This window comes from Tamandua tetradactyla, chromosome 4, assembly GCF_023851605.1.
Source record: "Tamandua tetradactyla isolate mTamTet1 chromosome 4, mTamTet1.pri, whole genome shotgun sequence".
Lineage (NCBI taxonomy): Eukaryota > Metazoa > Chordata > Mammalia > Pilosa > Myrmecophagidae > Tamandua > Tamandua tetradactyla.
The window spans coordinates 159,271,813-159,415,991 of NC_135330.1; the positions used below are offsets into that span (position 1 = coordinate 159,271,813).

Sequence of the window (144,179 nt, forward strand, 5' to 3'; positions counted from 1 at the left end):
CTTAGATTGGACATTTCTATAGCCTTACTTAGTTGGGACATTTTCATGGCCTTAGAACTGCAGACTTGCAGCTTATTAAATTCTCCCTTTTAAAAGCTGTTCTGTTTCTGCCATATCACATTCCAGCAGCTAGAAAACTAGAATAACCCATTAAGCTACTTTTGAAAAGAAGTTACATATGCATTCTTGCCCCAATTAACATAAAATTGTTGCTCCTACATTGTCCATTATGCCATTTACTACATGCATGACACCTGAACTAGTCTCATACAAGACCAGTATGGAGGCTTGGCAAAAATGAGCACTCTTACATATACATCTCATCAAAGTAACTGTTTGCTAAGATAAGCTATAAGAATGAATTTTAAGTAAAGCTTGGAAGATTCAGTGATGTTGGCTGAATATGGGTTAGGACTCCCGGTTCCTCACAGAAGACAAGCTTGCTTACTGGCAGGAATATTCTACCTGTGCAGGGAGAAGTGCTGCCAGATTCTCCTCCCTAGAAGGAGATTCCCAAGTCTGTTTACTTTCAGCTATGTGAACTGGAACTCCAACATAATTACCTTACATGGTTACAAAAACTAACTTTAGCAAGCCATGTCAGCTGGATCTAACATTTCGATACTAGGTACAATTTCTAACTTTGCCTCCAGTTTTCTCTTGCTTCCTCAATGAGAAATTATCTAATAATGATTAGGAATCACACAGGCCCAGTCATACTGCAACTGTATAAACAGGACCAGCCTGTAGACCTATGTGGTCACATACTCCATTATTTCAAGGCCTTGGTGGAAGTGATCACAGTCAGCCTGGGCAGAGCCAACTGCACTGTCCACATGGAAGTGCTCTCTGCAATTTAAAGACCAGGAAATATATAATCTCCTTTACTACTGTTCTTTTTTATATTCCCTAATGAACGCCTCAATAAATTTTAACATCCTGTTTTCTTCTTCTCCTAGGCTGATGAGGAGCTACAAATAGGTCTTATGTTCAGACAACTCAGATCTATTTTGAAACCTTTAAATAAAACAAGCTAGAATATATCATTAATTTAAACACATACATATTTTGTAGCAACTATCAGAAAATTTGAATTTACTGAAGAAATCTGTTCTTTCTGAATTTATAGTGAAGTAGAATAATTAGTGTCTTTACTAATAATCCTAAAGATTATTAAATAAAATTGATGTTTTCTAATATCAATTGACATGTTAATTATATTTAGCATGTCCTAATCTTTTTGTATTTGGTAATCTATTTTGTAATAGATTGATATATAGATGTGGTGGAACATCAGAATTTGACTTTTATACTTTTCATTTTCTTGGAATGCAGTTGTTCTAGTTTGCTAGCTGCCAGAATGCAATATAACAGAAACAGAATGGCTTTTAAAAAGGGAAGTTTAATAAGTTGCTAGTTTACAGTTCTAAGCCTGAGAAAATGTCCCAATTAAAACAGGTCTATAGAAATGTCCAATCGAAGGCATCCAGGAAAAGACACCTTGGTTCAAGAAGGCTGATGAAGTTCAGGGTTTCTCTCTCACCTGGAAAGGCACATGGCAAACACGGCATCATCTGCTAACTTCTTCTCCTGGCTTCCATTTCATGAAGCTCCCTGGGAGGCATTTTCCTTCTTCATCTCCAAAGGTAGCTGACTGGTGGACTCTGCTTTCCATGGCTATGTTGTTCTGCTCTGCTCTCTCAGAATCCCTCATTCTCTAAAATGTTTCCTCTTTTATAGGATTGCAGTAAACTAATCGAGACAAACCTGAATGGGTGGAGACACATCCTCACCTAATCCAGTTTAACAACCACTCTCGATTGAGTCACATCTCCAGGAAGATGATCTAATTACAGATTCAAACATACAGCATTGAATAGGGATTATTCTGCCTTGATGAAATGGGATTTTGATTAAAATGTGGCTTTTTCTAGAGTCCATAAATGCTTTCAAACCAGCACAGCAGTGTATATGTTCCTATAAAAATGTTTAAATAGTAGTAAGTATCTGAATCCAGGCCACATATAAGCTATTATTGCATATATTAACTGAAGAATTTCACTAACAGATATTACAAAGGGCTCTTATATGCATACACATACCAAATACACACACATAGAGATACGTGTGAAGTAGACCTGCCTTCATTCTCTTTAGCATTGATTGAACTCCCACAGTTTTCAGTGGTAGCGAGAAGAACAGATATCCACTCAAGAGTTAGTTCCAGTACATGGGGGAGAGTCAGGCTTGCACTGGCATAGGGAATGCGGATTCTGCCCAAATAGTTGAGGAGCAGAGGCACCAGTGTGTGCAGCACAGGAAGCCAGGCCTGGTCAGAAATGCTTCCAGTGGGTCTAAGGAGGGAGGAATAAAATCCCTGTGGGATGGATAAGAGAGAGGTCTGAGACTACTGTCATTTTCAGAATGGAGGATGTTGACACAATGGAAGGGATACCAGGCTCTCAGAATATCAGAAACATGGACACATCAGTTGAATTTCACATGGAAACAGATGTACAAATACTCCCTTTGCTAAGCATTCTAAAGCAATGTGAATTTTTTGGAATTCCATTGGAATACTAAGAGACCACATGATCACATCTCTATTCAAAATGTCTTTTTCTTTAGTTCTATCAGGTGATTAAAAATGAAATTGGAAATGAAACCCCACGTTTCTTTCCTAGATTTACCATCTCCTTTTAACAAAATATTCTTGCCTACAATATTTCCTAATGAGTTTTTCTGCTTTATTTTTATGTTTCATCTTACTATTTTTATAATACATAATTTATTATGATTTTGTTCCTATATCAAACACTTTGTGCTGTAATGCAATCAAATTCTGTTTGATTACTTATATTAGTTTGCAAGGTGCCTGAATGTGATATACCAGAACTAGAATGGCTTTTACAAAAGGGAAATTAAATAAGTTACAGGTTTACAGTTCTAAGGCAATTAAAGATCCCAAATTAAGGCACCAACAAGGTTTCCTTAATTCAAGGAAGGTCCATGGATTAGCAACACCTTTGTTAGCTGGATAGTCACGTGGTTGGCATCTGCTTCTCCATGTTCAGGCTTGCTTAACATCTCATGGGGACATCTGCTGGGCTCCAAGCATCTCCAAACATTCATGTCTCTGTTCCCCATGTGTCCACATCTGTGTCAGCTCTGCTGTGAAATTTCTGTCAGCTCTGAGGATTCTGTCATTTCTCTAGGCTCTGTCATTTTTGGTGTTTCTCCAAAATGATTCCCCTTTTAAAGACTCTAGTAATCTAATCAAGACCCCCCAGGAATAGGTGGAGTCACGTCTCTATCTCACCAGAGTTAATAACAACAATTGGGCATACCACATCTCTGTGGCTGTAAACTAATCAAAAGATTCCAACCTACATTATTAAATCAGAATTAAAAGAGATGACTGCCTACACAAGATTGAATCAGGATTAAAACATGGTTTTTTCTGCGACACATAATACTTTTAAATCAGCACATTACTTAATATCACTGTTTGCTCAGCCATCCCATGTTCACTGGGGTTACTTACAAAAGATACTAAGACATAAGAAGCAGAAGAAAATACTAGAATATAGAGCAGTAAAAATGCTATTTGAAATTTCCTCTATGCTAGTCCCAGATATCTTTTTAAAAGGGAGTGGTAATTTTGTTAACAGAGGAGAATTATATTGCAAGTAATGCTTAAATAATAAAAATAGGACTTGTACTTAAAATGCTTTGTCCATCAGGCAAAACTACTTTAATTTGTGTCTTTGGTTTTACCTTCAAGAGCCAGTTACAAATTTAATTCTGCATGTTGTCAGCTACTTGAACCCAGCTCTTCCATGTATGAATCTATATTGTCTAAAGTATAAAATTACTGCGTTGTTAGGAGGTGGGCCTATTTTAATGGAAACTATTTCATATTTATGATTTCAAATGAATATCAATTATAGGTCCAGTAAAAACCCAAATTGATTAATATTGGTCTCTTGCCAGATTAAGAGATTTTCAAGAGCTCAAGCTACAGATGCTTGACTATAGAGAATGTTTTTATCAGTAATTTTTAGACTTTTTGGAGCAGTTAAAATTGTGGGCATTAAAATTCTGTAGCAATGTTTCGGGAATTCCATAAAGTTTAGAGTCCAGCTGACACACAGTAGGTTTAATCCTATAAATTCTAGAGAAGCTTTTTAGACCCTGAACCCCTCTAAATGTGGAGCAAGAATAATACTTCCTTAATATAGCTAATCTGACCTGAAAATCATTGCTTTAATCAAGGGTTAACATATTTTGTTAAGTCTTGCTATAATGGGGAGCAGGGAGGGAGGTAACATAACTTCTTTGGGAAGGTATTGCCCTACACAATTTCTGAAATCACAATTCCCCATCTTTCCCAAATAAACTTAAATTAGTTATTGTGATCATTCACTTGAATTCTAGCCCAGCTACCTTGTTAATAGCATGCTTGCCTGGGATTTCAAGAACATTATTTAATATATGGAGTAGGCCATTCAGGTAGACATACTCAGTTATTGATAATCAGTGAGTATCTATCATTTTTCAACCATACCTGTACTATATAACCGTGTTATATAAATGGCCAAAGATGGCTTCTCTGCCTCGGCCCCTAGGTTGCTTATTTCTTCCCAGGACAATTAGCCCCAAAGCCAACTGGCACCAAATCAAATTCTTACACATCTGATTGCTTTAAACACAGCCCAAATAAGTATATTTTTAGCCATGTAGAGCCTATTTGCTTTGCATATCCCATGAAATTGTATCCAACATCTGTTAGCCATAGATAAGAAAGACCCTAGGGCTATAAAAGATACCAAGCTACTGCTTCCCTTCCAAGCTCTGTGACTGAGAGACTCCTGATCATGCTGGATATATAAGCCCTCTCCTCCATTCTCCTCCTTCCTGGGAGTTCTCTCTTCTACTTCTGGGTGGTGGCCCTTGAGCCACTTGCTCTGGAACATCTGCGGTGAGAGACTTCCCTTCTTACAAAACCTGTCCAATTTCTGGCCCCAAATAAAGCTGGCTGTGTGTTACTGTCTCACCTTTTCCTTCCATCAGCTCCCAAATCCTCAAATTTAAAACTGGCCATCTGCATTTTCAGTGACTATCCAGTCGCCTTTTGTGGAAAAAGAGGAATTGATTACAACTGAATTATATTATGTGTCTGTCTAATTATGGAGATTTAAAAAGTTCCATCTTTTAATTCTCTTGTAAAACTAAAAGTGAGCAGACATTGTCTTCTTGTACATTAGATAACAGAACATTAAACAGAGTTGTCCCTTATCCTTTTATTCTGCTGCTTGAGACAACTTGATTTGGATATTTAACTACCCGCCACAGAGAACAGGATGTTTAGAACGAAATTTGAATCTCAAATTCTATAAGTAGGTTATGAATACATGCATAAAAAATTAAAAATAAGCATAACACCCTGAAATAAATTTGTTAGAGACTATGAAGTGGGACATCTCGGTAACTGACCCCTTTCCCAATCCTGTAGCTATAAGTTTAACCAGCTCTGTTGCTGCTGGGGTGATAAATGAGAGCCACTTGTCCCTGGGTTCATTGCAATGTGCTCAACTGCATCCTGTATTCATAGTGCATAATGTATTGCACCAAGGTTGATAAAGTGTACCTGCTTCAGAGCAAGTGACCTGGGGCAGACAAAGTGAAAGTCTCCAGCCCTGGGTGCATATTGTGGGACAGAAAGGGAAGCCTTTGAACTTTCAAAAGATACACATATGACCCTGTCTCACACAAACTTATTTGCAAATGCTGTCCACTTCTGAAACCTTTGTAAGATGTCTGCAAAGTTATACCTCTTTCTGTCATTAAAAATAGCAAGCACTTCCCTGATACATACCCTATGTGGGTTGGCTTCTTCCTTTATTCTTTAAATTCTTTAAAAACAGACCACACTTGATTTACCTAGGTCATCTGCATCTGGTCTCACCTTCATCTAAATTTAAACCTCTTATTTATACTACTAGAATACTTTAATCGTTACTATTAAGGTCTTTCATTATTTCAATTGATCCATCCAATCACACCTAGGAGTCGAACAAAATAGGTATTTCTATTCCCATTTCACATTGGGAGAATTCTACCACAGATAGAAATTATCTGAAATCTCAATGCAGGCAAAATACAGATCTGGAATATAAAAGAAGGCTGCAGGATTCAAGTCAGGCACACTTTAACTATATCCCATGGCTTGTACTGAGTTACATAATACACCCTCCACACCTAATCCATAATGTTGTTATAAAGATCCCAGGCAGTGAAAGTGGGTGTTTGCATAAGACCATTCAAGACTCCTTAGTTTGTAGAAGCTCCTCTGTCCTCTTCTCTAGCTCCTGACAAGTAGTCTTGTGATAAAACTGAAAAATAGAAAAAAAAATTTTCATTATTTTTTACTTTTATTATTTAAAAAATATCTAAGTTAAAAAATGATAGTGAACTTAAATCTCATCTAAATAAACATGGATTTGACATGGGGGAAGAAGGAAGAGAGAAAAATACATGTAATTGGAGAAGGTAGGCAAAGAGATAATTATATCATAAGTTTAATATGAGTTTGAGACTTGGTATATTTAAAGGTAAAATTGAATAAGGGAAGGATAAAAATGTACCAAAAAATAAACTCACCAGGGAAAACCTTGGTTTGTAAAGAATCAATTAATGTGCATTCATCTAATAATGGTGAATCAATAGCAATAACCCTGGCTGCAGAATTTTGTAGATTAAAGACTGAGACAAAAGAATTCTTTTCTTTCAAAGAGCTTCCTGAATAAATATTTTCCAATAAAAGAGGTTTGACTGTTTCATTTTCTATGGATTTTCTTTTTAAAAGTACTCTTTCACAAGCTAAATTAAAATAATAAATACAAAATGAGCTTATGTTACTAATGATGTTGTCTTCTTTACATATGGCAATCTCCACTCCATCTGCACATAGCCTTTCAGCAACCGGAGAATGGAATCTCTGTGTTTAGTGTCCATAGTCAGTTCGCTCAGTGCCTGGCACTTAACGTTTTTTTAGTAGCTTCAATAAATGAGTAAAGACAGCTAGGTTTAAAAGTTAATTGAATTTCTTACATTGTTAGCTAAAACTAAAGGTCTAAGAAGACTCAACATTAAACACTCATAAATCAATAATAAGGTCTAGAAATAATAAGGTCTAGATGAGAAGTTGGATTATGTCTCCAACTCCTCATCTGTACATTGATGAAAAAGAAGCCATATCATATTGTCTAAAAAGCAGAAAAATATTGATATAGCTTATTTTCCACAATCAGTTTTTGAAGGGTAAACCTTCATTATGACCATATTTAAAAAAAAGTATTAACATCACAAGGCTCAGTTTATCTTTAGCAGGCTACTGGAGAATAATTTTAACTAACATAAATTCAGGACTTCATATGTGGGAGCCACAATTCTAACTACTTCACATAAATGTCCTCAGTCTTTACAATGATTCTATCATGTGGTCATTATTAATACCCTCACTTATGGAGTGCCAGTCGACCCAGATGGTGGCGTAAAATGCTTCAGGACTCCATTCTCCCACAGAATCTTTGAATAGCTAGCAAAACTTGGCAGAGCTATATCAAAGATAAAGTGATGCATTTAAAATTTTTGTTAAGCTTTATTTGACCAACAAAATATTCATAAATTGGGCAGCACCAAACAGAAAGTGGTCAGGAGCTCTGCTGAGGGATTGGAAAGGGATAATAAAGCAAATGCAGAAGCAAGTGAGGAAATGTTCTGGGAGGCTGACATCAAGCATCCTTCTTACATATGGGGGATTAGGTAGCAGATATACATGGATTAGTATGACATGCTTTTCTATTTTGATATGCTATCAAAATGGGATTAAACTGGTTTCTTACCAGGTGTTTCTTGTCTACAATTTTATAACATGTTTACATTGTTCCATTTTCTCAGAAAGCCCCTAAAGGTCAATTGTTTTTGTCTTCTGGAAAATCTTTTCTTGGAAAGGGGTCCATCCTGGCAAGAACCCATGCAGGTGGCATTTTATTTTACTTAGCCATCTTCCTCAAAACTCTGGAAAACTGTTAAAGGGTTGCAGTAATTGGGTGAGTGCAAAATCAAGAAAATATAACTTAAAATTGATTGGAGAAACTTGTGGCATGGCACAGTTGCTGGCTTCTCTCTCATCTTCTCCCTGGCACACTATAGAGTCAACCTGCATTCCTATTGAGGATACCTGGCCAAGTTCTGGAGGAAGCAGAATAACTCCTATGGACATACTGGGGTGCCATATGCTGCTACCAGGTGGTAGAATGTAGGACTGAAACAGGACACTCAACTCAGGCTCATCCTCCCAGAACTTTCCCTGTAGACAGAAAGACCTTGCAGAGAGCAAGGCAGGGTAAGAAAAAGTGAAGTCAAGGTGGCCTGGGGAAAAGGATTGTCTGCTTTAAGACATACAATAGAGCACCCAGAAGAGGAAAAAATTATATTACATAGGGACTAGAAGAGGCATTTGAAACCCCTATAACTGGAGAATGAGTAAGAACAGGAGCATATGCTCAGGACCAGACACATGCTCAGAAAAGATGGAGACAACCACACTTTTGCTTCATGCTGATCTTCTTGATAATATGGCTTAACTCTGAAGAAGAACACTAGACAATGCAGAACCAATTTGCGAAGACTAAAAGCTAATTTTTGCAATTGTTTGTTTGTTTCCATTAGCTCTTGGCACTCAAGGAAATCCCTGTCATGTCACTAGCTGGACACACATTTAAGGAATAAACAGTGTAGAGATTAAATCTCATAGTTAACATGTTAAAATATTAAAATTGACAGTGTGCAGTAAAAGATTATGAGACAAACAAATAAATAGGAAATGATGGCCCATCCAAAGGAACAAGATAAAACTTCAGAAGCCATCAACAAAAAAGACCAGAAAAAAACTTCTAAAAATTAATTTAATATGCTATAAAAGATAAAGGAAAACAGAGAGAAAGAACTGAAGGATATCAGGAAAGCAATGAATGAAAATTATGAGACTCTTAATAAAAAGACATTTTAAAACAGAACCAAATAAGTACTGGAGTTGAAAACCACAATACTTAAAATATAAAATTCCTTAGAAGGCTTCAACAGCAGCTTAGAGCAGATGGAAGAAAGAATCAGTGAATGTGAAGATAAGACTATTGAAATCATACAGTATGAGAAACAAAGAGTATAAAAAATGAAGAAAAGGGAACATAACCAAAGAGACTCTGGAACACTGTCAGGTGTACCAATGTCTGCATTATGAGATACCCAAGAGGAGAAACAACTAATGCCTGAAAATTCCCCTATTTTAATGAAAACATGAAATACACCTCATGGTGAGGTGATTAATCTCACTGAATGATATGCATGGAGTGATTAAAATGAGAAAGTTGATGTTGTATATACATTCCTACAACTTAAAAAAGAAAAGAGAGCAGCTAAAGAGAGAATGACAATTAAATGCAATACATAATCCTGGATAAGATCTAATAACGGAGGTGAAAAATCTCAAAGGAAAGAAGGGTAGAGAAAAAAAGAAGTAGGTAGGCAAACAAATAATATTAAAATATCTAAACAAAGTTTTACTAAATACTTGCCAAGGATAAGGCTTTGTGTAAGGCATGGGAAAGAAGGAGAGAGGAAAAATACCTGAAGATGCTAATTTAAGTAGCACACATAATTATATCTTTTTATAAAATTACTTTTATAACATTGCAAGGTTACAGACTAAGAAGTTTATTTGAGCTATAGTGTAACTTAAACATGCCAAAACACAAGTTATAATGCTTAAAATACAGTAGTTTATAAAACACACACGCATACATTCTTAAGATTATTAAAATACATACATGAGAGGGAGCACGGAAACCCAATTCATAAAGACAAAAATCACAAAGGCTCCACATTATTCCTTAGGCATACCTCCTACACCTTAAGTGGATTCTTACTTCTCAAATTATAATACTCTCCTAGGAATATTAACTAATTAATTCATTTTGTTTTCCCTCAAGCCCTTTTGGGAGTAGAAATTATATTGAATAAAATGTGATATAATATCAGAGATAAGTCACCAACATGTACACCTCCAGCTTAACCCTCATATATGTCACTACCAAATATACAGCTAAATTATATGCCTACCCTACAAATACCAATATGAGTTCCACCATTTGCTGTATTTTGATTTCTCCAAATTAGAAGAGTAAAAACTTTCAGTTGAATTCACTAACTCTCATTTAAAATTGATTTCTAAATTAAATCAAACCTCACAAACATTAGGGCAGTTTTCACTTTGAGACCTTTCTCCAAAACCAGAATGAGAAAGGCATTAAAATTCTCTGTCTTATTACTGCACCTTTAGCCACATCTCCATAACTATATGTACAATATGGAGCCATTAGCTGATCCTAACCGTAAAGTAATCTTATCTTTAAACTTCAAGTTTGAGGAACAAATAAGTTTCTTTATCATTTGCATCAGTTTGAGTCAGATTTTCTGATATTTAAAGTCAAACATATCCTAATTGATGCACAGGTTCTGCCAAAAGGAGTAATCATAATGTCCAAAAGCACGTTGGGCAGGCTAGACAGGAAGAGGTAAAGCACTTGGAACTATAAACTGCCTCTAGGTGGTAAGAGTCGACTATATCTGATGGGTTGAAGTCCAGCTCAGTAGGAAGAATACAGACAACAGATGGCAATCCAAGAAAACATTTGGCCTCCTGACTGTCCAACACAATGTTACGAAGGTGCCACCACTACAGGCAGTACTCTGAAACTCAGCGGGGCAAATGTCAAATCTGCCATCATTTCCTGTGTCCCACTGCAGAGCCAGTGTTTAGTAAGAGACATCAGTACCTAGAAGGGGAAGCAAATAAGAGCACATAAAACTCCAACCCTAGATGGACATTATAGTATTAGTTAGATGACAAAGATAAGATGGATAATTGCAGATAATAAAAAGATAGCACAGATAATAAGAAAGAGTTGGAGTACTATTAGAAATAGATGTAGGGTTTAGACCTGGCTTGATTGAAGAGGAAAAATATATTAACCTGGGAACAGAGCCAGAATTAGTGTAGTAGGAAAATTGATTTGCTCCTGAGTTATCTGATGGCTTGAACATTTTAAAACCTTCTTGAGTAAACTTAGATTTGTCCCTAGGAACATGACAGTGAATATGTTGGTGAAGTAAAGTATTTCTTCAGTAGGCAGGGCTGGAATTCAAAGGGCTATGAAGCTGATAGACCCTAAAATGATGGTACAGTTGTCTGGAAATTTCTTGATTCCCTAATAACCACTTGACCCAACATCTCTAAGTCCTATTCCCTAGCGTCAAGCACTTTCAAACCTTTTAGCTGTTTTTGCAGTATTTACCTCCATATTGTGACAAACTATGCTTATATAGCTATGTCTGGGATTTTCCATTTTAATCATGCATTATGATTTCAAATTATTTATACCCATGTAAGGGCATTATTATTCCATACTCCATTGATAATATCTTGAAAATGTAACCTACTTTAAGCGATAGAATATAAATAGGTATAGAATACATATTATAACCAATGGTTTTAAGAGCCATTTTATCATTCTGCCATTTTTATTTACTGTAAGAATAGCATATCTCAGAAAATGGACACCCTTTAAGTATTGATTCCGAAATGAAGATGCTTTGGTGTAGCTGCAAAGCTGATACATACCGGATATTAATGTAAGAGAACCTTGTTTTAAGCCAATTACCTGTGGGAGTTGTTCGTTACCACACCATAATCTACTGAAAATTGACTGTAGTATCTACAGTTTCTCATTATGGAAAATGGGCATTTACTTTTATTATACCATTCATAAAGCAAATAGTTGATGACACCCAAAATACTTTCCTATCTGCCAACACATTCATATAACATTTCTGTGTTAAATCAACAGTAGCACTGGGGGCTAAATTACAATTGTTCATGCCTTCAAATTCAGAGAAAGAAAATTTTCATCCTAGAATTCTATCTATTCAAACTTGAGCAAAAGTTTAGTTTTGGATAGAACTCCAAGATAAAGTATTTCCTCTGATTTTTAAGGCATACTCCATTGTTACCTATTATTTAGCATCCAGTGGTTCTGTTGTTAAGCCAAAAGCCATTCAGTACCCCAACTGTTTTTCATGAGGCTCTCCTTCTCTTTCCCTCCCTTCCCTGTACTCTCTGTCTCAAAACTTCAGGGCATTCCTTTACTGCCTTTCAGTTATTGAACAATTTTGCTGTTATTAAATAATTCTATTCTTCCAAAACCAACATAAAACATATAATAACTTTCTTATCTTTCCATTTTTGCCTTCAATTTTCTGTTTTTCTTCTGGTTGCTTTTCTACTAATTTTAAAATTGTATCTCTTTTATAATTTCTAGAATCTTTTTCTTATTTCTCTGACCTTAAACTTCATGTTCTCGTCTCATGGAAAACAGCAATTCTTATCTTTCTGAGGTTATTAACTGTAAATAATTTCTATTTTTCTGTCCTTAATTGCTTTGACATTTCCTTCATGGCCTTGCATTATAGTTGTTTCTTCTCTGTCCCCCTTTCCTCATCTCTTCATTTTTTCTTTGACTTTCATGTTAGTGGGTTTTTATAACATCTGTGTACATTTGGCTAAACTACCAGCTAAAAGTCTTTTGGAAGCTCTGTGCATATGTTTATCTTTTAATATCCTTCTCTCTTAACTTTTTTCCTTGTGGCTTTGCAAATAATTTCCTTTCTGTAATTTCAGTGAATTTCACATAGAAGTAGATACATACATGTGTTCAGTATTTCCTGTTTGGTCAGAAATCCTCCTTCTACATTTTCTTTTCCTGCATTGTTCCCTCTCTCAGTTCATGGTATCACATGTATTTATGTAGCCATGTCATTTAACTGGAGGTCCTCTACCACTGTTCTTTATTGCCTCACATATAAATCATCAAATTTGATGAAGTAAACTTTACTAATATACTTCATATGTTTCCCTCCCCTTTTATGAGTCTAATTTCTAGTCCCCATTTCACTCCACATCAACATAATTATTTCTCATTAGGGTTACTGTAATAGCTACCTCTAGTCTTGACCTCCTCAAATATACTGTTCACTCTCTTGACAGCCTGAACTGCTTAAACTGTTCAGTTTAAAACTGAAATCTCACTTTTGCTTGAAAATTTTCACTGGCACTCCCTCACAGTTACCATGAAATCCAACTTCTTTTGCATATTATGCAAGATTGTCCTGACCTTCCCAAATCAAATCCTATCTGACACCATCAGATAGTGGCACTAATAGACAGCAAAATAGTATGGGTTATTTCCCCAACACAATCATTTCTAGCCATACAACCTTGACTGTAAGAGGAAGAAGGGAAAGATGATATTTAGTAGGGTCTTTTTTCCAGACAATCTCATACCTCAGGCTGTTCCCAAACTTTGAATGTGGCAATTTTTCTTAAAATGTGGGAGCCTATTAGACTTCGATGCAGTCAATGGAAGGGCAACGTGACAAACTATCAAGCATTGAAAGGAGGCCATATTCAGTTGTGGTGGATGGAATTATGTACTCCAGTTTGGACAGGTTCTTGGTCTTGGTCTACAATCTGGTGAGTGTGGATCCTTTCTAAATAAGATCTCTTCAGTATATTGCTTCATTTAAGGTGTGTCTCCACTGCATCAGGTTGGGCTTATTCCATCATTACTGGAATTCTTATAGGCAGAGTGAAATTCAGATGGAGAGGAGGCCAGGAGAGGCTGCCATGTGCATTGCCACATGAGAGAAAACCCAAGGACCAAGGATTGCTGGCAGCCAGCCCCAGAATGCCAGTTTTCAGGAAGAAAGTATCACTTTGTTGACCCCTTAATCTTGGACTTCTCCTAGCCTCAAAAACGTGAGCCCATAAATTCTCATTGCTTAAACCAAGTCGTTCCATGGTATTTGTTTTAGCAGGTGGGAAAACAAAACAGCAACCTTCATGTTATAAAAGAAAATTAAAATTGCGATTGAGCTATTGATTGGATTTTCTGTTACTTGCAGTCAAAAGCAATTCTATATTATATATGATAATAATAATATTTGGCAAATTCCATTGTCTGCTTCACCCAACTTCAAAACAGTTCAGGCATCCTCTCTTCCTGTTACACCTACGCCATCATCACTATTATGCCCAAACACAGATCTGCTGTTTGTATTCCAGTCTCCCATAACACAACAGGAATATCTTTATTGTTGCTCTCATTGCATTATGCTAAAATCATTTAATCACTTGTTTGACTTTCCTAAGAGACAGTAACCACTAAATTGTGTAGTTACTCAACTTTTTATCATTATGGGGAATTATGGGGGAGTTTCAGAAATTTTCCAAAGTTCTTTTCTCTAGTGTTTATCAATCTAGTGTTTGTTCATCTATGCATCACCCTAGGTGCTCCACACTTCCATCATAAAGAACTCACTATAAAAATGAATCTCAAGTTGGGAGAATAATGATGGGACATTCTATTCAGGACTATATCATAAACTTGAAGAAGGAGTAAAATTACATATACAGTTTGAAACCTCCTCCCTCTAGATGTTTCAAATACGCCCCCAATAGAATATCCTATCCCAGATAATAGTGCCTGTTCTGAATATTCTCCCCAAAATATCTCTTTTAAACTTGTGACTCTATCAGTTACAAGATGTTGAATCCTAAATTCATATCTCTGTAACAGTTCTCTCAGATAAATTCAGACCATTATACAAAGTCATACTGAGTGCCTCCAGTTAGATGCTCCCTTCAAACCAAACATGTTCGAGACTTCTTTTTTTTTTTTTTTTTTTTTTAGGCAGGGAGAGGTGCATGGTCTGGGACTCAAACTCAGGTCTTCCACATGGAAAGTGAGCATTCTACCACTGAATCACCCATGCACTCTAAGACTTCTTCTTATACCTGCTACTTTCCTTGAAACACTATCTTCATTTGTTAACAGAACCCTAATTCAACTAGTCATCTCAGTCAGAATCTTTACAATTATTCTTATGCTTCTCTTTCCATTATCCACTATATATAATCTGTTATCAAATTCTAGTTCCATATCATCTTTTTAATATCTCATAAATCTATTACATCCTCTCTAGTCCCACTGCCTCTGTCTTGTCTCAGGTCATGTCAATTTCTTACATGAATCATTAGGGCAGTTTCCTGATTATTTCTAATCTTTGTGCAACTCTACATTAGTGGCAATAAAAATTGTATCATACATCTTTTTTACTTGCAATCTGCTGAAGACACTTTGAAAGAAGATGATAAACCTTAGTTTTAAATCTGATTCAAATTCCAGAGCATTACCTCAAACCAGACTGATAGAGGTGAATTCAATATAAGGTATCAACTCATTAATATTGCTTTAAATTTATCCAAATTATTTCTTATTATGAAAATAAAAACACCATTTCCAGTAGTGGCTGTGGTCCAGCAAAGTGAATAATATTGAACCTCAGTAAAGCTTGTACTTTAATGGAGGACTGCCTTAATTCTTTGTGGGATGCTAGCCCACTTTCAAGCGAAGGCTGTGCATACTCAAAAGCAAAGAGGTGGGGTATTAAAAACATGGATTGAGTTTCATGCATTTTCTATGGCTTTGGGAAAAGAACAGAATCAATTATATGTTTCGCTCCTTATGAGCAGCACTAGAGGTTTATGTCTTTCAGCTCTGTCTCAACACAGTCCCCATTAGGGTGAAGGGGACTCACAGCTCTTCCATCTCCCTTTCCACACTCCAACATAGAAAGACACTGAAAACTTTAACCCTATTATCTTAGCATTGCTGAGTGTAGCCAGAACAGGAGTGGAATATGGAATGAGTAACAGAAAAGGAAGGTTACTTGGTTGCCCTAAATTATGTATATATTTATCATGCAGTCATAAACCCCATATAGCTTCACTTTTATGATGGTAGTTACTCCTAGGAAGCAATGGAATTTTGGATATTCACAAGCTGCTTGGAGTTACCAAATGATCTTTAAATCATCAGTCTAAAATAGTGTTTTCAATGAGACTCTATTTTAACATGAATTGTGATACGGTACTTGGGGATTTATTCTTGGCATACAATGAAATATGACAATACAGCAATTAACTATGGTGACGTCTGTAATAACTCTCTTATTTTCTTGTCTTTGACCTCAGTTATATCATTCTCTTAAATGCCAACTTCTAGACCTTTTTTTTTTTTTCACTTCTTTCTGTTAAAGATTCAGCTGCTCAATAGTGTCTTTCCTTTTTATGAAAATTGGGCACTTTGACATGAAATCAGAAATTGCTCCTATCCCTTGAAAAGGGTTTGCTTTTACATTATTTTCTGTGCAAATATAAATTAACAGTTGCAACTGTTCTACAATCAACCATTTAAAGTTCACGCCAAAAGAAAACTTTCAAAGGTTATAAGCCAAAAAATGCCTACTATAATTTTTAAAAGCTTTCTTTTGCTCATTCTCATTTTAATTTCATTTCTATAACTATTTGCTGCCCATTTTCAATTGTCTTATTTTGTCCTGTGATAACTTTTAAAAATTTAGATAAAACCTTTAAACTTCCAAAAGAGAAGAAAGAAGAAATCTCATAGTATTATTCTTACCTTTAAATTTGTATGAGCATTGCACTGTTTGATCTGGTTAAATTCAGGGAAAACTCAGATCAAATGAGCATTCAGCCTATTTTTAACTCAGCTGGAACCTGTTATGGGTTGAATTCTGTTGCCCCAAAATATATGCTGAAGTCCTAACCTCCAGTAAATCAGAAAGTGATCTTGTTTGAAAATAGGTTTATTTCAGATATAATTAGCTAAGATGGCCTCATAAGGAGTAGGGCAGACACTTATTCCAATGTGACTAATGTCCTTATAAGAGAAGAACCCAGAGACACAGATAAACAGAAGAGAGGACCATGTGAAGATGGAGTCAGAATTGGAGTTATGCAGCCACAAGCCAAATAACACCTGAGCTACCAAAACAGTAGGAAGAGTCAAGGATGGATTCCTCCCCTTGAGTCTTCAGAGAGAGCATTGAACGGCCGACAACTAGGATCCAGAACTCTGTGAGAATATGTTTCCATAGTTGTAAATCACCATGCATGTGGCCTTCTGCCATGGCAGTCCTAGGAAACTAGTGTAGACATATTGCCTGGAAAGAAAGACAGCAGGGTCACTAACTTAGATTCCTGAATGGAACGTAAAGGTGTCTGTGAATCTTCTAAAATTATATTTTAAAAAATTTAATATGTAATTTGAATTTTTTTAAGATAATAGTCTGTAAATTTCAAAGGATTCTCAAATATGTCCAAATTAAGTGCAATTGTCATTGAAATCCAAAATCCAAGATACACTTGTGAAGGACATTCAAATTTATATTAGATCTGGGTAAGTATTCTTTTATAATTGAGTTTATAGTATTTTTTATGTGATTATTAACTTGTATCTTTACCAAAAAAAATCTCTTTGAGGTAGTACTGACATTATAATTGCCATATCAAAGTCTAAAGGGATTTGGATAGATTCATTGTTTAAACTCACTCATGCTGAGAAAATAATTATAAAAACCATGCTTTTAAAAACGTTATAGAAAAAAATGTTATAAAGTTTAAAACCCACACTATGATGACCCAATAAAATTCTGATGATTTTCACTGTGCATTACTAATTACTTTTCATGTTCAAGTTTTTTAAAAATGATATCTATGTATCTATTATTTTTTATCACCATCTTTTCTATTTCAGATCAATCAGAGCAGAAGCAAACTGCTTGTTTTTTCCATCTATCTGAATGAGTGGCCGAGTGTTGAATTATTTACATTGCAAACATTTGTGTAGTAATGGTCACTTTATACAATTGCAAACCACATTCACTATTTTGGGCTGTCCTCATTCATTTGCAAAAATCCAATACTCCAGAGGGCATAATTTCCTTCAGTCTAAAAAACTTCTATTAAATTTCCCTATAATTCAGAATTGCTGGTCATGAATATCTACATTTTACTTTTAATTTTTAATATCTGTGTTGTATACAGGCTAGTTTACTTCTACATATAAGGTCTCCATTGACTGACCAGTTATTCAACAAAGTAAATGAAACATTTTGAATGACATATATTATCCTTTACATTGACCAAATTTTGGCAAGTTCATTTTCTGGTCTGAACCATACTACAAAAAAATTGATATAATAGACATTATTTTTCTCAAAATGTGTAAATCTAAAAGTTTAAATGACTTCTACTCATGATCACAAGTTAGTAAATTATGAAGCTAGGTCTCATATAAAAGATTCCCAATAACAAATCTAGCCTTTTTTTTTTCCTATTACCACTCTGTCTTAAACAGAAAGAGACTAATGCCTATTTTTGTTGTTGTCTCCAGGAGATACACCTAATATTTTGTTAAGAGAACCACTCAAAAAAAAAAGGAATATCTCATTATGATACCATATTACAATGAAATGATATCATAGATTAATTTTCCAAGTAACTGTTTTACTTATTTATACATCAAATACAAATACATGCGCATGTGCACATACATATATTCACATGCATCCATATAGACATACATAAAGTTTTGATAGTAAGCTTCTAAAAAATTACAGTTACTTTCTTACATTCTTAAACAGAATTACTGAACACACTCTGCCCTTCTTGATGAACCAGGATCATTGTTTTAATGATTCACTGTAGTAAGAAGCAATTCAATCATGTGCTGTAAAACCATTAAACACTAAGTTCTTTGCCCCCCTCCCATGGGAAATATCCACAGACTAAACTACAGTCGGTTATTTTCTCAGTTCTTTTCATATTTCTCACCACTTAGTGTTAAATTTAAATGCTTTGCCTGATCCTTTAGTCTAGCTTCAAATTCCCCTTACGGCTTCCATCCCCTCAATATTTTCTAATAACCTCTCAACTCTTACCTAAGGAAACACAGACAAATTTGTTAAATCAGTTAACTTAATTTCATTTGTATTTCTAAGCCTTTTCTTCCTGAATACTTGAAGGGAAAGTCCATTACCTTGAGAAGTTTTATGCAGTTTCTATTCATGGCTGATCACTGCCTGTATGGGGTATTACTGCTATACTATTTCATGCACACTGCAGGAAATAAATCCAATAGAAAAAGTCACACAGAACATGTTATCTTTTCCTGGGTCCATGTTTTTCCATCTTCTATTGGAGAGAACCCATGCACTCTTTCAATTGTCATAGGAATGAGTGGGATATATACACGTATATATTTGTGCATGTGGCTAGGGGTGTGCAAGGTGTGCGGCATGAGGCTCAGACTCATAATTCTGAAGACCATAGAGGGCCTCCAGCCAACCTCCTTGCCCCGTTTGGTATTATCTGGTACTGAGTTAAGAGGATTGAGCCTAGCAGTCACCGCAAACAATCTGCCCATAACTGCAGGAAGATCCTGATAGGAGGGCAACTAAGCCAACCAACATAGGGCACTGAGGTAAACACTGCCCTAGAATTTAGTCTATTTTGGTAATGTTTCACAGTGCCGTTTTGTTTTTTTAAGATAAAGTGCTCTGCTGAACTATATTATAGCCTGACACAAAAAGAAAGATTAATAGTACTAATCACAATTATTTAATATTTCATGCTTGTTCATCATTGATTTCTGCATTAATTTTGATTTTTAAAAATATATTGCATTAAGCTATTGTTTATCTTGATCACTCGGTTTTTTAGCACCCCCTTTGTCTTGCACCTGAGATGAGTCCTTCATAATATTTGTCACATGTACTGTAATTCAACATTGCTTAGGTGAAGCCTAGCAAACTATATATATTTTTTAAATGATTTCAGCATTTGGTCCATGGATCCCCCCATCAGAACTCACAAAGTCACAGAGGGAGATATTCACATGGCCTCACCTCATTGGTCTCACTCCAGCCCCACCCTTATCTTGATAGAAGCGCTTCTTACTTGCAGTCACCAAGTCCTTTATATGCCTTCTAAAGCCTGAATCAATAGAATGCAGTGAGTAACCTCTCAATAAATACTTTCTGGCTAATTGCTACTTGTGACTTCTTGTCGCTTCCTAAAGAATCTAGAGAAGTGGGATGCAAAGTGCATTCTCAGAAGAATTCACTTCATCTGATTTTGTTTCATTTTATCTCTTTACAAAGTCTTTTCAAACAAATATCACTTTGAGTTTGAAATGCTTATAAAAGTGAAAGGGGGCAGTGTGACGATGGCTCAGTGGCAGAATTCTCTCCTGCTATGCCGAGACCCAGTTCGATTTTCAGTGCCTGCCCATGTGTTAAAAAAAAAAAAAAGTGAAAAAGTCAGGAGCAAAAGTTGAATGAAATATCATATATTCCTGTTAGCCTAATGTGAGTATCAGTTATACACAGTCAAAATTGTGTTTTCAAGTGCTTTATAGTCTGTTTCTTCGTTTAAAAACATCTATTAAATATTTGTTGAATACCCATTATTAAGTGAGGATACAAACAAAAATATATTGGTAAATAATAAACAATCTAAGCTTAGCTCAGTAATGTAATATTTCAAAAATAATCCCAGAAGAACCATAAAATAGTTATTAGTTTAAAACCAAGTTAGCTAGATGGGCCACGGTGGCTCAGTGGCAGAGTTCTGGCCTGCCATGTTGGAGATAGCAGTTGGATTCCCTGTGCTTGCCAAAGTTAAAAAAAAAAAACTTAGATAGTCTAAAATTTCTAAGACTTCATAAATTCTATTAATGCATGGAAAATTTGGCTGTAGATCCATTATCTCCAATTTATAAATCAAAGGTAAAGGTAATGTATAAAAGTCGTAAAACTTACACACACAACTCAAATCACCACTGTTAACGGTCTTGAAAATTTTGCTTTGTTGATTGTACAAACAATAAAGAGAATTGCTGGTTGAAAGTGGAATGTTTAACAACACATAAAATCTATAGGTAGGTAATTCAACATAAATGCTCTTATAACTTTCACATTTTTCCATTAAAAACGAAATGTCAGAACTGGAGTGTCAGTGGAACAAGAAAATCTCATATTCCCATTGGGCTAAAAGAGTGCTTATTCTTTGGGAAATCTTAAAATTGCCCAAATCTCTGATAGAATGCTTAAACAGCTATGAGTTGAAGAAATGCTCTTAAAGCAATAATTCACTTATTAACCTACCTATTAATTCACGTGCATTGTTGCTACCTTCCACCCATCTACTCTGGAAAAGAGTAAATAATAAAGACCTACACAGGAGATGTAGACTGATGTTCAACCCCAAGGGGATTCATTTAACCTACAACAAAGATTTCTTGAATCCTTCAGATGTTTCCAGCACTGGACTATCAAAGTGGATTTACAGACAGATCCTCAGTATCCAACCTTCCAAAATTTGAAGACCTCGTTTTCATGATTCTCCTCTAATCAAGGACAGAATATCTAGGCCCACTGGATTCAGGCATATAGTACAGAGGGAGTCTTTTCTCTTTCATAATTTGAAATATGTGGTCTTGGTGTTGAAACAAAAAAAAAAATTATAAATAAGTAAATAGAACCAAACTCCCTGAATCATTAATTTCCATCTGAGGTATATAGAATTATTTGGAAATGCCAGAATGTTAATTTGAAAAGTGTCAATTAAAGATTTGTAATATTTTTTCTTTTAGCTAATTTAAGGTTCTATTAGGAGGTGTATGTAAGACAAGCTAATTTGTCAGCATGCGCCTAATAGACTTTAAGTGCTTTATCAATTCTGTATCTTGTCATGTAGTTTTCTACCTTTATTTAACTTATCCTTGGCAATCATTTTGCCCATTTCAAACAACATTAGATGAAAAGCTGTATGAATAGTGCATCTATAGTTTGGAGCTAATGTATAATTGTTAGCATCAACTTTATCTAATGGTTAACTAAAAAGTTTCTTAAGCACTTTAGTAATCCCTGCTGGGCAAGAAAACAGGTTTTTTGTTTGTTTGTTTTTGTTGTAGACAGTTGAAAGTCCCTCTTTCCTTTCTATCTTGAATTCCCTGCTACAGAAGGAGACTGACTACAGCATAAAACTCTATCAATAAAGCCTATACAGTTTGTTTCAGTTTTCTAGCTGCCTTAACAAATACCATAAAATGGATTGAACTAACAGCAGGAATTTATTGGCTCATGATTTCAGAGGCTAGAAGACTGTTTTTTCCCAGGGTCAGTGTCTTCTGGCTAGTGAACAATCTCTGGACTTCCTTGGCTTTCGCACAGCAGGGCAAGGCACGTGGCAGCCTCTTTGTCTCTCTCTTCTGGGCTTCACTGATTTCTAGAAGGCAACCCAGCAACCCCATGGCTTGTCCCATCATCTGACTTTCACTCTGCTCATAAAGAACTCCGATAATCCATAGTAAAGCCCAACCTGATTCAGCTGGGCCATCGCTAACTCAAGTTGCATATAGAGATTGTATTTACAATGGGTTCACACCCACAGGACCAGGATTTGAAATGTGAACATACTTTTTTGGATGATATGATTGAATCCCCAAGACAGTTTTAGTTTTCCACCCAAGAGTGGGAATAAATACTACACACAAATTTCTTATTAAAATACATTTCTTTTACAAAGAGCTATAACATCCTAGGGATAGATTGCAACTGAAAGCTGTCTTATCTTCCTTAAAAGAGAGTGACTTGTAAACACAAATCACCTCTTTCAAACTTTACCAACTCTACTGCCATAACCCAGAGATAAGAAACGATGCAGGAAAAAGAAGAAAATATGAAAAGCAGACAGTGGAAGAACCTGTGTATATTTGAGGAAAGCAAATTTCTTAGAAATATTGTTGATGAAGACCTTGTATGAAAAAAAGAACTTGGAAAATTTTATTGGGGAATTGTAGTGTTAGAAATAAAAACAAAATAAGGAAGCAAACATCTATGCATAGAATTTAATGCGAACGGAAAAAATAAAGGAAATAAGTGAACGGAATAAATCAGCACTGTTAAAGAGAATTCACACAAAAGCCGAACAGCAGAAATAATTTTCTTAGACACTCTTGGGTAATCATTTTTTCTTATTGAGAGAGAATTAAGAGATAACACCCATAGTGAAAAATGTGCTTAAACTCTTATCTAGTAATTATATATTTTGTTATTATTATACTGTGGTTCACCCGTTGTCTAATAATTTTATGTTCTTATAAATTGAACATTCTGGTATTCAATGTGGTATAAACAAGTAAATGACACTCACTTGCTGTGGGCTGACTCCCAGAAAATACTACCCAAATAGCCTGTTCATCGGAAAGTGATTCAGGAAGAAAGAGTACAACCTCAATAGTCTTAGGAACCTCTCAGAAACAGAAAAGCAAAGTCAGGAAGTTTTTACGGTTTTTGAGTCTGGTTTAAGATGGGTATCTCGTTTGTGTGTGATGTGTGGAGGTAGATAGGTGGAAAGTGGCTTGATTGGAAATGAATAAGAGCCGTGAAACAGTAGTTTATGATTTCTGGACTTGGCAAGGCTTAGGTTTTTTTTTTTATTAATTAATGGAAAAAAAGAAATTAACCCAACACTTAGAAATCATACCATTCTACATATGCAATCAGTAATTCTTAACATCATCACATAGATGCATGATCATCGTTTCTTAGTACATTTGCATCGGTTTAGAAGAACTAGCAACACAACAGAAAAAGATATAGAATGTTAATATAGAGAAAAAAAATAAAAGTAATAATAATAGTAAACAAACAAACAAACAAAAAACCTATAGCTCAGATGCAGCTTCATTCAGTGTTTTAACATGATTACTTTACAATTAGGTATTATTGTGCTGTCCATTTTTGAGTTTTTGTATCTAGTCCTGTTGCACAGTCTGTATCCCTTCAGCTCCAATTACCCATTATCTTACCCTGTTTCTAACTCCTGCTGGACTCTGTTAACAATGACATATTGCAAGTTTATTCTCGAATGTCTGTTCACATCAGTGGGACCATACAGTATTTGTCCTTTAGTTTTTGGCTAGACTCACTCAGCATAATGTTCTCTAGGTCCATCCATGTTATTACATGCTTCATAAGTTTATCCTGTCTTAAAGCTGCATAATATTCCATCGTATGTATATACCACAGTTTGTTTAGCCACTCTTCTGTTGATGGAGATTTTGGCTGTTTCCATCTCTTTGCAATTGTAAATAACGCTGCTATAAACATTGGTGTGCAAATGTCCGTTTGTGTCTTTGCCCTTAAGTCCTTTGAGTAGATACCCAGCAATGGTATTGCTGGGTCATATGGCAACTCTATATTCAGCTTTTTGAGGAACCGCCAAACTGCCTTTCACAGTGGTTGCACCATTTGACATTCCCACCAACAGTGGATAAGTGTGCCTCTTTCTCCGCATCCTCTCCAGCACTTGTCATTTTCTGTTTTGTTGATAATGGCCATTCTGGTGGGTGTGAGATGATATCTCATTGTGGTTTTGATTTGCATTTCTCTAATGGCTAGGGACATTGAGCATCTCTTCATGTGCCTTTTGGCCATTTGTATTTCCTCTTCTGGTAGGTGTCTGTTCAAGTCTTTTTCCCATTTTGTAATTGGGTTGGCTGTCTTTTTGTTGTTGAGTTGAACAATCTCTTTATAAATTCTGGATACTAGACCTTTATCTGATATGTCATTTCCAAATATTATCTCCCATTGTGTAGGCTGTCTTTCTACTTTCTTGATGAAGTTCTTTGATGCACAAAAGTGTTTAATTTTGAGGAGCTCCCATTTATTTATTTCCTTCTTCAGTGCTCTTGCTTTAGGTTTAAGGTCCATAAAACCGCCACCAATTGTAAGTTTCATAAGATATCTCCCTATATTTTCCTCTAACTGTTTTATGGTCTTAGACCCAATGTTTAGATCTTTGATCCATTTTGAGTTAACTTTTGTATAAGGTGTGAGATATGGGTCTTCTTTCATTCTTTTGTATATGGATATCCAGTTCTCTAGGCACCATTTATTGAAGAGACTGTTCTGTCCCAGGTGAATTGGCTTGACAGCCTTATCAAAGATCAAATGTCCATAGATGAGAGGGTCTATATCTGAGGACTCTATTCCATTCCATTGGTCGATATATCTATCTTTATGCCAGTACCATGCTGTTTTGACCACTGTGGCTTCATAATATGCCTTAAAGTCCGCCAGCGCGAGACCTCCAGCTTCGTTTCTTTTCCTCAAGATGTTTTTAGCAATTCGGGGCACCCTGCCCTTCCAGATAAATTTGCCTATTGGTTTTTCTATTTCTGAAAAATAAGTTGTTGGGATTTTGATTGGTATTGCATTGAATCTGTAGATCAATTTAGGTAGGATTGACATCTTAACTATATTTAGTCTTCCAATCCATGAACACGGTATGTCCTTCCATCTATTTAGGTCTTCTGTGATTTCTTTTAGCAGTTTTTTGTAGTTTTCGTTATATAGGTTTTTTGTCTCTTTAGTTAAATTTATTCCTAGGTATTTTATTCTTTTAGTTGCAATTGTAAATGGGATTCGTTTCTTGATTTCCCCCTCAGCTTGTTCATTACTAGTGTATAGAAATGCTACAGATTTTTAAATGTTGATCTTGTAACCTGCTACTTTGCTGTACTCATTTATTAGCTCTAGGAGTTTTGTTGTGGATTTTTCTGGGTTTTCTACGTATAGTATCATATCGTCTGCAAACAGTGATAGTTTTACTTCTTCCTTTCCAATTTTGATGACTTGTATTTCTTTTTCTTGTCTAATTGCTCCGGCTAGAACCTCCAACACAATGTTGAATAATAGTGGTGATAGTGGACATCCTTGTCTTGTTCCTGATCTTAGGGGGAAAGTTTTCAATTTTTCCCCATTGAGGATGATATTAGCTGTGGGTTTTTCATATATTCCCACTATCATTTTAAGGAAGTTCCCTTGTATTCCTATCTTTTGAAGTGTTTTCAACAGGAAAGGATGTTGAATCTTGTCAAATGCCTTCTCTGCATCAATTGAGTTGATCATGTGATTTTTCTGCTTTGATTTGTTGATATGGTGTATTACATTAATTGATTTTCTTATGTTGAACCATCCTTGCATACCTGGGATGAATCCTACTTGGTCATGATGTATAATTCTTTTAATGTGTTGTTGGATACGATTTGCTAGAATTTCATTGAGGATTTTTGCATCTATATTCATTAGAGAGATTGGTCTGTAGTTTTCTTTTTTTGTAATATCTTTGTCTGGTTTTGGTATGAGGCTTAGGTTTTGAGGTGAAAGGACTTAAAGAGTTTGGTGGGCAAACAAGTTGTTGTTAACTTTTCAAGAGTTTAACAACTTAGCTTTCATTTAAATGGTTTTCTCTTGAACAGCAAAGCTATTTCCAGCCTTTATCTTCCTAGGTAAGAGTTTCCTGGAATAGTAAAGTCATGTTGATGAATCAATGAAAGGGGCAAGTCAGTGCTGGCCAAGGTGTTGAGTTAGGCAAAATTGCCCTCTTTCTCTCTCTCTCTTTTATAACCAGGGATTCAGAGAAAACTGCAAGAACGATAAGAAAGGTATGGCACTGGAGAGAGGTTGTAAAAGATGGAACATATTCAGGGGTTGCAAGGGTACTTCAGTGGTAGAATTCTTGCCTGCCATGTGGGAGACCAGGTTCAATTCCCAGTCAGGCACTTTCCAAGCAAAGAAATCAATAACAACAACAAAAAAAGGCAAAAAAAAAAAAATTCAACAAATGGGACTTCCATAATGGATACTCACATGAAAAAAAGAATGAAATGTGACCCCGCCATACAGCATACAAAAAAAAGGATAGAACATACTCAGTTTGCACATGAAATGTGTAATGAAATGATGGGAGTTCTGGGAAATGTAATAGTACAAACAAATGTACAGATTCTTAAAATGTTAGTATGTGATTAAAAAAATATGGAGTATAGTCCATTGTCCTAAAGAATTGTAACTATCATTGATAGAACTTTTTCTTTAGAAAGGAGCATAGGAATTATATTAGGAAATATGAAATGCAATAACAAGTAGGTTTTAAATACCAGAACAACATATTCTTGCTTAATTTACTATTTTGCCTACATAGAAAGCATGTTAACGTTTTGTCAAGTTCCCATTTTCTCTTCTAATAAAGAGTTTGGCTTTCCTTTTCCCTCCTCCTAAAATCTATAACCTATTTAGATGTAAGGAAATTTTTATTCTATCCAGAGTTTTCACGGCCACTAATATACTTCATATAATTACCAAAATATAGCTTTCATATCCAGTTTTGCATTAAATATCTAATTTTATCTTGGAAATTGAACACTGGATTTTTTAGCATGGATGATTTCCCATTCTCTGGATAACTAGATACGTGATTAACTGTGGGAACAGTGTGGTAGAGTATGTCTATCACAAAATATGCTAGATGATAGGCACTCAACATTTTTTTGCCCAAAACTCTAGTTTTGTACCAATGGGATTATATTGCTAAACATACATTCACCTTGAAAAATATTAAAGGTTCTTCCTACATCTTCACTAGCAAGATTTCATCCTCTTTGCTTCCTCTTCTGATCTCAAACTGGAGTAAAAATATTATATTGTTTTATGTAGCAATCCTAAGTGGAGTTAGTCTAGAATGGAAATGGTGGGTGACAGGACATACCCATCAGCAGAACTGGGGATCAGAGAAACTCAAAATGAAATAACTGCCCTGGCCATGATTAACAGTACTTGTGTGAATCAAAATTTATTCCAAACTTGTTGTAAACAAACATGAAACTATACCTAAAAATAGATGTTATAGAATCATGAGAAATAAGCAGGAAATTTCTGTTGTCTCTGAAGAGGCAGTGTGGTTCAAAGAAAGTTCCAACGGAAAAAGTTAAATGAGCTCTCTTTCTCATTTAACATGAATGAATTTTGAATATTAAATAAGAAAGATATCAAGAATAAAAAGGTTTTTAAGATATCAAAAACTTTTAGAGAGATTGGGTCCACCTGGTCACATTGGAATAGTAATGCAATAAACATAAAATTGAATCAATAAGTTAAAACCTTGAAGATAATTTTTAGCAATCAATAGGCAAGAAATATAAATGGACACAATAAAATTGAAAGAGATAGAATTATAAGAATGATAAAACTGAAAAGAGAAAGGAAGTGGTTGTTAATGAAAGTGTACATAATCACAATTGGAATTTGGTGTGCAGAAAGGAGGAAAGGCAAAAAGGAAATAGTAATAGCAAAACAGCATAACTATGCCAAAAAAAGACATAACAAACCAAGTCCAATACAACTCTGTTTAAAAGATCCAAAGAGAAGCAAAATATTAAAAGTAAAGCTTATTTAAAAAATAATAATAAAAGTTCAGTAAGAAGGATTGAATCTTGATCACAAACTAAGAATGTACATCTCCTTTGCCTTCGGACTGAAATCCTTGAAATAACAAAAAATATATGTATTTCAAAATGTATAAATCCATAAAATGTGCATAACAAGAAAAAGTGCCAAGAATGTAATAAAAATATTAAGCAATTCTTACAGAGAGAAAACAGACAGGACTGGATTAAGTATCCAGATGTATTAACAATCCAGTTTAATATCCAGATAATACTAACTAAAAATATCCAAATGTTGTCTGGGGGGACTGCCATGGATGTGAGAGTATTTAGGCAGCTGCTAAGTTCCTAGGAGAATTAGTTGGGAAATGCCTTTAAGGTTGCTGGTAAATTAGCATCTCCCTTGCCCTTCCTCTCTGATAAGTTAAGTGCAGCCATCAAGTTAGTGCACTAATCAAAGTAGCCAGCTTTGCCATTAGAACCTGAAAGGCAAGGCCACGCAGCAGGTGGTCAGCACTGGCCAGGAGGGAAGAGCACCACCTAGAAGACACACTGCTGGCACATCATATCCGACAGCACATTGCACCCCTCTCCCCAATCACTTTAGGCAATTTTAGGTTAAAAGAATCTGCAAATGCAAATACGTAAATTGGGATTGTCAAACAAATTAATAAATAATCAGCAAGACATATGAAATAACTGAGGTAAAATAAAATAAAAAGAGGTTTCCAGGGCACAGCAAGATGGTGGCATAGTAAGGTATAGACTTTGGTTTATTCTGTACAGCAGCTAATAAATTTCCAGGAAGAGTACAGAACAATTGCTAGGGAAACATCAGTAACCAGACACACAGCATACACCAGACTAGACGAGGTGGAACAGCTGAGACCACATGCAAAACTGTAAGTCCCCCAAGCCACAGAGCCCAGCACCCCACCCCCAAGGGCATGGCAGGCTTGTTTCCCAAGGGGAAAGAAACAGACTTTACTAGCAACTAGGGCTTAGGTCAATGAAGCTCCAATAGTGGAATTAATTAACAAATTCTGACTACTGAAAACATGCACCCAGCAGAGATAAATCTTGAATAAGCACTAAAGGAACTAAGAGTTTATACCTAGACAGAGAGAGTGTGGGGCTGACAGAAAAAATAAAAAAAAAAAAAAAGAGTCTTTTTGAGTTGGATAGCACAAAATACTGGCTAAGGCTGGACTCCAAGAAAAGGGAGCACGTAGAGCCTGGAGAGACAGAGCCATGTACCAACTCAAACTCTTGATTGACAAGCCTAAGAAGCAGGGGTCTGGCTCTGAAAAGGCTTTTTTGCTGCTTTTGTTTTTTTAACTCCTTAAAGCACTCTTAGGCTCCAGCTCTGCCCCAGGAAAGCATGGAATTAAGATTGTCAAGAAACAAAGTGACTAGTCAGGTGAGAAGAATTAATACCCTAAAGGGTGTATCTTCACCAAGAAAACAGGGAGTGGCCTGGCTCAAGTGGAATCCCTGCTTCAAGGAATTCAGGCTCCAGGGACTGGAAAACAGAAGCAATTAAAGCCATCCTGCTACCTAACTCTGTCTCAACCATGGGGAGACTCTGCTGAAATTAAAGGAACCACATCACTTTAAGCTGGTGAGAAGCTGTGGGCAGACAAGCACCACAAACTGGGCAGGATATGAAAAAACACAGAGTCTAGAGCCTACATAGGACAGTCTAATAACTTTGCTGGGTCTCACCATTAAGGAAAACTGATTCTGGCTGTGCTTCCCTCCTGAGACATAGGCCTGTCTAGTCTGTGAAGATATGACTGGGTCTATAATATTTGAGGAGACCCTCCTTTAAGAAAAAAAGTCTCCATATAGGCATGGCAGGAAACAAAAAAACAAGAACTGAAAAATGCTGATCAAACAGAACCCAAGCTAAAGATCTATAATAATTGAATTGAATATTAAAGAAAAGAGAGAGGGCAAAGCTGTTCATGAAGAAAAGCCTGGGTAAAAAAGTGAAAACAATCTCCATAATAAACTAACTAAGCAAATCAAATGCTAGGCACCAGCAAAAAATTTTGAGTCATACTAGGAAAATCTAAGGTATGATCCAGTCAAAGGAACAAGACTAGAGCAGTAATAAATGAAACTGAGAACATGAAAACAATCAAGAAAATTGACACAATCAGAAACTGGTTCTTTAAGAAAATCAATAAAATCTATGGACCCTTAGCTAAGTTGACAAAGAGAGAGAGAGAGAGAATGCAAATAAAAAATCAGAAATGGAAGAGGAGATATAAACCACTGACACAGCAGAAATAAAGAAGGTAATGAGAGGATACTATAAGCTGCTATATGCTAATAGACCAGACAATGTAGATGAAATGGACAGCTTCCTAGGAAGGCATGAACAACCAACATTGACTTGAGAAGAAATAGATGACCTCAACAATCCAAACACAAGTAAAGAGATTGAATCAGTCATCAAGAAGTTCCCAAAATAAAAAGTCCAGGACCAGATGACTTCATATGTGAATTCTACCAAGTATTCAAGAAAGAATTAGTACCAATCCTACTCAAATTCTCCAAAAAAAATGAAGAGGAGGGGAAGCTACCTAACTCACTCTATGAAGCTACCATCACCCTAATACCAAAGCCAGACATAGAAACTACCAGAAAAGAAAATTACAGACCAATGTCTTTAATGAATATGCATGCAAAAATCCCCAATAAAATACTTGCAGCACATTAAAAGAACTATATACCATGATCAAGTGGGATTTATTCCAGGTGTGCAAGACTGGTTCAACATAAGAAAATCAATTAATGTAATATACTTTATCAACAAATCAAAGTTGAAAAACCACTTGATGATCTCAATTGATGCAGAAAAGGCATTTGATAAAATTCAACATCCTTTCTTAATGAAAACTTCAAAGGGTAAGAATAGAAGGTAACTTTCTCAATATGGTAAAGGGAATATATGAAAAACCTACAGCTAACATTATTCTCAATGGGGAAAGGCTGAAAGACCAGGAACAAGTCAAGGATGCCCACTGTCACCTTTGTTATTCAACACTGTGCTGGACATTCTAGCCAGAGAAATTAGACAAGAAAATTAAATAGAAGGCATCAAAATTGGAAAGGAAGAACTAAAACTCTCAGTGTTTGCAGATGACATACTTTACGTTGAATTCCCCAAAAATCTACAGCAAAGCTACCAGAACTAATAAATGAGTATAACAAAGTGGCAGAGTACAAGATCAAAAGCCAAAAATCAGTAGTATTTCTATACACTAGTGATAAGCAAACTGAGGAGAAAATTAAGAAAAATATCCCATTTATAATGGCAACCAAATGAATCAAATATTTAACTAAGGATACAAAAGTCCTATACACAGAAAACTATAAGAAATTTCTAAAAGAAAGCATGGAAGAACTAAGTAAATGGAAGGGCATACTGTGTTCATGGATAGGAAGACCAAATATAGTTAAGATGTCAATTCTACCCGTATTGATTTATAGATTCAATGCAATACCAATTAAAATCCCAACAACTTACTTTGGAGACATAGAAAAACCAATAACCAAATTTATTTGGAAGGACAAGGTGCCACGAATAACTAAAAATATCTCGAGAAAGAAAAATGAAGTGGAAGAAAAAGAGAAAAAAAAGGAAGAAAGGTTTATTTGGTCAGAAACTTAAATTTTTGATAGCACATAATCTACCTTAACCTATCTGTATAGCTCATTTGAACAACTGAAACACAGGGAGCCCAGAATAAGAAAGTCCTTTAATCCTGTATAGCTTAATGTAATGCCTGTATACATCCTAGAATATTTTAAGCAAATAATAAAAAAGTATTGGCAAAGTCCCTTGAGGGATGGGAGAAAAAATATGGAGCTATTAAATTTTAGCATCGGGAAATCCCCTGATACTGTGTCAGACTTTAGGGACACCCAAATCAATAGGCCATGGCGTCGATCATGAGGCTTACTCTTGTGAAGCTTACATAGGTAGCAGAGAAGCTTAGACTACCTATAGGTATGCCTAAGAGTTACTTCAGACAGCTCTCTTTTGTTGCTCAAATGTGGCTTCTCTCTCTCTAAGCCCAAATCTGAAAGTGAAATCATTGCCCTTCCTCGTATATGGGACATGACCTCCAGGGATGAAAGTCTCTCTGGTGGCATGGGAAATGACTCCTAGGGATGAATCCAGCCATGGCACCATGGGATCAAGAATTCCATCCTGACCAAAAGAGGGAAAAGAAGTGTAACAAATAAAGCATCAGTGGCAGACAGTTCAAATAGATTTGAGAGGCTACTCTAGAGGTTGCTTATTACACAAGCTTCAGTTAGACACTGCTGCCTATCATAACCTGCCAAACCCCAAATAGGATGATTCCAGTCAATCCTAAAGAGCACTTAGGGAAATATAGAAGATTCCACAAGGGGTTCCATGCACTAGAGTAACTTTCCAGAAACCTACAACCTCCAGATGGGTCCCTGGACCAGATAAGTCCTGAAACCCAGAGGGCCCAGCCTCTCCAGAACATCAGATAGTTCTATCTCCCTATCCCATATTATTGACAGATCCTTCCAACATGAAGAAGTTAGAATGGTCATAGCCCAAACACCCCTAAAGAGAGGGACAGAAAGATCAAAGGTGATGGTGGAGTTACACAGAGAAGATAGGATTTAACAAATGAACATGATTTCTGAATCATTCAATTGATATCTCTTTTAGTCTCTAGTATCTTAGAGCAGTTAGAAGTAAAAGCCTAAATTTGTGAAATTATAACCCATATCAAACTTTGAAATATGTGCTACAACTAATTGTGATGCTGTGCTTTGAAATTTATTGCTTTTTTAAAATATATGTTATTTTTCACAAAAAGAAGTTGATTATGATGATAAAAAAATATTTATTCCTTCCAGCCTCCATCTGAGATGATGGTATGGCAGCCCATGACAAACTATGGGATCCATCCTGTAACTACTTGCTAAAGAGTACTTTGAGAACTATTACTTTTTCCTTTCTTCACTTTGTATATATGTCATATTATACAATAAAAAAGTAAAAAAAAAAAAAGAGCATGATATTGGCATAAAGATAGATATACTCACCAATAGAATCGAATTGAATGTTCAGAGAAAGGCTCTCTCATCTATAGACCATTGTTCTTTGATCAGGCAGTCAAACCAACCACCTGGGACAGAGCAGCCTCTACAATAAATGGTAGAACTGGATATCTATATGCGAAAGAATGAAAGAGGATTCATATTTCACATACTATACAAAATTAACTCAAAATGGATCAAAGACATAGACATTATAACTAAAGCCATAAAACTTAGAAGAAAATGTAGGGAAATACCTTATAAACCTTGTAATAGGAAGCAGTTTCTTAGACTTTATACCCAAAGTACAAGTATTGAAAAAGAAATTCATAAATGGGAGCACCTCAAAATTAAATGCTTCTGTGCATCAAAGAACTTTGTCAGGAAAGTAAAAAGGTAGCCTATGCAATGGGAGACAGTATTTGGAAATCACATATCAGTAAGGGTTTAGTATCCAGAGTATATAAAGAGATTCTTCAACTCAACAAGAAAAAGACAAAGAAAAAAATTAAAAATGGGCAAAATACATGAATAGACCCTTCTCAGAAGAGAAAATACAAGTGGCTAAAAGGCACATGAATAGATGCTGAACTTCACTGGCTATTAGGGAAATGAAAATCAAAACCACAAAGAGATATCATCTGACACCCATTAGAAAGTCTATTATCAAAAAAATAAATAAATAAAAAACAGTAAATGACAAGTGATGGAGAAGATGTGGAGAAAGAGACACACTTATCCACTGTTGGTGGGAATGTAAAATGATACAATCGCTGTGGAAGGCAGTTTGGCAGTTCCTCAGAAAGTAAGTATAGATACAGCAGATGATCCAGCAATCCCATTACTAAGTATATATTCAGAGAAACTGAAGGCAAGGACTCAAATGGACATCTGCACACTGATGTTTATAGCAGCATTATTTATAATTGCCAAGAGATGGAAACAGCCCAAATGTCCATCAATGGACAAGTGGCTAAACAAGCTGTGGTATATATATATGTGATGGAATATTACACAGCTGAAAGACAGAATAAAGTCATGAAGCATGTAACAACATGGAAAAAACTTGATGACTTTATGTTGAGTGAAATTAGCCAGAAGCAAAAGGACAAATATTGTATGGTCTCACCAATATGAACCAACATTAATGAGTGAACTTTGAGAGTTGAAGTTAAGAACACAGATTATCAGGAGATAGAAATAGAGATTGGGCATTCGAAGCTGAAGGAATACAGATTGTGCAACAGGACTGATTGTAAAAATTCAGAAATGGATAGTATAATACTACCTGATTGTAGCATAATAATATAAGTACACTGAGTGAAGCTGAATGTGAGTGTGATTGAGGGGGAAAGACTGGGGGCACATATGAAACCAGAAGGAAAGATAGAAGATAATGACTGAGACAGTATAACTTAGGAATGCCTAGATGGACAATGATGGCGATTAAATGTGCAAATAAAATAATATTTTGCATGAGGGAAAACATATGAATGTCAACATTACAAGGTGTTGAAAATGGATGGTATACACTAAAAAGTACAATCTATGCAAACTAGGGTCTATATTCAATAATAACATTGTAATAGCTTCCACTGAATGTAACAAAGCCATTATGCCAAAACTAAATCCCAGCAGGCACGAGGAAGGGGTATGCATTCTTTGTGGGAGAAAAGGAAATGACTTCATATAGAGTACAGTGGCAAAGGCATGTCTATTTATTTAGGTTGGGTTGTATGGTGTGTGAATAAAACTGCTTAAAAATGAACAGAGAAATGAGTGCTAGAGAAAATGGGGAGAAAGAGATGTGCATATTCACTGTGGGTAGAAAAACTGAGAGGCGCAGCCCCTTGGAGGGCAGTGTAGCTGTTCCACAGGAGGCTAGGAGTGGAGTTACCATATGATCATGTAGCCCCCTTGCTCAGTATATACCTGGAGGAACTGAATGTGGGAACACGAATGGACACTTGCACACTGGTGTTTATGGCATCAGTGTTTGAGACTCACAATGGATGGCGGTGGCCTAAGGGTACAGCGACTGAGGGATGGAAGGTCAGATCTGTGCTGTATGCAAATGATGAACTACTGAGCAGCAGCAAGAAGGAACTAAGGCATGCAACTAGGCAGATGGAACCTAAGGACTCTATCTTGAATAAAATTTAAGAAACAAAAAGACAAATATTAGCATACCTTACTCACATGAACCTACTATAATATAAAAACTCAGTAAACTGAAATCAAGAGCATGAGTTATCAGGTAGGGGCCTCTTGCAAAGGGTCCTAGATTGTAAGCTCTTGCCGCAGTCACCTATACCCAAGAGTTGTAACTGTTATTTCTAAGTTTTGTGATACTGAGCTATTTGGATAAAACCTGGTCGTTTCCAGAAACTTCAGGTATTTAGGTGGCAAAATTAATATTCAAAATACGTTCAATATGAAGGAGATAAGAATAGGGAAGAAAGGGAAGTGGAAGCATAAGTTTTCCTTGTTCCTTGAGGAAATTACTTCTAGGCATTACAGAAAAAATATTTAAAATATAATTAAAAAATTTAAAACAACCACTGGAGTAATGGAATAGGGTAAATAATTTCCTCTTAATAGACTAAAATAAATAGATAATGAAAATTTAATCAGATTCAGAAAAAGACAAGAAAGTAAAAGCAGCATAAAACATGCCATATATAAAAGTAAAATAGTAGCCAAGTAAAATGGCTGGTTCCAAATATAACTGGGATTAGACTAAATTTGAAAAATATAAATCTCCCATCCTCCAACTAGTAAATATTGTGTTGGTAAAAAATTCAAACATAATGAAACCAAAATACACCTAAAAGTGGAAAATAGAGGAATGATGGGAAAAAAGAGAAGTGCCTGGTAAACCGTAACAAAGTCAATCAGGTATGGAAACATTTTAAATTTTAAAAACATTCTAGATAAAACTCAATGAATAGGCAGTAAAACAGAACAAAATGAATAGTTCCTTTTAAATTAAGATAGAACCATTCCAGAGGATAAAAGAGACTCATGAATGGTTATGCCAGGTTTCTCCAACTCCAAGCTTCCCCAAAATCCAGAAAGTATTTTTTTATTTATTAAATAACAATCCTACATGGGAAAGGTAGCAATATGATGGTTTTAATCATCAATATAAGCAATACAAAATCACTCATTGGTCTAAATCTTGCTTCAGTTTTTTTGCTAATCTTCTGAAAGCAACAATATGTCTCACTGAAGATTGGAATTTTTCTCTAAACAGCTTTAAGCTGTTATCCTTTCTTCCAATTGGTTTTGGTTTTGAAAGATGCTTTCTTTCCAGCCACTTGATGTTGAATTTGCTTTTTAAGTCTTTCAAGGACTGAGCTGTAACTGCAAGTCAGCCATTAGCAGGACTTGTAAACGTTTAGATTTCTCCTCTGTTCATGCTTTTCTATAAGAACCTATTTTAAAATCAAATAAAGGGCTGATGTTTTTTAGTTCTTTTTCCATGGTCTTCCCATTTACTGTTTCTGAAAAAGTTCAATCCCGAGTATGATTTCTAGCACAGTGATTTAAATTCTCCCAATTTCCTTTCAATGTGAAGAAAGTTAACAAACTGATGTGTTTCCTCCAGAAGAGCAGAAATGCCAGCAGTCAGGTATTTTTGTTTGGTTGGTTGGTTTTTTTGTTTGGTTGTTTGTTTTTAGTCTCTCCTTGTATCGTAACAAAAAGATTTAATATAAAATTCCCACTATGACTAAATGAGCCATAGCACTTCCCACAGTGTTCCTTTGGGATCTAGTCCTGGAATAAGGACCTTGGCAGTGTAATACAAGGCCTCCAGGATTAGGCTCATTAAAAGCATCAAAGCCATCATGAAGAGTTCTGAACATCCCAAGACCTCTAATGGGTTGTCTCAGGTGGCCAGGATCCTGTAGCCACAAGAGATGACAGAATTTCCCACTGTCTGGCAACTTCCCCCTATCTGGCAACCAACGTAGTCCTCAGTCGAATGAGGAAGGGGACAAGGAAAACAGTGGCTCCATCCTCCCCAACACCTTGACCAACAAGTCAGATCCCATCACATGACCCAGGGGATGTACTGAAGCAGGTGGTCAGCAATGGCCAGGAGTGAAGACCTGTGGGCCAGAGGAGAAAGGCCTGTGTTTCCAGCCACCCTTGAATCTTCCTGGCTACCCCAAGAAGGAAGGAGATAACTGTCTCTCCATACCTGTAACCACCTGGGCCATGGTTAGGAGGCTTCATGGTGGGGGATTTGCAAGCCCCCAATGCTGGCCACTGTTCCACTTTCTTTTTAAATAAACTTTTCATTCTGTGGCCTTGGAGACCTAATCCAGACCATTATGATCAGAAAAGACTCCAAGTCTCACTACCCTCCTTGGTTTGGGACTTACTGGCCTTGAATGTGTGTGATGAGTAGAAGAGGGATTATGATGTGCCCTACACAGTAGGGCATTTCACTAACGTCACCTTTAAAAACCAAATAAAAAACATCATAATTCTTAAGTCTGCCCATTTTAAGAACGTGCAGTCTAACGGTGTGACCTTTGGATTCACTCTCATTTTTCTCTTCTTACTGTTCACAGAGGGGTTGCCTAGACCAGAAGAGCTCGTAGCAGGTATCGAACTCCTCAGCAATTCTTTTGAGGCAAGAATACCTCCCGCTTTTTAAACCAGGTCTGCTCTCACCTTATTCCATTTTCAACCACTTTCTATTTGTGTTCATTTGGAGATCAGAATTACCTTGAGACACATTATATATATTTTTTTCAAAATTGCACAAGGGAAACTTAAATTGTAGTAGAAAAATAAAGCCATGTGAAGCACGTGGTAGGGTGTGATATGGTGAGTATTTGGTTTGTTCTAAACTCTTCAATGAATTTCGTGCTGATTTGTCTATACGGTAGAGACCTGTTTATGGCTGTTCTGATATGAAGAAAGCCCTGCATCATTCCATCCTACCTGCCATAGGTTGTTGATGCTGGATATCAGAGTTCAGGAGGAAGGTGTGCATTTTGATGTGACTTCAGGTTTTTTTTTTTTTTTTTTTTTTTTTTTTTAAAGGAAAGACAGAGAGAAGGAAGGAAGGATAGAAGGAAGGAAGAGAGGAAGAAAGGGAAACATCTTTTAAACATTTTCTTGTTTTTATTGTATTTTGTTTCTCCGTTTTCGTTACATGGGCTGGGGCCGGGAATCGAACCGAGGTCCTCCGGCATAGCAGGCAAGCACTTTGCCCGCTAAGCCACCGCGGCCCGCCCGACTTCAGGTTTTGATTTAGGGATAGGGAACCTTCATCTCGCTTTTGAATAGAGAGGGGCTCAGAAACAGCCCACCCACACTGGTTGATGATATGCAGGCAAACATTTCCACAATAGTGGAGGGATTTTTAAGAAAATTTATCTAGAACATGAAATGAATGTAAATTCCTTTCAAGGATTTAATAGGCTAAGGCAACCTGAGTCATCTCTAGTTGCATGTAATTTTTTTACTTAATATTTGCTATAGTTCTGTCATATATTAATTTGAAGAAGAATGATAAGTTCCAAATAATTTTTGTTCTGCAGAGTTGCAACTGATTTTTGTCTGATTGAAAAATATTTCCAAAAAATCCCTGAAAGATATTAATTATATTTTAAAATCAACATAAAAATAATACTCCAGGTTTCCTTCTTTCACTGACTATAATGCTAGTGTCTCATATTCTCCTCTCAAACAAATTTATTGTCTTGATTGTTTTCTCATTAAGGAACTAAACAAACCTTCCACAGGTACTCATTATATATTTTTGAGGCGTATTTTTAAAATACTTTGGAAAATTATTATTTTACCTTACATTTTAAGAAAATGGATACAAGAAAATTACTGCTTATAATAAACAGATATCTTCTGTATGGGAAGGGACAGAAACCCAACTTTAAATTAGATTAAATCCCCTTAAATAAGAGGATAATTACCAGATTAAACAAACAAAATGTCATAAAGTATACATAATTGAAAGTCTATTTCATCTAGTTCTTCATAAATGTTATCAGGAATGTTCTCTCCCTCTCAATGAAGCTTTTGTCTTGTTGGCTTATTTCTCAAGCAGATTGTCCCCAAGTACTAGCGAGGTATAGCAGCTGTTCTAGACTTATCATCTTCTCGTTTAGCAATGAAAAAATAAAGCTTGATTTCCATTAATCAAAATTCCTTGCACTTTGCCATTGATATGGATTTGTACCTATTCCTACCCCTCCAGCACCCTGACACTCTGACTGCCACCCTTGGATTATAGTTCCACCCTGGAGCCACATATCTTCTAATGTGGGAGGTCATAAAACTTTTATTAATTTATATTTTAGGGCCTGTGTACAAGAGCTATTTCTACATTTGATTTATGATAGATAGGTTTTTAGTAATGAGACTTCACCAATAAAAATAGTTAGGATTCAGAAAAGACTGATAAGACATTTGGAGGCACATTAAATTATTATTATTAATGGCTGGGTAGTTGGAAGCAGGCATGTGTTGCAGAGAAAACGTTTTGTGTAGCCATCATTTTTAATTTGTGTGGGAACCTTCTGTACTTAAGTAGTGCTCCAAGCTTCCTGCCCTGTTCTTGCACTCGCGCTTCCCAGGGTAGAAGTCATTTATCTGACTGGTGAATTTAAAAAACTGGGATTGCAGACAGCCTTTCTTATCATCCCTTCTGTAGGGACACCTCCTTAGGTTCTAAGGAGCAAACATTATTTCTTTTGCTAGGTCCCCTGCAGTTCGAAATGCATAAACTATTTTAGTGCTTTCCATCCCAGACAACACAATACAAGTTCACACAGCTCCCAGGTGGAGGACAGGCACTTAAAGCCAGCAGTGTGATTCCATAGCTTGTCATCTTAACTACCGTACTATACTGCATCTGTGAATTTGTGTCAGGAAATTGGAATGAACAGCTCATATAATAACGTAAACTGGGAGCAAACTGTACCACCTCTTGATAATGTAAAGAGTGTGAGAGTTGCCTGGGGTGTAATGAGCTATATTTGTTTTTGTTATTGTTTCAATTTGGACACTGCAGCACTAAAGTGTGAAACTTCAGAGACCAGGGATGATCTCTGGAAATGAAGTTCAGACTTCATGTTGCAGGAAAATGGTAGTTGAATGCATATAGTAGGTCACTTTTGGAGAGTGGATCAAGACCCATCAAGGATCAAAATGCAATGGGAGAAGAGTTTGGAGTCAGGCAATCAATGCAACTTCATTGGGTACTCTGTGGTATTTAATCTATTCAGAGCCATAAGGAAGCTAGAAGTCAATATCAAACAAGAAGAGAAGGGTTTCCAAGGAAAGGAAGCTAATTGTTTGAGAATAGAGCCACCAAAAGGTAAGGAAAAAAAAAAAGAAAAAGAAAAAGAATGCATGTATTCAGAAAGAGACATTGGTTAACTAAAGAATATAGATTTCATCATGAGACCCAAAGCAAGACAGGTTTTAAAAATTAACCAGAGAACAGGTGATCAATGATCCTGTTTGAACTCACTGCAGGTCAACAACAGACCAAAAGTAATTTGGTTATATTCAGAGAAGGGAAAAGCATCCCAAAAGAGCTAATCTGTATATCAGAAAGAAGACAGAAAACCAAAAATATTATTAGTGAAAAGCATAATTTTTCTTTCTAATGAATTTTTCCAAGTAAATACTTTGGAAATCAATTTTTTTAAATTTTCTTTATGTGAGAAAAATAAGTATAACATAGTATTTGCAAAACATAGTTCAAACTAGTAAGTGCACTCAGGTCAAAAAGGAAAAGAAATATCCATACAAGCAATAAAAGTAACCTGATCTCTCATTTAATGTTTACAGCGTCTTAACATCATAATGAAGTTTAACTCACACTCACTGAAAATATATAGTTATGATTCCAAAGCCCAGTGGCAAGGAAATAACCAAACAATATATCTAAATTGTTTCCTTATATACTGACCTTGTGGAATGTGCTAGAACTGAAAATAAGTTCTACAGCTTGCCTTCCTGTAAATACACTATAGATTAAATATTTACTTGTGAGTTTTTAATGAAAGACTGATTTTAATTATATTCTTTCACTTATTATGCAAATTAGGTTTGAATTAGCCAGTGCATTAATTTCATATTTGGGCTGGCAAAATAAATACACCATCTAAATTTTATAAAACATGCTTAGAGTTCTGAGATATTGCAGAATGTGAGTTTTTAATTAAGATACAAATTAACAGATTGCCTTATATGATACAATGTTTCTTGTTAGCAGAGGTAAACACTTGCAAATATCCTGCATATGCAGGATTTCTTTCCTTTGTTGACACTAACAAGAAAAATCTCTATATAAAGTTCATTTTCATTTATAATTGTAGCCCTGAATGTTTTTCTTCATTATGTGTGAATCATTAATCATACAAAATGAATGCAACCTCACTTTTTGTTCTCTGGAATGATGGGCTTTTGTGATGAATACTTATTATCATAAATCTTTCTAAAAGAGCCTCTAATAGCATCCAATAACTTGTAACATCAGTGAGTAAAATTTAAAGTATATTCTCCTCCACCAGCTTTTTTATCTAAAGCCAGCATCATCAATTTTCACAAGGACAATTTAAAATGCAAGTGCCTAAAAACAAATACCCGCATCATCGGTAATGCCATACACATTTCAACTATTGTTCTCCTGAACAGAATTCCATCGTGCCCTCCTTTTTTTTTTTTCTTATTTGGTTTGTTTGTTTTCTTTCTTTTTCTTCCTTGTTCTCCCCTCTTCCTGCCATTAGAGCCTTTGGCTCAATAATTACTTTCTTTTGCGATGGTAAAATGAATATTCTTTTGCTCAGGTCCAGATTTTTTCAAACACTAACCCAAAGAAAAGATGAAAAATAGTTCATTTTGAAGCGAAGACCATTTTTATCGTTGTATAAAAATTTTATTGAGGATCTTAATACACATATTTTGTACATTTTAAACCCTTCATTGATCAGTTCTAATCGATTCAAATGGGAGAATTTAGTAGGATTTGGAATATACCTTAGTCTGAAAAAAGTCCTGATTTTCTCATAACTGCTTTTAGTATCATTTATTTGCTCAATCCTAAAGCAAACTTGGATTGAACAGCCCTCTTAGTTAACTTGAAGAACTAATTGGAGGTCAAAATAGAAAACATAAAAACAGACTCAAGAAAAGACCAGGGGCAAACAAAAATTATGTAAAAAAAAATCAATCATGTCATAATCATTAAACTACATTTTGGAGTCTTCTAAAATTCATTTTCTCCTATAAATAATCTAATTTTGACCTTTATTACTTAAGATGAATGTATTTTCTATAACACAAAATTTTCAGGAAACACCAAGACCACTAAGGCATAATGTGAAAGAAATCTTCATATAATTAATGTCATCTATTTATTTTGTTGTTATTTTGTTTCCAAATTGAGGTAGTTTTAGAATCACCATAAAAAAGATAAAAAATGTCAGGTTCTAGTTTTTCCTACAATTGAGACACTTAAACCAAAAATAACTATTTGATCACCCATCAGTGGAAAAGTCATGAATAGAGTTACTCAAAATTTTTACTCATTCAATAATTATTAAAGCAATAGTAATAATTTGCTGAGTGCCTTGCAGCTATGAACTCATCACTAAAGCTTAAACTCCATTGATCCCTTTGAGCCTGGATAATAACTTCTGAGGTAAGTGGTTTGTTTGCATGGGCAGGCACCAGGTATCAAACCCAGGTCTCTGGCATGGCAGGCAGAAATTCTGCCACTGAGCCACATGTTGCACTGCCCACGAGGTAGGTTTTGATACTGCACTTTGTAACTGAGCAAAATGAAGCTCAGAAGTTTTCCGCAGTAGGCTAGAGGGTACCAAGCTAAACAAGTGACAAAAAAAGAAATTTAATGCATTTTTGTCTGTCTTCAAACCCAGCTTATCCCATGTGTTCTTTTGTATTTTTTATTGGTTATCTTCTTTACCTTAACTAAAAAAATGTACAAATGTTTTTAGGTCCCTTCTATAAATAAAGATCTTATATGCAGATACATAACTTAGATATGAAGGTCTATAGTGGAGCAGTTCACAAGACGGTTACAGGATATTTGCTGTGTGTTTCACAACAGTAACCTCTACCACTGTAGAGAAACTGATTTTGAAAGAATTGTACTGCCATTCCTGATGTCATCACTTTTTAATATGCTGGAAGATATATAATAACAAATGAAATTGATTTAAATGTATTGTAGTATGATTGAATTGTATTTTAAGGAGAATATATACATTACCAAATATTTCAATTGATTCTAAAAGTTTTGTAAGGAAAGGTGAAATATAGTTGCTTTACTAATAATAATGTTTTCTTATCTATAATAAAGTCTATGATAAACTGTAATTTGGGGATCTATTAAAAAACAGATTATATAGGTATATGTAGATTACATAACATTTTGTATCTATTGTATTAATTCACATGTTAGGAATTGTGAAAACCTACTGTGTGTTTAGTTTTATAACTCATCTAATGTCTCCAAACAAGTACATAAATAATATGCACATTTAAAAATAATTGAAATTAGTTATTGTTTTTAGATATTTTATGAGCTGATTTAGTTAATTGAAGATTTGTCATGTTATAAAATCAAATCTCGATATTGATATTATCAGCAATAGCATCATTAGTAGATATGTAATTCTATATGATAAAAAAATAGAAACTTAGTAAATAAAAGAGTTTAGGTTTTGAAATTATCAGGAAAATGAAAATATAAATTATTGTGTAGATACACACTACTGTGGTGATAATTAAATCTCAGCTTTAAAACTGGTGATTGGAACTCAGGGAATAAATGCTGTAGAGAGTGCTATTACGTTACAACTCTTGGACAAGGTGTTTTGGATTCTTTAAATATAGTAAGAATCTCTGTGGATCAAAATGGAAGCAGAGTTGGAAGCAGTACCTACCATCTGAAACCACCTATGGCAGGGATAGAATAGAGGAGTTATGCACCTGCTTCTTTCTTCTCGTGAATAATTGAAAAATAGCCTTGGATGAACTCGGAGATGAATTTTATCTTCTAGTTACATGCCAACCCTTCTCAAAATTTTTCTCTTACTATCTGTTATGGCATAAGAGAGTGGTCATTTATCTTCAGGCGGTAGAAATGGAGCATAAAGAGACCTAGGACTCACTGCATTTTTAATATTTATCTAAAATTCATACAACTCTATATATTTTATCTGTCTTAATATAAAATCAATTTAATATTAATTATCAATTAAAGTCTTAAAATTAATTATCAATTAAACTCTTAATCACCCCTAATTTTACTGTAATACTTCACATAGATATACCCATAAAAACCTCGCATGTAAGAAGTACAATCTTAAGGTTTGCTTTCATATACTTACTTGAAGGTTTATTTCCAATTATGATTAATTTGCCTTGTTTTTCATAATTTTAATAAAAAATGCTAAAGCTACAATGTGAAAAAAAGTGTTTAAAAATATGAAATACATACCCCTGAGAATATTTTGTTCTTTTGTAAAATTTATGAGTACTTTGTTGCATAATGTTTGTTTTATATAGGTTCTATTCTGAATGACTTGACTGAAATCATTTTTAAAAATCATTATATAATTCAGAATACAGGGTAAGGAAGACATTGTCTGTATTTCAGAACCTAACCTACATTTGAGGCCACAGGAAGAAAGGTTTATTTTGTCTAGAAACTAAATTTTCTGTAGCACATAATCTAACTCAACTGTTGAAATAGCTCATTCAAACAATCAAACCACAGGGAGCCCAGAATAAGAATGAGGTCCTTTACTCCTGTATAGCTTAATATAATGCCTGGATACATCCTAGAATATATTAAGCAGAAAAAGTATTGGCAAAGTCTCTTGAGGGGTGGGAGAAAAAATATGGAACTATTAAACCTTACCAATAGGGAAACCCCTGATACTGTGTCAATCATTAGGGACATCCAAATCAATAGGCCAAGCCCTTGATCTTGACACTTGCTCTTGTGAGGCTTATGTATGTAGTGGAGAAGCTTAGCCTACCCATAGGTATGCCTAAGAGTTACTTCTGGAGACCTCTTTTATTGCTTAGATGTGACCTCTTTCTCTTTAAGCCCAGCTCTGCAAGTGAAACCATTGTCCTACCCTCTATATGGGACATGACAAGCAGGGGTGAATGAGTCTAGTCCTTGTGCCATGGCATCGACAATTTCATCCTGACCAAAAGGGGGGAAAGAAGTACAACAAGTAAGGTATCAGTGGCTGAGAGAGTTCAAATAGAGTTGAGAGGGTACTCTGGAGGTCACTCTTACACAAGCTTCATTTAGACATCGCTATCTATCATAACATGCCAAACCCCAACCAAAACTATTCCAGCCAATCCTAAAGAACATGTAGGGCAATATATAAGATCCTGCAAAGGTTCTGTGCACTAGGGTAATTTTCCAGAAACCTACAACCTCCACATGGGTACTAGACAAGATAAGTTTTGAAACCTAGAGGGGCCAGCCTCTCCAGATCATCAGACAGATCCTTCTCTCTACCCCATATTATTGTCAGCCCCTTCCAACATGAAAAAGTTAAAATAGGAATTGTCCAAATATCCCTAAAAAGTGGGAGACAGATCAAAAGTGATGGTGGAGTTATACAGAGAAGGTAGGGTTTAATATACGAGTATGATTGCTGAATCATTATATCACTTGTTTTTAGTCTCCAGCATCTTTGAGCAGCTAGAAGTAAAAACCTAAAATTGTGGAATTGTAATGTATCCAAACTCTGAAATCTGTTCTACAACTAATTGCTGTGATGTGCTTTGAAATTTATTGCTTTTTTGCATATACATTATTTTTCACAAAAAAGGAAAAAGAGTCAATTGTGATGATTAAAAAATATATATTTATTCCTTCTAGCCTACAATGTCTGAAGCAGCTAGAAGGAAAAATCTGAGTTGATGGTGTGGTAGCCCATGAAAAACTATGGGATCCGTCCTGTAACAACTTGTTAAAGAGTGCTTTGAAAACTACTGTTTTTCCTTCTTTGCTTTGCATATATGTTATATTATGCAATAAAAAAAGTTTAAAAAATTATATAAACTCAGAACAAAAATTATTAAAATCACTATATGAATACATTTACAGATGTAACCTAAAAGCATACATGAAATCCATATAACTTAAGGTGAGATCAAACCTTTTTTCTTTATGCTGTGTTTTCAGAATTAGGGTAATTTAGCTACTACTAAAGGGAGACTTGAAGAGGAGCAGTAGATTGGAATTCTGAAATTATTTCTTTTAATTTAGCCAAATTTCCACTTACAGGAAACATATATAAAAATTTCAAGACAATTAAAAAAATTTTCGAGGCAATAAACCTGATCAGTGTATTTTCTATTTTGGTGTTCTCCATACCGTGACTTGTCCTAATGAAATATTCCCTTAATAATGTATTTTGTTGTGCTTCAACATAACAACAAAAGGACAAACAACGCAATTTAAAAATGAGCAAAAGATTTGATTAAACATATCTCCAAATAACATATACAAATGACCAGAAAGCCCGTGAAAAGATGTTCAACATCATAAGCCATGAGATAACATTTTACACCTAATAGAATGGCTGCTATTAAAAAAAAAAAAAAACAGAAAATCACAAATGTTGAAGAGAATAAGAGAATGCAGAGAAATAGGAACACTCATTTACTGCTGGTTGCATTGTAAAATGGCGCAGCTGTTGTAGAAAACAGTTTGGCAGTTCCTCAGAAAGCTAAGTGTAGAAATACCACATGACCTAGAAATCCCATTACTAGGTACGTATCCAAGAGAACTGAACAAATATTTGCACATCAATGTTAAGACATCATTATTCACAGTAGACAAACTATAGAAGCAATCCAAGAGTCCATCAGCCAAGGAATGGATAAACAAAATGTGGCATATGCATACAATGGAATATTATTGAGACATAAAAAGGAACTAGGTCCTCATACTTGGAACAACATGCATAAACCTTGAAGACACCATGCTGAGTGAAATACGCCAGACACAAAACAACAATATTGTATGATCTCACTGTTTTGAGGTAATTAGAATTAGTAATTTCATAGAACCATATTCTAAAATACAGGTTATCAGGGGATGGGGTGATATAGGGAATGGGAAGTTAAGGCTTAAAATGTATAGGGTTCCTATTTGGAATGTTGGAAACATTTTGGTAATGGGTGGTGGGAATGGTAGCACGTTATGAACATAAATAACAGCACTGAAATACATAACTGAATGTGATTAAAAGGGAAAATGTCAGATTGCATACATGTTAATAGAATTTAAAAAATGGGGTTTTTTTTGGGGGGTGCAGGGTCTCCCACATGAAAGGCTGAAAGGCGAGCATTCTATCACTGAAACACCATGCACCTTAAAAATTTGTTGTTAATTCATGGAACTACACTATACAGACAGTGAATCCTAAGTTAAACATGCACTAAAGTTAATAGCACAATTATAAAAATGTGCTATCAATTGTTAATAATAGGGTAGTATATGGGAATCCTGCATTTTATGCATGGTTGTTCTGTAAACCCATAACTTCTCTAATAAAAAGAAAAATGCATTTTATTATAAGTAGCAACTCGTGGTAGATGGTAATGTTGGCCTACATAAGTACAGACATATAGATCATGTTCATTCCTTTATACTTTAAAAACAATATAAGGTAAACTTTATTCATGTTTCAGTCAAATTCTGTATTTTAAAATGTTAATAGAATCCCTAAATCTGCCAATAATATTTAGATGCTCTGGCAGATATTCTACCTACTAGACTATGTAAATGAATTCAGCTTTAATTTCCTCTTTATTTAAAATAATAAACTTTTTCATCACAGTAGCATTTTCATTTCTACTGTATCTATCTCCATCAAAATCATTGTAAAATCTGACCACTCACAGTAGGCAAGAGCCCACCCTTTTAAAAATAGTTGTATCATCTAATTTTTCAGTTTTATACTTCCTAGACCATGGGATATCCTCATTCATTTATCAAGTAAATGAACATCTTAAGATTCTCTGCTAGGACCGGAAGGATAAAGATTTCTATCTTTTAAAAAGACCCTCTATTCTGCAGCAAAGTTCTATTTACTAGAAAAGAGAGGCAAGAAAATACTAAAGTGATAGGTGCTATTTCAAGACTTAGATCACCTACCACTGAATGAATCACCCTTGGTAGTTCCATCAGGTCCTAAATAGTCAGGCTTGACTGATCCTGAATCAAACAGAGAAACAACATTAACTTAGTGAGAAGGTAAGTTCATTGAAGATGCATCATCAAGGAATTAGAGAAAAAAACTTTCCAAGACCAATTGGGAGTGGGAAGGGTGGTTTGGGCTTTTATAACCTCAAGGAGACAAATAAATGGCTAGGATTCAGAAGAAAGCAAAAGAGGAAAAAGAAAATAGAAGAGGGAAAACTGGTCAACAACATGTCTTGTTATTTTGTAGGCCCCTTGTTGTTCTTCAAAGGACAAAATTAGTTTATATGATGTTTCATTCCTGCAAACAGAGCAAGGGAGGGTTTCTGGGAACAGAGCGGAAGTTTCTTGAGATTAGACCCAACAGCAAACTATTTCAACAAGGGCTTTTTATGCTTAAAATAATTTTGCTTATTTCAATTGCTTGAATGAAGTGATTATAAAAAAAAAAAAAGCATTTTCTAGTTTCTGAAGACTGTACTAAGCATTTTCACTAAAGGATTACCTTGAGTGTTTTTTCTGTTTATCTAGCCTTCCGGACATAGAAGTTCATTTAACGCTAATTCACCCTTGGTATTCAGGTAGACATCTCACATGAGGTAGCACTGGAGTGAGTCTCACAGAAATCGCAAGTAGATATCAGAGGAAATGTGGCTCACCATGCATGATTGTTCACTATACCACCTGTGCAAAAGGATGCAGTAGACAGGATGAAAATATATGAAAAACATATCAATAAAGAAATCAGAAGGGAATCAATACAGTGCATAACAAAATAAATCAAATAAATACGACAGTAGACATTAATGGAAGAATTGAGGATCAAAATAGACACAAGACTTATAAAGACAAAATAGCACAATGGCAAAAGCATGTTCTATATTATCAGTAATTATTTTAAATTTAAATGTATTAAACTTTACAGTCAAAAGGAGAGATTGGAAGTTTGGATAGGAAAGCATGACCCAACTCTATGCTGTTTACAAAGGACTCACCTTAAATTCAAAGACACAAATGGGTTGAAAGTGAAACAATGGAAAAATAAATCATGAAAATAGTTACCAATAGAGAGTTACATCAAAAATTGTTACAAGGGCTGAAGAAAGTTACTATAGGCCAAAAAGGGGTCAATTCAACAAGAAGATACAGCAATTATAAATGTATATGCACCTAATGTCATAGCCTCACAATATGTGAAGCAAATGTTGACATATTTGTCAACATTTCAACAAGGGCTTTTTATGCTTAAAATAACTTTGAGGCTTGCTTGAATGAAGTGATTATAAAAAAAAGGGGGAAAATAGACAGTTCTGCCTTAATAGTAGGAGACTTTACTACACCACTTTCAGTAATGGCTAGAACATCCAGACAGAAGATTAATAAGGAAATAGATGACTTGAATGATGCTCTAAAACAACTAGACTAACAGACACACATAGAACACTCAACCCAACTGCAATAGAATACCCATTCTTCCCTAGTGTGCACTGCTCATTCTCCAGTAGAGAGCATATGGTAGATCACAAAACAAGTCTCAATAAATTCAAAAATATGAAAATCATCTAATATGTCTTCTCTGACTACAATGAAATGAAGCTAGAAATCAATAATAGAGTAAGAAACTAGAAAAATCACAAGTATGAGGAAATTTAAAAACATCTCCATAAACAATCAATGGGTCAAAGAAGAAATCATAATGGAAGTTAGGAAATATTTTGAGTAGAAAGGAAATGAAAGCACAACAGACCAAAACTTATGATTTTACGTCTGGACCCAGTACATTTTCTTTTTAATATCTTTAATGGTGGCAAAGCTTTATCCTTTGATCATAAATACAATTCTTTAGAAAGAGCTCAGAGGTCAACAAGACACAACTACCTAGTATGATCTTTATTTTCCCTCAAGTGTATTATAAACTGACTGTGAAAGCAATTTAAAAGTGAGGAGTTCAAGATTAAAATTAAAAGCATATTTCAATTATCTTAAAACAAATGTATTCTCCCAAAGTGATTTCTTTGACAGTCATTTTAATATGTAAGTTTATCATACATTTAATGAAATATAATCAAATCTCATGCATTACCATATTAAATAATCTGACCACCAAATAATAGAATTGATGCTATACAATTTAATGTGACTTCTGTCTTTTATACAAAACTGTCAAACTTTCTTATTGAGATTAATGACTCAATGTAATTCCAAACCTTTATTTTAAAGTTTCATTAAAATTCTTACTTCCCTTACATTATTAGACATGTCTTTATTGCTTTTGTGCTACTGGCTGATCTTAAATTGCAGGAGTTGTCTATTTTATACAAAGACATCGAGAAGTGGACATATGTCACCTGTCCTAATAGTAACAGCTCTTGACAATCCTTTTCTTATGTCTATAAATTCTTACCACTGCTGTAACTGAGATGCATTTCCAATAAAATCAGTGGTCAATCTAAGAGATATTTGTTTTAGAAACATTAAAGGACCTTGATAAACTTTTATGTATCCATGATACTGACAAATTGTCCTGACTGATGATAATAAAATAGAGTGAGTTATGGTTTCTACCTTTGGTCAACTCAAGACATGTTAGAGGTAACGCTGGACGAAAGTCTCTAAATCTAAAATAAATTAGTTAATAATCAGGTTTCATTTTCCCACTTAGCATGACAAGGAGTTTTACAGATGATATATAGAATTTCTAGAATTTGAAGCACCAATTTAGACCAGGCTTACAATCTTTTTTTTTTCTTTTTTTTACATGGGCAGGCACCAGGAATCAAACCCGGGTCCTCTGGCATGGCAGGCGAGCATTCTTGCCTGCTGAGCCACCGTGGCCCACCCCAGGCTTACAATCTTAATCCTCTAACTTTGTAATATAAAGATGTAGTCCACAGATTTTAGTCACAGATTTTATTACTATTATGAAAACCAATTTCACCCATACAGTGGTCTTAATTCTGAACTTTTGTCAAATTAATTTCTAGGAAATAATCTGCTTCAATTTTTATTTTAATTCTTATTTTCATTTTTGGCATTTAAAATTGGTTGAATTAAGTTACTAAACATTATGAAGCACTACTTTTTAGTACACGATTTCAAATTGTATAGTTCATATAACTAGTACCTTTTAGCAGAAAGAAGATTTCTAAAGAGAAGATTTAAGGTGAACAAATTTCTGGGTGATCATACCATAACACCTGGCATATGTCTAATTTATCTTTCTGCCTATAGTAGTCAGTGGGCAATTAAAAACGTGGATTGTGTAATCCTAAAAACTTTCTCTTATCATTCCTTTTCATTTAAAAGAATGGAAAGGCAGGAAAATTATGAGTCCAGTACCAGTTACTGGTGAGTTGTCTTTTATCTCAATCATCGGATACTTAACAATGACAAACTTCAAGTTTCAACCCCCTCTTCTGCACATTTCCATGAGCTGCTCTACATGTCAGGCCTTATGAGTCCTGGTTGCCTATCCCCAAGTCTGAATGTTATTCCACAATCATTGATTCTACAACCTCCTAGCAGCGATTCTAAAAGAACAGAAAACACACCAGGACCACACAGTTTAATCAGAAGCACAGCCTCTTCCCTGCAGATACTACTGCTTCCTATATAGTACTCAGGGGCAATTATTAAGGTTTCAAGGTAAGTACCCCCACATAGTCACCAAAGTCAATGTTTTCAGTAAAAGCATTCTGAGGACATCCATATATATGCAACAACAAAGAAAAAACAACTGTGTGGGAAGAAGAGAATGTTTTGTATATGTAGCCTTCTAAACGGAAAATCATGAAGTCATGCCTAATTCACGTCCTGAATAACAATAGAGGAAAGAGAATAATTCTGAACACATTCATGCTTGTATGTGAACTCCTTAACCATAGGAGCACTAAATTGCAGAAGTAAATCATTATATAGGCAACTTTTAACAGACTATTCTGGTCAAACAAAGCTAGCCATCTGGTAAACGGAGAGCAAACACAGGAACTTATACAGGAAGAAGGAAAAGGAAGATAAACAAGGCAACTAACTTTTGTTGAGCTTAAATTGTATGCCAGGCACCATGCTGGTTCCATTCCTAAATCTTAAAACCAGAGTATTAAATCTAGATGGTCCTCAGACACATTATCTACTATACCCGGGGGGAGTACACAGACTTCCAGTGGCTCAGATTTCTCCCAGCCTATTCATTTAGCTACTTTTCTTCTGGAATTAGGATTCCTTGAGTTTTGGGATTATTGGAGTACAAGTTTCCACTCATTTTTCAATGTTCACCAGCACCATCTCAACCCAGTAACCCCCAGTCAGAGACTCCTTGCTCCAACCCCAATTCCATGAAACCCTATCAGCAGCCTAGACTCTATTTCATCCATGCATCTGTTGGAATCTACGTTTTACTCTAACAACTGTCAAATTCACAGTGGCTTATCTGAACAAGAGTTGTTTTTTTTTTTTTAACACTGCCATGACTCAGGCCCACTAGGAATTGGTAGTGGGGTTAGGTAGAAAATGGGCAGGGAGGGGTGGAGGAGGACGTCGAAGTGGAGGCGGCAGGGTTTGGGCTGAGAGTGAAGATAGAACATTCTGAGACGCATAGAAGGTACAGGAAGTAAATCACACCACTGAGCCGCACAGTTTGGTCAAGAGACCAGATGAATCGGATCATTATCGCTAGGCGGAGGGAAGGGAGCATGCACAGTATACGCGGAGGAAAATTACTGTAGACAAAATGCATATGGGAAAACAAGGGCTAGGTACAGAGACATAAGGCTAACAGCAGAAGCATGCGCAGTACAGGAACTAAAAACCACCTCAGCATAAGCATGCGCAGTATAGGACAGAAGGCCACCTCTGCATAAGCCTAAATGCCCAACTGCGGCAGTGGGGTAGTTTAACTCAGGCAGGAAGGGGCTAGCTTGCTTGGGCTGAGCCTACCTAAAAGGGTGCTGTGTCTGCTGATGCTTGTCTTTGCTTAATAAAGCTGGTTCCCGAAAGCCACCTACAAGATCGCCGACATTCTTTTCACCACCGCTTCACTGAGGTATTCCTCCTGGGTGACAGTGGTGCTCATAAACACGCAGGGACCCAAGGGGAAACAGAGGTTTTACCTCTATGGGGATCTCCGTGAATACCAAAGAGAGGGACGGGTTTGTAGCAGGGCCTTCCCTGGCAATTAAATGTTCTCCTTTAAAACTGTACCCATACCTTCTGCTTCCATCTCACTAGACAAGCCAGTAACATGGCCATGCCTGAATCCTAAAAAGGAGGCAGAACAAATGTGAGCAGCCCTAGGAACTACCATATCTCACCCCCTCCGACCACCACAGCCACCAACACTCATCTCTCCATGCACACACTCACACACTCTCTTTCCTTATTGCTATCTCTCTCAACTAGGGGGTGAAGAATCAGATGTGCATTACATACAAACATACCACTGACACCACAAAAGACAATGAAGTAAGTAATAATGATCAGCACTTTACAAATGAGGAACTCACATATATAGAGCTCTAGAATGTTGCACAAAATCACAGAAATTATTGCATCTGACATTGAAACCCAAGCCTTTTTTTTTGGCTTAAAACCCTCAGGGCAGAACCAGTCTCCACAAGACAAAATCCGAAGTCTTCAATATGCTATTCACAGTCCTCAAAGACTGACCCTTTTATCACTCTCTAGATTGATTTCTCATTGCACGCAGCCCTTATACCCGCCTCTACAGAAAACCTTGTGTGATTACTCTGGACTTCATTTCTTTAGGCCTTTATCCACATAACAACACCATTTTGGAATACTGTTCTCTGTTGTCTTCCTGAAAAATGCTAATCTGCTTTTAAGATGCAGTTCACACATTTATGCCCTCTTTGAAGGCTTTTCTGATTTTTTCCTCTCATACACAAGTTAAACAATGTCTATTTTTTATGCTCTCCATTGTAACTTGTGCATACAGATATCAAACTAAGTTCGGTTGCATTACTGTCTCTACTCCTGTCACTTTTATTCTCTTGGTGCCTTGGGGACACCTTGTATTCTTTTTTTTGTATATTAGGAATCTGTGTGTCTGTCCTGATGGTTGAAACACATGCTTTTATTGACTGTTGAGTGAAAAAAGCATGAACAGGTAGCAGAGGTACCTGTGAAAAAAGCATGAACAGGTAGCAGAGAACAGGTAAGACAAGGACTACGAAGCCAAACTGCTTTGATTGGAATTCTGCTTCCACATTTGCCACTTGACTGACATTATCCAAGTTAATGTCTCTGTGTTTCAGTTTCTTGATTTACAAAACTAAGTTAATAGTAAGATGTATCTATTGTTCCATTATGGTTATTGTGAGAATTAAATATGTTAATCTATGTAAACTCTATGTAAACATAGAGTTTACATAGATTAACGAGAGTAATTATTAAAATCACTAGTGGCAGTGGTGATTGCATTTGCCATAGTACAATATTATAAATTTATGTCTTTAGACCTGTTCTATTTAAAATAACGATAGATCTAAGTTTCACAGAATTGGGTAATTAATTATAATTATATTGCTTAATTAATACATTCAGAAGATATTTTTTATGCGACCAACTTATACTAAATTTATCATTTAGGCCCACAGATGGCTCGGAAGAATTTTTACTGATTTGGTATCTGTTCATCTAGAGCAACTTCCTCTTGTAGCGTGGATCCCAAACCTAATGGTGTGAGAGAGTTAAGCAGCAACCCCCAAGTTGTAAGGTTAGAGACTTAGTTTCCTCCCTATCCATTGCTACTATAGACAGACAAGGAAGAGCCATAAAAGAAAGAAAAAGTGCTTGAGTAATAGAAGAGAATTACTTAACCTGGGAGACAATTCTTTTGCCTGTCTAACATTAGGATATTCTTTAACAAATGTTTCAAGGGAACAGTATCAGCTTTCACAGATATTTGCAAGCGTTTCTTGGGCACTTGAAGAAAGTCACTCTTGAGAGTTATTTTCCTGTAGATTCTTCATTGTGATTTAATAGGAGTTAGGAACAGAAATAGGAATAGGAAAGCAGGTACATATATTTAACTCTCTACATTTAAGGTAGAAAGGCTGCTCTTAATGGACTGAATTTTGAATAACTGCAGACAGAGCCACAGAGACCAAAGCACAATGGTGTACACCAGAATAGTATGCAAAAGCAAAGAGAAGACTTAAAAAATGAGCAAATACTCCATTCAGATCTGTGTGCTTTCTAAGTATCCTAAAAATTATTTTTTATTTTATACAGTTGGATATAGGTTGTTCTTCTAAAAGAAAATTTAACATTTTTCTTTCTTCTCTGTTTAATGAAAGACAAAAGCTAGAACCCAACATGATAGAATCCTCCATTTGGAAGGGAAAAAGCTAAATGTAAGAAATACAGCTTCATCCTTTGAAAAAATGTTCATTGGAATTATGAATTGTTAAAATGAAAGAAACTTTGGATTTTATGACTAGAAGCTCCTACAAAATTAGAGAAACTATTTTAAGAAGGCATTCATTTTTAAATGCATTAAACTATTAATGGATACTACTATGTGAAATTCAAATTTCTGTGTCCATAAGTAAAGTTTTATCAGAACACAGCCACACCCATTGATTTATATGTTGTCTATAGCCGCTTTTGCACTATACGATCAGAGTTGAATAGTTGTAACAAAAACCACATGACCCCCCAAACCAACATATTTACTGTCTGACCCTTTATAGAAAAAAAAATTGCCAACCCCAGCTATAGATTGTTGCTTTCTCATTAATGCATATTTGTAATTATGGACATAGTCTAAATATGAAGTGAAACCATAGGAAAAACTGAAGCAAAGAAAGTGCTATTACAAAGATATTGATGAGTAATATTTTTAAAGAGCAATAATGAATTACATCCAATCACTCACTCTGCATTTTCCTTTCCACACAATTTAGAGTTCATTGGTTTGAAAGCTTTCGTGAAGGCTTGCAGCACTTAATACATGCATACATTAAGCTTCTAAAGTTTACTTGGCCTGAGTGTTGTAAGAAAGATCTTCGAGGCAGTTTATCACATAAGAATTTGTCAGTGAGTAACTCTTTTTTAGATGTCATGGAGAAGAAAAGTGCAGGTGAAAGTGACAGTTCTGACAGGGTATTTTTCCACCAAGGAGTGGCAAATCTGCAAGCTGGTGCTAAAAGGGTTTATAGTCTGAAACAGCAAGTCTGTTCCCAAGGCCCAACCTCAAATCCTGCTCCATGCAAAAGAGGGACAGGACAAGTTTTAAGGAGCCTGAAGCTTATATAATTTGAGGGGCCTTCTTTTAGAATAAGAATACAAAATTACAAATACAAAATTAGACATAGCTTTTAGAAGGGACCCAGGCACGTGAGAGGCCCTGAGAGCCTTTAGCTTCTTGAAAATCATCCTTTGCCCCAACAAAAAAGACCGAGGTTGGAAGTATCATGCCAATTTCTAGGGAAGATGGCCACATTCATCAATATGCTTGCAATCAAAACTACAAATGTAATATATTCCGTTATTTGGTAAAGTCTCTATATTTCAGTAGCATACTGAATTAGAAAAGTACCTTTCATATAACTTCAATCTTTTTAGAGGCAAGGTTCTGCCAGATCTTCCCCATTTTCTCAAATAATGTCCAACTGAGGAGCAAACAGCTACCCTAGCACAAGAAAGAGAAGTCTGCAGAAGCTAAGTCTTCCTAGCTTTACTTCAGTCCACTCCTGCTCTGCTTTCTTCCAGTGCTTTTTGAGGTTTAAACTCAGAACTATGAATTAAAGTAGACAAGTGCTCTCCGCAGGGCACACTGCCTCTCCAAAGCTTCAGAAAAGCAGCCCAGTTCCTCTGGCAGCTTTGACTCCATTCGTCTTTGTTCAGAACAACTGCCAACTCTTCCAGTGAACACTTTATACTGTCCTTTTTTTTTTTTTTTCTCACTTTTAACCAAATTTTCTTTCACTTTTCTCCCTGTTTGATTCCAGATTTCTTTCCAAGTAGGAATTTTTGGATTTTTTTGGAATTCACACACTTTGTGTGTGTGTGGAAAGTGGTTGACTAGGGTGTAGGAACTGAGCCAGAGTGAAGTAGGAAAGAAGTGGAACAGATGGTAGCGAGTAAGAATTAGTACTAGACCTGGGTGGAATCCAGATCTGAAAACGCAAGAGTTGGAATGTCTGAAGTAAAAGGATCAGTGATGATCTTCCTAACTACGTGCTCATTGCTTCACTAGGAGAGAAGATGAAAGGTTTCTGCTGTCTATTTTTCTTTGAATAAAGCAAGGGCTTTCAAATGTCAAAGGTAAGCATGGAGTAAAGCAAAGAATACAGGTTGAAGACATGAGAACTGGACCCATATACTACTCTTCCAAGTTACCAGTTATTTAAGCCCTCCAAAATCAGCTTTGATTTTCATCTATTCTTCCCAGAGATGAAGACATGAGAGAAGAAATGAGACAAAGGGCCCAAAGCCATTCCTGGTACAATCGTATTCAAGAATATTAGGCACCGAAGGGATAAAAATGTCCCCTGTCCTATACAAATCTCTCCTGCTAGATTTACTTGGACTCATTACCATTTCTGCATGACTTCCTAAACCCAAACTTAAGCACACTGCCCAAAGATGTCCTGGAGACATCCCGCCTAGCCTCTCTTGATTTGGATCAACATGATATATTCTCCATATTACCCCACCACTCACCACTCACATCCAGTCTTGCCCTTCTCTGCTCTGGTGTAAGTTCTGCTGATTGTATCACCTGGCTTCCCTTTCTTGGGACAGGTCTTCAGCAGATCCAGTTCTCTCTGTGCTCTGGGAGTGAACTGTGTCCTTCTGCCCCTTTAATCTTAAGGAAAGTGTATTAGTGAGGGTTTTCCAAGGAACAGAAGCCATGCAACTGTGGGGATGGACAAATACAAATTCTAAAGGTCAGGCAGCAAGTTAAGAACTCCTATGAAGATTTTGATGAGTTCTCCAGAAGCTGGTTGGCTGAAGTAGAGATGGGAATTCTTCCTTCTGATTGCTGAAATTATCATTTCCCCTTTTAACGCCTTCAACTGATTGGATGAGACTTCTCTCATTGTTGAAGGCAGTCTTTTTAGTTGGTTCTAGATGTGATGAGCCATAGATGCAGTCAGCTTACTGATAATTTAATCCATGAAATATCCTCACAGTAGCAATCAGGACAGTGTTTGTTTGACCAAACAATTAGACACTGTAACTTAGCCAAAAGGACATATGAACTTAACCATCAGATAATGGTTAATCTCTGGATAACTCACTCAATATACTTTGTTTTTCTACATAGTCCCTCATTACTGCTCACAATACTTTTAAACAGACCTTTCATTGACTTACCTTCATTTAAACCATCCGAATTAAATTTCTTCTAAAATTGGGACTCTCCCTGAAAAAAACTGAGGTTATCTGCGTGTTTGTTTGTATGCAGACTATATTTAGCTAGAATGTACTTTACATAAGTGTAGCCATAAAGATGTGACTTTGTAATAACTAATCCAAGACAGTTTATCAGGAGCTGTTCCCTTCTTTACCCAAGCCAACATCTTCAGAAAAACACTCCTTCCAGCCAGGAAGGAGTTAGGATGGTAAAAATAACACTCTCTGCTAAAAAGTCAAATCAACCATGATCATCATTGCAGTTGTAGATGTTCCAGCCTCATTCTGCTATCTTTGGAAATATTATCTTGTTGGAATAGGGCTTATATTTTATATTCAATCACACAATAACATATCACTTGCTTAACTGTATATGATGTATGAAAAATAGTCTATCATCCAGTGACTTCACTATATACATCACTACATTTATGCTTGTCAGTAAATTCAATTTATTTACCTTTCAATTTAATGAAGTTATTTCAAATCTCATAGACATGGACATGATTGAAATATAGATATTAGAAATCTCATTTTTAGTGTCAAATCTCGTTTTCAAATTCATTTATAATTCATGGAAATGAGGACACCAATAACCATCATTCTTACTGTTTTCATACATATTAAGAAATAAGAAATATTAAAAAGTAAGAAACTAGGGAGTGTGCTTATCCAATTAAAGTTTAAAATTTCATGAGTTGAGTTTAAATAACAAAAGGATCAAATACACAATGATGATCTTTTATCATCTCTACCCTCTGTACAACTAGTACATGTCAATTACTTTTAAATGGGAAAAATCACAACTTTCAGAGCCATAATCCATAAGCAGCCTCTTTGTAAATATTAGGAATACCAAAAGTGTTACTTTGAAATCAAGATATAAAAGAGAAGCGATTATTTTGAATTTGACTTATGTCACAATTCAGTCATCTTTTCAAATTCTTCCTCTGTCAACCTAACCCAACAGTCTGATGTAAGCACCTATGGCAAGCTTCCCTTGTGTTTTTATGTGCACTTCAGATATTAGTGGGAAGGAAAGAGCCAATTAACACTCAAAGCCATTGGCTTCATGTCAAGTAAAAGAAGAGACAGTCTGGGACTGCCAGAAAAGGAGTCATGCTTCAGTCAAGGCCACTGCACAATCCTACTGGGCACCACAGTTATTGCCACCAGAGAGTACATCTTTACAGAGAGGTAGACTCTGTAAATACTACAGGCCACCTTGAGCTACAAGTACATTTTCAAGGATGCACACCAATTTTCTTGTACCTAGTGATGCATCTGGCGAAAATAGAATCAGGGAAGATGAAAGACGTTATTTCTTTAGACATATACCACAGCAAGTAGAAAATAATATGTAATAAGGTCTATTCTCCTCATAGCCAAATCTTTCCCTGCTTTTCAGACTATGCCTACATTTGATGCTTTTATATACAAAGTTGACATTTCAAAAATAAATTTTGAATGAATTGAACATTTCTGGTTGTAAAATTTTTATACATATCCTCTCTTTTCAGTATGTACCTGTTTCATGCTGTACAACATCCCAATGCCAGCTAAATTAAGAATTTTGGCAGAATGTTTTACTAATTTTCTGGATGTCTGATTAAACTAAAATCTATCACCATTGGTTACAAGCGCTGGTATAACAAAGAGTTTGTAAAAAGGCATCATTTTCAGCCATGAGAGAATCTGTACAATTTAAAGTCAAGTCAAGTCTTGATTTCAAAATTGTGGGATTTCACATAATAATCTGGAAATCGGCTTTTTTTTTTTTATCAAATTAGAAGATATCACAACACAAGACCTCCACTTCAGTGAGAAATGTCAGATGGAGGTGGATGGTAGTCACCTCTCCTTTTCTTGAAAAACTCTTCCTTTGCTTTCTGTAATGCAACACTACTGGTTTTCCTCCTACTTCACTGACCATCCCTCCTTCATCATTGTATTAACCTCCTCCAACTGTAAATGGTGAAATCCTTCAAGACTCAGTTTCAGGTGGTGAAGAAGGCTCCTTTTCTCATTCCTAAATGCTCACCCTGCACAAGTTCATTCATTCATAGGGTTTTAATTATGTATATATTTTACGTCAATCCACAATGGTCTACTTCCAATTCTTTCTGTTTCCACCCTTCCTCGTATTTTCTCTTTTTCTTGTACATTGGTTCTCATTTCATTCCTTGAAAGAATCACACCCCTTTCTGTCACCCAGCATTTGCAAAACTGATTCCACTATCAGGGAGATTCTTCTCCTGTCCCTTAACCTAACTGCTTCAGGCTCATCTTTCTCTCACCCTAGATTTTATTCTTCTAGAAAAATGTCCCTGAACTTTCTATTCTCTCCTTTTGCAATAGCTTAAATTTCTCTTTTATAGCACCTACTGCAGCCATAAAAAATCATTTGTGTTATCATTTTCTTAATATTGATCTTAATATAAACTCTAAAGTACCTTCAGGTAGGCCCTACTTATGTTTTCACTATAGGTCTTTGTGCTTACCACAATCTTTGACACAAAATATATTTTTTTACTTTGATGTTAAACCAATCTTGTCATAAATATTAGACTAAAAGTTATAGGAGGTCTTTTGGCATACCTTTTAGAAGTTCAAAAATCTCTCTCACCTAATCAAATTTAAGTGTAATCAGATAACTTTAAATAGATAACATGAAGTTATGGACCAATGCTAGTGACCGTATTGCATTACTTTTTAGATAACACATTATTTCAGTCTGTAAAAGAATTCCTACTCAGCTAAAAACATATTATGTAAAACCTCTTATCATAGAATTAACAAGCATTCCAAATCTCTGAGCAACCATTAAGAAACACTAGTCACTAACAGTTTCTGCTAATATAATAATTTTAAATGACATTTTTCACAATAGAGAGAATAATTATATTTAAATGTATATGGTATCCATGTTTTTATCAAGTAGTTTGGGGATAAGTCCCAAAATATTAAATTAAGTATGCTAAATGTTTTCTGTCCTTATCATGACAATACAAATGATTCACCAAACATTCATGATCAGGCCAATCAAGTGCCTCAAATTTTTTATTACAATAAGTAGGATAAAAATGAATTCAGGCTGGCACATAGTTATTTGTTGATGATTGAAAACTGGGAAACTAGAGGTTTCCTCAGAAAATAAAACATAGAACAATAAAAGTTTTGGCGTCTTAGATGATCTATTTTGCTGAAAGCTGTCATCACTATTTTGCTTTTGCCTAAAGACCTGGAACATTAGCATGTTCGGTTAGCCAAAGGCAGATGGCTGCCCACACATTCTCCCTAGGCTTAACACTTGTTCGCCCAATACCAACCACCCAAGGAGTTTGGCTCACCATCTGTGGATTTGTGGCCTCTTCCTCACCATGTGAATTTCTGACTTGACACTAAGTAACTTTGGACCATGTATTCTAGGCTGATACTTTTTCAGTATATAAGCAGCTCAGATCACCATCTGTACTATTTAGGATGGGCTAAGTCAGACTGCAGTAACAAATGCATCATTTTCTTGGTGGCTTAATACCACAAATGTTTACTGTTCACTCACCCTAAATGTCCAAATGGGGCAGCAGAAGTTTCTATTCAGTGTAATTGCTCAGAGTCCCAAACTGATAGAGATTCCATCTCAGTCCTTGCTACCACAATCACTGTACAGTACCCAGGAAATGTAAGTTTAGTAAAGCATCTCCAATTAAATGAATCTACTAAGCAATGGCACATTTACTTCTGCTCATATTTCTTTAGCCAAAGGAGATCAATGGCAATACATAATTTCACATGTGTTGGAACGGGGAGACAAAAGGAGAAAGGATGGTGAATAAATGCTGTTTGACCATGTGCCCAGAAAAAGAGCTGAAATATTGTTGAACAGCCCCGATATTTATCCATGCCCCTCTGAGGAATGGCAGGGACAGTATTGTGGTTTACAAATCATATTAATCAAAGATGATGCCCTTTATTTCTTTTACACTTTCAAAATAAAGCAGCTTTTTATCATATCCTTCAAGTTTCTCATATTTTACACTCTTTCAAAAAAGTACATCTTTAGAAGCATTAACAACAAAAACAACATGTAGCTCATCCAGATAAATTCATGCCTATACTGCACAGTACATAAAACAAAAAGGTCTACCAGGCCTTTAGCTTTTGTTGAATAAAGACAGTTCTTTCTAACCAAAGATGTCATGCATTTTTCCAGGTAACTCTAAAAAGCAGCCCATCCCTTCATTGTACAAAGGGCAGTGATACATGGTAGTTCAGGTAATGAGCAGGTATTAGACCCTCAGTATGGAGTTACAATGGGAGGGAGACAATAAGAAACATTCAGAAAATGGGTCACAATGTTCAGATTACACCAGGAGGAGTGAGTCTTTAGAGCTGGCAATTAATAAGTGATGTTTCCAGGATTTTTATGACAACGGATGTGCATTTAGTCCTTAAAAGCAATGGTTGATGGGTTTCCTTTGCTCATTACCGCACTGTAGGTCCTTCTCTCACTACCACCATCATCGTAGTGGCCTTCTTCTTCACCCATATCACCATCATTTTCATTTCTCCTCCTTTGGCGAAGTTCTTAACTTCATGCTAGGCGTTGTGCTGGCCCTTTACTTGTTTACCATATTTAATATCATATTCAATTTTTAGTCTCAGAAAATTGAGAACTGTCTCTTTCAACCTAAAAAAGTCTAATGAAGGGCCTGGTGAAGCCTTTTACTTCTGACTTTCACTTAATTGGGTTTCTCACACCAGATATCAGAATTCTGAGTGCAATTATCAGTGAAATCTTCTTACTTGGTGCAGATAATCATACCTGAAAAGATACCATAATTCCAGGCTTTATAAAGACAAGTAATTATTCAGTCACTAAAACCATTCTATACAATAAAACCTATAAAATATTAATATATAGAAACATAGTATCCCTAGTGAAGTACCAGTATGTTTTCAAAACCGTGACATAACATGCCACAACTTCCTAAAATTTTAATACTTCCAACATCCACAATTTAGAGCATAATTATATTAGAACTTCAAAATGTAAATTAAATGTCATGGTTTGTACTGTGTCAACTTAGTTAAGCGGAAACTTTATTTATTACAATGGCCTTCTGTGTTTATTTCAAAGTTAGAATTGTCCACAATTGCAATTTGCATGTGATTTGGAGGTGGCAGTTGATGCTCAAAGGATGAGTATAAGGTAGGCAGATATTGCAGCTCCTACACATTGTGCTTATCTGATGCTTTATCCTGTTGTTGAAGTGGCAGCTAAGCCCCAAACGCCTCTAGGTTCTGCCAGGTCTCCGCCTTCAATTTTTCCACCTGGGCTAGGTACATGTGCAGCTTTCCGGTCAAGGACACGCGCTTATCCTATAGGTCATCTATAGGATTTCTAAGGATGGAGGTGATGAGAGGCATGTTCACGGGTCCCAGGTTGCTGTTGCTTTCCCCAATTCACATTCTTTCTGTCCCAGCTTCCCCTTACACCAACTTCAGATCTAATCTTAAAAATGAGAGACAGCCGCATTCAATAGACTGTGTAACAAGTGCCCACGATTGCATCAGGTCAATCCCCATAATAAATCCTTTACTTAATATTAATCATGTGATTCTGCTTCTCTGCATCTCTGATACGTGAATGTTTAAAATGAAGCAGATTACTTATAAATCCAAAACCGCTTAGTTTCTTTGGTAGAATCCCTGAAAAGTATGCATTAACTCTCATCTGCTTGAAGGGTGAGAAACACTCACATGCATAAATCCAATTGCATGATACGCTTTTTAAAGATTCACAGCACATATAGGTGAAAGAGGGCTTGTCTCACATCCTCTGCTAAAAAAGTCCAAAGTGTAGCCTTCTCCACTCTCACATAGCTACCCCTACCACTCACAGCTCTGCCCTGGGTCTCTGCTGGCCTCACTGTGGGTCATTGCCTGGAATTCTAATACCCCTCCCCTCCTTAAATACAACACAACTACATTGGGCTCTGCAAAGACAGATGAGAAAGCTGGTGTCTGTTTTCTGACTGCTAAAACAAATACAGTACGAGTTGGTTTTAACAATGGGAACTTATTGGTTCACAGTCTTGAGGTTAAAGAAGTAAAAAATATGGCATTAACAGGTGATGTGTTCCCCCCTGAAGACTGTGGTATTCTAGGCTGGCTGCTGTGACACTTCATCCATGCTTTCACTGTCACATGGCAATTACATGGCACACATGGCAGTGTCTTCTCCTTTCTCCTGCAAGTTCTGTTGACTTCTTATTTCTTGCTTTTCCTTTGGCTTTCTCACTATTGTTTATACTCTAAGGCCTCCAGTAATGGGATTAAAACCATCCTGATACTTTTGGCTACATATTGACTAAAAGTAACATCTTCAAAAAGTCTTATTTACAGTGGGTTCACACCTACAGAAATGAATTAAGAAAACGTGTTTTCTAGGGTATATAGTTCAATCCACCACAGCTCATTTGCACTTCTTTTACTGACCCGTAATGCAAAGTTATTTTGAATGTAATATGACTTTAGTGAAGACTGGAGCAAAAAGGAATTATTATATAGAGAAAAGCAATAAAGATCAAGAAAAATAGTGCATCTCTCAGGGAACAAAGAAAAGATTTTTAAAAATTGTGTCATCCATATGTAAACCTACATAACCTCATTCTCTTTCTTGCTTTCCTGTCTCAGTATTCATCTTTCTTTTTGATTTCCCTGATCTTAAAGAGAGTGGCTCTTCTTCAATCTCTCATTTTGCAGATCTGTCATTTTCTTTAAGAAAAGCCCACTCCAGTTCCATAGGTGTTAGTCACATTCATCTAGGGAACTACAAGAAGCACAATAATCCATGGCAGTTCACTTCCCAAAGTCTAAGTAAATGTGACTAGAATAACACACCCAGGGTTCCAGCACTACAAAACTGGGTGCTGCGAGCCGGCAATGTGGCTCAGTGGCAGAGTTCTTACCTGCAGTACCGGAGACCCGGGTTCAGTTCCCAGTGCCTGCCCATGCAAAAAAACAAACAAACGAACAACTGAGTGCTGCCTAGTGAGAGAGAGGGGAAGTAAGTATTTTAAGGCAGGGCTCCTGTGAGGTCAGCCTTTCAATGCAAGATGAATATAAGCTTCCTGTGGTCTTCTGGTCCCCTGGGGGTAGGTTTTAGATGGAAAACATATATACACATACACACATGCACATACACCTGCACACACCTACATAGATACACACGCACACATGCATATACTCACAGATACACACACATACACACATACACATGCATACATATACACACACACAAACATACACATGCATAAACATGTAGACACACATATACACATACCTACATGTACACACAAATCTGTACACTCAACACACACACACATAAATTCCAATGCATATTTTAAATAGACGTAGAATCTATATCCATGTTAAGGAGAAAAAGTATTTCCTGCAGGCATAAAGTATCTCTTAGATTTTCTTTGCCACTATCTATTTTCATTTTAATCCCCAGGGAATATATTTTATATTGGCCTAAATTGTTTGTATAAATATAAAGTATGTTTCCAAATACTATATATATATATTTGGAAATTATAAAATTAACTTTCGGTCTTTTCTCACCAATAAATTTGTTATTGTTGATATATGTGAATAAAACCAGATTCAATTTCACTCTCTGCAGTTCTGATTTTGTGTTATGCAGGCACGTCATATATTTTCAAATTATACTCCCACTCCATACCAATTTTATATCAAGGCATTTATAACTAATTAAAAAGAATTTATCTAGAAATACTAACAATTGAAATATCATTATCACCCACATGTTAACTGCCTCCTATTTGCTGTGTAAATAATGCTTTCCATTAATACTTATTACTCAGGAATGTAGTAATCAATCTCTGCTTAGTGCCTTTTTCCCCCTGATCGGGGAATTTTTTTTTTGATCTGTCTCTTCAAGGATACTAAAAACCTTTTGAAGTAAATGATTCAAGTATGGAAGTTACCTCATTTTAGCATTTGTCAAACAGAACAACATTCAAATTAAGTCCAAGCTATAAAACATATTGATATTCTAATGTTAATACTTTCTAGGTAATGCTAGTTGTTCTGGTTTGCTAGCTGCTGGAATGCAATATACCAGAAATGGAATGGCTTTTAAAAAGGGGAATTTAATGAGTTGCTAGTTTACAGTTCTAAGGCCGAGAAAATGTCCCAATTAAAACAAGTCTAAAGAAATGTCCAATCAAAGCCATCTAGGGAAAGATACCTTGGTTCAAGAAGGCCAATGAAGTTCAGGGTTTCTCTCTCAAGTGAGAAGGCACATGGCGAACACAGTCAGGGCTTCTCTCTCTCAGCTGGAAGGGCACATGGCGAACACTGCATCATCTGCTAGCTTTGTCTCCTGGCTTCCTGTTTCATGAAGCTCCCCGGGAGGCGTCTTCCTTCTTCATCTCCAAAGGTCGCTGGCTGGTGGACTCTCTGCTTTGTAGTGTTGCTTTCTCTGAATCTCTCATTCCCCAAAATGTTTCCTCTTTTATAGGACTTCAGAAACTAATCAAGGCCCACTCAAATGGGTGGAGACATGTCATCCCCTAATCCAGTTTAACAACCATTCTTAACTAAATCACATCAACCAGGGAGATGATCTCATTACAGTTTCAAATATACAGTATTGAATAGGGATTATTCTACCTTTAAGAAATGGGATTCATATTAAAACATGGCTTTTCTTAGGGGGCATGCTTCCTTTCAAACCAGCACACTAGTTAACATCTCTTCAGTGTAGAAACATGAGGTTTCTGTAGTTTTATTTTGTTTTATGGGATAAAGGTTGTTGTCTCATTTTCTAAAATCTGAAAAGTAAAGCTGTTATTTGTACATATCTTTTAATTTAGGGCCTGTACAGATAGCATTTGATCCATAGTAAAAGTCTTTTTGTGGATATTTCTAATGTAATTATAATAAAATTCTTATTTTACATAATTTTAATAAAATTTTTTTATTCCTATTGTAATCGTGTACACCTGCACTTATATATAATCATAAGGAGCCTCCTACATATATTCAAATAAAATCTCCTACATAACTAACATATTGTGCTATAGTTTGTCAGAGTAAAAAAGGTGTCTAAAAAACATGTGGCTAGAGTTTCAGATCCTGTACACACTTGCATATTCATGATTCATTACTCATCTTATCATTCTATTTGGGGCTTAAAGAGAGAAAAAATGATTTAAAACAGGCAAAAATGTTTATGTAACCATTCAAATATGAAAAAAAATCATGCTTTTTTTTTGCATTCTTGTTCTGTCATCCCTATTCCTTTATTTCTGACCCACATTCCAATACTGAAATAATTGGAATGAAAGTGTTTAAGTTCAGATAAACTCTCTGTTGGCATCATCAGAATGGCACATAAAAGAAAGAAGCCTGAGGAAAATAAACAAAAAAACATGTGAACACTCGGTCAACCAAAGTGCTATAGGGACTTTAATAATATAAGTCCCCAGTAATTGTAACTAAGATTCTTAATATTTCAAAAATGTGTAGTGCTTTCTAAGAATCAAAAAATCTGAAAAAATATATAGGAGGGCAAGAAACAACAGAATGGCCTCTCACCTCTCACCCTTCTTTTCTTACAATATGCCCACATGTTCTCTTACATGCATTCTTACTAAATGTTCTCTTCTGCCTGCTTCCTCTATGCTGTGCTGTGCCCTGTAATTATTTCTCACAGTATAGCAAAGAACCTAGAAAGAGGAATCCAGTACCATATTTTGGCGAGTCAGCCAGGAGACACTTCTCTCCAACCGTGTGTACTATTTACGGCTCTTGGTAGAGGATGTCCCCCCAAAACCTCAGCACAGGAAGATCCCAGATCCAACCACCAGAGCTCTAAAACCCTTGAGGCTCACTAGCACTGATCTCTGGATCTTCATTTGCAATGGAACCACAAAGAGGTGCTAATTAAGACCCCTACCTCTATGGGAAAAGAGGAACTATAATGACCAAGTCATACTGACACAAAAAAATCTCCTTGTCTTCACTAGAAAAGCCCATTACCAAATAAATACCTTGGCAAATAGTCCTTGCAAATTTATGGCCTATGACCCAAGGACATCCTTCCCCAGACAACTCATGTAGCTCTCATCCTCCTTGCCTCTCCATTGTCTCCATATCTTTTCTTTGTGCTAACTAGCTATGTAGCTGAAGAGTAGGATTTAATGAATAATTATGACTACTGAATCATTATATTAATAGTCCTTTTTTTTTCTTTCTGGTGTATTAGAGTAGACAGAGAGAAAACCTGAAATCCCTGAACTATATGATACAGTAGCCTTGATCCCTGGGAATGATTGTAAAAGCCTTAATCTTGCGCCTTTGTCTATTTTTTTTTTCTTATTTCAGAAATTTTTAAGGACAGATGCCCTACTGTTAATGGAGGAACTTGAGTTAGCCATTAACTGGTTCCAGCCCAGTTTCACTCCTTTATATTTGTAAATGGTTTCTGCATACATTTGCTACTGAAGTGATAATTCATCTCCTTTCTGCTTACACTTGCTATTAAAATGATAACTTTATCCCCTCCTTTCTGCTTCTACTTGCTTTTGAAATTGTAATGACTTCATCTCCCCTTTTCAGAATCTATAAAAACTTTGAACACCCAGACTTAAGGAGACAGATTTGGGGACCAATAGGCCATCTGCTCTCCTTCTTCATACCTAGCAATAAATGCTTTCAAACTTTCTTTGAAGAAAAAAAAGAAAAGAAACAGCAGAACATTTTCCTATGCAGAGAAACAAATTTTTATCATGTTTTAACAAAATTCTTAAACTCTAAACACCTCAAACATCAACCCTTAGCCTCTCTCCTCTAGGTAGCATTTGCTATTGTTTGCCTACCACAAGGCTACTCCCTTTTTACTAACAGAAACCAGTTTTCTTTAGGTAACATAAAATTCAGTCAGGAACTCTGCCACTGAGCCATGGTGGCCCGCCATGAGACTGGATGAAAGCACCAAAGGAATGAGTGTCAATACTGAAGAGAAGTGGTACAAGAGCTGTGTGGCAAAGTATACCAACATTAATATGTCAGGAAGAAAAGGAAGAGCCAACAAAAGAGACTGAGAAAAAACAGCCAATACAGTTAATATGGACAGTACATTCCCCAGAAAGCCAAAGGAAGAAATTATTTCAGGTAGTGATCAATTCTAGGAAATCCAGATGAAAGGTGACAGAAAATGAAGACTGATAATTAACAATTGGATTTAGCAAAGTGGCAGACCTTGACAAGAGCCCTTAAATTTAAGGGATGAGGAGACACTTGATTGGAGTGGATTCATGAGAAAATGAAGGCAAGAGAGTGAACTGAATAATAATAGACAACAATTTCAAAAGTTTTGTTATAAAAATGGATGCAGAAAATGTACAGTAGCCAGGGAGGAAGTAAGATCAGGACAATTGCATTATGTGTTATTCTTAATATGGGAGAAATGACAGTACGTGTGTGTCAATGGAAGCAGTCAAAAGTGAGGTTAAATTTCTATAGTAGGAAATAATAATATGATGATAATTTTTTGTTATCCACTTGGTTAGGTTATGATGTCAGTGGTTTAGTCAAAACTAGGCCTACTCTCTCTCTAAGTGAACTCCACAGGTGAACTCACTGCCCTCCCTTCTATGTGGAACATGACTCCCAGGGGTGTAAATCTCCCTGGCAATATGGGACATGACTCCCAAGGATGAGCCTGGTCCTGGCATCATGGAATTGTGAAAGTCTTGATCAAAAGGAGGAAGAGAAATGAAATAAAGTTTTAGTAGTTGAGAGATTTCAAATAGAGTCAAGAGCTCTTTCTGGAGGTTATTGTTATTCAGCAAATAGATATCCTTTTCCAGTTGTTGGTATATTGGCATAGCTAGAAGGAAATACCTGAAACTGTTGAGCTGTATTCAGTAGCCTTGATTCTTGAAGATGATTGAAAAACTACAGAGCTTTTAAGGTGTGATCATGTGATTGTGAAAACCTTGTGACTGACATTCCTTTATCTAGTATATGGAAAGATGAGTAAAAAAATAAAGAAAAAAAATGAATAATGAGGATAGGAGGTATGGGATGTTTGGGTGTTCTTTTTTCCTTTTCCTTTTATTGTTATTTATACTATTTTTGGAGTAATGAAAATGTTCAAAAATCTATTGTGACGATGAACAACAGTATGATGATATTGATTGCATGCTTTGGATGATTATATGGTATGTGAATATATAATATATCTCAGTAAAATTGCATTTAGAAAAAAGCAGGTCTAGCTGTAACTGTGGAGGTATTTTGTGGGTGAGATTGACATCTACAATAAGGTAACCTTAAGTAAAGGATGGTATCCTCTGTGGTGTGGGTGGGTCTCATCCAATTAAGTACTGAGTGGCCCAGAGATCAGAAGAATCTCTGACTCATCTTCAACACCACCTTCAAAGGAATTTCCAGTAGCCTGTCCTATGGAATTTAGGCTTGCTAGCCCAAGTCCTAAATTTTTTATCGTAGTTTCATGGTTTGGCCTTTCTTGGTAATGCCTCAATTTAATCTGAAATTTTTTAGGGTTATGAATTAAGAATATGCTATGCTGGGAGGGCCACGGTGGCTCAGCAGGCAAGAATGCCAGAGGACCCGGTGCGATTCCCGGTGCCTGCCCATTTTTTATACAGTAAGTAAAGTGTTCCCACCATTTATCAAATAATCTTTCCACTGATATGTGATTCCAATCCCATTATATACTCTTTATATAATACTCTATGCTTTCTATTCTGTTACATTGATTACATTAACTATATATATATATATTTATATATACAGAGAAAGAAAGAGAGAAATGGGTGTTGCTTGTTTATTTAATTTTTTTAAGCTTTACTCATGGTTATAATATAGCTGGGGTATTGCTACTAGAATTATAAAATAATGAATCAAAATGGATATAAAAACTGTACAATTGGATTTAAAACAGTCTTAACTGCCCCTATAGAACCCTAATTAGCAATTATGCTTATAAAATGCACTTCTATATATCAGATATTTTTGCATGGAATGTTTAAAAAAATGTATAGTCTACCTTGAAACAATTCCATAAATTAATTTGTATAGTTATTTTCATTATGAATGGCTATTCAGATTTTAAGAATATGTCATATCTCCACATTAAATTAAAACTTATATTCTTTGTGTGTTCATTCATCCATTCATCCATTTTAATAGTCTATTTCATTTTCTCATAACTCTAAAAGTTGTTTTCCTAAAATATAGGTTAGATAATACCTTTTCCCTCTTTAATAAACTGTAATCACAGATGATCCCATTTAGAGGAAAGTCAAAATCCTTTCAATATACTGTCATTATTTAAACAAATATTTAATGAATGGCCAAGCATTTTTCCAGGCACCAGAGACAGATTAGAGACAAGCATCATATTTTATAAAAATGGTGACAAAACACAAAAACATTACAAGGTATAGAGAAAAGTCAGATTTAATGTGGAAACCAGGAGACAAGTTCATAAAGAGCAGGCACCTAGGCCACCATTCTCTCATCAACCATTGACATGAGATTCAAGTGGAATTTAAGGCCTTCTGATGATAAATTTGAAAATTTCCTCTTTAGAGTCATCTGCCGCTCAGTCTCTCCCCACCCACTCAGCTTCATTCACAGTAGACCCAACCCCTCCATGTTCCAAGCCACACCAAAATTTCCATATATTCAGGTTTTTGCACACAGTTTCCTTTAGCATTTATTGCCCTTTTCCCCATCATAACTTACTAGTATTTATGACCTTAAACAAATACCACCTCTTCATCATCTTTATTATTTAAGAAATATATGTTCTCTAAAGGTTCACAGCAGGTTATTTATCATGTACTCATTATTTGTTTCTTTCTAATTGAATCCATTAGTTTAATCAGGTACTTTGAATACTCAATATGAAGTAGACATTGAGTCAAGTACTGAGGTTAGCCCAAAAAAGGACACAGTGTATCCTCTCTAGTAGGTTATTTTTCATATTCAACCTCCCACAATTTTATTAGTGCCTATACTGTTTTGAAACTCTTATGTATCCCCAGAAAAGCCATGTTCTAATCCAAACTTGAGGGGCAGACTAATTGTTCATGGGACCTCTATATTAGGTTGTTTCCATGGAGATGTGACCCACCCAATTCAAGGAAGGTATTACTCTTTTTACTGGAGTCCTCTATGAAGAGAATAAAAGGCAGAAAACAGAGAGAGAGCTCAGAGCCAACACAGAGAGCAGAGAAATGAAACCAATGTACAGACGTTTGGAAATGCAGAAGGAAAATGCCCCAGGAGATGGCAGAAGCTGAGAGAGCTGCTTGAAACCAGAAGCCAGAAGAGAAGGGCAGCAGACGTCACCATGTGCCTTCCCAGGTGATAGAGAAATTCCAGAGATGATCAGCCTTTCTTGGGTGAAGGTATCCTCTTGTTGATACCTTAACTTGGACATTTTAATGGGCTTAGAAGTGCAAATTTGTGACCTAATAAATTCCCTTTGTAAAAGCTGGAAGTTTCTGATACATTGCATTCCAGAGCAAACTGTGAGTACCTGATTCATCTTTGTATTCCTCCCAGATTTTACCACAGCATTTTTAACATGTGAAGTATTCCATGAAATTTATTTGAACTGAATCTCAGACTCTAAAGATGGGGAAAGGGAAATTAAAGATTTAAGTGTCAGGTGCCAGCTGTTGTGTAGTTATTTTTATATAATTCTCACAACAATCATTCACATCAAATAATTTGAACAATTTAGAAAATTAGCCAACTTATATGAAAATTGTAAGCATTTGAAAAGTAGTCATTAAGAAACAAACTGAAAAAAAAATTATAGAGAGATACAGATGATAGAAAAAAAGGACTCTGGATTAGTCAAGAAAGTTTATAGTTTAAAGTTTGATCAGTTGTGTGTTGCTAAACAAGTCCTTTAACCACTCCCTGTTGCAGTGGACAGTGCATTCCCTTCTCATGGGCACTAATTTATTTGTTTCCATTTTTTGCTTGTTTCCTGGTGGGGCAGACTAAGTACTTAAGGAATTTACTAACTTTTATATTAAAGGGGTGATATTTGCTGTATCTCCTTTTCTAAACAATTATTCCACATAAACAAAATCTGGCTAGGTCAATATATGTTGCTTTTATAGTATTTCAATCTGGTCTACTACTAGGTCAAATTGCAGATTTTTCTTCTTATACAGTGTTGAAATAAACTTCCATATACGTTTATTAATGTGCTGTTGGGAAGTGGTTTTAAATTTTTGGAAGGAAGGTCAACTACAAATACATGTCATTACTGATTATGGCACTTGAATAACTAAATTAACATGCTGCAGGCATTATAACCTAAATCATAACCCAACTGAACTGATTATAAAGAGGCACTGATAAATGAGCTGTTTTAATAAGCATTTATTTATGAATTTGTTATCAGAGTTCCTTCCATTAAAGCAAAATAATTAGGATACTGAATCAGATCAAGATGACAGGGCTGCCAAGCAACACGTTTTCATTTGGAAGAGAACACGAGAGTGTTTGGAAGTAAGTGAGGCAACGTTCTTTAATGGACACAAATTCCCTTTTAAATTATTCTGTTGCTCAAAGAAAGACTTTATTTAATAAAAAAAAAAGGCTTAGCTATAAACATCAGTCATAGTTTTAATTCTTATGTGCAAGAACGAAATGAATAAGAGCTGTAATTCCACGTTGGCATTTAGCACTTTTGTCTTTGAGTAAAGGCTATAAAGTTGAGAGGGTCATTTTGTTGTAAGCACCCAAATGAAAGCTAGTATTTGATTACTATTTGTTAATGACTTATAATACCAAATACTGAAATCAAATACTGAAAAGGGGAATCCATAAAACTATTCCAAGTCCTTGGATCTTTGAGGTCACCAGGACTCTGAGCCCCAAAGCCGTCCTGTGGAGGTGCGCATGCAGATTTTCCTGTCATGCCCAGTTGCCACAGTGACAGACGCTGTGGAGACTCACAGATGGCACTTCAATCTCACCATGATCTCTAGTTATCCTTCATCAACTTTTCCTCGTCTAATCCATGATCCAGAACTCAGATCAACATGCTTTGAGTCTTATGGATTTTTTTTTTAATCAGTATGAAATCTTTAATATTGACCTGCTTTCCTTTAGGAAATAATTGTTTTCTCTCCTTTCAAAGGAGTGAAAAGTTATCCAGATAATTTTGTGTGATTTTTATAGTTTTACCTAAAGATAAATATCTAATTTCTCTGATTTTGAAATATTTATTCAGTTTAGTATTTTGATGAACTGTCTCCATCAAATTAAACAGACCTAAATGATATATTCAAGAATATCATTTGCTAACAAATTATATACATATATATAATGTGAGTGTAAATTTGCATGCATACACTCAAAAGCTACCACTCTAAACCCTTTTCATTCTACTTAAAGAAAGAAAATTAAAATGTATTTCAGAAAATTCATATATAATTACAACCACAGAAGTCCCAAATCTTGAAGTTTCCCCTCTTTTGACAAACACTGGTCTTAATGTATCCCCTAAATTAAATTGTTCTTCTGATAGAAAAATTAAAAACCAAATGCAATTAACCAATAAGGTATACATGGAAATAATCTAGACCACTGGCTTTATATTAAGGTGAACATAAAAATACATTTTTATTCAAATCTTATTCCAGATATACTTTTGGACTTGTACCACATGACCAACTCCTCAACTGGTGTCATTAAATGTTACATCTCAACCTCACTTACTCATCCTAAACTTTAAAAAATCAATGATAAAACTTTCTAGGTTAGGAAAGAAGTAAATAAAAAGTGTATATATATAATATATTAAAAGAATATATAAAGATAAAATTCCTCTCTTGAATTTGTTAAATCATGAATCCAGGAAATCTTATATTTGTTTTTTAATAAAAATGTGAAAGAAGCAGGGAGAATATTACTTATAATGTAACAAGGGAATAATTATCGTCTTCTGGTCTTCTAGAATGCGGTCAAATAAGATTTCTTCCACTTTACATATTCACATTTATAGACATAAATCGTTAACTAGAAAATGAACTTAATATCACTTCAAGCTCTTATCAGTACAATTAACATTTTTCCTTGTGAGACTGGCAGACTCTGCCCCTTCCCTCCCCCAGCCCTGCAATCTCAGATAATGCAGCCCATGCTGAATGGAGAAGGGAAAGTTTTGAAACCGATGTGATACTGAACTTCAGAAGTGAATAAGACTGTGTTTTGATAACAAAAATGAGATTTACTAACAACTGACATAACTAAAAAGTTACAAGATTTGACTTAGTTCTTGCAAAAAATATCCATAATCAGCTGGAAAGTGGGGACACAATAGCCACAAGCAGGGAACAATCATTGAAAAAGAAAACCTAAAACCATGGTTCATGTTTCTATCTCAGAGAGTTGCAATTCCTCAATAAACTGGTTATATTTATATCAGCTATAGGTAGACACTGAGACTTCAGGTTCTCACCAGTCTTGCTTAATACCATAGCCACTGGGAATATTGGTTTGAATTATAGTCAGCAAATGAAGAGATAAGTAAGCACCAAATCCTTAGAAAGAAATATATGAAGCAAAATGTCTATTCCTTTGTGCCCCATTTCTATGATCACCCTCATTGTGTGTATATGTGTAAGTATGGCAAATACACTATGCAGTTCTTCTACTCTATCTTTACAGGTTACTGTACAGCTAAAACGTAAGCATATTTCTTTTTCATGTTGAGTCTTAGAATAGCAGTCTCTTTGGAGACTGGTTTACTGAAATGCTCTCTTGCATGACCATTCAGGCTTAACCATAATCCAGCTAAGGATGAGGCACTGATTGACACTAGGTACTGGGGCAGACAAATGACTTTCTCTGGTTTAAACTTTAATTGAACAGATCTTTTGATCTCTGATTCTGTAAGAAATCTGAAGTTCATTTTCTCCCTCAGGTTCCTTTGGTGCTAGTACATTGTCGCATAGAGATCTCATCTTCATGAGTAGAATATAATGTAGTAAGGTCAGCACAGCTAACTTGTTCACTATAATTTCTTAGTGTCCTTAATCTACTCAATGCAAATGTGACATAGGTTCTCTTAAGAACTAAGGTTGTGAAGGATTTCTTATAGGAATGTAAGCTAAATACTGATCCTAACATTCAGCATTTACTCTATTTCTGATATAAGCAGCAAAATCATTTTAATGTAAATATCAATGCTTCAAAAATACAAAAGGAGTGAGACTATTCCTTAGTGCCATATAGTCCATATACTTTCTATACAAAGGCTTCTGCAAACCCCAACCAATATCTGAATCAGGGTGACCTTAGAGGAATTAGAGGGTGAGGAAATAAATGACAGCATATTCTCCACTAAATAGCTCACTTTGTAGTTCTAACTAATTCTCAAGAATGCATCCTTAAGGCTGGTAAAATTTAGTTGACATCTCCCTGGCTCTGCATGTCTATTGAAGTTCTGTATTGACGAGTCTAGAATCATGCTTATGCACAAATAAAGATTACGTTCTTCCTGATGTGAGGCAGAGTGTTTTGCTCTTTACAACAATCCAGGCTTCACTCCAGTCCAGAACTACTCAATCAAAATGGAAGACTTGAGGAGTGGAAAGCTTGAACAGTTGATTTTCATTGCATTTCCTACTGTGTAAAATATTTTTGTAAATATTTATCCTCCCAGGCCTTTGCCAGCAAATAGAGTAATAAAAGACATTGGATACATTTTCCAAATTTCAATCACATTCAAATAAGACAATGTTTACCATAAAAAAAATCTTAACAAAATTGGTGCGTGAAAATATAAAGCATAATGTTTCAAAAGCCAACTCCTTCTAAGAATCATCTACCAGGATCTTTTTTTAAAAAACATATAGTATTTTTTGACCAACAGTGTTGAAGTACTTTGTTCTAAAAGAGCTTTTGGGAGAGTGCAAACTGCTGATAAGACCAAGAAGGCTGAGCTTTTAACCTTTTTGCATTTCAACTGCATAATCAAAACCCGATGATTGCATATCATATGCTCAGAGAAAGCCACGGGCATAGCACAGAAAATGAAAATTAGTTCTAAAAACCTTTTTCATTCTCTGTGGCATAGAATGAAATGCTCCTCTTCTGGCTGTATATGAAAGAAGATCAGACACAAAATAGAAAAAAAAAATATTGTGACTGTGAGTGAAAGCAAAACCTAGAGAAAACTGAGGGTATCGAGGTTTGAAATAGAAGAACGAGCAGCTGTAATTAGGTACAATGAAAGAGAGTATAAGAAAAATTGCTTAAAAAAATATAAACAGACTGGCTGCAGAGATAGTAACTAGGGTTACTTGGTAAATAATGAGCAACATGAAAGGAAATAGAGCTTGAGGATAAAAGTTTGACAGCAATTCTATTGACTAAATTTTTCATAAATCACCATCTGTATAAAAGTCATTTACTATATTAATTTTCAGGTAAGAAAAAATTTAATACCAATGGTGGTTTTAAATAAAGGCAGAATATCACAACATATCCTGCACTAAACAGACACATAAGGCAATTTTAATTATTGTCTGTTTGGGAAAGTGAAATTTCCTGTATTTAAAGACATTTTCATTTTAAGGAAAACAGTACAAGGCTAACCAAGGTAGTGTAAAGGCCTTCTCCCTAATACTCAGCAATGATTTTGGCCCTGCTTAAACCTAGTTTTCTTATTCTAGTAAATAACCTGACCTTGCACAATTAAATAAAACCCCATCTATGCATTTCTTATATGTGCTGTAACTCATCCCACATGAACTCATCAATATAAAAGGTTTCATATTTGCTTGTTTATTTCACCGAGTTTAGGTAAAATACCCCAAAGCTGTATTAGCAGGCGGGATACACATGTGGTGCTTATATGGCCCTTAATATATTTAAGGCAACAAATAACCTTAAAATAAAATAACTTGGTCTTTTCCAGATCTGCTTAAGAAAGATTCAGGAAGAAAGATCCCTTGGGACTGCCACAAGAGTCTACAAACCTGTTGTTAGATTTCCAAAGGGAGAAAATGGCTGTTTCTTACATATAAACGACATGAATAGAATCCTATATTTTCCAAGTAGTATATTTGATATGGAGGGAAAGACCAAGGAATGATTCCTTCTATTCTCTAATGACATCTGGCAGTTTTTTTTGTTTAGATCATGAAGTCAACTTGTTACCATGAACAAGTCTGACTTAGAGATGAAACACTGACAGGTGAGTGAAGAAAAAGCATCACTTTTAAACTTGGAGCATATAGATTCACTAAGTACCCCGATCCACTTATATTTTCTTCCTCAACTTATCACCACTATATTTGCTTTACTAATTGTGTACTTTACTTGAATCTAAACTTCTTGAGAGCAGGGATTTGTTTTGTTACTGACGTATCACTAATGCCAAGAAATCATTGTAAGTGGTCCACAAATATGTTGTGGAATCCCTGAATGGAGGAAAAAAATATTGATAACATATCATGCCTGAATTGTACATTTATTCCTCCATATTCTTTACTTCTTTAAATCTGCTCTCTTAAAATCCACCAGGGACCACACAGCTGTGCATTGGAAAGATTGATTATCAATCTTCTTTCTTTTCCAACTCTCTGTTGTACTTTATCTAACTACCAACATTTCCTTCTTTAAATTTTATTGGATTCAATGACATTCAAAGAGATCATCTTTGTCTCCTTTTAATCACCTGAAAACACTTTCCCTGTCCTTTACCGGAACCTTTATAGGATTAACATCTTTCTTAATTATGGGCATGCCCTAAGCTCAGCGTTGTTATGTGACCCTTCTCACCCTATATCATCTCTTTAAGCATACTTTTAGCTTCAGTCTTCATAGTTGTATTGATGACTGCAAATATTTTTCAACAGGATTTAGCTCTAAAATTCCATTCCCTATAGGACACAACATGGTGGGAATTTGTGTTTGATCTGTCTATTCCAGCTTCTCTCCAGATTTGCAAATTTTCATTCATGGAGTCATTACTTTTTCATATTATTCTCAAGACCCACAATATTTAATCACACACCAAACTCCATTCATTTTTATACAAATATATCTAACTAATCCCTTGCTCCCATGTGGTATCTAGACTCTTATAACAGCTTCTTTATGACCTTCTTGCTTCATCATTCCCCTCTGCAATCTTTTAAGAACTATGTGAGCACTGCTTAAGTTGCACAACTCCTCTGCTGATTATAAAAGCCTCATGATCTCTATGATATAATAGAATCTAAGTTCTTGGCACAGGATTCAGTGCTCATTACAAATAATGACCCAACCTCCCTTAACAGTTTTTCCTATAACTGTCTTTCATGAAACATCATCTGCAGCCTACCCAGTCAAATAAATTGTGCTTTCCCATCTCTATGTTTACTAATAATAGTACTCTTTTGTGGAAGAGTTTCTCACTAATTTACATCTTTTGAAATCTTATAAATACTTAAAGATACAGTTCAAATATAATTGCTTCCATAATGTTCACAAAAAGCACTCTATCAGAGCTGGAAATACTATGCCTTCTTAGTGCCTTAGCATGATTTTATCACTTATTGGTTGTCTATACTTTACTACTTGGAATTCGGTCCAGCTTTTCATGATATGAGTCTCTGTTTCAACTAGATTAAAATTTCTTGACAGTAGAGCCTGTACAACTCCTCATCTATGCATTTCCCTAAGTGCCTTGCAATAGAAGTTATTATTAGCATTATTATCAGCAAGCTTCCAAAGAAGGTGTACCTATCTTCATGCTTAACTCAATGGTTAACTATAAATTTGACTCATTCACTTAATTTTTCGGATTAAAAATGAGTTTTATACATTTACATAGGAAAGAAGACTCCATCCTCTATGATATTCAATCCAGAGGAAAAAAATTAATCATTTTGGTACATGCATTCTAATATGATTCCAATTCCAGTTCTCTGTTCTTATACCATTTTTTAAATAATGTTTTGGAGCAGTTGCTCAGAAGTTATATTTGGGACTTTGAATTTTATCACATTCTCAGTGCTACTGTACTATTATTAACTCAAGGATTTCAAAAATCATCAATGCAATAATATATAAATATATATTTTTGACATGGGCAGGCTCCAGGAATCAAACCTGGGTCTCCAGCAAGCAGGCTAGAATTCTGCTACTGTGCCACCGGTGCACTACCCTGTAATAATATTTTCATAAATTCATTATTTTAATCTCCTGGTATAATTCAGTGGCATTTTCAGCACACACAGAGCCTAGTATTCTCTATAAATCATTATAAATTTTCCCAGTTTATGAAAAAGCTCTTCAGCGAAAGGAAGATGATATATAAAAGGTGACACCTTCAAGGCCTATCTTTACCCATGCAAGAACTTAAATAATGACTCAAGCAGAAAAATCAGATTCATATATGTTTTCTAGCCATCAAGGCTGAATTTTCAACACGTTTAGCTCACTCAAATTTTCTTCCATTAGCATTTGAAATCTAAAAGCTCCCCTTATATAAGTAGGGAGGAGCTTCCAATGTTTCTTCTCAATTCAAAATATTACCAATAGAAGTCATAGAATTTTTTCTACATATAACATGGTGCAGATAAGTGCCTGCCACAGACTAGATTATTAATTTATTAAAGAGGGAAAAACATACTCTACAAGGTTTTAGAGTATACACTGTGGTGAAAGTTACATTAGCTAAATATTAAGACTACATAAAAATGATTTTCTCCAAATATAATATGTAAAATTTTGACTAACACTCTCATTTGCATGTGAAAATTAAACATTTGGAAAAAAATCTCTATCCTTTTTAAGATCCAGTAAACAAGTGCTACCTTAGTTCCTGCTATTCATACCTTCATTTACTCTCTGCCTCTGTCCCTCCTCCCCATCTGTTATTGACTGTATTACAAACCTGGTTGTGTCACAAGTATTTCTCTGTATCTGGAAATTGCCTGATTCTACATTCTCTTTTATTTCATTTCAAAACATTTATTTTTGTTTCTTTCACCCATTAGATGATAAATATCTCAAGAAGTCTGGCTGTGACTTATTCATCTTCGTACTTCAGAATCTGGAAATACTGAAAACATAGTAAATGCTAACTTGAAGTTTGCTGTGTTGAATTGAAGAGGTGTTGGAGGGAAAGGGAAAAATTCTGCCCCAGGACTTTCTGAGAACTCTGTAGTCTGTCCCTTGATCCTAACCTTATAAGTATGTTCTTCATTCAGCAATTCTGTGATCTCCGCCTTAAGTTTATTTATTTTTTCGGCCAACCCCAGATCCTTCCTCTATTCCCACAGTTATCGGTAAAACAGCTTGTCTAAAGCATACCATTAAAGGCAAGGATAAAATTTGGACTTCTTATTTCCTTTCCTTAAAGCCTCCACTTGGTTGCATTCTACACCCAGTCCTAACTTAGAATAAAAATGAATCATTACCAAACATAGGATAGCACCTCCTCTTCCAGATATTTTAAGTTGTACTGGCTCATACTCAACCAAAGTATAATATGAATGCGTGATGAATTCTATTACTTGGAGAAAGAATAGAGAGTACATACAAGAAATATTTTGCATAAAATCAAATACAGGGGGCACAGAGGCTCAGAGGGCAGAGTTCTTGCCTGACATGCCAGAGACCCGGGTTTGATTCCCGGTGTCTGCCCATGCAAAAAAAAAAAAAAAAAATCAAATATGCATGCTGCTCTGTGATACACATATTATATAGAGTTTGTAGAAAACAGGGTCTGCAGGCAAACTGAAGATCTATATAATTATATTTGAGAAAGAACCTATAAGAGACTTTAGAAAATAAATAGGTTTTTCACATAGAACATAATCTATTTTAATAGAAATATTTAATAATATTAAACAGTCAATCTACAAGAAGATATCACAAATATTAATTTGTCTATAAAAATTACAAAATCTAAGCATAAATGGAACAAAAAATTAACAGAAAGAGTATTTATAGATACATTTAAGATGTATCTAAATTTTTAATATAGTCTCCTTAGTCACTGATATGCCAAACAAAAAACAACCCATAAAGATATGGATATGAGTAACATAATTAGAAACCCTAATAGAAATAACCTGATAGCTAGAAAATTCTCAAATATTTTTTAATTAAGCTTCTTATATCTAAATAACCCAAAATGAAAATTAGAAAATATTTTGGAGTTGAGTGGTTAAAACACAACATGTTACAACTTTTGGAATGCAGATAAAATAGTGTTTTTAACAAAAACAAATAGCAATATATGCACATACTAGAAGTGCACATGAACTGAAAATCAATAATTCAAGCATTCTAAGAAGTTAAAAAGAGAAGAGTAAATTAAAATCAAATAAAGTAAAAGGAAGAAAATAATAGTAAGAGTGAATATCAATGGATTGAACAGAAACACAGAGAAAATTAGCAGATGAACTTCGAGTCTTTGAAATAACTAATACAATGGAAAACACTACCAATACTGATCAAAACAAAAGATAGTATAGCACAAACTAAATGATTCTTCCAGATTATATTCTAAAGAAAAATGTAGTAACTTTTTTTTAACAGTTGTTGTGGACTTACTTGTCCCGTCTCTAAAAAATTGAAGTAATGATTTATATTTCATTCTCTAAAACAAAAATTTTCTTTCTCAATGTTTTTTGCCTCTTATTTAAATCATGATGGCCTGTAACAGTTCAAGCATCTGAACACTGAAATAAATAAATATATATATATTGTTTTTTTTAAAAAGAGCACATCACTACAGATCCTACAAACATCAAAACGATGAGTATATTAAAACAAATTTATGTCAGTAAATTTGAAAACATACAAAATGTACAAAATTTTTGAAAATGCAGCTTAACAAAATAGACTTAATGGTTAATTTTTTATGTTAACTTGGCTAGGGTACGGTGTCTAATCATTTGCTCAAACACTGGCCTAGAGTATTTCATAGATGGGATTAGCATCTACAAGCATATAACTTTTTTTTGAACAAAACTATTCGAGTTTGATTTTCAAAGTCTAATTTTAATTCAGACTGAACAAACAAGGAGAAAAGTGAGAATGCTAACTGTTATTAGCAGATAAATGTACCAAATGTAAAACAGTGGATTATTAACAGAACTATTTACATGCACATTTACAAGCAATCCTTTTTTACATAAATTTTATTTTTAGTTAGTTGGAGAAAGATTTTTGACAACAGATAAAAATATTAAATAGGACCAAGGTGGTACCACATTATAGTAAATGCATTATAAAAGTGATTTCAAGGTGTATAAATGATAAAGCAGATGAAAACTTGAGTGACAAAGATCTAGTAAAATTCTCTAGTAAAGAAGTCAATGCAAGTCATGCTGCAAAATAAAAATCTTTACTTTTAAGTAAATTATATCGTCTTCTATAATGTGGATGAGCCTCATTCCATCAGTTGGAGCTCTTTTAAGAGTTAGAAATAGGATTCCATTTCTGCATCAAGACTACACCTTTCTAAGTGAATATAAGCTCCTTCCTAAATTCCAGCCTAAGAAATTTGGACTTGAGACTTCAACATCACTTGTACCAGAATTTCCAATCTGTGGCCCGCCCTAGGGAATTCAGACTTGCCAGCCCCCACTATCACGTGAACCTACCCCTTATAATAATCTCTTGATGCCCACACACACACACACACACACACACACACACACTCATCATTCTAGTCCTAATTCTCTGGACAATTCTGACTGATGCACTGACACAAAAATAAAGATCACACAGGACTAGCTCAATACTATTTTTTTAAATGCATCCATAATTAAAAATCTTACCACAAAGAACACTCTTTCTAAAGAGGAACCCATTTTACTAAATAAGCCTAGCCCCCAAACCAAAACATGATAAACTCTTGCATGAATGTAGAAGCAAAAATCCTTTCTAAGCTTATAGCAAATTAAATCTATCAGAATAAAAAGTAATGATCCTGGAGATCCAATGGGGTTTATTCTTGGAATGCAAATTTGATTTAATATTTGAAAATGAAACAATGTAATCCACTTCATTAACAGAAAATAAAAGAAAAAAGAATATGATCTCAACATATTCAGAAAAGGAAAGTGTTAATAGAACAATAACTCTAAGGAGGCATCATATAGTTGTTGAGTTACAATCCTCCTCAAGTCATAAATCTAGTACATTTTTTACTCTTTCTCATTATTGAAAAGTATAGATTGCATGTTATTTTGGAAAGTTTCCCAAGAAACGGGGATTTACTTTGATCTGTAGACAGATTTGTTGGAACATGGTTATTCTGTAAAAATGTTTAAAGTTGTAATCTTTCAGGAATGTAATTTATCATAAATTGCATGATAGGAATTTGCCTTTATTCTTTCCAAATTTTCCCAATATCATTGATCATTTCCTTCTACTGATTGGAAGTATTGGCTTTATCTTATTTTCTTCCACTAGAATATAAAGTTGTTTCTTCTCATAATCTTAGTAAATAGCGAAGTGTCTGAGATATGATAGCTGCTTGTAAATATTTGTAGAAAAAACAATGAGTGAGAAAAGGGTGAATATGTTTACTAAATTCTCACATATACTGTGTCTATTCCTGAATCTTTCCATTTTCTTCTGTGACACAATAGTTATATGCAAAGGACTGGATATGAATTAAAAACTGCATGAATATATCTTGTTTTCAGGGGATTAGAATTTAGTTACACATTACAACTAATGTTTGGATAAAATTTTACAAATTTATAAGCAATATTTAAGTTCTAGCAATTTACTCCTGAATGAATGAATGACACATATTGTTACTATCTTATTGTCAATATGTTTTTGCCAGCTCAGAAAATCGATACCCACTTTGCATCTTTTATATTAGAGGATTTTAAAGTGAAATAATTATTGTCTCTTTGGTACACTTTAACAACATATCTGCCAGAAAAAAGACATAGGCTACCTAATGCGAAAGTATAAAGATATAATGTGTTTCTTTACTGAGAACCAAGTGCTGGGCCTGTACTGATCTCAGAGTGGCTATATCAGGCATCCAATTAAAATCTCAGCAGAAATTAGAGGGAAAATCAATATTTTACAACATAATATTTTTAGAGTTTAAAATTATAGGACACAGAAGACTCTGACACAGAAAAAGTGAATGGTGACAGTGTATGTGTCTGAAATGTCTAATAATGCTTCACTTGACAAAGCTGTAGAAAGTGTTATCCAAAGTAACCAGCTTTGATAGCGATTTTTAACTTGTCTTTCCTTCAGATTTGAACACAAAGACAAAAATTATGTTCTTTCATTAGACCAAGCATTTTACATTTAATTACATAAGCAATCTGTTTTAATTGTACAATAACTAGAAAATGCAAACTATTCCAAAGAAGAAGTTATCATTAGTCAAATGACCAGAAATACGCATAGGTAATATAATGTGTAGATCAGTTTCCTTATAAGCATTACTTCATAAATTGGACTGAGAATCTGAACTGACATATAAAAATAAGTAGTCATAAATAGAATTTGAGACTGTAATTTTTAATGGCACTATACTATTTAGAGTGCTATATATAGCACTGCTATTGGACACTGAGAAGATGCCCAGTGTTGTGATTTTATAAGTCACACTACAATAGATGTCCTTTTTGTAGTATTTTTGAAATCCGTGTTGAATCTTGGGTTAAATTCTGATAAATGGAATTCTGGTAGCAAAGACCTTAACATTTAAGGCCAAATAGTCATTCAGAAACATTAAAACAATTTATCTTTCCATATGCATTGTTATTAATTTGCATTTTATACTACTTGAGCCATTACTGACCATTTTTATTTACAGTTTTATGAATTGCTTGTGTCTATTATGATAGATTATACTAAGGCTCCCAAACATTCACTCCCCATTTCTGTAGGAAGATTATACAGCCCCACCCAAAGTGATATGAAGTTTCAGCACATCCTAAAGAAGGTGGATGCATTCCTGCCTCATGGAAATTAGGTGTGCTTTATCCAAAGCCATATGAACAAGTATAATATCCTTATATCTGGGCAAAAACATTTAAAAACTTAATGTCATATTTCTGCTAACACTCTTGTTCCCATTGAACATATCTGACCTGTAGGTAAATCTCAGGGACCTGCAGCTGTGAGTCCACAACTGTTTGTTGTGGTAAGCTATAATACTTTAGGGTTCTCAGCTATCATAGCAAAGCTGACTAATACAATGTCCTTTAACAAATTTTTCATTTGGAGTTTTCTCTTTTTCTTACTGACCTGAAAGTTACTGATAAATATCCATACTAATTCCTCATTATTTGCTAAAAATCTTGAAAATAATTTCCCAGCTTATAATTGTATTTTAAATCTCTTTATGATTTGTTAATCATACAAGCAAGTTTAACTTTTTTAGTCAAATCATATTAGTGTTTTCTTTTTTCCCCAATTTGGAGGTAACCTTATAAATGCTTTCTCCTTTCCAAGATTATATAATCCTTTCATTCCCTTCTAATTCATTTAGGGTTAATTTTTTAATATGTAAATTGTTGATGCATCTAAAATTCAAAATGTGGCATAAGAAAATACCCTTATTTGCTTCCAAATGATTTATCCAAAATTTCAAATCCCACTTACTTGAAAATCAATCCTTTCATACTGGTATGTTTACCTAAGTAATATTCCAAAACACTGACTCTTGCTCCTCAGACATATGCTGTACATTACATTATCTCTATTTTTCACCCTATCTGTTCTGTTATATTGAGCATCAATTATATATAAAGTAATATGGATAATAGGAACCATAAACAAGAAAATGGACTCCAGTATCAGGGAACTGTTCATGTAGCTAGTAATACCAACAGTTAATTGCATTTATAACTTTGTAAATATACTCCCATGAAACCCATTTATTTCCCACTGTTTGTCAGCCAGTTGTTTAGAAATGAGACCATAGCAGCAATATTTTAATTACGAACCTAGAAGCAACTAAAAATTGATAAATTTTTATAAGAACTATGAAAGCAAATGATCTCATGGGTCAACTCTTCATTTGCAATTCACAACTACTCTTTTAGATAGGTACGTGGAGTGCTGAAAGCAAATAGATCCTCAGGAACACAATAAGCATTAAACTTCATGACAGGAAGTATTTCATTTAATGAAGAGAATTATCTTTAAAATGAAAACTTCATAAAATCGAAATTCCAACTAATGTCTTCTTTGATCACTGTTCGTGTTGTAATGTCATTCATTGTATAATGTGAAAATATCACAGTCTTCGCAATTGCTAAGCATCTGCAAATATCCGTGTCTTATATCATAGGATGAAAATGAGAAAACTTAGAATATATATATATATATATATATATATATATATATGAATATTATAAGTCATTCAACTCCAGAGTCCGATCTCAACACACATTATAAGAATGCATATGATTTCCGTGATTAAAATGCATACTTGTAAAAAATAACTTCCCTCTTTAACTTATAGCCATCAAATATGAAAAGGCACAATGAATAATTGCAAGTACAATGGATAACTGCTGGGAAAAAATAATAGTATTTTTTTTCTATCTGACAGCTATATAGTATCACACGTGAAAAACAGAATATCTCTAAATTCTTTCCATAGGTTTCTCTTTGAATGAGAATGTATTTCTTAACTACCATCAGATATATGGCAACTCAGAAAGTACTTATGCAATTACAGATTTACCTGATCAGTTTTATACTGGCATGTCCTTGTCTCCTTTTAGAATCATCATTTTGCTTTGTCAGTATTATGCTGATTTCTATAGCTCTGTGCAATAAACTAGGTACCCCAGGAAAATGCTGTTCTAGATTTTGCATCAGGGAGCCAGTGTCCTTGCATGGATGCTACAGATAGGTACTGTTGTGTGTGTGTGTGTGCACTTTAATGATTCACCACATCTATCTGATGTAAGAAGCTGAGGTAGGTTTGCTAAGTTACTACATGATAAAGAAAATCAAAGTGTAACAATGTGTACCTCTGATACCTTGGTGGAAGGTGACCACTGGTTCAGCAAGTAAGGAACCCCCCAAGGCTAAGGGGATGCATAGATTCATATGCCAAGTCACAACTGCACTTATTTGTGTGAAGAGATGAAACTAAAAGTTTCTTATTGTCATTTCTCCTCCTGACACCTTAAGTTTCAACATTCACCCCACATCCTAAATTGATTGGAAATACGATCACTTTATTACATAGTATGATATTGTGTAGTGATTGCATCCATGTGTCCTGGATAGCTCCAACATCCCTCATCTTTTGTGCCCAAAGCACTATATAAAATCCATGGAGAACCATACATTTTCTTCCCTAGCTTTGTGAAAGTCAATTTTTCTTAAAAGAAATTATGAGATCATAGTCTAGAAACAAAAAGAGGGGAAGCTGTGCAGCAATTACCACTCCCTACCTAGTTTCCTCAACTGCTGTGCTCACAGTGGCTAGCAAACTACTACAAAGAAAGGAAACTGTGACATAGACAAGTATAGTTTCTTCCTTTCTTTACAGAGAAAGTGACAGGTTCATTGACCTCAACTCAACAGCTAGCACATCTCAGACTTACTTTAGGGTACTAAAGTTGTAAAGATCTAGAAGCTACACAATTCTCCTTTTTTCTGAACCGAAATAAAAATACTCCAATTTTAGAAAATGAGAGCAGGAGAGTATTACAGGGAACAATCCATTGTTATCTGTTACCAGAACAAAAAAGCCTGCTTCAGAAATACAGTTGCTGAACATATAGTTCTGTCACTATACATATTTTTATTAGATAATTTGTAGGTATACAGAATAATCCTGCATAAACTCCAAGATTCTCATATGACACCGCACCACCACACCTCGCACCACTGTGGAACATTTGCTACAATTGTTGATAGCATTTTGTTATAATTGTACTATTTTTAACAGTTATTGCATTTGTTGCAATTGATGAAAGATTATTAAAATGGTATTAACTATTATCCACAGATTACATTAGGTTTATATTTTTTCCATATATCTCCCTATTATTAACTTACATTAGTGTCATTCATTTTATACTGCATGAAAGAACATTCTTATACTTGTACTATTCGAGTTTAATTCTAGCAACATATATATCCGAACGTTTCTTCTTTTAAACACATTCACTTATACTGTTCAGTGTTGTTAATTACACTCACAATAATTTGCTACCATCCCTACCATCCACTTCCAAATCTTTACCATAATACTATATAGAAAATATATACAAGCATCAACTCCCCATTCCCTAACCCAAATCTATCTCCTGTAACCTATAGTCTAGACTCTAACTCCATGAGTTTGTCAGTTATAATTAGTTCATAACAGTGTAATCAAACAATATTCGTCCTTTTGTGTCTGGCTTATTTCATTCAACACAATATCCTCAAGGTTCATCCATGTTGTTGGATGACATCAGGACACCTTTTTATAGCTGAATAATATTCCATTATTTGTATATACCACATTGTATTTGTTCATTCATCAGTGGATGGACACTTGTGTTGCTTCCATCTTTTAGCAAGTGTGAATAACGCCACTATGAACATCAGTGGGAAAATATCTGTTCAAATTCCTGCCTTCAGTTCTTCTGAGTATATACCTACCAGCAGGATTCCTGGATTATATGGTAATTCTCTATTTAGCTTCTAGAGGAACTGCCAAACTGTTCTTCACAGTGGCTGCACTACTGTACATTTCAACCAGCAATGAATGAGCATTCCTATACCTCCACAGCCTCAGAGTTCTCTGTTTGCTTAATAGTGCTCATTCTAGTAGATGTAAAATATCTCATTGTGGTTTTGATTTGCATTTCCCTAATAGGTAGTGATAGTGAGCATTTTTTCATGTGATATTTAGCCATTGGTATTTCCTCTTTGGAGAAATATCTATTCAAGTCTTTTGTCCAGTTTTTAATTGTGTTGTTTGTCTTTATTTTGCTCAAGTTGTATGATTTCTTCATATATTCTAGATATTAAACCCTTACCAAATACTTTCTCCCATTGTGTAGGCTGAGTTTCACTGTCCTGAAAAAGTTCTTTGATGTACAAAGGTTTTTAATTTTTGGGAGTTCCCATCTATCTCTCTATATTTTCTTTCACTGGTTGGGCTTTGAGCATAAAGTCTAAGTTGTATTGTCTCCAATAAGATCTTGAAGATGCTTCCCTTTATTTTCTTCTAGGAGTTTTATAGTCCTGGTTCTTATATTTAGGTCTTTGATCCACTTTGAGTTAGTCTTTGTATATAGTGTGAGACAGGAGTCCTCTCTTATTCTTTTGTCTATGGATATCCAGTTCTCCCAGCACCATTTATTGTAGAGACTAGGCTTTCCCAATTCAGTAGGCTTGGCAGACTTTTCAAACATCACTAAGCCATAGATGTGAGAATCTATTTCTGAACTCTCAATTTTGGTTGGAATTTAATTGAATTTTTAGAGAATTTTGGGTAGAATTTGCATCTTAATGGTATTTATTCTTCTATCCATGAACACGGAATGTCCTTCCATTTATTTAGGTCTTCTTTGATGTCTTCTAGCAATGTTTTATAATTTCTCTGTATAAGGGCTTTACATCCTTGGTTAAATTTAATCCTAGATATTTTAATTTCTTAGTTCCTTTTGTAAATGGAATTTTTTTTTCTTTATTTTCAGAATGTCCATTACTTGTGCATAGAACACTACTGATTTTTGCATGTTGATCTTGTACCCTGCTACTCTGCTAAATTCCCTCATGAGCTCTAGTAGAGAATTGTAGATTTGGGTTGGGGGGGAGCTTTCTAATGTCATCTGCAAACAGTGAAAGTTTACTTCTTCTTTTCTAATTTGGACATCTTTTCCTTTCTTTTTTCTTTTTTTTTTTTTTCTGTGACTCTGTTGGAGAGAACTTCTAGCACAATGTTGAATAACCATGATGACACTGGGCATCCTTGTCTTGTTCCAGGTATTAGAGGGAAAGCTTTCAGTCTTTCACCATTGAATATAATGTGGCCCATGGGTTTATCATATGTTCTTTATTATATTGAGGAAGTTTCCTTCTAATTCCTATTTTTCAAAGTTTTTTTAAATCAATAAAGGATGCTGGATTTTGTCAAATGCCCTTTCTGCATCAATCAAGATGATCATGTGCTTTTATTCCTTCAATTTGTTAAAGTGGTATATTACATTAATTGACTTTCTTAGGTGAATCACTCCTCCAAATCTGGGGAAAAAAGCTTGATCATGGCATATAATTTTTTAATATGTTGTCAGAGTCTATTTGAAAGTATTTTTGAAGATTTTTGCATCTATATTCAATTGATTAATTGACTGTTATTTTTTTTTCCTGGTACCATCATTATTTGCATTTGGCATTAGAGTGACATTGGTCTTATAGAATAAGTTCAGTAGTATTCTTTCCTCTTTGAGTTTTTGGGAAAAAATGAGCAGAATTGGGATTAATTCTTCTTGGAATTATTGGTAGAGTTCATCTGTGAAGCCATCTGGTCCTGGGCTTTCTTTATTGGAAGGTTTTTAATAACTGATTAAATCTCTTTACTTGTGATTAGTCTGTTGAGGTCTTTTATTTCTTCTAGAGTCAGTGTAGGCTGTTCATGTGTTTCTAGTCCATTTTATCTAGGCTATCTTTTATTAATATACATTTGTTCAGAGTATCTTCTAATGATCCTTTTCATTTATGTGAGGTCAATAGGAATGCACTCCCTCATTTCTGATTTTATTTACTTGTATATTCTTTCTTTCATTCTTTGTCAGTCTAGCTATGGGCTTGACAATTTTATTGATCTTCTCAATGCCCCAACATTTGATTTTGTTAATTGTCCATATTGCCTTTCTGTTCTCAATTTCATTTATTTATGCTCTGATCTTTGTTGCTTCTTCCTGTTTGCTTTGGTATTAGTTTGCTGTTCTTTTTCTAATTCTTCCAGGTATACAGGTAGGTCTTTGATTTTAACTCTTTCTTCTTTTTTAATGTAAACACTTAGGGTTATAACCTTCCCTTTCAGCACAGCTTTGCTACATCACATAAGCGTTGATACAATGTGCTTTAGTTTTCGTTCCTCTTGAGGTATTTACAAATTTATCTTGTAATTTCTTCTTCAACCTAGTGTTTGAGTGTGGGTGTGGTGTTTGATCTCCATATATTTGTGAATTTTCTATTTGTACACCTGTTATTGATTTCCACCTTCATCCCATTATGGTCAGAGAAAGTGTTTTGTATAATTTCCATTTTTTAAAATATGTATTGAGACTTGTTTTGTGACCCAACATGTGGTCTATCCTGGAGAAAGATCAATGCACATCTAAGAATTTATATCCTGCTGTTTGGGGTACCATGCTCTGTAAATATCTGTTAGGTCTGGTTCATTTATCATATTATTAAAGTTCTCTGTTTCTTTATTGATCCTCTTCTTAGATGTTCTACCCATTGATGACAGTGGTGTATTGAAGTGTCCAACTATTATAGTAGGGATGTCTAATTCTTCCTTCAGTTTTATCAGTCATTGCCTCATATATTTGGGCACCATGGTAAGGTGGATGAGTATTTATGATTAATATTTCTTCTTGGTAGTTTGCTCCTTTTATTAATATATAGTATACTTCTTTAACTCTTATAACAGTTTAGCATGTAAGTCTATTTGTCTGATATTAGTACACTACTTAGCTCTTTGTTAGTCACGGTTTGCATGGAATATCTTTTCTAAAACCTTTCACTTTCAACCTATTTGCCTCTTTGTGTCTAAAGTGAGTCTCTCATGGACAGCATATATTTGTATCAAACCATTTTATCCATTCTGCCCATCTGTATCTTTTGATCAGGGAGTTTAATTCATTAACATTAATGTGTTTACTGTAAAGGCAGTACTTAGTTTCCACATTATATCCTTCAATTTTTCATATGTCATAACTTTTACTTATTTATGTCTCTCTTTTTAAAGTTACTCTTACTGATAATGCTTATTTCTACACTGTACTCCATGTCTTTCTTTACTCTCTTTTGCTTTCAGTTGGCATAAATCCTTTTATTATTTCTTTTACAGCAGATCTCTTGTTAATGAACTCTCTCAGTTTTTGTTTTATGTAAAAACACTCCCTCATTCTTGAAGGACAATTTTGATGCATGAAAAATTCTTGGCCAGAAGTTTTCTCTTTCAGTACTTTAAATACATCATACCACTGTTCTCTTGCCTCCAAGGTTTCTGATGAAACATCAGTACTTAAGTCTTATTGTAGTTCACTTGTATGTGACAAATCACTGTTCTCTTGTTGCTTTCAGAACTTACTCATTATCTCTGGCATTTGGCATTCTGATTATTATGTGTCTCAGAGTTTTAGTTATTAGGATTTATTCTTTTTGGAGTACATTTATGCATTTCTTCTTGAACATGTATATTTATGCATTTCATAAGAGTTGGGAAATTTTCAGCCATTATTTCCTCCAATATTTTACTTTTCTCTTCTCCTTCTGGGATACCCGTAATGCATATGTTTGCAAGCTTTGTGCTGTGATTCAAATCCCTGCTCAATTTTTCCAATTCTTTTTTCTATCTGTTTTTCTGTCTGTAAGGTTTTGATTGTCCTGTCTTCTAACACTCTGATACTTCTGCCTGTTCAAATCTGCTATTGTATACCTCTAGTGCATTTTTAATTTTTTCTATTATGCCTTTCATCACCATCATTTCTGTCATGGTTCTTTTATACTTCCAAATTTTCTTTAAACTCGCACAGTGCTTACTTTGCTATATTTTCCTTCATCTCCTTATATGGATTTTGGAAATTTGTTTCAACACCTCTGATTAGTTGTTGCAAATTCTGTTTCTCCTCTGAAGCTTGGATTTCTTCCTTTGACCGAGCCATATCTTCCTGTTGCTTAATATGGCTTGCAATTTTTTGCTGATGTCTAGGCATCTGTCTTGATGAGTTTACTCTAGAGGCCAGTTTCTCTCTCTTGCCTCGGGTATTACTGTTGATGGGCTTTGCGTTAAGGCTATTCTTGACACTTGCTTCAATTTATTTTAGACCTTTAGAATATCTTGTGTGTAACTGATCAGATTTTTTCAACTCTTCTTCATCTGATACTTACTCTGGATATGTAGTATAATTTTTCGAATTGAACTATTTATGTAGTGTTTCACCCTCAGGAGAAAGCTTCCTTAACTTCCTTTCCTCTGTCTCTTCTTCGTGAATGTTGATCTGTTCTCTTTGCTTTGTGTTTGACTCTATAGGTTTTTTAACCCTCCTATTATTTTCTTTTGCTGATTTTCCCTGTAAGACAAATTCTAGGAGAAGGGTTACCCTGCTCAGGACATTCCCAAGTCAATGTTTCCAGGTCATAACAGGGCCAGGGACCCACAATAGGGGTTTAGATCAGTTACAAAATGCCTTGGGGAGGAGATCAGGAAAGATGTCAAATATCTCTCTGATGGCTAACCGATTCTGTGCTTTCCTTGTCTGCTTGGCAAATGGTGCTCTTCTGAAAACTTTCCCTGGACTCCTAAGGCTACACTGACTCCATCCCTTTGGGGAGCAGGGTAGAAACAGAGGCTGCTGGCTGCTTTTGTCTGGGAAAGGTTCAAATGGGAGCTGAGAGCTAGGACCCAACAACCTGAATTTGCTAGTCAAAACCCATGGTCAGTGACTGGCATGCTCCCACCTCCTATATTTTTAAATATAGTCACTATATTTTTTAAGTTAGGTATAAATGTAAGTTTTTTCATTCTTTTTTTTTTCCTCTCTGGCATCATATTCCAATATGAAACTTGCTGTTTTGATTCACCATGAGTTAGTAAGCTTTATCTTGTTATTCTATCTTATTTACTACATCAATGTTCCTCATAATCATAAAAGGCAGTGAATGAAAGTTATTCTTCTTATTTGTTTTAAAAAGAAATGAGTCATGACGTCATATACTGAAGTATGAAATAAGCAAAGCAAATTATACTATGATAGTACTTTGGCAACATTGACTTTGTTATTTTTCATTTCCTGAGGTAATGAACATGAAGGGCTTTTTGGTGATGGTAAATATTTCTCACAAATCTTGGATAGAGGAGTGATCAATAATGCTTTACAATGAATCATTGATGTATATAACAGTCATATCCCAATATGAGTATTTCCACAGAAGTATATTTGAAAGAATGCTGTAAAATAAAGTTAATGAGAAGATATCATTTGCAGTTCAGAGAATTCTTGATGGATATTCAGGAAAGAACTTTTGAACATATTAAAATTTCTTCAGCTGCAATTGGTAATAATTCTGCTATAAACATGCAATGACTCTATGTGTCATTGGTTGCTAGCTGGTTTAAAAACTCATTTCCTCTTCTTCCTTAAATAGAGCAAGATATTTTTCAGCCTTTCTTGAAATTAGATATCGCCATGTGATTTAACAGAATGTGAGGGGAGATGGAGTTGTTACATCTTAGCATGGCAATCGCAACTTCCTTTGTGTTATCCTCCACGCTCTTTTCCCATCTGTTGCTCCAGAGAGGAACAGAACCACAAGATGGAAGGAGCTGGAACACTGAATGGATGGATAGCCATCTATTTGAAATCAATACTTAGGTCTTCATATGAACACTAAATAAACTTCTATTGTGCTGAGAGTAATAAAAGAAAAAGTTTCACTTCTGATATCTCTGACTAAGCTCCTACCAGATCAATTGTCCTACATATATCTATAAACCTATGACAATATACAAAAAAAAAAAAAAAAATTACCTGAAGGCCTTGGAGAGTAGACAAAAGCAGGTAGATTCTACAGGGGTGTCAAAACTCAAGGAAGCAAAAAGCATGAGAAGAGCTTCCTGGTAAACTTTATCCTGAGGATAGAAGGCTGTTGGCACTTTGCATGGTGGCTGAGACACCTTTTTAGTCTAAAAAGCCAGAGTATAGAGTCTAGAAAGTTAGAAGGAAATGGAGAAGGGGAGTTCAAATTCTGCATAACGCCCTCCAGCATCCCTGAATGACCCATGCGCATAGCTTATTCAAAGCCTGATTGAACTATCACCCAGGAGACAGTTTTTTCTATACAAGTTAATTGTTTGCTAAACTGAAAATAAATAAGCATTTTTTTTAAGATTATAACAGAATCCAGAGCTTCCTTGAACTTTCATATTGTCCAGGATGCAATTTAAAATTCTTCAATGTGCAAAAGAGATGGGAAAATGGGACCCAATTCAAGAGAAAAGAATAATAAAAGAATGGTACAGTTTTGCTTAAAATAGTAATGAACATATGTGTTAAAGTAATGCTATTTACTGGCAGATAAAAATCTCAGCAGCTAGCATTAGCTCAATGAATGTTCATTCCCCATCTTCATTAAAGACTAAAATTTAATTTCTTTGTAGACAAATGAGATAAGCTCAGAAAATTACTTATAAACTAAACAAAAAAATATTTTTAAAAATCTCCCCTCCAGCATACATGCAAAATATGAATATATGAAAGCTACAGAGGAAAATAACACTACATTTTTTTATGTAAGAAGGAAATAGATTATACCATATTAAAATAATCATTTGTTGAATATATTTTGCATTTCAGACATTGTTAAGGGGTTTTGGGAAACAACATAATAAATATATATATATATATATATATATATATATATATATATTTTTTTTTTTTTTTTTTTTTTTTTTTACATGGGCAGGCACTGGGAATCGAACCTGGGTCTTTGGGCATGGCAGGCAAACACTCTTACCTGCTGAGCCACCGTGGCCCGCCCTATATTTTTAACTAGGCAGGGTTAAACTTGTTTCTCTACCACAATTGTATTATTTTCTCGTATATAATAGCATGAAAACCTGCAATATCTTTTAGGGTTCAGTAGAGGAAAGCAGAAACCCCTGTAAGTATTTCTGAATGAAAAAGATTTATTACAAGGAATCTGATGCTTACAAACTCATCGGAAGTCCTAGATAAACAAAAGCAGTCTAATGAAGAAGAGGCAGAGAGTTGTTACTAAACTGAAAGTCACCCAACTGCCATTGCAATGGGTCAGAAAACTCCTGCTGGAACGCACAGCTGAGAACCTCCAGGTGTAGCTGCCAACTTCCCAACTACCCCACAGTCCTAAAGTTTGTTAGGTGGTAAAACACTGAGTTGATCTACTGCCATATCCAATTCTGCAGAATACTGCAGGAGAAGAAACAACTCTTTCTCCTCTCATCTTTCAAATCTTCCATAAGTAAATCTCAATTGCAAAACCCTAAACCAATACAGAATATGATAGCAATGGAGTCAGAGTCTGTGGAATATAGTTCCAAGACATCTAGCCCCTACAATACAGAAGAGTATGAAGAATGATCGAGAATGGATGCTAATAGCCAGCAGAAAAAAAAAAAAATCAGAACTACAACAAAATTCACAGGACTCTTGTGAACATGGAATGAGATAAAAGATATAACAGGGCCTTGTAAATACTAGCTCTCTTTTCCTTCTCATAAACCTAGATATCTAGGTTCCCAGATGAATATTTCAGTCTAACCCCTGTAATTTGGTTCTATCTGCTGAATTGATGGGATGATGTCCTTCCCTAAAAGAAGTAGCTCTTCTGAGGTACTAGAGGAAATTATGAAAGTCAGTGAGAGACAATATGGTCTCTCTTCCCCAAGCAGGAAGTAGATTTGATTTGTGTGGAGAGAAAGCAGTTTGGATAAGTGCAATATCCAAGGAACAAGTACTTCACAAGCTTTGAGATCCTTTTGACAATATCAGTGTTAGATTTTCAGAGGGAGATATTTTCTCTATTGCTACTAAAATGAATCCTGACACAATGAAGAATAGAGGAATATATATATATATGATTTGGAAACTAAAGAATTTTACATTTTAGGTAGCATTAGAAGAAAAGACATTGGATGGTACTACCAACCTGAAGGATCATCTATACAGTTGAAGCTCTGTAAGGTGCTTGTCTCAAGTTGCTTCTAAAGCAGTAAATATCAACAGGAAGGTGGCAAATATAACAGCATGAAAGGTTGATCATAGGTTTATGAAATCTCCCGGAGACTCTGATAAATAATTTTAAAGTTTTAGGGGAGAAGTGGATCTAAGGACCTGTTTTTATTCAGGTGGGTGGAGATAAGCCAGCAATAGAAGGACATTAATCTTAACATGACCATGTTAGTTTGCAAGCTGCTGGAATGCAGTATACCAGAAATTGAACAGCTTTTATAATGGGGAATTTTAATAATTTACATGTTTACAGTTTGAAGCCTATAAAATTGTCCAAACTAAGGCATCCAGGGAAAGATACCTTAATTCAAGGAAAGCCAATGGGTTAAGAACACCCTTATCAACTAGGTAATCATGTAACTACCACATAGCTAATCACGTGGCTGGCATCTGCTGGTCCCTTGCTCCTGGGTTGGAGTGCTTTCAATCTCTATTTCTGTGGGATTTCCTACTTTGCTTCTCCAATGCTGGCTCTCATCTTCTGGCTTCCCTTGGTTCTCTCCAGGTTCTGGCTTGCTTAACATCTCATGGAGATGTCTGCTGGGCTCCAAGCATCTCCAAATATATGTGTCTCTGTTCCTCAAATGTCAGCATCTGTGTCAGCTTTGCTCTGAAGTTTCTATTGACTCTCTCTTCTGGCTCTGAGGCTTCTGTTGTTTCTGTCATTTCTCTAAAATGTTATCCCTTTTAAAGACTCTAGTAATCTAATCAAGACCAGCCTAGAATGGGTGGCATAACAGCTCCATCTAATCAAAGATCATACCCACAGCTGGACATGTCATATCTTTGTGGAAATAATCTAATCAAAAGTTCTCAACCTAAAATGTTGAATCAACATTAAAAGAAACAGATTGGATAAGGATTAAAACATAGCTTCTCTGGGTTACACAATGTATTCAAGCCAGCACAATGACTATTCTTTGTTAGTCACATAAATGCAAGATCTGGGACATGGTGACACACAGGCGGACTCAGCTCAATTTCTGTATTTTCTATGACTCAACTGAGGCACGCATACTTTGTTACACATTTGGGCTAAGGTCTGGTGACAAGAGTCTGTCTAGAACTACAGTATTTAAACTTTCTTACGAAATTCTTACTGGAATGTTGAATAAATTCCTCTAGTTCTTGAAGCAAAAATATTCTTTCCCAGTGGGCTTGAGAAAAGGACCTTACAATAGCGGCTATACAATAATAATTTATATTGAAAGGAAGAAACAGATATGGAAATCTGGAGATGAGTCCCTACAACCACAAATAAGCAGTATTTCCTCTATATTTCTTTTTCTTCTAGAAGGGCTTGTTATGATTTAAAAGTCAGCCCAGTAGCTTCCTTTGACATGGCATTTAGTGCAAGTAGTAATTCTTCCATTAATTTTACTATCTTTGAGGTAGTTACTCTTATTATCTGCATTTTACAAGTGCAGAAATAGGCATAGAAAGGTTAAGTAACTTGTACAAGTACCCTATTTTTATGGGTAACAAATCACATTCTTCTCAGATGCAGAGAACTGAATATATAAGCTCTTCTGGTTCATACATTAAAGAAAAATATACTTAATAGTGGATATGATTTTTTTACAATTGTATGATATGATATATCAGACGGTTTCAGTTCACATTGCTTTTAATTATTAATATTGTCACATGATAATCAACCTCTATCAAAGAGAAGTTTGTTGAAATTGAAATTGCTCCATTACTCTAACCTAAAGCAAAAACCACTTTTTAACAATTTGATACATATTCTTCTGGCTAAATGTGTATGTTTTAATTTACAAAATACTACATGTATATAGTTATGCACCACTTTTCCCCCTTATCAATCTCCTTTTTAATTGAATTGTTTCTCATTTTCGGCCATTGCAAACAATGCTGCAGTTGATTTTGAAATTTCTTTTAAACAATTAGTTTATATATGAAATATTTATTGCACTTTTCTGTTTAGTCATAAATTATTGTGAATTCAAACAAGGACATACTTCGTTTCCCCTGAACTCCAGTAATAAGAACAAACTATTTGCTATTTAGTAATCAGGGATTTGTTTGCATGTCACCAATAAAAGGAAGCACAAAGCACTGTTTACCTTAATGACTGAAATAAGGCAAAAGCCCTAGATGACCTATAGAAAAAGAAAAGGATGTAGAATAAAAGTACTGTAGAAAAAACCTTTGTGATTTATTATTTCTACTAAAAATGGGATATTAATTAAATCTACTAAAAATGGGATATTAATTTATTTTTACTGAAATTCAACATCTATAATTATATGACTAATTTTATGGTCCCTACATAAAGTTGTACCAACATCATATTTGATTCTTCCTATCTGGCAATTAAGTTTAGCATACTTCTGTGAATTAACTCTCTCTAATAACTGCAGATATAGTAGAAAGGATGAAATCCATCAAATTAGAACTACTAGCTGAAAGCATGTTCTAGAATAAACATAGACTAAAAGTAATATTGATTGTGCACTCACAAAGAGTATTTTCATACCAATTTTCTTCTCATACATACAGATCACGCAAGTTTCTGCCTTCCTAAGGAGAATCAATTTTGTCACTATGTATACCTACAAGATACACAAAACTCAAAAATAGTATGTCCAAAGGCATACTGACACAAAAACTGAATTATCAGAGTAAGTGGGACAAATATGAAAGAAAGAATACATGGATGAATGAATGCATAGTTGGATGGATGGATAAATAAAATATAAGGTAGGTTAGATAGATAGATGACAGATACCATCTATATATAAAGGAGAGAGAGTATTTTAAACTGAACATTTGTTATATTCCATCCACCATATTCAGGGCTTTACATAAGTTATATTTTTTAGCCTTTGCAGTTCTCTATGAAGCAAGTATCTTAAATGAGATGTGGGAATTGAGGCTTAAAGCTGAACTGCCCATGATTTTACAGTTAATATGTGGCACACAATATTCAAATTTGAAACTTGAAATCACACTCCCTCACTCATTCATTCAGTAGAATTTAGTTATATTGACAATTAACAACTTTGTGCCAGGTACTTGTCTACACATTGTGGATAAAGCAGGAAATAAAAAAATTATGAGACCAGTCCCTACCTTCATACAGCTTCTATTCTAGTTAGGGGAATCTATAATAAAATATAAGGATGAATATAAAGGAGTTAATGAAAACTATGACCAAGTAAAAACAAGGTGAGAGAATAGAGCATGAGGACATGAAGTTTAAGATTATTTTCCATAGAGATGGAAAGACATTTGATCAGAGACCTGAATAAAATGCAGCATTGTCATCGAGTTGTCTGGACAAAGGGCATTTCTTGCAAAAGGAAAAGTGTGAATATTCTCAGGTGGATGTCTGTCAAATGTGTGAAAACAAATGCACGGAAGTGTTGAAGGAGGGGGAGTGGTATGAGGTGAAGCAGAAAAGTTAGCAGGGAAAGACTACACACATTTACTTGGAATTTTATTCTAAGTGACATGGAAGGCCACCTGAAAATAATGAAAAGAGGGATGATGGATATACTGAAGTTTAATAGGATAACTTTGAATGCTATGAGGAGAGGGGGCAAGGAAGGAGAGACCTGCAAGGAGAGTGATTTTCAACTCCATCAAACTCAGTTCATTATTTTTAATGTAAAAAAGAAGTCATTAATAAACAGAAATGGCAAAAGAAGAAAAAAAATCATGCCTTTCTAACTAGTCTAAATAAATCTAAACAACATTTATAGCTGATCATCAAATTAAAATTTAAAATAATTTAAAAATTCAAAAGCTCTATTTATAATACAAAAGAGAAATAAATGAAAATAATTTATTTTAAAAGCCATATGTGTCAGTTTAAAGCTGTTGCATACTCCAGAAAAGCTATGTTCTTTAACCTTGACTCAATATTGTTGAGTGGGATCTTTTTTATTAAGTTATTTCCATGGAATTACGACCCGCCCACTTCTGGGTGGGACCTTTTGTTTAGGTGGCTTCCAAGGAGATGTGTTTCTACCCTTTCAAGGTGGGTCATTTACTGGAGTCCTCTAAGAGGGAAACATTTTGGAAAAAAACTTCAGAGCTGACAGAGAGATAGACCTGTGGAGATGTAGAAAGAAAATGCTCTTTGTCCCAAAAGCTCTTTGAATCCAGAAGCCAAAGGACCAGCAAATGCCAGCCTTCTCAGCTGACGGAGGTGTTCCAGACCCATTGGATTTTCTTGAGTCAAGGTATATTCCCTGGATGCCTTACTTTGGACAATTTTATGTCTTAGAACTATAAACTTGTAACTTAATAAATTCTTTTTTCAAAAGATGTTCCATTTCGGGTTTATTGCACTTCATCAATATTAACAAACTAATATACTATGTTTTTCAATCAGCCTTTTTTCCTGCAAGAATACATTAGAGAACAATCTAGTGATCACAAGTTGGCACCCATACATATGGGTCCTGTAAAAGTGAAATCTGAAAGGCCAGTCATACAGGTGTTTGATATTTGAGACTCAAACACCAAAGACAACAATCTAAAGCATTTTCTCAAATGGTGAGAAAATCCTGGTAAAGTTTAAAAAAGCAAATATAGCATTCGCTTAATTTACTCAGAACTCACATCCTGAAAAATCACATATATGTTTAAAATTACACATAAACATCACACTTTGATTTTAAAAAAGGAAGGGGGGAATTAGTTTCTAGTTTCAGAAATTGTCATCAGTGTAGGTAATTTAGAAGTAGAGCAGGTGCAGGATAACTATTTATTTTGGAGGGCATCCTGTGGATTGAAGGTTTTCTAGCATTCCCAGCTCCCATCCACTAAAGGACTGTCATCTTCTTCTAAACCACTGACAAATAAATATGTCCCCATAGGTTTTGAAAATGCTTCCAAGGCATCACCCATGGTGGAAATTACAGCATAAGAAGCTAAAGCAAAAGTCCTTGTGAAAGAAGGATAATACTGAAGGTGGTGTAAATGGCAGAGTCTGGATATGAAGTTGGAATTTACAGAACTTGCCAATGAAAAGATCAGGGTATGAGAGAAAGAGAGGATTCAAGGATAATTCCAAGTATTCTGGCCTAAGAAACTTGAGAGCGGGGTTGCCACATGCAGAATGGAAGCCCTAAGTGGCTGTATCATCCTACCACGTGTGAGAATTATGAGGCTTTTGGGAGGGAGTCTTTTGACCAAAACATTTCCTCTACAACTCTATTTAACTTGTTAAATTAGGGCAAATATCTTCTACAGTAGAGTAAATTCGATTAAAATTATCCACAATAATGTTACTTTAATACTGAGCAAAAGTAAAGATGTTAAAGAAATGACTATTTGGATAGGAAAGGAAAAAGTACTGGGTGTGTACTTTGAAAACACAGACATTGTTCTTTTAGAGTCTGCCTGAGGACTGGTAACAGGCAATGAAAGTGGAAAGAAAAATATGAAAAGGAATGCAGCAGGGAGAAGTGTTCGGAAAGTGACAATGTATTTTGTTGGTGTCACTGTTTTCCTTAACACTGGTTGTAACAATCACTGTAACCATGGTCATTTGGCACATGGCAGCTAGATCTCACTGAGTGCCAACTCATCCCCAATGCGAGAGAAATTAACTGAATTAACTTCAAATCATGGGAAACAGGCAAGAGTGTCTCAATTTCCCATATGAGTCCACGAACAGAAGGAGCTCCCATCCACCTCTTAAAGACAGCGGGATGTAGTAACAAACTGTTGTAAATCATGATGCAATTGTCTGTAGGTCTACAGTGCATTCTCTTCTAGGTCAGGAAAGCTTATTCAATTCTTTCTTTGACCTGCTTACCTTCCAGAGCTTGTCCCTGGACCAACCTTAAAGCATATCAAAGGAGAGAATAAAGCCCAAGAAAATCTTTCTGAATCATTACTGTACTCCACCCTCTGAATGATATTTCTCATTGTAAATTTGCATAAGAGAAAAGAATAGAAGCCAACATTTTAATTTCAATATATAATCTAAATCCTTCCACATACAAAACACTCTCAAATAATTCATGGTTATTATTTCTTAGAACACTTGAAAATAAAATCTGCTTTCCGTTCACTTTCACTGGGTCAGTCTGATTTACATAACAATATTGGTTGTAAAGGGAATTCCTTGAAGGTAAAATAACTCCAGAGTGAAACTGCAATTAAAAAAAAAAAAAAACAGAAAAAGTGTGTTATTACTCTCTGTCAAACAGAGAAAATGTGTGATTTTGCTGTGGTTTGTATCCTGTACTTCTGTTTGACAAGTGTGATGTTGAATTGTATTAAATATTAATTTGTATAATGCAGTAGTCATATAAAACTAGGCATAAAACACAGCAGGGGAAATTGCATTTTCTTACTGTTAAAACCATTGTTACAGTCTTGTGGCACCTCATGCTGTCATCCTACTTAGTAGATTGATGTTTATTTTTCCAGCACACATCGACTGCCATCAATAGCGTTACTAACTTGTCTGCTGATACATTGCCCTCAGAAGTAGTAAATCTTACTGACTGCAAAAAGGTCTTTAGATGCAAGAGACTACTCATAATCTCCTGAAATGAATTAAATCAAACTTCAGAAATGACGCATGAACACTTGCTACTAGCAAACACAGTTTATGTTAAACCTAAGAGTAGCTTTAATATTGCACTGTAACTCATTTTATAATGTTGTGGTAGGATGAGGGATAACTTGACTTCAAAGTACTGTTCTCCCCTGTTTTCACATGTGCAGTCTGTATAAGTAAATGTCTCAGTTCTTTCATAAGTACCATGAAAGGGTATTTATCAAATAGACCCATCAACTTTTTCCCTAGTCATCCCCTGATTACTCCTTAATCTTGTTGTTCTTGTCATAAATCATGAAACCATGTCATAAATCATGAAACCATTATTTTGCGTCAATCTTTTTAGAACACATACAACATTGTCATACAAAAACTCCAAGGATCGTGAGCATGATTAAAATACAACTTCTTCCTTCATTTTATATTTGGCTCCCATACCATCTTTTTTATTCTTGACTTTCAATATCTATTCGTAGCCACAAAGCCACTTTTCAATCTTCCCTTTCAGACAGGGTCTGCCTCAGGCACTACTATGGGAGCTCATTTTTTAGACTTTCAGCTCATAGAAAAACAAAAAAAAAGTCACTCAGAAGGAAATGATTACAAAACTGATCAGATTGGCTTTTATTTCTACACCCTTCCCCCATCCATTTTAGCCACATGTGGGCTTTTTTGTTCTTCATTTCTACTTTAGAAGTAACTTTAACGTCTGAGGCTCGTTCTTAGCTCATATCTAAATAAAGTAGGAAAAAAGAACTAGTATGGAATTTCAGAAATGCAGGGAAAATAGGGTATTTTGGTGTCTTTGTTTAAAACATATATTCATATTGCATAGATGGCTTAGAGAGATTAAAGAACTAAGTTTAGGAATTAAAGACCTGCAAAGTAAAAACTCAGTTATAAACTCCTCAGGAATTGCCTAATTCCACTTGGATTTTGAATGATCATAGGCAGGCTCTCTCTTCTGGGCAAAGCTACACCTATATTTTCCAAATAGCTAAAATATCCTATTTTTAATTTCCCTAGAGAAAAAAATCTGCTTTATTCCACCTGTCATTAACATCCTCATCTAGATTTTTGCATTGATTAATGGTGGTGTGTTTTTTGTTTGTTTGTTGTTGGTTGGTTGGTTGTTTTTTTGCTTCCTCATCCCATTTATGCATACCTTGCTTTCTCACAGAAACATTATGTCATACAGAGCAGGTTCCTCAACCACCGAGCAAGAGGAGTTTAGAAACTTATGCTTGGCAAAGTTCCTTCAGTTTCTAAAAGCTGAGACCTTAAGCCAGCAGTTGAAAATCAAACTGTTATAAGCATTTCTGTATTCTTCAAGTTTAAAAATGTAAAGCTGGATTAAAATATTTCTGTAGTTTCCTTGTCATTTTATCGCATTCTTTTCATACTAGACACTCGAGATATCTCAAGTAATGACTTCTTATTACCCCAAAAAACAAAAATCAACCCACTAACATTGCTTATTTCAGTATTATTTCAAATAAATTCCTCTTGGATATAAAAATGGAGTAAGAAATTCAAAATCCCCGTAGGAAGTTTTTATCTTCTGAGCATCTAGAGTGTCCAGCAAATCATCCCATGATAGCCTGTGAAATATACTAATCCCTGGCTTAGTGACGTTCATAAATAAAATCAATGAAGGTGAAAATATGTTACTCCAAGTTGATTCTAAGTTTTAAATAACCACTTTCAAAAATGCAATTCAAAAGTGTCCTGAACATAAAGAATATTTATGAGTGAAATGTCTCTTCACTCCCTTCAAACAGTGATTTAGTTTGGGTGGACAACACTGGATTTCAACATCATGGTTTTCATTTTTTAAGTTCAACATAAAGAATAATAAAACATGCTAAATATGCATTAATACTGTCAATCAGAAGTATGGTATTTAAATTTAAGACAGATTAAAACATAAAAAATACCTCATATATGTATATTGGAAAAGATTGAAAGGACGTGGAAAAAATAGAAATTCAGACTATGTCACAGCATAGTCCTTATATCTGATTAAATCTACATACACATAAACATCAGACAGAACAGGTTAGGATAGAGGAAAATTTACCTAATTTTGAAATTAATTGTACACGTTACAAAATCAATAATGGACTCTCCTTATTAGAAAGATTTTTTTTTTTAGGTGCATTGCCTGGGAATTGAACCCGGGTCTCCCACATGGAAGGTGAGCATTCTATCACTGAACTACCTGTGCACCCTAGAAAGATTTTAAGGATTCCTTTAAGAATCTTTAGAATCACATGGTTTGGCCAGTTTGCAGTAAGCCTGAATAGAAACTCCTACTCCAAATTCAGAGCTTCTCTTCCATGACAGCAGCCTATCAGCAGAGCTTCTCTAAGGTCAAATGAGGTCTCCATCCTTTGTGCTATTAGTAAATTTATATAGAGAGAATATATATGTACATATATATACAGAAATAAAACACCAAAACAAGAATTCAAAAGTAAAACTTCTTTTTTCTGAAATCCCTAACAGTATTAGCAAGTGATTTTACTAGAAGTGTTTTATGTCAAGTCTATAATTGACAGTTCAATTCTATAATTATCACAATGATTGCAGTAGAAAATAACCAACCTACTATTATATGATGGGGTTGGGGAGGAAATCGATGTTATATGAATACAAATCATTAAAATATCTTAGCTTCTCTTCTACTCCTGAATCATTTGTAAAGTGGTATTCACAATGAAGTCTAGCATTCTAGATGATGATGCATTTTGAGTGCAATATGTTTTATTCCTCAGTTGGATGAAATCAATACTGATGGTGTCAATCATTCTTCTTTGCCATTCCAATATAACTTTGAAAGGAATTATTTCTCCACATTGAAACAGACTGTACAAAATGAGAAGTGGCTTCCACTTCAGATATAAAAAGGAGAGTCATGCAAGGAACACCTAACACAGGACTAAAACAGTGTTAGGTCACAAAATTTAAGCCCCTAGGAAACTTTAGGCATTCAGCCATTATTTGAGAGAGAATTGGAATGTATATGTAATGTAAAAGATTTTACTTTAAATGGAAAGGGTATAATTTAGGAAAAATGGAAGTCACAAAGAAAAGACCCATAGAAATTGTTAGCAGAGAGAAGGGGATTGATATAGAGAAATTGGTTTGAAAACTGTCACTCTTGGCAGAGTTAAGCAATAACATTCCCTAGGGTTAAGGACCTCTCATTATCAATGTTATTTTTAGGCTTAAGAAATTAATTTTAATAATTGTCCCTAATTTTAAAAATTAAAAATATCTGTGTTGGATGATAAGACATTTTTAACCACTTTTTAAAATTGCAGAAGTGGCAGGTTTACAGAAAAAACATGCAGAAAATACAGAGTTCCCATATAGCTCTTCTGACACATACACAGTTTTCCCTATTATTAACACTTTGAATTAGCTTGGTGCATTTGTGACAGCTGATGAAACAATATTATATTTATGCTATTAACTATAACCCATAGCTTATATTGTTTCCCTTTTGGGCAATATTAGGTTCTTTTTTTAATTCTAGTCACTTACATATACACAAAAATTTCCCCCTTTTAACCACATTCAATTATATAATTCATTAATGTTAACTGCATTCATAATGGTGTGCTACCATACCACAATTCACTACCAAAAGATTTCCAACAACCCAACCAAAAACTTACAAATGTAAGTATTAACTCCCTATTCCCTATTCACGCCCTGGCCTGGGTAATCTGTACTCTAATTTCTGACTCTATATATTCTTTATTTTATTTATTTCGTATCAGTGAGAGCATACAGTATTTGTCCTTTTGTTTTAGCTTATTTCACTCTGCATGACATCATCAAGGGAAATCCATGTTGTCACAGATATTAGAACTTCACTTTTAATGGCTAAATAATATTCTATTGTATATTCATATACTGCACTTTGTCTATTCATCTGTTGATGGACACTTATTTGTGTTGCTGCAATCTTCTGGCAGTCATTAATAATATTGCTATGAACATCAATGTGCAAACATCTGTTTTAGTTCTTGCTTTCAATTCTTTTAGGTGTATACTTAAAATTGGGATTGCAAGATCATGTGGTAATTTTATACTTAATTTTCTAAGAAAACATCAAACTGTGTTCCACAGTGCACAATTTTACATTCGCACCAACAACAGAATCCTCTCCAACACTTGTTATCCATTTATTTTAATAGTAGCTGTGCTGGTTCAAAATTGTTATGTACCCCAGAAAAGGCTTCTTCTTCTAATCCTGTTTCAATATTGTAGCATGGGACCCTTTTGACTGGATTGTTTCCATGGAGATGTGATACACCTAATTGTGGGTCCATCTTTTAGATTACATAGAGATGGGACTCCACCCATTCAAGGCAGGTCTTGATTAGTTTACTAAAGTCCTTTAAAAGAGGAAACATTTTGGAGAAGCCTCAGATGTAGGGCCTTGGAGAACACTTGCTTCAGAGCCAACATAAGACCCAGACATTTGGAGATGCAGAAAATAAATGTCAATAGGGTAACTATTTGAAACCAGAAGCCAAAGGCCCCAGCAGACACCAGCCAAGTGTCTTCCCAGTTGATAGAGGTGTTCTGGACTTAATAAATTCCCTTTTTAAAAGCCATTCCATTTCTGATATATTCCATTCCATCAGCTTTGACAAACCAAAACAGTAGCCATTCTAGTGGGTGTGAAATGTTACCTCACTGGAGTTGTGATTTGCATCTTTCTAACAGCTAACAATATTGATCTTTTCATGTGCTTATTGGCCATTTGTATATCCATTCAAGACTTTTAGCCGTTTTTTAATTGTTTTTTTTATCTTTTTGTTGCTGAGTTATAGGATTTCCTTATATATTCTGGATCTTAATCCCTTATAAAACACATGATTTCCAAATATTTTCTCCCAATGCTTAGGTTGTATTGTACTCTCCTGATGATGTCACGGATGCAAAGTTTTCAAGTTTGATGAAATCTATTTATCTATTCTTTTATTTTATTGCTCATGATTTTATTGTAAAGTACAGAAAACTGCTGCCTAACATAAGGTCCTGAAGATTCTTCCTTATGTTTTCTGTTAGGATGTTACAGTTTTGATTCCTATGTTTAGGTCTTTGATTGACAATGAGTGTGGTTTTATACGTTTTGTGAGACATGGGTCTATCCTAATTCTTTTGTGTGTGAATATCCAGTTTTTTCAGCACCATTTGTTGAAGACTACTCTTTCCCCACAATTAAAAAATCAATAGGTCATAGATGTGAGGGTTTATTTCTAAATTCTCAATCCAATTCCACTCTTCTATATGCCTATCCTTGTGCCATTATCATAGTTTTGATTACTGTAACTCTGTAATGACTTTTAAAATCAGGAAGTGTGTCTCCTCGACTTCCTTCTTTTTCAAGACAGTTTTAGTTATTCAAGGCCACAGCCCCTTCCATTTAGATTTGATAATTGGCTTTCCCATTTCTGCAAAGAAGGTTGTTAGAATTTTAACTGGGATTGTGTTGAATCCATAAATTGCTTCGGATTGAATTAATATCTTAAAAATATTTAGCCTTCTAATCCATCAACTTGGAATGTCCTTCCACTTATTTAGGTCTACTTTAATCTCTTTTAGTAATGAATGTTAGTTTTCTGTGTACAAGTTCTTTATATCCTTGTTTAGATTTATTCTTAGATATTCAATTCTTTGTGCTGCTATCAGACATGGAATTTTTTTCTTGATTTCTTCTTCAGATTGTTCATACTCATGCATAGAAACACTTTTTGTTTGTTGTTCTTGGATCTGATCACTTTGCTGATTTTGTTTATTATCTCTGGATTTTTCAGGATCATGTCAACTGCAAATAGTGGAAGTTTTACTTCTACCTTTCCAATTTTGATAGCTTTTATTTATTTCTGTTGCCTAAGTTATTTGGCTAGATCTCCTAATACAATGTGGAATAACAGTGGTGACAGTGGACATGCTTGTCTTTTTCTTGCTCTTAAAGGAAAAGTATTCAGTCTTCTGCCATTAAGCATGATGCTAGCTGTGGGTTTTTCCTACATGTCTTTATCATGTTAAGGAAATTTTGTTCTCTTCCTAATTTTCTTAAGTGTTTTTTTTTTTTTAATCAAGAAGGGGTGCTAGATTTTGACAAATGCTTTTTCTGCATCAGTTGAGATGATCATGTGGTGTGTTTTCCTTTGAACTACATGATTTATTACATTATTTGAATTTCTTATGTTGGGACACTTGCATAATTGGAAAAGAACCCACTTGATCATGGTGTATAGTTCTCTTAATGTCCTGTTAGACTCAGTTTGCTAGTATTTTGTTGAATATTTTTGCATCTATATTCATAGGAATATTGGTCTATAATTTTTTTTGTGGGGTCTTTGTTTGGCTCTAATAATATAGCAATGTTGGTGTCTGTATTAGTTTGAGTTCTCTAGAGAAACAGAACAGCAAGAGCTATCAGCAAATACGAGATTTGTAAAAGTGTCTCACGCAAACTTGGGGATGTAAGAGTCCAAGATCTGTAGGGCAGGCTGTGAGCCAGCAGCTCCAAAGAAAGTCTTCAATGAATTCTCAGGAGAGACTGGCCAACTGGAGCAGAAAGAGATGATCTTTTCTGAATCCTCCTTAAAAGCATTCCGGTGATTAGATTAAGCAGTGCTCATTGCAGAAGACATTCCCCTTAGCTGATTGCAGATGTAATCACATGTGGATGCAGCCAGCATGATCATGATTTAAGTCCATGAAATACCCTCACAGTAACAGATAGGCCAGTGCTTACTTGACCAAACAACTGGGCATTATCACCCGGCCAAGTTGACACATCACAGTCTCATAGAATGGATTAGATAATGTAATGTTTCCTTCTCTTCGGTTTTTCTGGAAGTTTGAACAGGGTTGTTGTTGATTTGGGGAATGTTTTGTAAAATTCACCAGTGAAGCCAACTTGTTCTGGGCATTTATTTGAGGAGAGGTTTTTCATGACTGATTTAACCTCTTTGCTTGTTAGTAGTCTGTTGAGACCTTCTAATTCTTTTTTAGTCTGTTTAGGTGGTTTGTGTGTTTCTAGTAATTTGTCCATTTCATATAGGTTATCTAATTTATTGACATATAGTAGTTCATAATACCCTCTTAAAATCCTTTTACTTTCTGCATAATTGTTAGTAATATCCCCCACTCATTTATGATTTTTTATTTATATCCTCTTTCTTTTTTCTTTGTCAGTCTAGCTATAGGTTTATTGATTTTATTGATCACTTTAAACAGCTAAATTTTGATATCATTGGTTCTATTTTTTAAATTCTCTATTTCATTTATCTCCACTCTAATCTTTGCTATTTCATTGTTTTCTGCTTTCTGTTTACTTTGTTGTTCTTTTCTAGATTTCCAGTATTGAAGTAAGGTCTTTGAAATCTATATTCTTCTTCAATATATGCAGTTAGAGCCATAAATTGCCCTCTCAGGACTGCCTTGACAGCATCCCATAAGTTGCAATGTGCTTTATTTTCATTTACCATGATATTTCTTAATTTCCCTTATGATTTCTTCTTTAACCCATTGGTTGTTTAAAATAGGTTGCTTGATTTCTGCAGATTTGTGGATTTTCAATCTCTCCTTCTACTATTGATTTCTAGATTTATTGTGGTCAGAGAAGATACACTGTATGATTTAATTTTTTTTAATTTGTTGAGAATTGTTTTGTGATCTAGCATAGGTCTCTTCTGGATAACACCCGTGTGCACTAGAGAAAAATGTGCTTTCCTCTTCTGGCTGAAGCATTCTATATATGTCTGTGAGGCCTGCTTAGTTTGGAGTATCAATACAGTCATCTGTTTCTATATTGATTTTCTGCCTAGATGTTCTATCCATTAATGAAAATGGTGTTTTGAAGCCTCCTTCTATTAATGTAGAATGGTCTTTTCTCTCTTCAAAACCATTAATATTGGCTTTATATTTTGGGGGGCTCTGCCATTAGATGCATATATATACAATTGCTTTGTCTATTGTTGAGTTCATCCCTTTATCAGCAAATAGTGCTTTCTTTATCCCATGTAACACTTTTTTCTTAAATTCTATTTTACTTGATATTAGTACAGCTACCTTAGCTCTTTTTTTTAATTACTATTTGCATGGTGTATATATATTTCAACCTTGCACTTTAAACCTACTTATATCTTTTAATTTAAGGTTAGTCACTTATATACATACAGATGTGCCATGCTTTGTAAACATTCTGTCAACCTCTGCTTTTTCTCTGGAGAGTTTAAACACCAATAAGGCAGGACTTTCTTCTGATATTTTGTTATTTGCTCTCTATAAGTTTTACATCACTTTTTTTCCTCAATTCTTCAATTAATGCTTACTTTCATATTCATTTGATATTTTGTCTTGTATAATTTTGAGTCCCTTCTCACTTCCTTTTGTACATATTTTTCAGATAATTCCTTTGTGGTTACCATGGGGCTTAAATTTAACACTCCAAATCTCTAACAATCCTGTTTGATTTGACACCAGCTTAACTTCAATAGCATATGCAGACACTGTTCCTAGATCCCTCCATTGCCTCATCTTTTTGTTGTACTTGTTAAAAGTACATCCTTACGCACTGTATGTCAAAAACCATAGATTTATTATTATTTCTTAGGCACATTTTCATTTCAGAACCTGTAAGTAATGAAGTGGAGTTACATACAAAAAATGCAATACCATTGTAGTAGCATCTATAATTACCCTTATGGTTACCATTATTATGCCACTTAGATTACTATCCAGTGCCCTTACCATTGTTTATAGCAGTGCAGGTCTAGTGGTGACAAACTCATTTGGCTTTTGTCTTTCTGGGAATGTCTTAATCTCTCCCTCATTTTTGAAGACAGTCTTGCTGGATATAAAATCCTTGGTTGGCAATTGTTTACTTTCTGCACCTTAAATATTTTCACCTACTGTCTTCTTGCCTCCATGGTTTCTTATGAAATGTCATCTTAAATTCCCTTCCATATAAAAAGTTGGATTTTTTTTTTTTGTAGCTTTCAGAACTTTCTCTTTGTCCTTGGTATTGGACATTTTGACTAGGATATGTCTGGGAATGCTTTTCATCAAGTTTATCCTGTTTGGGGGTTGTCCGACTTCTTGAATGTGTACATTCATGTTTTTCATTAAATTTGAGAAGTTTTCTGCCCTTATTTCTTTGAATATTCCTTCTGCCACTTTCTCGCTTTCTTATCCTCTTGGAGTCTCATAATATGTATAGTGATATACTTCATGGTATCCTACAAGTCTCTTAGCCACTGTTTTAGTTTCTTTTGCTGCTCAAGCAAATACCATGCAATGGGTCAGCTTAAACAATGGAAATTTATTTGTTAATGGTTTAGGGGTGAAGAGAAAGCCCAAGGCATAATCAAGGCAATGCATTCTCTCTGAAGACTGTGGCATTCTGTGCCTGACTGCTGGAGAGCCTGCACATGTCCTGACCTTGTCTCATGTCAGGGCAAATGGCAGTATCTCTTGTTCTCTCCCTTTTCTTCCAGGTTCCATTGATTAGCTTCCAGCTGCTCCCTCTGTGGCTGTTTCTCACATGCTCTGAATTTCCTTCCATTTGTAATGGGCTCCAGTAATAGGATTAAGACCCATCCCAAATGGGCTGGAACATACCTTAAACTAACTTTACTGATAGGTCCTACTTACAATGGGTTCACACCCACAGGAATAGATTGTTTAAAAACATTTTTTTTTCCTGTGGTACAAGCAGCTCCTAACTACCATGGGCTCTAGTTCACTTTGTTCATTCTTTTTTCTTTCTGCCCCTCAGCCTGAATCATTTCAATTGTCTTGACTTCAAGCTTACTGATTTTTCCTTCTGTCAATTCCAATCTGGCTTTGAAACCCTCTAGGGTATTTTTCATTTCAATTATCATGGTCTTTAACTCCAGTATTTCTGTTGGTTCTGTTTAAATTTTCTATCTCTCTATTGAGATTCTTTTATTGCACACACATCATTTTCCTGATATATTTTAGTTCTTTCTCTGTGTTTTCTTTCATCTACTGGAGTAGACTGAGGATCATTTTTTTGAAGTCTTTGTCTGGTATGTCCACAATCTAGTCTTCTTGGTTCATTGAGATGATTTTTATCTTGTTCCTTTGTATGGCTTGTCATTTCCTATTTCTTTTTTGTCTTGTGATATTTTGTTGCACACCATTTATTTTAATAATTTAATGTGTTAACTCTAGAAGTTAGTCCCTGAGCTATTTGTTCCTTAAGTTTGTATTGACCTATGTATATGATAGATATTTCCTTCAACACCAGGATGTAAGAGAAAAAACAAACCAAAGCAGAAAGCACCTTTCACATCTTTGAAAATTGGCTCTGTTTTAGCTAGCTGGCTTCTCCTCCAGAGTTTAGATCTCTTATCAAATGAAATAAGGCAAGAGGAATATTTGAGGCAAAATGAAGTTCAGGGTCCTCTCTAACTTTTCTGGGACTTCCTTTTGTCTTGGGTTTGAGCTTGTTCATGGCCTTAGGAATTACCCTATTTGTAGGAATCTGAATGTTCCCTCTACTCTCTATTAAATAGACTTTCCTCCAGTCTTGGTAGCTCTCTTTTATGTATTGAAGCCAGTGATACTTTGCCCTTGTCTGCTTTGATGCAACTGTGTCTTACACTGCTTTAGTGTCAGCAACATGATTCGAAATGCAAGACAAGTTCTGTGATGGTGAGACCAAGACAATTTCCTGGTTCAGTCTTTCATGCTGCAGCCCAATGGATTGGCACCAATCGCATGGAGGTTAATTCTACTCCTTCCATATAATGGCCAGAGACCCAAGGGAGCACAGTCTGGCTGGCTCCAAAGCTTGCTAGGCAGGGTTGGGAGTGAGGCCAAAAGGGGCACCAGAGCTTCTCCTCCCATTTTTAAAGTGCTATTTACTTAAATCGGCACTCACCCTGATACTGCAACCACTTAATATTTTTCAGGAGTTTTGAGGAAGATAGCCCAGTCAGTTTTTGCTAGTTGTTCAAAGATTATCTTGGGGAAGACTACTGTGAAGAATCTTATGCCACCATCTTTATGAAGAGATATCCTGGGCCATAAGATTTTTTATCAAAATAATATACTGCTTTTCTTATGATAGCTGATTATATTTTCCAATGACAGTATTTTCTTACGTGGAAATAAAAGATTGTCTAATGATGTATCATTTTTATCATCTCTTTTTATGCATGAGAACATCTTATTTATTCAGATTGCAATACTGTCTACTTCCTTTGTAAGATCTGACAATGATCAAAATAGGATAAATGTACAGTTAATACTAAAGATAATTCAAATACTTACACAGAATTTCCCTCTTAACCCTTTCACAGGGCACAAGAATGAAGTGCCAAAATTGGAGTGGCATAAATACAAGAGGAAAATTTTTTCTAATGAAAATGAGGGCATGCAGCTCACAGAAATGAGGACTCTAGTTCCAGTAAAGGCATTTCTGGTCTTCTCCTAGTCCTGAACAGATCGTTCACATCCCGAAGTTGCTAATGAGTTATTCTTTCCAGACTTTTTGAAGCATCATTGTTTCCCCACCTGTAATTTTTCCATGTTGCAACTAAAACTAATCTCTGAGTGGAATCCAAATTTGTGTTCTCCACATTTAAGACTTTCAAATATGCAAGTCTGTACATCTTATGACATTGACTGGTCTTTATCTGATATTCCAAATGCCAAGAAACATTATGTGAGGGAGAGATTTGCCTATACTTCCAGTACGATTTCTAAGGACTTCTTATTATTTTGATACTACATGCAAAACAGTTCTATTTGCTCTGTCAAATTTAAAATCTTCTAGTTCAAGCTTTGAGTTGATTTGTCAGCTGTTTGCTTTCCTGCCCCCAGTACACAAGTGGCAGTTACTACATGACTGCATTAACACCACTGGGTCGGTAGGTTTTTAGTCTGGGAGATCTAACATGACCTTGTTGGCTTGCACATCCAAAAGGCTCTGAAAGGCTGCTCACAGGACAAACGTGAAGACACTGAGCCCAAAGGCCAATGGTGGCCAAAAACTGGGAGCCATATCTTTCTAGGGACTATTACTGAAATCTCATAAAAATTTTATATTGATATATTGCCCACTATCATTCATATTAAGATATCCTACAACATACATAGAGAGAGAACAACTCAGAAATTAGAATCCATATAGTGCTACCTGTGCTTTTGTGATGCCACTATGTCCCTCCAATGTCATTGTCCCTTCTCTATGATTGTACATATAGCTGAAATATTCTTCACACTATCCCTTGTTCACAGGCAGAGTCACAGCCAATCTTTAAGACTTTCTTCATCTATGAGCAAAATATAACCTCTTCAATACCATAGACAGGATCTTGACTCCCCTCAACCATATTTTGATAGTGACCTATATTCCTCTAGTGTTTCCATAATGTACTGAAATTTGCTATAGAAGAAACCATATAGAGACAATTGGAAAAACGGTTGTAAGCAGGGAGGCATATGTGAATTCGAATCCCAGATATACAGTTTACAGAATTACTACCTGTGTAACTTTAAGCAAATTGTTCAACTTCTCTGAGGCTCAATTCCTTCATCTTAAGGTAGAACAAAGTAAGCCTATTGTATAAAAAATATAAGAAAAGGAGAAATAATTTTAAGTTGCATATTGAACATAAATTTATATTTTATCCAGTAGTTGATAGGTAACCATTGAGTTATTTAAAGCAAGGATGCATTGTGATAAAAATGATCATTTCAGAAATATAGGCAACAACCTGTAAAACAGATTGAACATATTTTTATCCTATGTATTTAAATGGTAATTTTACTGGCTTCAGCCATGCATTCTTATATCTCCTATTGTACGTTTTAGAAAGAGAATGAAATTTTTAATTATTATTTTAGTGACTTTTTGTCTTGTTCTATTTTTTAAATATTGCCACATATAGGATTAGCCTCTTTCCTTAGTGTCCTTTTTATCCGTCACTACATGTAAGTAATTTTTGTGGATGTGAAAGATGAAGAGAATATATTTAAGGTTGAACATTCGTTGAAATACTGGTGAACCTAAAGTTAAGTAACTGAAGAAAATGAATAGAGAATTATAATAATTTTCTAGTTGTTATTCACAGAAGAAGAAAACTTGACAAGAGTAGAAAGGTCCCTTGGTAGATTAGTATGGCATTAAACAACATTTAATTCACATTTCTGCATTAGGAGATAAGAGTTATTAACTTTCATGCTTTTTGATACACTTAATACTTTGTAGAAATATTCTTGAGCCTCAAAGGCTATTTACCTTTCTCTGCAATGTACACATGTGTCAGTCTTTAAAGACTTGGAAAACTTGAACAACAAATCCTCTAAAACAAACACATGGTATTCTTAAGTTTATCAGTTGCTAACGTATTTAATCTCTCTCATTACCATTATTACTACAATAAAAGCAAAATGTCAGCTCAGAGTTGGCCTTTCAGTAGTTTTTAAAAATAGAAAAGGAAAGCTGGTGATTCTTATACATAAAATGCCAATTTGATTAAATATACTAAGCATGAAATATTGGATGACTATTAGTTGCAGTAGAATAACATCTTTGCCCAATTAACACTATTTTAATCAATAATCAACTACATTTTAACCTTTAGGAGGTCTTATATTGATGTACACTTCAAAGAATCTCATTATATAGTTTTATTCGGAAGATTTGGAATTAACATTAAGAAAATATGTCCTTACCTAGCTATAATGTGACCATAACGATAATTAAAATAATTACTTTATTATAATTTCTTACAAGCTATGAAGTTACTCCACCAAGGATGTAGAAATCAAAGAAACAGATTACTTTCTGGAAGTCAATACAAAGGGGAAGATGGATCTAGGATGCATTTACACAATCCTACGGTTTTGACTAAGAAAACAGTGTGTCAATTAAAAGGAGTGCTGGTCAGTTAGCAGAGCTGAGAGGAATAGTCACCAAGCAAATGTTGTGATTTCCCATGTATTTTAGTTTCCTAGGCTGCTCAAAGCAGATACCACAAAATAAACATATAATTCTATAGAACAAAACAAAAGAGTAAAGATAATTTGGAAATAATTATATAATAATAATCTCATTTTAATTTCTTTTCTGAAAATATCAATGTTGTAGTTTCCTTATTATATTTGTGTTCTGGGTATAATTAACATATTCCATAGTATAAATTGTATTATTTTTTGGCTTCTTATTTGCCAATTATATGCTAAAATACAGGGATGCAAAATAAAATATTAAATTTACTAAATAGTTTATTAACTTTGAATGTTTTTGTCCCAGAAACTGTTTTTAATAACATAAAGCCAAACAAATATAAATTCATTCAATCCATCTGTCCTTTTATATAAATATGTTTATGCATATATGCAGAATTGCAAAGTTCAATATACAAAATCAACTGGAGGAGAAGGACTGGAAAAATGATCACTTGGAGAACTGTCAGAAGATGGTAGAACAGGAAGATACAGGAATCAGTTCTTCCATTGAAACAATTATTGAAGAGGCAAGAACTGTATGAATTAACTTATTTGGAAACTCTTTAGTCTAGTGGGACACTGTGCAGCATCCAAGGCAGAGCTGGAGGAAAAGGCTAGTAAATTGCAGTAAATACCTGTGAATTTAATCCATGCTGAAGTGCCTACCTTGCCCCTTTCCCCAGCCTTTGTGACTGGCAGCAGTAGGGACTTGAGCCTGCACTGCTAGTGCAGCTTGCTGGTGCCAGGAGAAATGCGAAGATTTGATCTTCCGCTCTCCAAAGATGTGTCCTCTGATCACCGATCACAACTTTGATCAGCTACTAGGATCTCTCGGGGCTGGCTCTTAGGGCAACCATTGTTCTGACCAACCTCAGGCAGAAGCAGCAGAGGACGCTTCATGACATCACAGTTGAAACTAAGGGAAAAAGTTAAAGGGCTGCAGGAACTGTGCAAGGGCCAAATCAAGAAAACACAGCTCAGGAGCCACGGAATAACTCCTAATGCCCTTGCTGGTCCCTCTGCCAACCATCCCCAGTGTGGTGCAGTGTGTGCAGAACCAGACTGCACCCCATCGTGCTCTTGCTGGCTAATTTCCAGAGGGGGAAGAATAAGGCCTATGTGCAAACTGGGGTACTGCTATGTCAGGGCCAATCCAGGCAGCAGCTGAACGCGGCATGTGCCAAGGGAGGGGGTTGTGGACCTGAGCGCCATCTTCTCTGGAGAACTGGTAGCTTCCCTTGGCCTCCGTTGAGCTGGTGGAGTGAGCCACACACAGTGATCTGGAATGCTGCTCCAGCCCGCTGCACCAAGGGGAGCTGCGCGCTCAGGTGAGCCCGGCAGAGGGAGGGGCCTGGAGCCGGCAATAAAGACCCTGTTTCATGCTGTCCCCAGAAGAATCCAGATGGTCTTCTCCAGCCCACTTGTCAGCTCTTTCTCAAAACCAACAGCACCATGAGGTGAATGGGGCCTTGAATGTCACATCAGCTCTGCCATGCACCTGTTTTCTCTTGTCACTGGGGACTGAGAACTGGACACTTAGTTTTTCTATGCCAGATAGTGAAAATTTGTAGCAGTTTTTGTATTATCGCATAGCTTTCAAAGAGACCAAATGAGTGAGTGAGGAGGCAATGTAGCCACTGGCTGAGGAGAGAGGCACCTGAGTGTTAATGGAAAAGGACTTCCACTTAACTGCTGAAAATATTAAAGCACACACAAAAAATGAACCTGGCATTGGGTGAGTTTGATACCAAAACAAGTTGAATTTATTTCTACACTAGAGAGTTTTTGGTTTTAGTTTTCCAATATTTGTAACTAGAGAGGACACCTACATGGTTTCCTAAAGCTACTTTGATATATTGTATATATATAAAGTGGGATCCGATTCAGAGTGGTCATTGTGGACTGGGACAAGCACTTCACATACAACCGTGACGGGGGCACAGTGTTCACACTCTGCCACTTTGGTATCGGTGGCGAGCTCGCTCCTTCAGACTCATTTGTCTGTCCAAACGTGAAAGTACAGTCATGCCACATTGAGAGAATGGTTTCACTCTTTTCCCTGACCTGCCACCAAGCTCCCCACGCCACCCCACCCCCATCTCTTTACCTTGAAAAACTGAAACTGCAGTTCTCATCAACACAGGGCACCTCCACCTTTCAGCTAGGAACTTCTCTGGCTGTCGGGTGGAGCCCACTCAAGGGCACCAGACTCACCTGCAGCAGTTGACAAGGCAGAGCCAGGGTCCGGAGTATTGGGGCTTCACCCAGGGGTCCGGAGCTGGCTGTACCCAAACCCACCCCCACTGCCAAAGCAGGACGGTTCAGTCACTTTGTCCATAATTAACTTCTCCAGCAGGACCAACGTCACCCAGTCCAGCCTGAGAAGCGGCCGGCCCCCTGTCTGTCCTCTGCTCCTGTGCATCCCCAAACACCAACAGCACCCCATCCTATGAGCTGGGACTTGGGACAGGAGCTTTTATTCAGCTGTGAGACCCGCTGCTTGGGGAGCTCCCATGGGTCTCCAGTCAAAAGTCTGTTCTCTTTCTGTAGACGCTAACCACATCCACACAACCAATAATAACATCCCCCCGCCCCAAGTGAGAATCTAGACACATGTGGGCTGACATGAATTCATCAATGCTAAAAGTTCATTTTGTTCTTGCAGTGAAATCCCCTGAAACCTGCTGCTGTGCTAGCAGTAGAGGCCATGCTCTGTCACCTAAACAGAGTGCACTGAGCTCTCCATAGTTCTGCACTCAGCATCCTTTGGAGGGAGGAAGGAGGAGAGGTCTTGCTGAAAGCAGCTTCTAAGACACGATGGCTCGTTCAGCCGGCATCTAGGCGGGTGGTTCCACCTGCCTCCTAGAAGAAGACGAGGCTGAGGGAAAGGTGGAGAAATTTTCCTGTGCTTTCTCTCTCTTGAGGTCAGCCGCACTGGGTGACTACCTATTTCCCACCAGATCCTATGGCTGGAGTCATGATCTGTAAAGGAGAATCTTGGATGTGGAAGAGTAAGGAATTGGGGGAAATGAGAAGCAAGTAACTGGCAGGCAGCATGCAATGACCAGGAAGTCTCGAAGCCCAGTGTGCCAACCAGGGACAGGGCGCAAGAGCCTCTTACCCTGCCTTGCATAGGCACCTCTAGGTGTCCCAAGGTGGCCCCAATGGTGCTAGAAAAGTCTGCTAAATAAATTTGCTATATTGAGAGAGAGAGAGAGAGAGAGAGAGAGAGAGAGAGAGAGAGAGAGAGAGAGAGATGAAGAGGAGATTCAAAATGGTACAAAACAAAACAAAATCAAATAAATGTGAAAGTAGACAGTATCTTGAAAAATTGAAGCTGAAAAGTTATAAGACTTACAAAAACACAATACAAAATGGCAGAAGCAAGTCTTGCATTATCAGTAGTTATTACAACATAAACAGATTAAACTCTCCAATCAAAAGGCAGAAATTGCCAGAATGGGAAAGAAGCATAACCCAACAATATGCTCTTTACAAAGACTTGCCTTAAATTCAAAGACACAAGTAAGTTGAAAGTGAAAGAATAAGAAACAATGGACCACGCAAATAATAATTAAAAGAGGGTGGCTATACTGACATCAGATAAAACACTTTAAGTCAAAACTGTTATGATGGACAAAGAGGTAACTATAAACTAATAAAGGGGTCATTTCAACGAGAAGTTATGGCAATTATAAAAATATATACATTTAATGGCAGAGCCCTAAAATATATGAAGCAAATGTTGACAGATTTGAAGGGAGAAATAGATAGTTCTATTTTAATAGTAGGAGATTTCAATACACCATTGTCAATAGTGGATGGAACATTTAGACAGAAAATCAATAAGGAAATAGAAAACTTGAATGATTCTTTAAACCAATTATACCTAACAGATGTGCATAGAACGCATCACCCAACAGCTGCAGAATACACATCTTATCTCGTGCATATGGATCATTCTCCAGGAGAAATCAAATGTTAGGTCACAAAACAAGTCTCAGTAAATCAAAAAATATTGATATCATGCAATGTATCTTCTCCCACAATAATGGAATGAAACTAGAAATCAACAATAGAGGGAGAAATGAAAAATTCACAAATTTGTGAAAATTAAAGAATGCACACTTTAAAAACCAATGGGTCAAATGAGATATTACAAGGGAAATTAGGAAATAGTTTGAGGCAAATAAAAGTGAAAACACAACATGCTACAATTTATGGAACACAGCAAAGTCAGTGCTGAGAGTCACTTTATAGTTGTAAATGCTTACATTAAAAAAGAAGAAAATCTCAGCGACCTTACATCACAATTGAAGAACCTAAAGAAAGAAAAGCAAACTAAACAAAGCTAGCAGAGAGAAGGAAATAACAAATTATAGTAGAAACAAATGAAATAGAATATTTAAAAAACAATATAGAGAAATCTATGAAATAAGTCAAAAATGAAAGAGGGACATTATTTCCAAACTTATAAAAATAAAAATGTTTATAAGAAGATACTATGAACAACTGTATGCCAACAAATTAGATAACCTAGATGAAATGGACAGATTCCTAGAACCACACAAACTGTCTACACTTACTAGAGAAGAATTAGAAGATCTTAACAGGCAAATAATTATTAAAGAAATTGAGTGAGTAATCAAAATCTGCCCAACAACTAAAAAGCACAGGACCAGATCGCTTCACAGATTAATTTTACCAAACACTCTATCAAGAATTAATACAAATCATGCTCAATAAAGAGTTGAGTCATGCTTAAACTCTTCCAATAAATTGAAGAAGGAGCACTTCTGAACTCATTCTATGAGGCCAACATCACTCTAATACAAAGCCTGATAAAAAATACCACAACGAAAAAATTATAGACCAATATCCCTTATGAATATAGATGCAAAAATACTCAATAAAATCTAGCAAACTGGATCCAACAGCACATTAAAATAAGCGTATACGATGATCAAATGGACTTATCCCTGGAATGCAACGTTGGCTCAACATTAGGAAATCAACGAATATAACACATCACATTAACAGAACTGTTTTGGTTTGCTAAAGCTGCCAAAATGCAATATATCAGAAATGGGTTGACTTTTACAAAGGGGATTTCTTAGATTAAAGATTTACAGTTCTAAGGCCCTGAAAATGTCCAAATTAAGGCAACAAGAGGAAGGTACTTTCTCTCAGGAAAGTTTCCTGGCATCTGTTTCTCTGTCACATGGGAAGGCACATAGTGCTGTCTGCTTGTCCTGCTCTCCAAAATGTCTCTGGGTGTTTTTCACTTAGTTTCTCTGAGTTCTCTACAAAATATTTCTGCCTTTTATCTTTTCATAAAGGACTCCAGCAAGGGATTAAGACCTACCTTGAATGGGCTGGGTCGCATCTCTATGGAAACAACCTAAGTGAAAGGTCCCACCCACAATAGTTCTGCACCCACATGAATGGATTAAAAGAACATGTTTTTTCTGGCTACATAACTGATTCAAACCAGCACAAGAACAAAAGGGAAAGAAAGAGCATGTGATCACCTCAATTGACGCAGAAAAGGCATTTGCCAAAGTCCAGCACCTCATCTTGATAAAAACACTTAGACAACTAAGAATAGAAAGAAATTTCCTCATATAATAAGGAAATATAGGAAAAACCCACTGCTAACATCACTCACTCTAAGATTAGGAACAAGACAAAGATGCTCACTGTCACCACCATTACCCAGCATTGTATTAGTAGTTCTAGCCTGAGCAATAAGGCAAGAGAAAGAAATAAAAAGCATCCAAATTTAAAAGGAAGAAGTGAAACTTACCCTATTTGTCAATGACATAATCCTATATACAGAAAATCCTGGAAAATTCACAACTACTTAGAGTTAATTAAAAAACTCAACCAAGTGGCAGGGTATAGGACAGGAAAGTAAAAATCATTAGTGTTTCTGATTAACATGTTGAACATGAGTTTAAACAATCTGAAGAAAAAAATCAAGAAAAAAGTCCATTTACAACAGCAACTAATAGAATAAAATGTCTAGGAATAAAACTAATCAAGGATGTAAAGGACTTATATATGGAAAATCACAAAACATTGTTAAAAGAAATCAAAGAAGACCTATATAACTGGAAGGACATTCCATGTTCATGGATCAGAAGACTAAATATTACTAAGATTGTACCAAAATCTATTTAAAAATTCAATGCAATCCCAATTAATATTCCAAAAGCCTTTTAGGCAGAACTGGAAAAGCCAATCATCAAATTTATATGGAAGAGTCAGGGACCCCAAATAGCTAAAGCCCTCTTGAAAAATAAAAATGAAGACTCACCTCCCAATCTTAAAACTTATTATAAAACCACAGCAATAACAACAGCATGATGCTGGCACAAGGACAGACTATAGATCAACAGAATTGAAATGAGAATTCAGAAACAAACCCTCACATCTATGGCCAACTGTTTTTGTTTTTTTCATTTTTTAAAAAAAATGTGTCTTTTGTTAGGGAAGTTGTAGGTTTATATAAATATCATGCATAAATATATAAAATACAGAACTCTTATATGCCACCCTATTTATTAACACCTTGCATTAGGTAGTACATTGGTTATAATTCATGAAAGAACATTTTATAGCTATATTAACCATAGCTCCTCTTTTAAAGTAGGATTAATGGCATTATACAGTCCTATGTTTTTCTTTTAATTTTTATTCTAATAACATAGATATGACCTAAAATATACCCCCCCCCTTTTTTTTAACATAGGCAGACACCAGGAATTGAACCCAGGTCTCTGGGATAGCAGGCAAGAACTTTGCCATTGAGCCACCATTGCCCACCCAAAATTTCCCCTTTTGACATTCACATATAAAATTCGGTCCTGTTAATTACATTCACAACATTGTGCTACCACACTGCAGGTTGGTTTTTTGTTAAGGGTGCCAAAGACTATTGGGAAATAGTCTCTTCAACAAATGGTGCTTCTAAAACTAGATATCCATATGCAGAAGAATGAATGTGAACCCTACCTCATACCATAAACAAAAATTAACTCAACATGGTTCAAAGACCTAAAAGAACTAAAGCTATAAAATTGATAGTAGAAAACATAGGGAGTAAGCTTCAGGACCTTGTATTAAGCAATTGTTTCTTGGATGTTATACTCAAATCATGAGCAACAAAAGAAAATATGAATAAATGGGACTGCATCAAAATTAAAAACTTTTGTGCATCAGAGGACTTTAACATGAAAGTGGAAGACAAACTGCAGAATGGGGGAAATAGATGGAAACTACATAACCAATAAGCGCTTACTATCCAGAATATATGAAGAAATCCTACAACTCAACAATAAAAGACAAACAACCCAATTTAAAAAATGGTCAAAAGACATAGATAGACTTTTCTCCAAAGGAGATATACAAACGGCCAAAAAGCACATGAAAATATACTCAACCTCATTAGACATTTGCAAATCAAAGCCATAATGAGATGCTATTTCTCACCCATTAAACCCCCTCCCATTACAAATGCAACAACAGCAACAAAAATGGAAAGTTACAAGTGTTGGAAAAGATGTGGGGAAATAGGAACACTAATTCATTATTGGTGAGAATGCTAAATGGTACCACCACTGTGGAAGACTGTTTGGTGGTTCCTCAGAAAATCAAGTATAGAGTTGCCATATGACCCAGTAACTCCATTTCTAGGTATATACCCCAAAGAATTGAAAGCAGGGACTTTAATATATGCACACCAATGTTCCTAGTGGCATTATTCACAGTTGCCAAAAGATGGAAACAACCCAAGAGTCCGTCAACAGATCAATGGATAAACAAAATATTGTACATCCATACAATGGATTATTATTCAGCCATAGAAAGAAATAAAGTTCTGTTACATGTAACAGCATGAATGAATCTTGAGTGAAATAGGCCAGACACAAAAGGATAAATATTAATATCTCACTGGTATGAAATAATTAGAATAAGCAGATTCATAGTGTCACAAACTAGAACATAGGATATTATGTGTTGGGGTACAGGTAGATAATAGGGAGCGAATGCTTAAATTATACAGTATTTCTATTTGTGGTGACAGAAAATTTTGGAACTGGATGGTGGTGATGGTTGCACAATATTAACAACACTGAATATATATTTGAATGTGGTTAAAGGGGTAAATTTTAGTTTGCATATATGTTACTAAAATAAAAATTTTTAGAAACCTAAAAAACTATAGGACTGTCAACACAGTGAACTGTAATGTAAACCATGCATTAAAGATGATAGTAAAAATTTTAATAGTATTCTTTTATCAATTATAATACGTTTACCACACTAATGCAAAGGGTTAATGGGGGGATGGTATATAGGAACTCTGTATTTTCTCCATGATTTTTCTGTAAATCTACAACTTCACTAAAAAAAAAAAAAAGAAAATGAAGGCACCTGTACCTGTCATCTTTACTATTCTACAATGTCAGTGACATTGTGGGTATATTGAAATGTCAGAAATTTTTATAAAATTACATAACATTTTAAAAATGTGTTATAGAAACACTGTAAAGTTAACCATATTTGTTGAGGTTTGCCAGAATATAAAGGATTAATATAAGTTGTATACAATTAACATGCATTCTCAAAAAAAAAAATAGCCTGAAACTTATAGTAGGAAATTGAAGAGAAATTATGCTAAAGATCCACACATAATGTTAATGTTTTACATCTCATGTTATTTTTGATACTGAGTGTATTTGATCTAAATGCACACATACCTTTGATAGGACCCCTCTGAAGTTGAGTAATCTTTTGAACTTTTTTCTGTACTCCATGTTTCCAAAATTATAAAAGAGCAAACTGCCACTGAATTCAGTAGTGAGGTGATGTAAAAGTAACTGGAAAATCAACTATGAAAAGTAAAGTTTTGCTCAGTTTCAAGGTATCTAATTTGGTAATTAGCTAAACTGTGTTTATTCAAAGTATTATACTTTTCTGTCTTTGACCAAGTTCTTTCCAACCACTACTAGCAAGGAACTAAGAGTCCATTTAAAAAGGCAACATGATATAATAGTAACATATTTGGCAAGGAACTTTGGTCTAAAAGAAATATGTGTGGGTCTAAGTCCCAGTGCAGATGCTCATTATCTATGTGAGCTGGAAGTTACTTAAATTTTCTGAGCTTCAGAGAAAAGAGAAATAAAAATCTGTACTGCCTATAGGTCCTGCCATTAGGAAGGTGTTAGGCTGGGAGTGGGAGGCATCATTCACATTAGAAGGAAAATAAATTTCAAAACTTCTCCTCTCAACTAACTGTGCTGAAAGGGATGGGATAAGAAAAGATTAATGTTTCACAATCAGCCAGTTCTTCTTTGATGCTCTTGGGTGAGATTCAGCTTAGATGGCCCTTTCCTCAACAAAAAAATAAATATTTTTTTTAGTCTGTTTTAGACCAGATCCAGATAGAAAAGGCAACTCAAATTGTTTTTCCTGGTAATATCAGACGTTTAATTTAATGGGAAAGACCTAACAGACAGTACCCCAAAGAGAGAGAAATGAGAGAAAGTGAGTTTATAATTGAGACAGCTCTGGCTGGGGCCAACAAAATAAGATAGCCCGTAAGATATTTGGGATCACCAAAAGCCTTTTAGAAATAGAGATATCTAATGTTTAAGTTTAAATTGACATCCTAATGTTTCTACAATGAAAACACATTCAAAACCAGGACAAGTTTAGGTATAGAATTGCATATGACCTGGCAATTCCACTTCTGGGTGTCTACCCTAAAGAATTGAAAGTAGGGACTTTAACAGGTATGCAGACACCAATGCTCCTAGCAGCATTATGCACAATTGCCAAAAGACGGAAGCAACCCAAGTTGCTTGGCCCATGTCCAATTTCAAGTACAGCTGTGGAGGGCAGTTCTGGGCAAATCTAGACGTACAGACCAGTGACCATCTGCCTACCTGCACACACCTCATAGGGCACATACAGCAGGGGCTTCTCAGATGCTCAAATGCTTGTTCGTTCTCATACAACCCAGCTTCAAAGTGCAGGTGAGTATATACCCCAAGGTGACTCTCAGCCAGTAAATCCAGGAGACAGTGGCCAATGGCTTGTCAGATTTCTGTCTTAAAGTCTTGAAGGTGGACCACTCTGGGAGACATTGTGCACACTCAGATGGTTCAGCAGTATGGAGCCAGCACTGCCCATGATAGCAACCTCAACAGCACACTTCGTGTGGGCTTCTCCTCCTTCCCTGCCTTATCTCCCCTAATCACTCACTCACACTTCCTGGGAATGCCTCTCAAACAGACTGAGCCCTGACATGACTCTGCTTTGAACAAACCCCAAAAAACAGATACTTTGTGGAAACCGTTTTATGCTGTAACCAAGGAAAAAAGAGGGTAAGTTCTCAGAGGCAGTGCAAAGCCGAAAGAGCCAGCAGACTGCTAGAGAGAAGAGCTAGCAGAAATAGGGGCTCCAAGCCAGGATCTTGAGCATTGACCTTCCTATGACAAATATGGTAGGAGGCTTGATCAATTCTATTAACATCTCAAATATCCAGGCGACCTCAACTAATACATTGTTACATAGCGGGCATACAGGTGAAGAAAGTTAATTAAGTTAAGCTGATAATGATGCAAGAATGGACATTCTAAATCAGATTATCACTACCCAGCCTTCCATTTCACATTCAGCTGATGAAAACCCAAACTTCAGTTTCTGTTGTCATCAGGCATTACTTATAGTGAGGTATCCGCCAGTTAGCAAGTGGTACTTTTTTGACTCTCAGGGGATTTCTATGACTTAGTGATAATCAGTCTTTCCAAAACTTTATTTCCTGAAACTCCCATTCATATATTATGCTTCAGCCAAATTATCACCTATATATCACCTTGCCTTTTATCCTTCCCTATATTTAGAATACCTTTCATTATCCTCTGTATTTGTCCAATACCTATCCTTCTTTCTAGGTTTACCTGAAATGGTACCTCATTCATTTAATCTTCCCAGACTATACCAGTGGAAATAATTTATCTCTCTTTGAAAGTTGCATTATTATATCTATAAGTTTCATGGTATACTTGGTACAGTTATTTATAGCTTTTACTTTCTCCTGTATCACAGGAAATGTATATATTGATTAATCTTTTATTATTTGGGTTTTATGTGTAGTGTTGAAGGTTAAACTTATCACCTTCCTAGTCCTAGTCAATATGCTGAGTATTTTTTATATTACAGAGGGTGTTTGCCATTTTCCTCCATTTGGCTGCCAAATCTTTAAATGCCCCATTCTACAATCTACCATTTCAAATACTACCCTACCTTCTGTTCTGAACCCTACTTCTGACTCTTGTCACTTAAACAAATACACACCTGTCACTAAAATTTTACGTTCACCTGGATTGTCCTATTTCCCCTTACACACAGGGTAGCCATATAGCAGTTTGCCCAGGACAGTTTCAGATTAAGCCTGTTGTATAAGTGTACTTATAGTACCCCTTTTATTCTCAAAAGCTTCCACATTTGGAGGATAAATTAGATTCGTCTTCTTATTTATACATCATCAAATGAATATTTTTTTTTTGCTTCTTCTACTCATTTGTGCTTAACTCAGCCCCACACTGCATTGCATATTATACTTCCACTACAGCAGAATATATAACATTTTTAAGTGAGGAAATTTGTCATTTTAAATGATGTAACATAATGTTTGCTCCAGACATGGGAAAAGACCTTCCCGTGACCAACATTATAAATGTTTGAGCAATATTAAATCAGAAAAGCAGACACAAACCAGAATAGGTAGAAAGAGAGATTGTTTTTGACACAGCCTCAAAAACATCATTTCAGGAAGAAAAATCCAATTCAATTTTCAGAATGACTGTTTAAACCAATCCATAACAGGTCTATATAATCAATATCTACTGCCACTTACCTTGGCAGCATTCCTGGAGAGATCATTTTCCAAAATTGTCCTCTTCTCAGCCACTTTCAATTGTGTTTTATGTAAATTATTTTGGCATGTCTACTATAATCCATTTTTTTGTTTCTGCTACAGTGAAAAACTTAAACAATATACTACATATTGCATTGTATATGAAAGAATAGGTGTTCTCCCATTCCTGTATGCATTTCATTTCAGTATGCAGTCAGTTTTAGTTTTATTCTAAGATATCAGAGATGGGTCAAAATATTTTCCTGTTTCCAAAGTATCTGTAGGAAAATTTAACCAAAAAGAAAAGCTAAGCTTATCTACTTCCGTTCTCTATGTACTCTTTTACAAATTGACATGCAACTTCCTGCCGTACAGCATGAGGGAACAGCTCTAAACTTACCCCCACCCTTTGAAGGAATTAGTGTGTTTTTTTTTTAACTTTTTTTATTAATTAAAAAAAATTAACAAACAAAACATTTAAATATCATTCCATTCTATATATACAATCAGTAATTCTTAATATCATCACATAGTTGCATATTCATCATTTCTTAGTACATTTGCATCGATTTAGAAAAAGAAATAAAAAGACAACAGAAAAAGAAATAAAATGATAATAGAGAAAAAAAACTATACGTACCATACCCCTTACCCCTCGTTTTCATTTACCACTATTGTAAACTGAATTTATTTTAACATTTGTTCCCCCTATTATTTATTTTTATTCCATATGTTCTACTCTCCTGTTGATATAGTAGCTAAAAGGAGCATCGGACATAAGGTTTTCACATTCACAGAGTCTCATTGTGAAAGCTATATCATTGTTCAATCATCATCAAGAAACATGGCTACTGGAACACAGCTCTACATTTTCAGGCAATTCCCTCCAGCCTCTCCACTACATCTTGAACAAAAAGGTGATATCTACTTAATGCGTAAGAATAACCTCCAACGTAACCTCTCGACTCTGTTTGGAATCTCTCAGCCATTGACACTTTGTCTCATTTTACTCTTCCCCCTTTTGGTCAAGAAGGTTCTCTCAATCCCTTGATGTTAATTCTCAGCTCATTCTAGGGTTTTTCTCAGTCCTTTGATGCTGAGTCTCAGCTCATTCCAGGATCTCTGTCCTATGTTGCCAGGAAGGTCCACCCCTGGGAGTCATGTTCCACACAGAGAGGGGGAGGGTGGTGAGACTGCTTGTCGTGTTGGCTGGAGAGAGGGGCCACATCTAAGCAACAAAGCAGGCTCTCTTGGGAGTGGCTCTTAGGCCTAAATTTTAAGTGGACTTGACCTATCCTTTGTGGGGTTAAGTTCATGTGAAAAACTCCAAGACTGGGGGCTCAGCCTATAGTTTTGGTTGTCCACAGTGCTTGTGAGAATATCAAGAATTCAACTTGGGAAGTTGAATATCTCCCCACTCTCACCATTCCCCAAAGGGGGCTTGCAAATACTTTTCCAGTCACTGATCAAATCATTCTGGGATTCATCAGGGGATCACTCTGGACAAACCAACAAAGTCTCATGTGCTACCTGAGATTCCAAGTACTTATGACATTCAATCAAACGATCTACATGAGTTATATTAGGAAATGCTCTAGTCAAAATCTAAATTTTGTAACCAATAAACATTTTCTGCTTTAGTCTCACACATAAGGTGACATTTTAAAGTATAAATTTACCACCTATTTTCAGCACCCTGCAGTAATGACATTCCTTTGTTCTTCCTCATGCCAAAACATTTTTAAAATTTGTACATTGTACATTTCACTATTATTATACACTCTAGACATTCCTAGATTATACCATCTTGATCTTTAACATCTTTCTTTCTGATTTCATTTATGTCCCCAGCCCTCCTCATTCTATCATTCTCACATGCAGCTTCATTCAGTGTTTTAACATAATTACATTACAGTTAGGTAGTATTGTGCTGTCCATTTCTGAGTTTTTTGTATCCAGTCCTGTTGCACAGTCTGTATCCCTTCAGCTCCAATTACCCAGTATCTTACCCTATTTCTGTCTCCTGATGGTCTCTGTTACTAACGACATATTCCAAGTTATTCACTAATGTCGGTTCATATCAGTGAGACCATACAGTATTTGTCCTTTAGTTTTTGGCTAGTCTCACTCAGCATAATGTTCTCTAGGTCCATCCATGTTGTTACATACTTCATAAGTTTATTCTGTCTTACAGCTGCATAATATTCCATCATATGTATATACCACAGTTTGTTTAGCCACTCATCTGTTGTGGACATTTTGGCTGTTTCCATCTCCTTGCAATTGTAAATAATGCTGCTATAAACATTGGTGTGCAAATGTCTGTCTGTGTCTTTGCCCTTAAGTCCTCTGAGTAGATATCTAGCAATGGTATTGCTGGGTCATATGGCAATTCTATATTCAGCTTTTTGAGGAACCGCCAAACTGCCTTCCACAGTGGTTGCACCATTTGACATTCCCACCAAGAGTGAATAAGTGTGCCTCTTTCTCCACATCCTCTCCAGCAATTGTCATTTTTTGTTTTGTTGATAATGGCCATTCTGGTGGGTGTGAGATGATATCTCATTGTGGTTTTGATTTGCATTTCTCTAATGGCCAGGGACATTGAGCATCTCTTCATGTGCCTTTTGGCCATTTGTATATCCTCTTCTGAGAAGTGTCTGTTCAAGTCTTTTTCCCATTTTGTAATTGGATTGGCTGTCTTTTTGTTGTTGAGTTGAATAATCTCTTTATAAATTCTGAATACTAGACCTTTATCTGATATGTCATTTCCAAATATTGTCTCCCATTGTGTAGGCTGTCTTTTTACTTTCTTGATGAAGTTCTTTGATGCACAAAAGTGTTTAATTTTGTGGAGCTCCAATTTATTTATTTATTTCTTCAGTGCTCTTGCTTTAGGTGTAAGGTCCATAAAATCGCTTCCAATTGTAAGTTTCATAAGATATCTCCCTACATTTTCCTCTAACTGTTTTATGGTCTTAGACCTAATATTTAGATCTTTGATCCATTTTGAGTTAAGTTTTGTATAGGGTGTGAGATACAGGTCCTCTTTCATTCTTTTGCATATAGATATCCAGTTCTCTAGGCACCATTTATTGAAGAGACTGTTCTGTCCCAAATGAGTTGGCTTGACTGCCTTATCAAAGATCAAATATCCATACATGAGAGGGTCTATATCTGAGGACTCTATTCGATTCCATTGGTCAATATATCTATCTTTATGCCAGTACCATCCTGTTTTGACCACTGTGGCTTCATCATATGCCTTAAAGTCAGGCAGCATGAGACCTCCAGCTTCGTTTTTTTCCTCAAGATACTTTTAGCAATTCGGGGCACCCTGCCCTTCCAGATAAATTTGCTTGTTGTTTTTTTTTATTTCTGAAAAGTAAGTTGTTGGGATTTTGATTGGTATTGCGTTGAATCTGTAAATCAATTTAGGTAGAATTGACAGCTTAACTATATTTAGTCTTCCAATCCATGAACATGGTATGCCCTTCCATCTATTTAGATCTTCTGTGATTTTTTTTAACAGTGTTTTGTAGTTTCCTTTGTATAGGTCTTTTGTCTCTTTAGTTAAATTTATTCCTAAGTATTTTATTCTTTTAGTTGCAATTGTAAATGGGATTCGTTTCTTGATTTCCACCTCAGCTTGTTCATTGCTAGTGTATAGAAACACTACAGATTTTTGAATGTTGATCTTGTAACCTGCCACTTTGCTGAACTTGTTTATTAGTTCTAGTAGTTTTGCTGTGGCTTTTTCAGGGTTTTTGATGTATAGTATCATATAGTCTGTGAACAGTGATAGTTTTACTTCTTGTTTTCCAATTTTGATACCTTGAACTTCTTTTTCTTGCCTAATTGCTCTGTCTAGAACTTCCAAGACAATGTTGAATAACAGTGGTGATAGTGGACATCCTTGTCTTGTTCCTGATCTTAGGGGGAAAGTTTTCAATTTATCCCCATTGAGGATGATATTAGCTGTGGGTTTTTCATATATTCCCTCTATCATTTTAAGGAAGTTCCCTTGTATTCCTATCCTTTGAAGTGTTTTCAACAGGAAAGGATGTTGAATCTTGTCAAATGCCTTCTCTGCATCAATTGAGATGATCATGTGATTTTTCTGCTTTGATTTGTTGATATGGTGTATTACATTAATTGATTTTCTTATGTTGAACCATCCTTGCATACCTGGGATAAATCCTACTTGGTCATGATGTATAATTCTTTTAATGTGTTGCTGGATTCGATTTGCTAGAATTTTGTTGAAGATTTTTGCATCTATATTTATTAGAGAGATTGGTCTGTAGTTTTCTTTTTTTGTAATATCTTTGCCTGGTTTTGGTATGAGGGTGATGTTGGCTTCATAGAATGAATTAGGTAGCTTTCCCTCCACTTCGATTTTTTTGAAGAGTTTGAGCAGGGTTGGTACTAATTCTTTCTAGAATGTTTGGTAGAATTCACATGTGAAGCTGTCTGGTCCTGGACTTTTCTTTTTGGGAAGCTTTTGAATGACTGATTCAATTTCTTTCCTTGTGATTGTTGAGGTCATCTATCTCTTCTTGAGTCAAAGTTGGTTGTTCATGCCTTTCTAGGAACTTGTCCATTTCATCTACATTGTTGTATTTATTAGCATAAAGTTGTTCATAGTATCCTGTTATTACCTCCTTTATTTCTGTGAGGTCAGTGGTTATGTCTCCTCTTCCATTTCTGATCTTATTTATTTGCATCCTCTCTCTTCTTCTTTTTTTCAATCTTGCTAAGGGCCCATCAATCTTACTGATTTTCTCATAGAACCAACTTCTGGTCTTATTGATTTTCTCTATTGTTTTCATGTTCTCAATTTCATTTATTTCTGCTCTAATCTTTGTTATTTCTTTCCTTTTGCTTGCTTTGGGGTTAGTTTGCTGTTCTTTCTCCAGTTCTTCCAAGTGGACAGTTAATTCCCGAATTTTTGCCCTTTCTTCTTTTTTGATATAGGCATTTAGGGCAATAAATTTCCCTCTTAGCATTGCCTTTGCTGCATCTCATAAGTTTTGATATGTTGTGTTTTCATTTTCATTCGCCTTGAGGTATTTTCTTATTTCTCTTGTAATTTCTTCCTTGACCCACTGGTTGTTTAAGAGTGTGTTTTTGAGCCTCCACATACTTGTGAATTTTCTGGCACTCTGCCTATTATTGATTTCCAACTTCATTCCTTTATGATCTGAGAAAGTGTTGTGTATGATTTCAGTCTTTTTAAATGTGTTGAGACTTGCTTTGTGACCCAGCATATGGTCTATCTTTGAGAATGATCTATGAGCAGTTGAGAAAAATGTGTATCCTGCTGTTGTGGGGTGTAATGTCCTATAAATGTCTGTTAAGTCTAGCTCATTTATTTTAATATTCAAATTCTCTGTTTCTTTATTGATCCTCTGTCTAGATGTTCTGTCCATTGATGAGAGTGGGGAATTGAAGTCTCCAACTATTATGATAGATGTGTCTATTTCCATTTTCAGTATTTGCAGTGTATGCTTCACGTATTTTGGGGCATTCTGGTTCGGTGCATAAATACTTATGATTGTTATGTCTTCTTGTTGAATTACTCCTTTTATTAGTAAATAGTATCCTTCTTTGTCTCTTTTAACTGTTTTACATTTGAAGTCTAATTTGTTGGATATTAGTATAGCTACTCCTGCTCTTTTCTGGTTGTTATTTGCATGAAATATCTTTTCCCAACCTTTCACTTTCAACCTATGCTTATCTCTGGGTCTAAGATGTGTTTCCTGTAGACAGCATATAGAAGGATCCTGTTTTTAATCTATTCTGCCAGTCTATGTCTTTCGATTGGGGAGTTCAGTCCATTAACATTTAGTGTTATTACTCTTTGGGTAGTACTTTCCCCTAAGCTTTTGCCTTTTGTATTTTACATATCATATCTAATTTTCCTTCTTTCTATACTCTTCTCCACACCTCTCTCTTCTGTCTTTTCATATCTGACTCTAGTACTTCCTTTAGTATTTCTTGCAGAGCTGGTCTCTTGGTCACAAATTCTCTCACTGACTTTTTGTCTGAAAATGTTTTAATTTCTCCCTCATTTTTGAAGGACAATTTTGCTGGATATAGGAGTCTTGGTATCAGTTTTTCTCTTTTAGTAATTTAAATATATCATCCCACTGTCTTCTTGCCTCCATGGATTCTGCTGAGAAATCTATACATAGTCTTATTGGGTTTCCCTTGTATGTGATGGATTGCTTTTCTCTTGCTGCTTTCAAGATCCTCTCTTTCTCTATGACCTCTGACATTCTGACTAGTAAGTGTCTTGGAGAATGTCTATTTGGATCTATTCTCTTTGGGGTGCATTGCACTTCTTGGATCTGTAATTTTAGGTCTTTCATAAGAGTTGGGAAATTTTCAGTGATAATCTCTTCCATTATTTTTTCACCTCCTTTTCCCTTCTCTTCTCCTTCCGGGACACCCACAACACGTATATTTGTGTGCTTCATATTATCATTCAATACCCTGAGCCCTTGCTCATATTTTTCCATTCTTTTCCCTATAGTTTCTGTTTCTTTTTGGATTTCAGATATTCCATCCTCCAGTTCACTGATTCTAACCTCTGTCTCTTGAAATCTACCATGTAGGTTTCCATGTTTTTTTTCATCTCTTCTACTGTATCTTTCATTCCCATAAGTTCTGTGATTTGTTTTTTCAGACTTTCCATTTCTTCTTTTTGTTCATTCCTTGCCTTCTTCACGTCCTCCCTCAATTCATTGATTTGGTTTTTTATGAGGTTTTCCATTTCTGTTCATATATTCAGAATTAGTTGTTTCAGCTCCTGTATCTCATTTGAACTATTGGTTTGTTCCTTTGACTGGGCCATATCTTCAATTTTCCTGGTGTGCTTTGTTATTTTTTGCTGGCATCTGGACATTTAATTACCTTAATTAGTTTATTCTGGAGATTACTTTCACTTATCTTACTTAGGGTTTTCTTGCTAGATGAGTTTGTTGTCTATCTGTACTTTGACATTCAATTCAGCTTTTTCTGGGCCTCTAGCTTAAGTTTTGTTTAGCAGAGGGTAATTTTTCAGTTCTTGTTTTCTTGTTTTTTGTCCTGCTTGTAAGGTGCCTTTTCCCTCCCCACCCTTAGTAGGGTCTACATAGGTATTACAGACTCTAGTCGGGTCTTCCCGAACTAAGCTGGCCTCCTTTCAAGGGGAAGGAGTCACCTGCGTCAGTTTTCCCTGAGGGTGAGACCCAGCAGATTGGAAGACTTTCCTGTGAAGTCTCTGGGCTCTGTTTTTCTTATCCTGCCCAGTATGTGGTGATTGTCTGTCTGTGGATCCCACCAGTAAAAGATGTTGTAGCTTCTTTAACTTTGGAAGGCTCTTCCTGCTGGGGGTGTGGTGGAGACAGAGGAGAGGTTGTAGACTGGTTTTAATGGCTTCAAATTGCCACACCCTGGGGTCTGAATTCCTTGAGAGAGGGATTCCACCTGAGTTGCGTTTCACCCCTCCCCTGGGGAAGGCACACGTGGGAGATAGCCCTGAAAGCAGTCTGTTTCTGCATATGCCTGGGGCAGTTGCAGCCTGTGTAATCCCACCACTGAATCCAGAGACAGCCAAGCCTCCATAGAAACAGCCCCAAAAGCCTCTATTTCATCCCCTTTCCTCTTTTTTGGTTAGCCCAGTAGGCGACCTCCGCCTTGACCAGTTTTGCCTGAGCTGGGGGCCTATTTTTAGTAGTCAGAATTTGTTTTTTAATGCCACAATTGGTGTTTGGTCAGACTCAGTCCCTGCTACTGTTAGAGTCTCTTTCCTTTCCCTCTAGGAAGTCACCTGCGGGGGAGGGGCGCCGGGCGCCGGCCGCTGCAGCTTGGGGAACTGCCACGGCTTGGGGAACTCACTGTTCCGGAGACTCACAGCCATTCCAGCTGGTCTAGACTGGGGTACGCTGTGTGTCCGGTCACTATCATGGCTCTGGGAGCTGTTCTGTACTGTTTCTGGTTATTTAGTAGTTGTTCTGGAGGACGAACTAAAACGCGCACATTACTAAGCTGCCATCTTGGCCCCTCCAGGAATTAGTGTTTTCCTGATCAACAAAGTCCTTATCACCAAATGTAGCCACTGTATAAAGACCTGTTGGCCTTCTCCAAAAGGCACATCTGGCAATCGCCTTCTTGAAAGGATAAACACCCAGTTAAGTAGGTCCTGCTAAAGAGGAGTGGGTCACAATCTGCTGTCACTGCCTCACTTAAATATTCCTCAGCAGCTTCCCATTGCTACAGAATAAGATCCAACCCAGGCACCATGTCGGACAAGTCTCTGCATGGTCTGCTGCTGCTCATCTCTTGTCCAGCCCCATCCACCCACTCTCCCCATTGTTCACCATGTTCCAGCTGCTCCAATCTCCTTTCTGATGCTAGAATAGCATGACCAATCCCTTCACTTTCTTTTTTCAGCTCATCAGTTAACAAAAAAATTCTCATCCTCCAGGTCTCAACTCAAGCATTACCTCCCTAGAAAGGGTTCCCCCAACTGCACTGTGCTCCTCCAGTCAGCTACCCGAATTGCCTTCTTAATCCCTCTACAGCTCTAATCATAGTCTGTAATCACATATATGTTTGCTTGCTTAGTTGTTGGCTCTACCCATTAGGGGCCTTGGTTACTCTCTGTCTTGTTTACTCAGCATTCTCAGTGTCTAGCACCCAATTGGTAATCCATGAATGCTTGTCATCAGACTGATGCAGGCAGTGTTCTTCGTGGTATCATTTCACCTGCTTCCCTTTCTACTAGTCTCTAGCACCTCTCCATGAAGCTATTAGTTACCATACAATGATTAGATGTTAACCGGGGCTGCTGGGAATAAGGAGTTAAAGCAGCTATCCTATGATCCATGGAGAGAGAAGATGAGAAAGGGCACCCCTGGTGGAAAGAAAAGAAGGCCGGTGACTCTGCATAATCTTTATGTCAATTGAATCTCTGGGTACATAGCACAATAGCATTTATTAAGAACAGATTTTATCTCTGAAATGCACCTAGTAAGTTGACCCTAGGGAAAGATTACCTGTAATAAAAAGACACTAGGATCTGAAACTCCTGCTTGCCTGGATAACGTCACATGTGTCATCCTAACCTCTGCAGTCTAAATGGGTCTGTATCAAAATTTGTTTGCTCCTCCATATGTTAGGTAATTCCCACAACTCTCTTATACCTTGAGTAAGAGGTGCATATGCAATGACATGACTTGGGGATCTGTTTTTAACACCTGTACCTCTTTTTTTCTTCATGTGAGCCTCTTGCTGCCTGCATCCTTGAAATCATGTAGGACAGTTGTTACTGGATAAGATCTCTGATTTGTGGTAATCTGATTTGACAACTCAATCACGTGTGTTTGCTCAGCTTTATATTAGAACCATATGGGGAGTTAAAATAAACACGCAATACCATGCCCAAGTTCTATCCCAAATGAATTAAATCAGTATCTTCTGGAGGTGAGGCTTTGGCACGATTATTGTTGAAAGTTCCTCACATAGTAACTCTACTCCACAGTCAATGCTGAGAACCACTACACTAAAGTGTTAGCCCTTTCAGGGATTTTTTTTTTAATAAAGCTTTTTTCATTCGGAAAGACCAAAAATATTGTGACCTTCTATGAAAATAAGGTCCAATGACATTTTATGAACTGGGAAATGTACTGGAAAGTAAGGGTAGTGACAATATATATTATTGGCATCTGAATCCTTTAAAAATTAAGTCAATTCTATGACAGGAAAAAATTAATTTTGAAAAATAGGATGGGGCACTGAGAAACAAATCATTCTTATTTATGCTAAAAAGTACCATTCTAAATTAGACTATAAAGTCAAAAAGTTGTGTTTTCTTTTTCTATTGTGATTTCTGAAATAAATAATTTTCTGTCTCAATTTATCATCCTGATCAATAGCGAATAAATCTAGCTATACAAAGTGCAATAAAAAAGCAAAATACTCATACTTACAAAAGTAGAGACAGTCTGTCTAACCTCAATTCTTCCTTTTAAACCTGCCATCAAAGGAAATGCAAACGTTCACCTTTTTGTCTCTGTATCTTAAGAAAAGAATTAGTCATACATATTGTAAAATTGGTTTTATCCCCAAAGAATAAATGAGAGGTGAACTGCATTGAACCAAGGCACATCACTACACGCACAAAGCCATTTTCTTGCAACAGGAAATCAATGTTAAGCAGTCTTACAACATCGCATAGCATTAAATGTCCATAATCGCTTTATTTTGCCTAAATTGCATAGATGCGTTGAGCCAGTATTCTCCCTCTATAACTTCTTCCTAGGAAAACTCATCTCTTTTCACAACCTCAGGAATCACTTATAAACTAATAGTTCCCAAATACTCATCTCTATCCCTGACATCCAGCCTCGGCTCCAGAGGCTATATGGTGCAATGTCTATGTAGATATGTGTGTGCATGTGTGTGTGTGTGTGTGTGTGTGTGTGTGTGTGTGTGTGTGTTTATACACAAAAACATAGGCTTTGGAGTATGGATTCTGAATAACTATGCTCAGCTCTCTGAAACCACACTGATAGACCAAATTATTTATCTTAAATAAGCTTCACTTTCATCATCCTTAAGTCAAGAAAAATGTATGCAGCCTATTGCCTCATAACAAGTAAATATGATAATTATTATTAGGTCTTTCCACACATATGTCCCAGGAATACTTCAAATGCAAAATTTTCCAAAACTGAATTCTTCATTTTCCACAAACACTTGATTCATCTCTGTGAATGCTTCCATAGCCAATAACACTAACATACTACCAGTTATGTGATCTCTAGGAGTCATTTTTTATTCCTCCTTCTCCATGACTTACTTTTAGTTGCCATATGCTGTTGTTCTACCTCTGCAATGATGCAGGAATACATCTTCTTCCATTCCCAGTCATGTGTCATGGATTTAGCACATAATCCCTTCAGTATTGCAACAGCTTAGAATCCAATCTGTTGCCCTCATTTTGCCACCTGATTTCTTCCAACAACACAGTTCTGAACCAGAAACAATATTCAAATGCCTAAATACCTTCCTGAACATGTCATTCAAAGGCTTTCAACCTGTCCAGACTTATCTTTCCTACAATCTTCTTATGAAGCTCTCAATCTTTCTCTATTCATGACAAGTGATATTAATAAGAACCACACACTTCTACGGACCTTTTCAGAGACATATGCAATTACTTGACTACTGGCCATAACTCTATCCATAAAGCAAACAGGATAGATTGTAAGTGAGAGCAAAGTTACATAATCTTAATGTGATTTGAATTCATGTCTTTTTAAGCAAATTATGTATAGACCTTGTATTTTATAGTTTTAAAAGAATTACTGGATTTGTATCTCATAATCAATCTCAATAAACCTTTGAAAGACTATATGATGGATCAGAAATGCTGCCTTAAAATTCAAATTAATCCTAAATGGCCAATATGATGCCCTAATACTCCTTAGCACACACTTCTCTCTGAGCACTCTCTGCAAAAGAGCTTATACCATACTCATTACCTTTCTTTTCTTGAATACACAAGCTATTCCTATCTCCTCTCTGCCCTATTCATCTCTCAACCTGGTGGGCACCTACTCATCCTTCCAGTCTCTGCTTAATACTAACTCCTCTTTGAATATTTATTTCCTCCCTGGAAGTCTAGGTGCCATTCCTCCATATATCTGAACGCAGGACCTACGGAGTGTGCTGTAATGGCAAGGTAGAGGTCTAGGCTCAGATAGGACTGATCTCTATGCTGCAAATTGAATCATCAGTTAGTTACAAGAAATAAAAGGGAGTTCTATTGACTGAAAGAAAAAAAAAAAAGGCAGGAGAGGGAGGTCTGGAGAAGTACACAGAATTAAAGAGTATCAGTAAGGGTAACTGTTTTACTCTACCAAAGCTACCAGAATGCAACCTACCAGAGATGCATCAGCTTTTAATAAAAGGGGATTTATTTAGTTAAAAAGTTATAATTCTTCAGAGGAAAGGCAGCTACCTTTCATCTGAGGTTCTTTATTACATGGGAAGGCATACAGCGAGTCTGCTGGTCTTTTCTCCTGGCTTCTGGCTTCCGGCGACGTTCCCCATGGTGATTCCCATCTTCATTTCCAAATGTCTGGGCTGAGCTACGAGTGCTGAGATGTAGTATGCTGAGCTGCTTGGGCTGTGCTGCATTGAGCTCTCTTCTGACCTTTCTCTTTTAACCCTCCAGCTAATTAAATTAAATATTACTCATTGTGGAAGGCACTTCCCTTAATCAACTGCAGATGTAATCAGTCATAGAGAAGTTTCCCATGCTAATGATTCAAGTCCACAGCAACAGAACCAGGCACCATCACCTGGTCAAGTTGACACCTGAAGCTAACAACAATAATAATTTAAAAGATAAAAAGAGAGAGAAGGAAAAAAACATATAGTTCTGATGAATAAAAACAAAGGAATGGGCAGGCCATGGTGGCTCAGCAGGCAGAGTTCTCACCTGCCATGCCGGAGACCCAGGTTCATTTCCTGGTGCCTGCCCATGCAAAAA

At 35.6% G+C, this 144,179-nt stretch overlaps 1 long non-coding RNA gene and 1 pseudogene across 10 annotated transcripts; both read right to left on the bottom strand.

The window, feature by feature from the left end:
• Positions 1-5,873: 5,873 nt before the first annotated feature.
• Positions 5,874-120,614, bottom strand: LOC143681463 (uncharacterized). 10 transcript variants are annotated; one of them, XR_013174658.1, is made up of 11 exons: positions 120,370-120,614; positions 118,235-118,308; positions 96,894-97,048; positions 58,381-58,525; positions 49,199-49,377; positions 48,649-48,708; positions 44,396-44,550; positions 42,072-42,293; positions 33,444-33,569; positions 17,034-17,208; positions 5,874-6,395 (listed from the first exon to the last, which is right to left on the bottom strand). It is a non-coding gene; the product is annotated as an uncharacterized LOC143681463 (long non-coding RNA). The 10 variants fall into 10 exon arrangements; XR_013174662.1 differs by lacking the exon at positions 44,396-44,550; XR_013174661.1 differs by lacking the exon at positions 17,034-17,208.
• On the bottom strand, positions 114,771-117,751 carry LOC143679599 (COMM domain-containing protein 3 pseudogene; annotated as a pseudogene).
• Positions 120,615-144,179: the final 23,565 nt, after the last annotated feature.